Source organism: Dermacentor variabilis, chromosome 1, assembly GCF_050947875.1.
Source record: "Dermacentor variabilis isolate Ectoservices chromosome 1, ASM5094787v1, whole genome shotgun sequence".
NCBI lineage: Eukaryota > Metazoa > Arthropoda > Arachnida > Ixodida > Ixodidae > Dermacentor > Dermacentor variabilis.
The window spans coordinates 84,377,390-84,521,568 of record NC_134568.1 but is presented as its reverse complement, the minus strand read 5'-3'; the positions used below and the strand labels follow the sequence as shown (position 1 = coordinate 84,521,568).

Sequence of the window (144,179 nt, the reverse complement as noted above, 5' to 3'; positions counted from 1 at the left end):
CAAAATACAGGGCGGCAATACTGACTGCGCAGGTGCTTTCACAGCGAAGCTGTGTACCTCTGGCCCGAAATGCATTTGTCGTGTCAGGGAGCAAAAATGCCGGCCGATCCCGAAGGTTGTGGAGTATCGGACTGTCATGCGGCGGAGGTGAAGCAGGCTGCGAGTGCTCCGCCAATAATAATAATAATAATAATAATAATAATAATAATAATAATAATAATAATAATAATAATAATGAAGATGCATTGCTTCCCGTTGATGGGTATGCTGGAATCGCATATGGCCTCATGCGCAGAAGGCATTGCCATATATGCAAAGGAGGAAATGTATGTATACTACCATACAACCTTAACTCGTAAGAGCAGAGGGGCACCGGCTTTGGGGTTGTGTGTGCTGTACAAACAAAAGACGGAATTATGATATCCACTGTCTATATATATTCAGGCACACCCAACTGTCGTATTAAGAAGTACATGACCACGCACTTTGCATTGGTTAGCCGCGATGACACTACGCTTGTGATCACCATTGGAGGCTTCAATGTGGGCATTTCAAAACCAGAAAAGAAACGGTTCACTGAGCTTGTGCAAGAAGAATTTGGTTTGAAGTGCTGGACCAATCGAAGTAACTCAATTAAGTAACGACGGTCTTGCATAGATTCTACTTTGGCCAAGATTCTGTCTAAGGTTGTAACCGGGCCAACCCGTATATATCACAGTAATCACAAGGCTATCGTCACTAGCATTACCAAATGGTGAAAATAAATACATGACCCCTTGTCTAATCCTGTCTGATGTGCTACAGCTTAACTGGTCATCCAACTTCACAGAGTGGAATGGCTCCTAATATGTATTTTTTTCTTTTTGCGTCGGTTTCACTTTCAGAAAGTGATAATGGTATAAAGGCAGTGCCGTTCAATCTTGCCTCTGTGAATATAAATAAGATTCAGGTAAACTCTATATCCGCGCCGTGCTTGCTTAGTGTCTGTGGTGTTGGGCTGCTAAGCACGAGGTCGCGGGATCAAATCCCGGCCACGGCGGCAGCATTTCCATGGCGACGGAATGCGAAAACACCCGTGTACTTAGATTTAGGTGCAAGTTAATGAGTCGAAATTATTCTGGAGTCTCCCATCACGATAGGCCTCATAATCAGATTGTGAGCTTGACACGTAAAAAGCCCATAATTTTAACGCCGATATTTCATTTGCATGCGAGAATAGGTACAAGTAAGGAAATGCTAGCTTCTCACACACACCTATACACACAAGCATATTTTCACCACACACACTCTCTCTCTCAAGCACACAGACGTAAAGATAACTGGCATCTTCACCTCCACGCAAATTTACACGCGCCCACGCATGTACACACACAGAAAAATGTGCGCACGCACGCACGTGCACTGAAATGCAAGCATAGACAAATGCGCGTATGCACGCAGACGCATAAACGCGCTCGTTCGCACGCAGATTCAAATACGGAGACACAAGCGCGGGCGAACACAAACTCAAGTACACGCGCATGCACACTCAAGACGTGCACACGCATATACACTCCCTCTCCCTCCCTGCTGCCTCTCAAGACGCTGCTGCGTGCAGAGTGAATCACACTTGCACTGCAATTACAGTTCCAACGCCAGCTCTGATAAATCACATTACGGTTTCAATTTCGTGCTTCATGAAGTCAATAGGGCTATGTTTTTATCTTACTGACTACAAGAGTGTAGTTAGTGTAGGAAGTCGCCATTTTTTACTTGGCTTAGACTAGTTTAGCTCCGCCTACCTACCTGTCCTGACGCTCCTGAGGAAGTTCCCAGCAGGCTCTGCTTCGCTGAGCACTATCGAGTCGCCCCACAAGCCATGACCAGAGTTCTGCTTTATACATCTACACCTGTGCCTTATGGTGAGTGTGTTGTGTCTCCTCTCGCGGCAGTCCTCCTTGTTCATCACGTTGCTCTTCAGCAAACCGTCGTCAGTATCACCAACAACTCTACCAGCCTTCAGCTCGTCAACTTAGGAATCGGTGACCGCGTCCTACCACACGGCATAGCCTTAGGTACGCTGTCTTCCTCCCAAGTTTGCCTATTTTCAGCCTCGGCTGCTTATATTACGTCGTCTCACGTTGACTCTTCTTCTTTGCCGGCTGTTCTTCCTCAGCTCACAAACGTTATTGCTCCCGAACTTCCGCCTCACCACGCCAACTAGCTGCTCTCCGCGTTCAGCGACATTTCTGACCTGGGCCGCCCTTTCGGCCAGACCTCACTCACGACACACCATACTGAAATGGATGACGCACACCCTATTCACAGGCGACCATACCGTCGGTCCTTGCACGAACGACAAGTCATTCAAACGGAGGTCGAGAAGATTCTCTCTCGATGAATCGTTGAACCATCATCCAGTCCTTGTGCATCCCCGGACGCCAGCTGGTGTTTCTGCGTGGATTACCGGCACCTCAACAAGATCACCAATAAAGACGTTTATCCCCTATCACGCGTTGATCACGCCCTCGACTGCCTCCATGGTGCGAAGTACTTTTCTTCCATCGACCTTGGTTCCGCTTACTCGCAGACTGCGTCGACGACATGGACCGAGAGAAAACCGCCTTTATAACACCCGATGCCCGATACAAGTTCAAATTTATATCATTCGGCTTATGTAACGCTCCATCTACTTTTGAATACATGATGGACACACTCCTTCATAACCTCAAGTGGTTCGTCTGTATTTGTTACTTAGATGACGCCGTCGTTTTTGTTCCTACATTTGCCACGCACCCGGAGTGCCTCTCGCTCGCTCTTTATGCTTTTCCCAATGCTGGCCTTCAACTTAATTCGTCTAAATGTCACTTCGGACGGCGCTAAATTACTATCCTCGATCATATTGTTCATTCATCTGGTGTGTGCCCAGACCCGGGAAAAGTTCGTGCCCGTACAGAAATTTCCCGTGCCAACATGTGTTAAATATTTCCGGAGCTTCGTGGGCATGTTCTCGTACTTCCGCCGCTTCATGCACAATTTTTCAGACGACACTCGTCCTCTGCTCTTCTGAAGGCAGATGCTTCATTTTCTTGGGGACCTGAACAAGCAACTGCCTTTTCGAAGCTTATCTCTCTCCTTACATCTCCATTTCTTCTTGCGCACTTCGACCAGACTGCTTCAAGAGAAGTCAGCACTGATGCCAGTGGTCATGGAATCGGTGCCATTTTTTGCCAACGTCAACGACGCCACGACCGCGTCATTGCCTACGCCAGCCGTCTGCTTTCTCCAGCTGAGCGGAATTATTTCATTACTGAACGTGAGTGCCTTAAGTTCTCTAGGCAGTAGCGAAATCGCGCCCTTACCTATGGGCTCGGCCCTTTACATTCACCACAGACCACCATGCGCTCTGCTGGCTTTCGTCCCTCAAAAACCCTACCAATCGCCTAGGTCACTGGGCGCTACGCCTACAGGAATACTCGTACACAGTTGCTTACAAGTCCGATCGTTTATACCTAGATGCCGACTGCTTGTACCGCCACCCAGACGATGTTCCTGCGACCTATGCTTCTGCTCTGTATTTTCTCTATCTGCTTAGCTGACCTTGCTACCGAACAGCGCCGAGATCCGAGCATACGTGGTATCATGGAAAAGTTCACATCTAGGTCATGTGACCTTTCTCTTGGTATGTTCCTACTCAATGACGGCATTTTATATCGGCGTAGCATGTACCCCAGTGAAGTAGATGGTGCTGGTTATTACGCGGCATGTTCGCACTGCTATTCTGTCCAAGCTGCACGATATACCAACTTTTGGTCACCTCGGGGAATCAGTACGTACGACCGTGTCCGGCGACGATTCTTTTGGCCTTGTATGCACCGATCTGGCCGCCGCTACGTCGCTTCTTGTGAGTTATGTCAACGCCAGAAGAAACCATCTGAGCTCACTGTTGGTTTACTCCTACCTCTTGGCGTTCCTACCGAACCCTTCTATCGTGTTGGTGTAGATCTCTTGGTACCTTTCCCCAGATCTGACTGAAGCAACAAGTGTATTGCCGTCGCAACACATTATACAACTTGGTTCGCGTTCACCAGAGCCCTTCCAACTGACGTAATTTAATTATGGGGTTTAACGTGCCAAAACAACTTTCTGATTATGAGGCACGACGTAGTGGGGGACAATCTGCGGTATAGTTTGTACCACCTGGGGTTCTTTAGTGTACACCTAAATCTAAGTACACGGGTGTTTTCGCATTTCACCCCCATTGAAATGCTGCCGCCGTGGCCGGGATTCCTTCCCGCTACCTCGTGCTCAACAGCCCAACACCATAGCCACTGAGCAACCACGGTGGGTAAACTTCCAACTGGCGTAGCCTACTTATTGTTGTAATGCCCAACGTCGTTGTTCGCCCCGGAGCTCCTCGTCAACTTCTTACCGACAGGGGTCGCTGCTTTCTCTTTACCTAGGAGGACCAGGTCCTCTGAGGCATGTGGAAAGGTGTAATGGTTCCGGGACTTACTTTTGGAAACGTGGTTGTTTGCTCTAAATCAGGGGTACAATCAGGAGTCGATGGGAACCAAAGGTCAGTGGGTCGCCTCGCATTGGGCGCTCACGGGAAGACTACAAATGAAACTGTGCAGGGTGATATGGGCTGGACTAGTTTTGAAGTAAGGGAAGCTCGCAGTAAAATTGAGTATGAAGAACGGCTGAGGAATATGGAAGAAAGTAAATGGGCTGGGAGTGTGTTGAGATATCTGTACAGGAAAAACATTTATTCGCAGTGGAGGAAAAGAACTAGGAAACTTACCAGCAAGTATGCGGCCTGTAGGGTGGATAACGCAGCAACAAAGAACGTCAAGCTGAAAGTCAGAGAGGCTGAAATAATCTCGTGGGTGGCGGCAATGGAAAAGAAACTTCCCATGAGTAACTACTTGAGAGGAAAAAACGAAATCAGGAAAGAAACCATTTATGATAACTCAAACGGAAGCTCATTACTTTTCGAAGCGAGATCGAGATGCCTTAGAACACGTTACTGTAAAACCTGATATAAGAAGGAAGAAGAAGCATGTGCTTGCTGCGGTAAAGCTAGGGAAACTATGGAGCATGGTTTATTAGAATGTGAAGACGTCTACCCAGCAGTCGATTTAAGCACCACTGGCCTGCTTGAAGCGCTTGGGTTAAGCGGGAGCAGTAGAAAAGTAATCATGTCCGCAATAGGCATTAGTAAGAGGCGATTGAAGGATTGGTGGAAGAAAAGTAGGGAAACGACAAAAAACGGAGACGTAAAAAAGCACTGTTCGCAATAGGGGATCAGAAAATTTGGGTGCGGTAGTCCATAGTGTTTTTTTATTGTTTAACCTAGGTAGGACATTAGGCAGTATAATAGCAAGAGCTTGGTGGCGCAACCCACCGCCCCGTTCCAAAGGGGATGCTCATAACATCCAGCCATCCATCCAGATGTGGGCGACTTCCTCCGTCCTTATTCTACCAAGCACAAATTTACTAATGCATGTCATCCGCAGACCAGTGGTCTTACGGAGCGGCTTCATCGAATATTAACAGACATGCTCTTCATATATGTTACTGATGACCATCGTGACTGGAATACTGCTCGCCCATTTGTCATATTAGCGTACAATTCATCACTCCACGACACTGCACTTTGCTCGCCATTTGATTTGTTGTGCGGCCGAGATTCAGTATTGCTTTTTAATACAATACTGCTTACCACTCAAGAGTCCGTGTCTCAGTATACAAGCGATGTCATTGCTCGAGCCCAAGAAACACGCCAAGTTGCTCACCGTCGCCTTCGTGCTTGTCAGAACAAGAGCAAAAGCATTTGTGACAGTAGTCACCGGGACGCCGATTATATTCTCCGAGATCTTGTCCCTCTTCGATCTCTCACCCGCCGTTTCGGCCTCTCGGAAAAACTGATATCCCGCTACTCCAGCGCTTACCAGCTCCTCTGTGAGGTAACCTACGTAACCTACGATATGTCTCCGGTCACACCTACTACTCACTCCATCCAGACTTCCCATGACGTCGTTCAGGTCAGCCACCTAAAACGCTACCAGTCCTTTTCTGCCTGAAAAGCAGCGGGACGGCGCTTCCACGCCAAGTGCAAATATGTTGCGCAGCTCTGCACAAAGCTGAGGGAGATGAACACGAGCTTAGGTCAGAAGAAGTGAACGCTTTAATGACTAGCCTGCTGTAGGCTTGGCTTTGTCAATTACTGTAAATTACTGTACATTCTGTAAATAAAAAAATATGGGGTTTTACGTGAAAAGACCACGACCTGATTATGAGGCATGGCGTAGTTGGGGAATCTGGAAAATTTCGACCGCCTGGGCATCTTTAACGTACACCCACGTAAATCTAAGTACACGTGTGTCTTCGCATTTCGCCCCCATCGAACTGCGGCCGCCATAATGTATATGCGCTACTCGTCTTGCTTCTTCTCTCAGCAAAAGTATTAGTCCAAATCTAACTTAACGGGAAGCTTTAGCTCCTACCTGGGAAATCATCGATCCTTTCTTCTTACAACCACTGCACCGCAATTCATGAGTTATGTTGAACTTAAAAGAAACAGTTAAAATTAGATTTCAGAAAGCCAATTTTTATTTAGCTTCCACTTTTGTAAATTCTGAAAAAATGTGAAATCCCAAGAAACAATACTCAAAGTATACGACTCTGTACCTCAGCAACTAAAAACGATATCGGAATTCTCTAAGCTGCACCTAATATTTCATTTAATGCAGGCAAAAATGATATATCATATGCCACCCTGAAATACACCACTAACTCCTGAATATGGTATTCGCAAAATCTTAACAGGCATTGTAACTTCACATAAGTTATAAATTCATACATCGAATTTGTCCGATTGAGATGCTCCATGGAATGCAGTTTAGAGGGATGCGATATCAGTTTTCATCCGAAACTAACGGATTTGTAAACTTCGTACTTCTTTTTAAAATTTCCCGATTTCCGATAATTCTTGTCAGTAGTGCCATGGCCTAGATCAAAATTATTATTGCAGCGATCACTGTGATCTTGCGTTCTCTCTTGAATGCAACAATTCTCATTCATATGGGTTGAGCGATTTTCTCATAAAATCATTTATGCGTCTTACATGTATTTGAGCAGCCGGCATCGAAGAAGGGCCAGAGCCAAAGCTTCCTCTTATTGAATCACACTGGTTCTTAGAAAGCACAAGAAAAATAACGCTGACTATACCGAAGCCCGCGGCCGCAGTTGTGCACAAATAAACAGAAAAAAAAACATCGAAGAAAGGGAACTCAACGCAAGCTTTGCGGGAGCTGTTATCTCGGCCAGACATCTCACCCTGAATGCCGACGAAATGTCTGGCAAGGTGTCTAGCAAAATCGTCGATTCATTGCAAGTGGAGGAAGTAGCAGGTTGTCTTCAAGATAACGCTGATACATAAGCGCGCTCGTTTCCAAGCGCCGAGGGGAAGCAACAGTCTCAGGGTGTGCTTCTTTTGATTGTGTTTTCTTTAGTTGTGCGTCACGGCATACGTCACGGCGCGAATTTCAAATCTTTAAGGTTGATACGTCACGTGGTGGCGAAAAAAGAAACTAAACGCATGTCCAGAATTCCTGGGTATGTTCGTGGCTAATAATGTGCTCTATCTGGAGGCTTCAATCATTCCGTGAGATTCCAGATTTATGCAGCTTACTGTAATCTGTCAATTTCTGAAGCTCTATGATTCACCTCTCTTCTGTTCGCAATCAGTTTGCATCACTTCTCCTATTCTTTTTTTCACAGCAGATTGGGAGCATTGTCGATGCCCTCGTGTTCTTTTTGTACAGTCGCTGTTATCGGAACTTCAAGTTGACATACCCTGATTAATTTCTCTAAACAGGGTGTTTCACGTAACTTGAACCAAGGATTTTAAAAAAGTGGTTAACCACAGCTGAATGGTACCAATGACATATGATTTGGGGTCATGTGGCAGTCCTTAGAGTATTTTTTTATATTCCGCTGAATCAGATAATTAATTAAGATCAATTATTCAAAATTCTTAATATTCACTTTTGGGCCAAGTGCGTTTCCATGCGTTGTGGAAGGGGTTCAGAAACTACCTATCCAATCAATCTTTTGTGGCAATGTACATGCTGCGTGGCGATTTTCTTTGGCGTCTAAAGAAAGCCCGCGAATATGAAATAAAACCACGTGACTGCGCTCGTGCGGTATCGTATTGCAGGTCAATTCGCTCGCTGCTGCCGCCGCGTTTCCTCACTGCAGCGTTTTCACAGCGAGTTTCCGCGGTCATCGAGTGAGGTTTGTTCATGTTGGCTTGTGCGCGCCTGACACCATGCTTGTCAATTTAGTTATACTCGCGCACAACTTTCTGTGGCTGTGTAGGGAAAGAGTCCCGCGTTTTAATCCCCGTGAAATTAGGCTGGAGAAGACAAAACATAAGCACCTTATTAGCAACAATTAAATAGGACAGAAAACACCACTGAATATAAAGATTTACTTATTTTGCGGTTTTTCATTCCGCATCTGGAGAAACGCAAAAATCTGGAGAACGCTTAAGCTTCGCCTTTAAGAGTGGAACGCCATACCATTCAAAGATCCCTGACTGCTTATCACGCTTCCTGGCAACTGACGCTCATGTAACCGTAATGTTTAAAGGGAAACGCTGGCGGCAAACACTATGCACGAAGGCGAGCTTTCCGGTAGAAACGCGGCCTCTTGCGTGGGCCGCGATGCGGCGGAGGTGAGCGCCATCTAGAGGTGTTGCAAGAAATAAGGCGCGCCGCTTTATGGTCTTTGAGATTCGCGCGCCGACGAGCGCGTATCTAGAAAATCATGGCCGCTATATGGTAAACTACGGAAAAGGAGTTTGCGTTTTTTAGTTTCCGCGTAACAGAAATATGCTTTCTCTTACATTCAAATTACAATACGACGCTATCATGTCTGTAAGTTTTATGTAGGTCGTACTTTACGATTTTTCTTACGTATTTTACCCTCAAAATTTATTTAATTCAGTAACTGCCTTGCGCTACATGGAGGGCCTGCGTGGTTGGGTATGCATGGTTCCAAATGATTTTTGCCGAAACGATGGCCGTCGCTGGATGCGCGACGCCGGATTTTCTGCGACGCGGGGCATTTGACGCTGTCGCGTTAAAACCGTCACACGTGGGGGCTGCGCCGATTCAGCGTCTGTTCCGGGTAACCAAAGGCATTCTCAAACGCTACCGGCCTACTTGTCGCGATAACACATGCGCAGCAGCCACGCCCCCGTAGCTGTCCCTTCTTAGACACAGAAAGTTATCCGTGAGTGTAGTATGACTATGTTTACAAGTTAACGCAGCCGATAAATCTACTATCCTTATTTTGTATAGCTGTCCAGTAATTTACTATCGCAATCGGGAGGAGCTGCGACTTTTTTCTCACCTTCCTAGTTAATATCACATTTCTTCAAAGGCTGTTGTTTGGACATTGTTTTCTTTTTCGTTTCACGCTTTTCCCGTACACTCATTTATCATCGTTAGTTCGCTTCTCGACCCTATGCGTTGCTTTCACTACGATGTGTTACGGTGGCGTGCTTGTGCTTTGCTCAGTATGAAAAATTGGTGTTATTAGGGTCCAAATTCTTATTGACCGGGTTTTAAAGCCACGCTTTGTTCTTTTGCCTATCACCCCCGTGCTCCGTGTATGTAAGGAACGTTTCTCACAAAGTAGGCAGCTTAGTAACCTTGTATGTTGGCTGAAATGAAACCACGTCATAAAACATGTGGATTTAATGTCGGCTCATAGGTACTATTAAAGAACACAGTCCTATTAATGGAATAGCGCATGATATTGAGCTGCTTCTACGATTTTATTGGGTACGCGACATTTCATTGAACATCTTTTCATGGAAGGTCATTTCATCAAAGGAATGGCACTTCCACAGAAGCCGTTTTATCGAACGCTAGTTCATCGAAAAGTGCATGCCAGTTTCATCGAAAATGCTGTAGTCACGATCGTTTCATCGAATATGCTGTAGCTAGCCAGAACGGTCATGCTAAAATCACATTCGCTAACTGAAGTTAACGACAGCTTCTATCGCCGTCACGCAAAACGTGAAGAGATTGACACTGCAATTTGTAAACATGAAACAGCGTAAGACACGAGCCACAATGAAGGAGCACGAGACGTCTCTGACTTACAATTAAAGGCCGACTGCAACGAAATTTTGTACCGCGTGAAACGCCTAATTTTATATAGTGTAGAGATAGAGCAGACCTCCGTGCAAAATTTTGCGTTTTACATGGGGTTGAATGATTCACGAAAAGCTGGCAAAAAAAATGTTTTGAAACGAAAACTAAAAAAAAAAAGTGTTGCCATGACCACTCGACGGTAATGACAACCCACAGTACCGACGACCAGCGCTGCTCGGCGTGACCTCTAAGATTAGGTGGCGCCATTTTTCGCGCCATATTCGATGACCATCGGGAGCATACGTCGTCTACTAAGGTGCTATTTCAAGGCCATTAATAGGAAAATCAGACAATTTTCAGCTATTGTAAGAGTCGGGCACGTCAAAAGGGTTAGCTGGCCTATGCCGTCGTCCGACTCATCCACGCTAAGGATGTTGTTGAAACGAGCAACATGTTCTGGACCAGAACGAAGAGTACTGGGTTTAATTACAATATCTACATGAAGAGTGGAGAACGTTACGTCTCATCAGTCTAGGATACCTGCATTGAAGCACCCTGAGGAGCCGAAAAAGTCTGCGTAAACCCCCTCTGTCCTCCCTAAATCCCTAAGCCAGGGAAATCTGTCGTCCAACTTTCGTCCAATCGGAACATTCAAAATCGTCGAAGCACCCACGCTGAGGGCGAGGATTTACGCAATCACACCGGCACATTTGTTCGCTGAACACCCATGAAGGAGGGGAGCTTCGTAGACAGGGATTGTCACGCTTGACTCAAACTGCCGCGTCTTCGTTCATGGATGACCCAGCAGTTAGCGGGAGCGTATAAAAAAAAGGACCGTTGCGGTTACGAGAGGCCGTGAGGAAACGCCGCAGAACATACTTTTCTAGGAGTTTCTTGCTCCGATTGGTCCGTGACGGCGACAATGAACCAACAAACAGCACTCTATCCATTAAATATGTCTCGCCTTGCTGGCGCCGCAGGTCTGTCGCAGGTGGAGCATTGTTAGCTTCACGAAGCGATTTGTCGCAGTGGTGCAGGAGAGGCTAGAAGGTCACTACCCCCCACCCCTGGCCGATCATAACACCCTGCAGCTTTGTCATATGAATTCATTCGATATTATATACTAATAATCTGCAATGAATTCAGGCAATGTGAGGTTTATTGCAGTTGACCTTAAATCATTGGCCGAACCATAAACGCTTCAGCTTGGAGCCAAGGTTTCGGCCAATAAACTTGTTCTCGTCAATGGCCAAGAAAAGCGCTTTGTTGGCTCAAGTTGAAGCTTCCCGTGTTCTTCTGCTGGTGGTCACTTCAAGTCTCTACCTTCCTGTTACACATTTGTCTCACTTGAATTAGCATTTTGATTCTACACTATAAGGGTCGTCACATATGGGACAAAGAAATGGGCAAAAAAGATGCTGCGCCAGAAATGATGAAAGCACTTCCTATATTTATTGATTGCGGTCAATAACTGGACGATCTCTCCTTCAAAGAGGAAAAGTTAATTAAGGGAAAATGAGACATCCACCCAAATGTAGCAATTGCTACAAAGGAAACCCATACGGGTGCTTCGAAAAAAAAGCCTGACCGTTTAAGAAAGATTCGTCCTGGTCCTGGACTCGAATCCGGGACCACTGCATTTATGGGGCAGTCGATCTACCATCTGAGCTAACCAGGCGGCTAGCAGATGGCTGGGCGCAGTCGAATCGGTCAACAACTCAAAGCAAAGGCAAGAGTTTGAAGTCATAGTTCTGCGGAAACCCGCAAGGTGGAGTCAAGTAATTAATTAAGGGAAAATGAGAAATCCACCCAATCATAGCAATTGCTACAAAGGAAACCCATACAGGTTCTTCGAAAGGAAAGCCTAACAGATGAAGAAAAATTCGTCTTGGTCCTGGACTCGAATCCAGGACCACTGCATTTCCGAGGCAGCCGCTCTATCTGAGCTAACCAGGCGGTTCGACGAATCGGCGGTCGATGATATGGGCGGAACCAGATTTTCTTATATTTGGGTCAACTGGGTATGTGTCACTGTATTCTCCAGCCTATATAGCATGGATTTTTTTTTCACAAAGTATTGCCAGTACGTGAACGCACCTCAGTTCTGCGTAATCATAAAGTATGCGTCACGGCACAAAACCTATGTATATAATGTCGGTTATGGGCATACATCTAAAGCACATAGATCTCTTAATGGAACAGCTGATGTTCAAATGCTTCTTTCATTTTCTTATATTCTTTATATTTGGTCTACATTCTTGGGGTACTGGGTATGTGCTACTGGTTATGTGACACTGTGACACAATGGGTACAGAAGCCTTGAATGTATTTAGAGATTTGGCGTACTTCTCTGTGCCCCCCTCCCCATCACTCACAAATATTGTTCCGTCTACAAGCATTACAAATTCAAACTGGTTACACAGACTGCTAACAGCTTCAGGCGACGAAGCCATGAGCTTGTCATCCGCTACTGTTGTTGCCTCGCTAACTCAAACAAGGTTCGTTCCATTTAAATTCCAACATTGTGTTGTATTTGCGTATTTTTTTACATAGATGAGAAAAGCGTTTTTATGTAAAATATTTAACGTTTGACTACTGCTAGACCAGCTACTATTATTTCTCAGCATACGATCGCAGCAGTGAGCGGCACTTCAGAAAGACAATGTTTTGAGAGTTTTTGGAGTCGTGTTACATTTTACGAAAAAGAATGGGCATGCAGCACTAGGTTTTTTTTTATTTGAGCATATGGGGCCTTGTCGATTTGTAAGTTGCCCAGCCGATGACCCTCTTCATTGTAGTTCTCTGTGAACTCTGTGAGGGTCAATAAATGTCCCTGTGTCCTTCGACGCTTAAATTAGACATGTAGGCTGTGTATTTTTCTTTCTTACCTAAAAAATACATGTAAGGGTATGTCACAATTGTCACAGTATCTCACAGTTTTCGTCAGAGTTGCTTTATCTTTTCGGTATACTATAATGCACAGGTTTAAAGGCGCAGTGTATGCGTTTCTTTTATGAGACGTCTTCACATAGAAACACAGCATGCGATGCAGACGCTTCAATGTTGAATCTCGCCTCACAGCATGCAGTTGTTTGCCCAACAGCGTTTTGAAAAATACCTGCACTTTTCCGTATTCCAGAAGAGTACACGTAACAGCTTCACACATGCATGTCATGTGTTCTTGGGTGATTAACGATCGCATAAAAGGCACTTGCCTCCTTCACTGCAGAGCATCTTCAGTGCAGATTATCTTTAAAAAAGCGCCCAAGAAACCTTAGCGACTTCGTGGCATGAAGTAAAATTTGAGGTTCACGAAGGATGATACTTTCTGTTAAGCCAGCGCAATAATTTCAGCTGATAATTGCACAATCCTCCAATATCAACTCTCTATATAAATACGTCGCTATATAGTTTCGACCAGTGTATAAAAGTAGCTGTCGAACTCGGAAGCCACACTTCGCACATGGAGAATGTCCTATACGTTGCGTAAGTGAACTGACTTGAGTGCATGAAGAATTTCACTGCAGCCTATATTTAAAAGACGTTTGCCAATGAGTGACGCGATCGCGACGTACCAGCCGGCGACAAATGACGCGATTAGCCGATGTCCTAAATTCCTGGACATGGTTTGGAGAAATGCGACTGTGTAAGCATCTCCACACATGCAGGTGTCTGCGATATGTGTTTTATATACAGATATGGTCAGTTTGAAGTCGTGTCCACGCAATTTATTATAGTACACCCTGTAAGGATTGGAGTCGGGCATGAAATAGATGGTAGCTGGCCCATGCCGTCGTCCAACTCATCCACGCTGAGGACGTTGTTGAAGGGAACGACTTGTTCTCATCGAGAACGAAGAATATGGGATTTATTTACAATATCTACATGAGAACGTTACAGTTCATCAGTCTAGCTTGACTGAAAGAGAATGCACCCTGAAGAGCCGACAACGGCTGCTTGAAAAGAATCTGTCTTCCTTGGATCCCAAGGTTAGGGAAAACGGCCATTCAACCTTCGACCAATGGGAGCGTCCAAAGTCATCGTCACCGAACCGCCTTTGAGAGGAGGGTTTACACACTCACTTCCGCACAGGTTTCACTGACCACACCGAGGTGAGAGGGTTCTCGCAGACCTGCCCCGAGCGGGCACCTCTTGATCCCAGAGTTGACCCAGCAGACAGTGGCCGCGTCTGTCCATTGACTGACGACTTCTAAGGCCCGTGAGACCGCACCGCAAAACATTTTCTACCAGGAGTTCCCCCGTTCCAAACAAACCATGATGGCGACAGCGAATCCACTAACAATACTTGGTCCGCCGACCGCGTCTAGACATCCCGGCGCCGATGGGCTGTTGACGCGGCGCATTGTCGTCCTTACAAAGCGAGTCGCCGCAGCAGACATGCCGGCGCCGATGGGCTGTTGACGCGGCTCGCTATCGTCCTTACAAAGCGAGTCACCGCAGCGGGCTGGGAGAGTTCGGAGGTCGCTTCTCCGTAGATCTCCAGACCCCGCAGGCCGATCGTAACAGCTCCTCCATGGCCCGGAAAATCTCGACTGGCCAGTGCTGATAACCACTGGGCAGGAAGAGAATGGCTGGTGGAAAGGGGGAGATGCCTTGGCTTGCAGCGACCAGCTGTGAAATAATGACACCGCCCCAAAACATCCAACACAGACAGGCAACTACGAAGCGGCACACAACACGGCTCTGCACCGAGATGACGTATCTTCGATCTGATTTTAGACCCGCTAGGCTTCAAAGAAAACATAGGTACAGAAACAACAAATGCTGCATTTCGCTACGCCAATTTGGAAGGGATTTCATGCTGACAAATTGAGAAATCATGGAGGGAGTCCCGCTAAATTAAAGGGGATCTGCTTGGCTTAACAGAATTAACAATAACAACCCCAAAATTTAGGCGGGAGCCCTAAACGCAGAATTCAAATTAGTCTGATCAAACCATCCGCATTGCAATGCAATTTTCCCCTCTTATATCTAACGGAGAAGTTGTACTCTTGCAGAGTGAGGCTCCATCGGAGCAAGCGGCCATTTTTTATGTGACATTTGATTGAGCCACGTCGGAGGACAGTGGTCGGCGTCGAAGATGAACCTTGCTCCGTACAAGTAACAAGGCAACTTCTGGCCTGCCCAAACTAAACAAGCATATTCCTTCTCTGAAACGCTGTAGGCTTCCTGTCTTACGGTTAGCTTACGGCTAGCATAGAGGATCGGATGCTGACTAAGAACCACGCCCATACCCTTGTCGCATACGTCGCACAGAACTATGAATTCCTTTGTGTAGTCTGGCGAAACCAATAGCGTTTTCAAACTTTCGAAAGCGTTCTCTTTGTCCTTATCCCAGTGCGCGCTATTCGGTGCTCCCTTTCGGAGAACGTGCGTTAAATGACTTGCTATTCCAAATCTACCGTTGAAAGTACCCCACAAGTCCCAAAAATGAACGAATGTTTGTTTTCGTGCGCGGCTGAAAAAAATCTCCAATCGTAGCTATGTTCAGCTCGGCCGGCCATCTCGTGCCCTGACCGACAACATGGCCCAGATAAGTAACCTGCGAGCAGCCAAACCCAAACCTACACTTTTCAGCCTTCATCGTTAAGCCTGCTTCCCTCAACCGTGAGAACATCTGTTTGAGGTGCGATTCGTGCTGTTCCCAGCTGTCCGAAAAAATTGCTACGTCATCAAGATATGGGAACACTGCGAACTCCAGCAAGTTTTTTAGGACAATATCCATCAACTTAGAGAAGTTAAATGGCGCGTTCGATCTTCAGCTCGAGGCTGAGAATAAGAGGGAAAAAAGTGCTTACAGGTGAGATAAATGCGGCATAGCGGCTGGTACTTTCTGAAAGGGGAACATGCCAGTATCTCCGCACGAAATCTATAGCTGAAATGTATTTAGCAGCGCTAACTCTTTCAATTCGTTCCTCAATGTTGGGTATCGGGTACAGCTGATCCCTAGTGATGTCATTTAACTTCCTATAATCAATGTACGGACGAGGGTCCTTGTTAGGGGTTTCTACCAGTATTAGCGGTGAAGTGTAGTCACTCTCAGCAGGATCAATAACTCCCAACTCTAGCATGCGCTGTATCTCTGCCTCCATAATTTCTCTCTGTCGAGGAGACACCCTGTCAGGCTTTGATCTTACGGGTTTGGTTGATGTCAGCTCTATTTCATGCGTTATTAGTTCGGTTCTACCTGACCGATCGCTGAATCTGTCGAGATATTCCCACAACAGCACTCTTAGCTCATGTAGCTGCTCGGTTCAAAGGGCGTGCGAGCTTACCGAATGTTTTACTACTTCTTCTAGGCTGATTTCAGAGTTGGAGGTTGCCTTATACTCATTAAAATCGGTACTAGTGCGATCCTGCTCATTGATGGTACAGTTAACGACTCCGCTCCGCTCTATATACTTACGGCTTCATCAAATTGCAGTGGTATATCCTCACCTCCTTCCTGCAACTGGGCATTTTCAGAGCATAGTTAGTATCTGAAAATTTGTGCAACACTTTAACGGGTCTGTCCCAGTGAACTTCAAGCTTGTTCTTTCTTGAAGGTTTGAGAATCATTACCTGGTCTCCGGCGTTATAATTACGAAGTCTCGCATTCCTTTCGTAACAGAATTTGGCGTTCTTTTGAGCTACTCCCATGTTCTTTTTCGACTAGTTCTTGGGTTACACTTAGCCCTTCCAGCAGATTTAGCACGTATGCTACGACTGTTGGACTCTCTCCTCTTTCCTCCCACATCTCTCTTAATATTCCCAGTGGAGAATGGAGTGTCCTCCCATACACTAGTTCTGCTGTCGAGAACCCTGTAGCCTCATGAGGAACCGTTCGCAAAGCAAACAATTTGACCGGAAAACAATTCTCCCAGTCCTCCTTGTGCTCGTAACAAAGCGGCCGCAAAACTCGCTTAAGCACTGAATGCCACCTCTCAGCACTATTTGACTGAGGGTGATAGACGGAACTGTGTATCAATTTTACTCCGCACTTTTGTAAGAATGTGGAATTCAGTGAGCTGGTGAATACTGACCCTTGATCCGCCTGAATTTCGGCTGCAAACCCAACTCGTGCGAATACTGTCAAAAGCGTGTCTACTACTTTGGTGGAACTGAGCTCTTTCAGAGGGATTGCTTCCGGAAACTTTGTAGCCGGACACAGCATGGTAAACAAGTACCCGTAACCCGACTTTGTCTTTCGTAGAGGCCCTACCGTGTCTATCACAAGTCGTCTGAAAGGTTCTGTTATTAAAGGCACCACCTTTAGTGGAGCTTTCCATGTTTTTCCTGGTTTACCCGAGCGCTGGCAGGCGTCGCATCATCTTACAAAGTTTTCTACGTCTTTGAAACAGCCAGACCAGTAGTATTCCATAAGCAATCTTTCCTTTGATTTGTTTATGCTTAGGTGGCCAGACCACCCATTCCCATGAGAGGGCCTCAAAAGGTCCTCCCTGTACTTAGCAGGTACGACTAATTGATCTAGAATCCTACCCTTTCGGTCTCTGTAGTGCCGATACAACAATCCTCCTCTCTCTTGTATCATCACGTTGCGCCTAGCAATGTCTTCTTTAGCTGTGTGATGCAATTTAGTTAAGCTGTCATCATTCTATTGCTCGGCTGTGAGTGACTCTCTGTCCACACGTAAGAGCCGATCAAAGTTCTTTGAGGCCGGTGATAGTAACGACCCTGTCTCGCTTGCGAGTGCGTCAGCTGGCTCTGCGGGCAGGCGTGAACTTTTACCCCCTAGTGATACGCTCTCATTGTGCTGGTCAGCTGTCAGGGTTTCCTCAACCGTTTTTTTCGTCCCTCGAGCCTAGCTCGCATTCGGTTACTGAAGTTACCTCTTTTGCTACTTCAGCTGGAACAGCTCTTGCATTTTCAGCCGAAAGCGACGCGATTTTACGAGCTTGGCCTCGCATCAACGCCTGTACTACGCCCTCTCCCAGTTTAAGCCATTTGTCACGCAGTAACTGATCCGACTGATACGAAAAAAATGTAAGGGTACTGCAGCGACAAAAATTTGGAAACTGCAGCCTCGGTCACGAGCTCCCCGAACAGTCCACTGATTTTGACTTTGGCCATGGGCAGACACACGCTGTGTTCTTCTACAACCTGTTTCATCCATGCTACTTCTCCAGTGAAGTCATCTACCGTCACGTAAGACGGATGGACAATGTCCATAGTGGCGGCGCTGTCTCGTAGCACCCCCATCATTTCCCATTAACTTGCAGGTCGTGAAGATATGGGCTTAAAAGTTCGATATTCTCGTCTTTTTCATCCACGTAGGAGAAAACTGCGCTAGGCTTCGCGCAGTTTCCAGCGATATGTCCTAGTTTGTGGAACTTATAACAGCGGATCGGTCTAAAAGAGTCGAACTTTCTTTTCTGCTCATTTTGCACGGTTTCACCGTTTGATTTCTCCTCGCTCTTTTCTGAGGGCTTTTCCTCCACGTCTACAGGCTCTGGTCATTTAGTCTGCGAACCCTTTTTGAACGGAAACGGTTTCCGCGGTCCATTTCGACCATCCCAATTTCCGTCCTCGGCGTTCAGCTTTCTATGCGTTGCGTACTCTTCGGCTAATTCAGCCGCCCTTTCCACAGTGTTTACATTTCCTCAGTCTTGCACCCACAGCTTCACATATTGTGGGATGCTCTTGTAAAGCTGCTCCAGACACATGCATTCATTAATCATGTCTCTGCTCTCGTACGCTTCCGCGCTTTTCAGCCACTCGACTAGCGTTGACTTTAAGCCACATTCAAACTCCGGATATCCCTCACTATCCTTCTTGCCCGTGCTTCTAAACCTTTGCCGAGAAGCTTCGGTTGAAAGGCGGTACTTCTTCAAAAGACTAGCCTTAACTTTCGCATAATCATATGCATCTTGCTGACTGAGTCTGGCGATTACTTTCGCAGTATCACACGCCAACATAGACAGCAACCACTGTGGCCATGTACTCGGACCGAAGTTCATCTTCTCGCAAGTCCTTTCAAAATTTCCTAGGAACAAGCTTATGTCGTTCCCGACCTCAAATAACTTTAACAGCCTGTCCATGCGGTATGATTCTGCCTCACTTGGTCGTCCCAGAGCCCCTTCACTTCCTTGAGACAACTCCAAACGTTTGCTTTCGAGTTCAAGCTGCAGTTTTCTTAACTCGCGATCTTTCTCGCGTTCCTCTCTGTCCCGTTATTCTCTCTCTCTATCCCGTTCTTTTCTCTCTCTGTCCCGTTTCTCTCTTTTTCTAAAAAAGTTCCAACCCAATTTCAATGTCCTCCTCGCTGGCCTGTTCGGAAATCAGCTGCAATAATTACGATTTTAGCATTTACTTGCTACTTCTAGGCCCAGTTCCTCACCAACAATTAACAAGTCGTCTCTCAGCAGTGTCCTAAACTCTGTGAATGCTGCTTTACTGCCTCGATCCTGCTCGCTAAACATACCTAGGTAAACACAACCTAGCTAACAATTCAACAATCCAGCTTTCCTCCTGTTCGAAACAGAACAACCACAAAATGAAGCCTAGAGAGTCAAAGGCAAGAACCAAGCACTTACCGAAGAAACAGCACCACGTCGCAAAGTCCGTCTCACCGCTGTCAGCCAGTTAAAAGGATTGGGGTCGGGCATGAAATAGATGGTAGCTGGCCCATGCCGTCGTCCAACTCATCCACGCTGAGGACGTTGTTGAAGGGAAGGACTTGTTCTCATCGAGAACGAAGAATATGGGATTTATTTACAATATCTACATGAGAACGTTACAGTTCATCAGTCTAGCTTGACTGAAAGAGAATGCACACTGAAGAGCCGACAACGGCTGCTTGAAAAGAATCTGTCTTCCCTGGATCCCAAGGTTAGGGAAAACGGCCGTTCAACCTTCGACCAATGGGAGCGTCCAAAGTCATCGTCACCGAACCGCCTTTGAGAGGAGGGTTTACACACTCACTTCCGCACAGGTTTCACTGACCACACCGAGGTGAGAGGGTTCTCGCAGACCTGCCCCGAGCGGGCACCTCTTGATCCCAGAGTTGACCCAGCAGACAGTGGCCGCGTCTGTCCATTGACTGACGACTTCTAAGGCCCGTGAGACCGCACCGCAAAACATCTTCTACCAGGAGTTCCCCCGCTCCAAACAAACCGTGACGGCGATGGCGAATCCACTAAGAATACTTGGTCCACCGACCGCGTCTAGACATCCCGGCGCTGATGGGCTGTCGACGCGGCGCATATTCGTCCTTACAAAGCGTGTCGCCGCAGCAGACATGCCGGCGCCAATGGGATGTTGACGTGGCGCATATTCGTCCTTACAAAGTGCGTCGCTGCAGGGGGCTGGGAGAGTTCGGAGGTCGCTTCTCCGTAGATCGCCAGCCCCCGCAGGCCGATCGTAACAACCGATACTGGGCAAATGGAAGAGACACAGTAGGGAAAACACCTGTAAGTTCTATAGTAAGGTATTTCCTCTTCATGCTGCTGCTTGCTTTCTGGTACCATGGAAAAATTGGGCAGTACGTATAGAACTAAATGCATGGTAAATAAACTTCGTGAGACATTTATACGCAGAAGTTTATTTTAGCTTCCCGGAGCGTCCCGCAGGCATGAGCAGATAAAAAAAATTACCGACGATTACGTTACTTCCTAATGCGAAATTTGAGCGCAGCAAATAAGCTGTGTCACCTTTTGGATAGATTGAGGCAAAGAAATCGAGCAACACATGTATGCGCTATCACATAATTTTTTTTTTATTTTTCACACGTATTCCTTTAACAAAGACTCCACTAACAGTTCTTGACAGTCATGAAGGAAGCTTTGTGGTCGGAGAAATAGACTGATATATGTTCGACTTGGTACACCAATGCTTGATTCTCAAAGACGAGATCTATACAAGTGCCTCGCGAGGTTGTCACAGCCGTGGGGGAAGCAGAGGCTAAGCGCCGCCGCCGAGAAGACCCTGCCGTTCGCGCCGCCGAAGCGGAGGCTCATCGCCGCCGTCGAGAGCAACCAGCAGTAAGCGAGGCTGAAGCAGAAGCTCATCGCCGCCGCCGAGAAGACCCTGCAGTTCGCGCCGCCGAAGCGGAGGCTCATCGCCGCCGTCGAGAGCAACCAGCAGTAAGCGGAAGCGGAGGGGGGCGGCGTGTACACCCAGCGGCAAACGATGGGGGCAGAAGCGCGCGCAGCAAGCGGACAACACGATAAAGGGAGGAGGGAAGAGATAGCAGCGACTGACTGATGCCGCTGACGGCGATAGTGAGTCAACCCCAGCTATCCGCCACACAAGAACAGGGGGGGGGGGACCCTTTCCTCCTCTTTCTGCATGGCGGCGACGGTGTTCTATGCAGTCACGTTATCTTGACTCTCTAGCGGCGTCAGCGGCATCCAGCGGTATCAGTCGGTCGCTGCTAGCGCTGGGGGGATGAAAGGGGGGCGGAGCTGGTTACGAGGCCGACGACGACGCCGACGACGACGCGAAACCCAGGAACGGACGCCAAAGAGCTGCGCTCTAAAACATTTGCTGTGTCACTTTGAACTCGCGAATTTTGTCCGTTCTGAAATCAAGGTAAAGGACACACTTATTGCAATGAATGCACATATACAGTAGATGTAAATCACGCTTCCAAAAAAGCATTTTGTCTCAGCTGGATGACAGCTACTGAGATCGCAAAGTAGCCATTAACACTCAAATCTTTATTTTGACGCCGTGGTGGCTCACTTGTTCTCTTCAAATATGTAGTTTTTGTGTATGCTAGTGCTTGCATTCCAAAATAAAAGAGAGTCATTGTTGTCAAATGCAATTTACAACCGTTGTAGTCACCACAGTGTATAATGTGTTGAAGCTGGTATGCCACCTTGAGACTAGGAGGTGTTAAATATTGTTGAAAAGTCACGTACCTCAACCAAATTGCGGATATTCATGTCAGTGAATGTAATGCAGTTGATGCATGTCTGTGAGCGGCACGTGATATGCAATACGTACAATATGAAGTGATTATCAAAACTATAGAATTAGTTAAATAGGAACGGTACGTTGATTGTTCATTGCTCTTAAAATTGAACCAGACAGCAATTATTACATAACCTCATGATTAGGATCCTTGGTTAGACAAGTGTTTTTTTACTCAGAAATGTAGGTATGAATTAACCATCAATTGACAGTCAGCACCTGTGTAATTTCATCTTCCTGTAGTCCTGTAGCTTCCGCTGTTTATGTACGCATTTTTTTAAAGCGGGACATTTTAATAGTCCTCCGTAATTGTGGTGTTCATTGTTAACTGGGGCATGTGAAGCTGATAAGGCCAATGCGGGCACAAACGTGAAGGCAATGCCCTGCGGAACAAGCTATGGAATGTGCTATTCCTGTATGCTGATATACTGCCATATCTGGAAGCTATCTAGAAGCCAGAAATACAAGGAACCGACTTTGTAAGGCTTTACAATTGGGAATATGCTGCAAGATTTAGAACTTTAAAAGTCCTTTAAAGAGTGTGAAATATAATGAAGCCGCTGTGTAGGAAACTACGTATGCGTAAGACGTCCGCTGATACCGTAGTATGCATAGATGGAAGGAGTATAATATGGCGCTGCCAAGTAATGCGATTGGCAAATCTGACCTTATATGCACCTGGATATCCTGATACATGAGTGTATATCAGGACTGATATGTTCGTATATGGTCATATATAAAACAGATATTTGTCAGATATAACCGATATTTCACATTTATCTGAGGGTAGCGGCAGTTTTCATTCCCGCAGTCCGCCAGCCAGAAATCCTAGACAGTTCACGGGCGCACTGCCATCTATGGAAAGAGTTGAGCAACGCCGTAAGTTGTTTTTTGCTCTCCATGGCGAGAACCTGCAGCGTCTCCCTGCAGAGGGAGGCTGCTGTCAAGAAGGAAAAAAGTCCAGCTATGACCCCGTTCTTGTGAAATTTGACCCAGATGCGTGGAGCGCGGCACAGAAAGCGAAGTTTCTCTCTCTCTTTCCTGTACGAAACGTGCGTGGCGCAGCGAGAAACCTCCGACCATTTCTCACGCACGCTGACACAGCGATGGCTCGTGATTCTCCTCCCGTCTTATGGGCGTCTTCGAAGGCGTGATGTTGTGGCTGCGTTTAGTGCTTCGGTTTGCACTCACACACGAATGGAAGCGCCAGCCTATCCTAAGGAACGAGTTTTATCAACAGAACCTCTGTTATCAGGTTCCAGCAGCCTTCTGAGCTCGGCCGGTGACCAACTGACACCCATGCGGCACGTTTTAAGCATGAAATGTTTTTAGCTCCCGTTATCGGCGACCTTCAAGTGACCTTGAGCTAAAAGCCAGAGCCGTTATCCGGCAAGTTGCGAGAACAAAACGAGATCATCCGGGCAACCAGTCGAAACTTAATAAAATGCTGTCTCTGGCCCCCAACCCTTTGTACAAGACCGCATTACATACGGTAGTTACTGCCCAAACAAGTTACAAAAAATATTGGTTCCGAGTTGTTCCTAATGCCTGCGCACAATATCACTCAAACTGTAACTTATAGCACGCTGAAGTTTTATTTGTCATTTCCAATGGGGGAGGGGGGGGCGACGTTCAAAAGGCAGATACAGGACACCACACACTTCACTGTCATCTTTTGGCGCTGAGATATGGTTGCCTGTGCTCTTATAAACGCAAGAGTCCGTGAGTTCTGCCGTGCGGGTTTTGCGTCGCCTCGAGAGATGGCGCCATGCTGAGTGGCGCCTCCTTCAGCCGCTTTTCTCATAGCTAAGCAGTGCGCTTTGTCTCCCTGGCGTCTTTCGCTGCCTGTCGTGCGGCTTTCAGCCGGTGTTCTTCAGTGTCCATATGGACCAGTGCACAGTATGTCGCAGTGGGGTGCGGTGCGGTGTGGTGGGGTGTGTAGTTGCGAACACGCACTACACCCATTTTAAGCTTGTGGCTAGTATCATCTCCAACCACTCTGTTTTGCCGGTTGCCATTTCATGCTAACATCTACTCTCGATTAAGGGACAGCTAGCAATTCTTTAGATTGCGGGAGTGCGCCGAGATGACATGGGAGTGCAACACAAAATTCTTTTCATCTTTGACTATTTGGATAGATAAACAATCTTTTCGACCTCATTGCTGCAATTATTGCAGAGATTTGCAAGTTTGAACTACAAACGAGCAGTTTTCCAAAGCATGTGCATAACGAAAGTAGAATCACATGGAGACAGCGATGTACGCGTAAATAGCAAATTTTCCATATACATCCTGGCAGTTCTGTTAATACTTTCCTGTGCAGTAATTCCTGCAGAAATACTAATAAAATAATTTTGCTGGAAGTATCCAATATCAATAAAGAAAAAACAGCGCAACTATGTTTTTTAGAAATATGAGTGTCATCAATGCTAATGACATAATTTGCCGACTTTGTGCCGCAAATAAATATGGCTCACCCCGAAATTTTTCAAATGGCTATGCTTTGCATCGCGCGGAGGTTAGGCTTCTGCACGCTGTTTTTGGAGACTGCTACCTAATGCATATAACCTGCCTTTGGTCACATAAAAATTCTCTTCAAATAATCTGCGGTCATGTTTCACGCCATTATAATTGAGAATTACGATATCCGAAGCACCATGTAATGCCTACAACTGATTAAGTTTTTGGCAGTTCATGAGAAAAACTCTAGTGGTATTTTTTTCTTTATTTCCCCCTGACTTTTATGGTTCAGATGCACGTAATATAAACGTTTCACTTCATCTGAAAAATTCGAGCCAACATGGGTTAAAGGGTTGGAAAAAGTTCGACTGATTCGTCGGCCCGTTTTCTAAAGCAATTTTATTCTGATGTCGCCTGCTCGGTGTGCTTTTTTATACCTTTGCCACACGGGTCGGATTTGTGCCATAATGTGCTCAGGACCTTTATTTCCTTAATGATATTATACCAGAAGTTGCCGCTACACGCACATGATTAGCATAAAAGGTTACGTTAACACAGCTACAGTGAATGCAATAAGATTGTTTGACAACCCTAATATTACAGAAATGATATTCAGGGGGGCAAAAGTTTAACAAATAACACTGAAACGTTAATAACTATATTTTATGTGGAATTATGCCAGTTTAATTCAGAAATGTATCTTTAATGGGCAGCCATAATCACCAGCATTGGGAGCGAGGGTATGCATTCGACGGCCGCACGAGTTGTGAGAACGCACAACGTCTCAAGTGTCATCAAGCTTTACAGCTATTAAGTATGTCCGCCGGGCCCCGCTCGAATGGCGTTAAACTTTAAGGCATTAAGGTCCCCTTTGGTGCCTGTATAGCACGTGTATTACACTGGATATAAGAACAGCTAGCACAAAAAAGAATGCACAATTATTGCATTGGAAAATGCAGAGGATTTTCTATATATCTCGATATCAGAAAGGTGTTTGATTGCATCCACCATAGGTCATTGTCACCTCAACTTAAAAACATAGGGCCTGCAGGGAAGTGCGAGTTATTCGTTGTCTTCATGACTATAATAGAGTGCCATTACAAATAATTGAGTCACAACAATTTTAAGTCTAATATTAAGAAAATTACTTCGGGCGCCCCTCAAGGTGATATCATTGGCCTGCTCTTATCTCTTGTAATATATATACAAAAATTTTCTCACTAATAAATATAAATATAAATATAAATAAATCTATACTGTCGAAGATAATTTTGTAAGGTACAGAAAATCGTGCACATACACAGAAAAGCGTCTATTTCTTAGTGATTGTGAGCGGCAACAACAGCCTAAGAATTCTCTATAATTGCACGAGGTCACTTGCAGCTAGAGCCCACGTACTTGACCTGCATGCCAAGGGAATCAAGGCAACCGGAACGCGCTGGATGCATTGCTTTTGCTGCCCGTAAATTTCAAGGCGGAAAGGAGCGGGGAGTGCCAATTCATGAACTTGGGCTCACTAGGAAGGGAAACACTAATTATTAGCATGAGAACGCAGCCAAATGCGCGCACGTGGAAACTCATACGCGCTCAAACATTAGCTCCGTCACCTTGCGTATAGGCAATAGTGCATGGGGCTGACACACAACGTATACGTTCATTGCAAGTGACGTCACGGTTACCATATAATAGCCTCAGTCATAGCTGTTATGGTGCTTCAGGGAGATACTTTATTAATTAGCACATCAAATAGACGTACATCTTTTTTTTCTCTGGTGAGTGTCCTGCAACACCACGTCCGCGGTGTTGCAGGACACTCAACACACACACACGCACGCACGCACACACGCACACACACACAAACACGCGCGCACACGCGCGTAATTAGCCGAGGCAAATTAATCAACTTTTTAAAGATATCTTGAAACGTTCAGGCGTCTTGCAATGGAGGAAGGGTAAGGGGAAAAGAAAGCCGGAAGAAATAGGCGGAAAGATAAACCAGAAGGCGCGAAAATAATTTAGAGGCGGTTGAGAAGATTTGTGTGAGAACTATATTGTGTCTGATAGGCGACTCGAACGTAAAAACCTCAAGAGTGTCTTGGCCGACTTGAGGAGTGACGACTGTATACGCCGGCGTTCCAGGACTGTCTGCTCCGAAAGCAGCCGGTCATCAAGACGGGCTGCAGCTTGGTCGCGAGTGACTGCTTGTGGGCGCTGTATGGAGGATAACGGCTAATAACATACTGAATAATTTCCTCGCTGCCGCAGTAGTCACAAGCAGCACTATCTTCCCTTTTGATACGGAAAGCAAAGGATTTTGTGAAAGCGACGCCAAGTCACAGCCAGCAAAGTACTGTTGTCTCGGTTCGAGATAGTCCAGGTCAAGGACAAAGTGGAAGACAGGTGTACAGCCTATTCAGACATGTGGTCTGAAAATTATATGTGTGTGACTTACTGCTTCACCCTGTTACCGAATATGCCGTCAAATAAAAATAAAAAGGCTTCCTTGGCCCACCACAGCTACACACTCCATCTGACGTTGCAGCGCTGCCGAATGTACGAGGTGTACACAGGCCTTGCGCTACGGTATATAGTTCGGGGCGTAACTGGGTGATTATTGGCTACACTATAGAGAGCTTTATTTTTGCTCGCTACATGATACGGTACAGACAGCGATACGTGAAATGTTTGGACCTTTGCTCATGTACATCGCGTACCGACAATTACTATGGCAGTTACCGCCGGTCACCGTAAAAGCCACCCCAACCGTAGCAACATGGCAGCGCCCTTACAGTGCCTACCCCCCGCTTCAATGCGAATTCGCACTTTTTACTGACTCTCCGTCATGTCAGCAAGAAGCAAGCGGCAAAATACGTCATTGCTAAGTCTCATCACGAGCTGAGGTCAAATCATTAGGTATGTTTGGTCGCAATTATCGTGATCGGCTGTTTGTTTTCACGCTGCTAGAACTACAGGCATGGAACCGAGACGTAAAACTGGTTTGATTTCTAGTTGGCAGATGGCGCCACAGCATTAACAGTGGTGATGCGTTGACGATGCAGAATGCTATAAAAGCCTAATTGTTCACTGCATCATTAATTTACTACCACGCTCTAGCATGGTACATGAGGACGGTAGCAAGCATAGTTTCATATTACTATAAATAGAGGGAACTCTGGCGCTGCGATCGTTCAACTATCATGGGAATGATGGGAAGTACATGCTACGGATTGGTCTTCTGTTGATTGGCGAATTAGTCTACAAGTATTTTTGTGGCACTTTCGGTTTCGCTCCAAGCGCGATTGCTATAACCCGCAGTGGGGCAGTGCGACGCAAAGCTCTCTCCCTTTGTTCTGTTGCTCGAAGTGGCGATAGCGCGCTGGTCCAGCGGCTGGGCCGATGTTTGTGTCGCGGTGGGGTGACGAAGCCCTGACGAGAAAGGGACGGCATCGTAAACGTTAAAAGAACGTGTTTTGACCGTTTCGACCTTAATTAAGTGTGTTAGATTGGAGCTGTAGCGTTACGTGCTTTATCAAACCTCGGAAGAGCGAAAAGAAGGCACTACTGATACAAGCACGATAGGCATGTTCTGTGCTTAGAACCTTTAAAACACGTAGAAAACGTGGCGTGCGTACTAACAAGCTTAAGGGGAGCTTTCATTAAAATGCGTCGCGATTGTGCTTCTACCGGTGCTTTCTTTTGGGATGACTGATCGGGCCGGCGTTTACCGATCCACCGGTTATATGCCCTACGCATGCATTAAATGACCTATCCAGTTCGATTATTTTCTCTTAATGTCAAATAGAATATCAGCTTTCCCCTTTTGCATCCACGCTGCTTTCTTCCTGTCTCTTGCCGTTGCACGTAACATCTTTCATTCAGTCGCTCTTTGCGTGGTCAGTATGTAGATGCAGCTTACTGTTTTGCTACAGCTGTTTGGCTTCTTGTACATGCTTATATTTGCAGTGCGAGCCTTAAAGCTGTAAAGTTTGGCTGCACACATGTGCTGGGTGTTTAATAACCTGCCAGTAACTTTGTGCAACTAATGATGCAGAGTATAATAGAAAGATGGCGGACTGCTTGTATAACGCATTTTGTTTTACATAGACGGTCCTACTTCTAGTGGCTTGACAGTCAAATTTCATTGAGCTCTTCATTATGCATTGCTCGTTTATGTGCTCATTGAAATGTGTGTTTCAGGACATTTGAGAACAAAAACATACTTGTGGTAGGAAAGGTTGCTGCTTCCTGGCTGCAGTCTGCGCTCGCAAAATGGGTAAGCGCAAAGCCACTCCATAACCGCCGCTGGCGCGCGCTTCAGAAGCGGCACGTCAGTATAAAATATAATGGAGCATGCTCGTAGGAGGCCACAAGCGTCGCAGGTAGCACTGCAGTAGATGCGTTTCAAAGTACTTGAAGACGTTCAGCAATTGTGACAGCCGACGCAGCCTTTCGAAAGAGCGAGAGAGTTCGCAAGTGCCTGTCGTCTGTGTGAAAAGTCTCGCGTTCGCAGCGAGCAGGCGTCGTAGCACACGACACTTGTAGCATTCCTCTCAAAGGCGCAACACTTTCTCACTATACAGCATTTTTATTTTCATCAGTACTTGATGAGTATTTTTATATAGTACATGTACGGTTGTTGTTGCTGTTGTAAAAATTAGTGAATATTTATTCACTGGCGCTAAATCGGGAACAGAATTACAGAACAGTGCATACCCTGGTGTGCCCTGGTGGTAAACCGTGCTTCAATGTCAAAGTCATATAAAGTTTATGTGATGTATTGTGCATTATATAAGATACTTGCCAAATAAAATTAGGTTTTACGAGAAAATATTTTAGTATAGCTTCCTTTACTGGGCCGCAAGCAAACGACACTAGTCTAAAGATCGAAGTCAATCCGAAGCCTGCACTTCCCATCATTCTTATGTAGGTTGGGGCATGGGTTGAGGCAACGCTCAGGAGAGCCCCCGTAGAAACTAGCGCCACATTTTGCGCTAGGGTATTTATTTAGATACGCTATAGTAGCGAGCAAACGCCAAGTAGACACCGAGCAGACGCTGTGGCGCAGGCGAACTTTTGTAATGGCATTCACCCGCACTACCTGCTAAGGAGGCTGCAAGGTAACTGCAGGAAAGTGTACAAGTAAAGCGAAGCCCTGCTGTCGCATACATGTAGAGAGAGAGAGAGAGAGGGAAAGGCAGGGAGGTTAACCGGAGGGGAGCTTCCGGCTTGCTACCCTGCACTGGGCTGGGTGTGGGGGACATAGGAGCTATATAGACGACAAATAGCGAGGAGAGAAAAACAGAGGAACAAGGAAAAAAAGAAAGGAAGAAAATATGAAAAAAGGAAACATGTAAACGCAGCTTATGGCTACGACGTCAAAACATTTTTTTTTTTAGTCGGTTCACTAACCATATAGCATATAACATGATGGCAAGCAGATGCTGAGCAGACCACGCGGCGCGGTTGAGCACATCTCGAGGGGCATTCGGCCTTCCTATTGGCTAAGAATTCGTGAAGCTTCCACAGTGCTGCAACCAGCTTGTGAGATGGAGTATAGTTGATACGGTAGTCTGCTGCTGGCCGTGTAACAGGTTAGAATCCCTGCTGCGGTTGAATTTCGATGAGAGGAGGAATTCAAAAACACTCGTTTTATTGACATTACAAATACTCAGTTGACGGACCGACGCCTTCAAAGATTGTCTTCCCTGGCTTTTAAATTGACAGCAGATTAGAAAGAAATGCTCGATATATTCAGGTTCCTTGGCGATAGAGGCATGGAGGGGACGGGGCGAGTCGAAATCTGTGTAAATAAGTATGGGTTGGTTACGTACGGCAGCACAATTTTGTGAGAGAAATGTATAACTGACGTGTGGGACCATAGGTTGTTCGAAAGAAAGAGCAGACAGAGAAAGCCTAGTAAAGATGCGCCTGGCAATTTTGTAGAATCTTCATAAAGTGAGGATTTTATAAACCTAACCGAGGTGGCATAAGTTGAAGTCAGACGAATGAGGACAAACTGGTCATCAGGGTATGCTCGCACTAGTGCGAGACCAATTTTTTTATAAACTATTTCCAGGGTCACCCGTTCCCATAGCAAGCATACTAGACGCAGCTGTGAAATTATTAATGGACGAAACGTTCAGTGTCCGTGAATGTATGGATGATGTGCACATAGATAAAACAACTGGTAAAAACATTTGTAAAATAGCTGTCAATTAAAACGTTCGAGGAACGTTCTGAAAGAGCTAGAGTAATTTTCGACGATTCAGACAGAAATATATGGTTACGAAACCGGGACGACGCAATTAGTACGACATGGAAAGTGACACAACGAAAACGCGTGGAAAATACAGTGACAATGCTTGAGTTTTTCGAAGTCTCGCATCGCGTCTGCCAACAATTTCGGTTGTTTAACATTCCGTCTGAGGCAAGAGCCCTCTCTGTCTTGTTCAGTATGGTGCTGACATGAGCAGGGAGCTCAGCAGTGACCTTTTGATGCAATAAGGCAGCTGTGAATGACCCTATAGAAAGCATGCGTCAGTGCCATATAAGCGTTGGACGCTACGCGTCCTCAAGACCAGACAACGCGAAAACGAAAAAATCAGAATCGTCACCAAATCCGGCAACGTGATCCCCGAAGTCGGCAAAATTAGGATCCTAGGCATGGTCATCGAAAAGCACGGAAGAAGCGGCGAAACCATCACCCGTCTCAAGGCAAAAGCAGCCAACGCGATTCGACTCCTCAAACGAGTCACTTCCCGAAAGGCTGGCATGAGAGAGGAAAGCCTAATTAGGCTCGTCCAATCCTTCGTCATCAGCCACGTCGTGTACGTTGCAGCCTACCACAGATGGCTGCAACACGAACGAAACAAAATCAACGTGCCCATTAGAAGAGCGTACAAGATGGCGCTGGGCCTGTTCGAGTCCACGAGCACGACCCGCTTGTTACAACTCAGGATACACAATACGCTCGAAGAAATAGCCGAAGCGCAACGGACCTCTCAACTGGAGCGGCTGTCCATGACCAAAGCCGGGAGGAAGATACTGAACGATCTGGGAATTGGAAGCTCGAACGAGGTGGAGATGAAGCTCCCCGTCCCCGAAGAGGTCCGACGCCAGACAAGAATCGACCTTATACCGAAGAACATGAATCCCGAGTTCAACAAGGGAAGAAGAGCTGCGAGGGCCAAGGCTCTCATCGACCAGCATGCCAACGACGAACACGCGCGGTACATGGACGCGGCCGAATACCAACGGAACGCCTTCGCAGCGGTCGTCATAGAGGCGTCAACCGGCGCCACAAGGACGGCAGCGAGCGTGAGAAGCGCCGGAGCGGAACAAGCGGAGGAGGTAGCCATAGCCCTGGCCATCGCCGACACAGTCTACCACACGGTGCTGAGTGATTCAAGACAGGCGGTGCGAAACTTCGCCAAAGGCCAAATCTGTAGGGAGGCTGAGCGCGTACTGCGAGCGGTCAAACTAGAAGAACGAAAAGTACGACTCAAGTGATTCCCGGCGCACGCGGGCGACGCGTCGGAACGCAATGAGAACCATAATGAGACGGCACACGCAGCGGCGCGAGCGCTAACCAACCGCGCCCCGGCGACAGACCGTCCGACGTGGTTCGGAACTAAGGACCGCATGACGGATTACAATGAAATCACGAAGGCCTACCGCCTGGCTCGCAGGACTCTCCCACCCCCGCACCCGAGAAGTCGAGCGGAGGCAGTAGTACTGAGACAGCTCCAGACCGGATCGCTACCGAGCTCGAGACTGATGAATCGCATGTACCCCGAGACATATCCGACAGATATGTGCAGAGTCTGCCAAAGGGAGACCGCAGACTACACGCACATCTTGTGGGACTGCGTTAAATATCCAGAAGAAGCAAAATCAAGAACGCTCCCACCGCGGCTCGAGGCAGCCGCGAAGAGCTACGACCGAGACGATCGGCTCTGGGCCGTCCAGCAGGTCCTTGAGGCGCTCGAAAGGCACGGGCCCAGCGAACCGGCAACGGCGAGCGGAGACCCGCGCCGAGTAACGGCGACTTCGAAGATGACGTAGGCCCTCGTCGGTGCGCGCGAGCGCCCAACTGCAGGCATAAATAAAGGTGGCTCCAATCCAATCCAATCTGCTTAGATAATGAAGGTTTGACTTAAGATTGTGAAACCCAGTTGGCAAATCCAATTACCATCTTATATAGGGTACTACGAAGTCATGTTTTTTTCAACATCATGTTTTGTAGGCATCACGGCCGTCTTCGTGATGCCATGAGAAGGATGTGGTATAATGTTCCCAGTTACGAAATGTAGGTTCTACCTGTGTAGTTCTGTTACACGGAACTGTATTGTGAAACTTCAACAGTGGAAGTTCTAGGGATTCTTGTGCTTTGCCGTGTTATCCGCAACTACTTTTCCACGTGTATGCCGTATCCGGCTGACGTCCTAAGCTTGACTTGATCGGACCTAAATTATCTCGACATTCTGTATTTGCGTTTCCCTTAGTAGCAGGCATCCGCAAGGTTGAAGGAATATAGCACAATTAATTAACTCTGACGCATAAATATCACAACGTAACACATGATGGAGCAGTAGATATAAGCTCTCCGGCAGCATTGCTTGGTAGATGGAATACGTGTTTATTATTACGTGTGTATTATATATTATGTGTGGAATATATAGGGCTTGTTTATAAGATGAATATTCACAATAGACGTCGCGTGAGAAAATCAGTCACATTCGAGGTCATCATTAGTGAGTGCGCGCGTCACCCCCAAGTGCTTCGAGTTTTACTCTCCTTCGGCGATTGACATTAGAAGTGGCACTGTACGAGATCAAATACCTTGAATTCACTGTTATTCAACATTATGTAACATGGCGATCTACAGTTACGGGGATGAAAAATCTTGAGCTAAGGTTTGAATATATCTGACAAAACATTCCTTCCACGCGGAAACTCACAGCGCGGCTTCCAAGCTACCTGTATTTGAGCGCCGATACCTAAGTTGGTACTGCACGTGTAAGCACTCTCGTTTTAAATGTCTTGCTGCATTCCTGGGCACCATAGCCTGGCTGTCGGTGAGGCAGAGACGCATACGGCCGGAGGCTCTCCGTGTCGAGCTCGGCGGAATCTCTGCGGCGATCGCTTGAAGTTCAACGCTGGTGGCCGTTGGTACCGGCAGTGAGAAATGGAGGCTTCGTTCTGAGTGGAGTTAGGATTCCCCAGTTTCAATGAATGGAACTTGAGAAAAAGATCTGTAACTAGTTGAAATATATGCGAGTGCCATATCCGCACTCAAGTGCCGACATGGCACCACGTAATTGCCATAGCGGCACTTACGTGGCTATGGCGAGGATGTACGTTTAAGTCTGTGTCTCTTTGCTCGTCCGTTACTTTGCGCTCTTTATTCTTGCAAGAATCTGCGAACTAGCTCAGATTAAAATTATGTTCAGGCAAATAGCTCGCGTCGGAGCCACGGAAGCGCTGCTGGCAACTGTATAGAAGGGACATGGCAAAAAGTGCCGAGAGAGCTCGCAGAGTTAGCAGATGAATTAGGCATTAGAGCTCCAGAAAATTTAAGAAAATTAACACTCTTAATAGGCTCAATCAGAAGATTTAGCCTATTACATGCGTTAATGAGTGCGGTAGATCCATTAGCAAATGGGCTCGGCCGATCAGCAGGGGTCACCCTTTCCCGACTCCGAAAAGAAGTGGCTTTGACTTGCAGAAAATCGGATGTTGGAAAGGAAAGAGGATGCGCACCCAGGTCACGTTGAAGAACAAGGCGAAGTAGAGCGCACGAACTGAGGCGCCCTCGATTAACATCCCCTTTGTAGCCAACATCTGCGGCAGACAGACCTTTCAGTTCCTGGCATGCATTACGGTAACGACACGGCCATTCGAATCAATGAAACATGTACCGTGGAGTGTATCGAAACTTTTGGATTATTTCTAAGCATTCAACTTCTAAACATCCACATGCGTCGCCGCACAACGAATCACGTCAAAACTAAATGGCTCCGCCAGTACAACTGGTTCGCGCCAAGAGCAGGGAAAATCGCCTAATTTCTTCTTTTCTTTTTTTTGCGGCATTGATCTGAGAAAATTGCCACTTTGGGGTAGAAATGATCTCATTTTTTGTCACAAAAGTCTTAAAAATTGATTTCATAAGTGAAGGAGTGCACTTGCATTATTTATTGTTTGGTCTGTTTGATGTTGAATGCCACTCCGTAATCCCCTTACTCATGACTTTTTATCATCCATAACAATACTGTCACGTTGTTGTGACTGTCAAAAAAAAAACTCATTGCCATAACTGGGAGTCACGAATGTAATGCTTTGTTGGGCATACCTGTGCCCAGCAAAACGAGTAACTCAGTACAATGATAGCGGCGAGCACATTCGTCCATCGTCGAAAAATCTGATCTGCGCGTCAAGCGCATCGGCTATATTGACATGACTCGTCGAAGCATCCAGCGTAATCGCTGGTGCCCACGTGTTTTCTAGAAAGTACAGCACTATTCGCGTCGCGCATACAGTCTCATTGCACAAGGTTCGACTACAACATAGGCAACAGATAGAACCAACCATAAAATTCGAGAAAATTTGCATACATGTAGCCGCTCCTTGCACTGAGCGATAAATTACATTGTTAGCACCTGAAAAGTGGTCCCATGCAAAAGGATTAACAAATTATAAACAATGTGCGCGTCTGAATATCATGTTGCTTTTTAGTTAAGCGACAAAATTTATGAGAGAGAAACTGCAACACGAATAACTCAGCAGCTCTCCAAACGCACACCTTTCGGCAGCGTCACCATCGTGTCGGCGTCTGCCATGGACCGACAGGCGCTGAAAGATTCAAACGGAGTACTAGCTTTCGCCAACTTCGGGAAAGTGTGTCGTCTTTCACAAGTATTTTTTATTTTAAACTCTGCTTAGAAATTAAAAACAGAAGAGAGAGATATAGCACTTTTAGTTCGCGGTTATTAAGAAACGTTCCAACGTTGCTGAAAGGTATGCCGAGGAGGACTTGATTCATCAAAGAAACGAAATCGCACTTTCGCAGCACCAGTCTCCGGTTCCCAACGCGTGTACCGCGGTACGCCCCAGAATTCCGCGAATTCGCCGTTTCTGTTAAGTGGGTATGATAGACGAAACAAGAGCAGGTCCTTGCCTGAGGGCAAGGACAAATGGAGAGCCGCTCACTCGCACTACGCTCCGACCTGAAGTGTGTGTAAAGCGACGGAACAAGCGAAGCGGGAATGCTTCGCACCGGCATCCGAAGCGAATCAATCAGCGTCCCCGAAATAACCGCGCGGAGGCATTGCGCGGGCCCCCTCACGGTGGCCACTGCCTACCGACGGAGAGCTGAGAGCGTCGCGGGGAGCCCCGTTCCGTGCTTACGGCCGCACCAGCGCCCAGCTGGCTGCCGCAGCCGCGGCCTTGCTCTACTGCAGTGGGTTCGAGGCAGTGCGGCTGACTCGCTCGCACGAGCGTCCGCCGGCGGCCCCGAACGAAATCGAACTCGCTTGAGCGCAAGGGCCGGCCTAATCGTTTTCCTGCTGTCGGTTGCACGGCTTCGATGGCGAGGCGGATTTGCAGCGTGTGCGACTCGCTTCGTCTTGAGCACGCGGACACGAAGCGATCATCCGGGTGTTGAGCGCGCGTGCTGGATTCACGAGCCTCCTGCGAGGCGCTCTCGCTGTATTTCGCCCGCAGGCATGCCAGGTCTATGTATAACAACGCCCAATTAAGGGCGTTTTTTTTTTCCTTTCGCAGTTCGGGGACGAAAGGAAAGTTCTGAGGGGAGGCCGCTGTGCTTGACGTGCTCAAAAGTTAATGAATTCGCCACGCCGCAAGCGCCAATTACGGAATGGCCGACAGCAGGGCAACATGCACGTGCGGACTAACACGCTGATACATGTAGATTACGCGTTTTTCGTGGGACAGCACGGAATTGTCTCGTTCACTGGCGCGGCAGTAAAGCACTCCGTACCAGCAGTATTTACGTTGGCGCGATGTTATTCCTCGATACCCTTACGTAAAACGGTGTAAAGTTTTCATACGAAAAATAATCTTGTATTGTCTATACTTTGCGCGAACTCTATTAGATAAAAGACTCTGAATGAGCATGAAAGTTACGTATACTATAATGGATACTGGTCCTGACCGTAGTTGATTGAATTGCGACATGCTACGTTTTACTGAGCCTCCTAACAAGTTCTGCCTTTACTTAGAGCTACGAGGTGTGTATCAAAGACACAGAAGCCTAATTATTATTTCATTGTAGTAATTGTTTAGGATTGTGTATCTTGTCCGATAATATATAATAATACGCATAAGCAAGACAAAATGTACAGATCTGCGTTTTACTTGTCGCGCTATTGATCGTCACACAATATACTCTGTGCAGTAATAAGCCGAAATCGCACTCAATTCGGCGTTATGCGGCGTTCGCGCGGTTCCTGGCCCATTTCTGAAACTAAACACCACGGGGAACCAATGGAGGTGAACAAGACAAGTGGTGTTCGGGCTTTCTTTTTTTTTAAATATAATGCAATTGTCTACCAGTTCAATAATTTAGTCGTCTTATATTTCCTTTTCCTCAGCTTGGTGCGTCCCATTCTCTTGGCCAGTTTTCGCGCTAGCAATGTGTGCCGCTAGCGGAACGCCGATATCATGGGAAAAAACAACAACACGTGGAGGCCTATATAATATATCACGAGCTTTTTCTGAACTTTCTGCAAAACTTAGCGCAAGAATATCACCTTTCCAGGGCAATAAAGAGTTTCGACGCGTTTATCGAGGCACATTTTGTGCATTGAAAAGACAGTTGACGGCAGCTAAGCTCCAGCTTATTGCTTTAGTTTTGCCGCATCTTCAGATATCTTTAACAAATGTCTACATCCACGCTGCTCGTAGAAGTCGCCTCTGCAGCTGATGTAGTCAGATGTAGTCATTAAATGACATTATTGTGGCATTTCCTTCCTCTGCAAGGCATTTTCATATTCTATAAACTTGGACACATTTATCGCAACTTCTGCAATGTTCGCATCACCGTCCGCATGAATCCGGGTACTGTCGACGCCACACCGGTTATTGCATCCCTCATGAATCATGGCACCTGTGCCATAACAGCAGACATACATGTACGTTGTTTTCTATGTTTTGCCCTTGAGCCACCAACTGCAGCGTGGGTCATATGTATCGATTCGAAACGGCATTCAACTATTGATGTGGTCGCACCGCAGCAACCGCACACCTGCCATAACAACTTTCCACGCACCAAAAGCGCCCCGAAGCTGGAATCGCTTCTCTCCGTCTGCAAAAATAGAGCAACGAGGACGACAAGACAGCCTGATAAAACACCATCGCCGCTTCCAACAGCTTCCCTATTCGCCTGTTTAGAAAAGTTGTAATGAAGCCTATGATCACGACTGACGTGCACTTTCAAGATCCCCTCAGCTAGGTGCGATGAGGAAAAGCGTTGCCCACCTCTTGAGGCCATAATAAAATGGCACTTCGACTTCGCTTAGGATATGAGCGAGAATAAACAAGCTCTTAAGCATCAGATTCGGCTGAGCATGATGCTACTGCAAGCTTTTTGCCGAATACGCAGTGCTCCAGCACACCTATACCTTGTGCTGCCACTGTTCACAAGGAAATATGGCGAATCTTGCGCACGTGCAGGTGCTTACTAACAACCTGAAGCCCTCTTAGAGCAAGGACAGATCCGCAATTTGCATTAGGCGGCGTTTTCTGACCGCAGCGACGGTTTTAGAATGAGTAAACCAAAGGGTGTTCAAATTTTCTGTTTCTTTCTTTTATAGTTATTTCTTTGCAGCTTGCACTTACATATATAGCTGTTCTGCTGTCAAGAGGGATCTTTTCATTTTCTCTTCTGAGGATGATTTCCATCTGTGTCTGATAGCTCAAGTGCGCACTGCAGTTGGTCCCCGTTCCTCTATCTGCTTTATTTCTTGCTAACATAGATATGCCAGCGTATTCTTGATTATAAAAATAGTTCATGTCAGAAAATGATGTACGCAGTCGCAGACGTATTCTAGGCAACCAAGGGAGTCGACAGCAGCACGCGAGCTAACGTGCTCTGATACACCTTCGCCAAGATCTGTCATTGCACGCCACGGGACAATCTGGGAGGCTTTGCCAGAACAACTATGCTTACGCGCATGACCGTGTGGCGAGCATGCCTCCAGGCGCTCGACGCGCCTCACAGTTTCCCCCCCCCCCTTTTTTTTTTGTTTAACCCTCGCTCAACTAGGTCAGTCTATCTGCGCCTAGTTCAGAGCAACATAAACGTGTTTGTAATATCGCATTCAATAAAACTAACCATTTAGTTTTCCTCTGATTTAGTAAAAGCGGCGTAAATAACTAATTTTTAAACGAAACCACCATCTCGGTATCCCTCTTCTCGCAAATTGAGGACGGGAGAATTGTTGCTTACTTTGAGTACAAACTGACGTGAATCCCACATATAATACCATCTGAAGGCTCTTCTTTTTAAACTTTAAAGCGCAGCAAAATAAGGGGGGAGGGAGGGGGAAGAAAAAGACAATCCGCACAGCGCAGTCCTTACGGTGGGCTGTGAAGAAAAAAAAATAATTTTCGATGCGTAGTTGGGCGTCGTAATAGCAAGAGCGGTGCATCGGTGCGCGAATCGCCGCTATTAGAAAGCGCATCGTGAGAAACAAGGTAAACGGAACCTTAAGCTAAAGCAATGATACGACCACAATTACTCGCACGTGCTTTCATTGAATACGCCTCATTTTATCACCCAGATAAGCGTGACAAATTATATCAGGGAATAAAGAGAAATGAAAGCCCAAGTGAGAAAGGTGGCGATGAAAGGGCAGGAAGACGGACGCTCGCACGCGTTAGAGACAACGATCGCTGCGAAGCTTGTAATGAGCCTCGAGCCGCTGCGTAGGCACGAGCGATCGCTATCGTATGTAATGCGATGGTTCGCTCTGCTTCCCGGCATTATGTGTCCTGTCGCGGTTGCACGGGTGCCGATGCTTATCGGAATTATGCAGGTGTGATGTTGCTCACTAGACTGGTGGCGTTAAGAAGTGCGTTCCATCGTGGCACAAATTGCGTTGCTGCATTTTTTCTCTCCTTTTTCTTTCTTTTGCCGATGTGTGTTTCTTTGTGATTTTTTCGTGACATAAAACCTATGCTAGTTGAGACGGCACCCCTTTTTATTGTTTTAACAGCGATGACGACGACGATGATATGATTATTTTCGCACTTTGCAATGTCGCCTAACTTAGTACATTTTGATGAGCACTTATTTTCTGACTCGGGTAAATAAAGGGAGGCAACGGGTACTTAAACTAGCATAGGTATATTGACTCTGACATCCACCCTGCAATGTCTCATAACTAAGGTGGCAGTGTCTCTGAGTGAGTGAGTGAGTGAGTGAGTGAGTGAGTGAGTGAGTGAGTGAGTGAGTGAGTGAGTGAGTGAGTGAGTGAGTGAGTGAGTGAGTGAGTGAGTGAAATGAATGAATGAATGAATGAATATTGGTATTGAAAGCTTTTATAATCCAAATTTGAGAACACTCACGCACATGTGCTCGTGTCAACAGTCACTAACATCATGCGCCATGAATCTCATGGAAAAACAGACAGATACTTTTTTCATTCTCATGTATTTTTCTGTGCAAGGAAGGCAGATCAGTTAACAGCATGACAACGACGACACAATGTAAGCGACAGCTGACACCTAACACAGGGAGAGGCTTTGTGAGAGGATCGCTGAGAATGACTGCTGTGCCGAAAGCCGCGGCGTGAATAACTACACTTCGTTGACTGATATCGCTGAGACGGACACGAGCTGTCTTTATGGGAGGAATGCTGAGAATGACTACTGCGATGAAATATCTTCTTCGAATGGCCAAGCTTAACTTGGCCGAAGCTTCCCAGTGTGTATATTCAGTGATTACTTACGATTACGCGAATAGCTCCATGACCTTAAAACTTGGCAGATCTAATCTCCAGTATAGCGACTCTATCTGTTACAAATCTTATCTCATTTCCGAAATCATTCTTTTTCACCGAAAAATAAGTACGATTTAAAGTGTGCACTTTGAGCGTTGTGCTATTGCGTTACATCATAACGTTACAGATTCACTTTTCGCAATTAGTTATGATTGTTATAATCACTCCGCGATTTAAGAATCTTGCAGATATAATTTTCAGTTCTTCGACCTTCCCGATACCTGCGCTTATGTCAGTGTCTGTCTTAGCTTCCCAACGAGAACAATTTAAAATATGCGATGAGCGCGACGTCAAGGAAGCTCAAACCCAGTTCACCAGGACATTACTGGTTTGCGCACTAACAAGACTCCCGCTCATCTCGCTTCGTCGATTGAGCAGAAAGGAAGGCTGGAAGATCATATGAGGGATTTTTGCGCACGGGTCAGTGCTCAACACAGAGTCTTAGACTTATATGAGTGATGTGGTACAATGTCGCAGGGCATGTTTAAAGCATATACGATTGCGTGTATTGTCGACCGTATTCAAGGGCAGTACTACAAAAAGACAGACATTCAGAAGCAATAGGAATGCTTCAAGAATATAATTAACCATTAAAACTAGCCATAAGTGTCATTGCTACAAATATTGGGACGAAAAGTGAAAACATACACTCATTTCATAGGCGATAAGATGAATGCATCACATGGCAGCACAAAATGAACAAAACATTCACCGCACATTTTTCGGTGTTTTTCTACTAGCGCAGTGCGATTCTGTTTGTTATGTGGTGATGCGTTAAGTACGCAAGCACGGTGCGTTGGAAGAAGGCCGGTAACAATAAAAGAGGACAAGGACGACGAAACGGCAGCACTGACGCCTTTGCGGGTAGCCGAAACAAATCTAAAGAATAAAAAATAAACATTTTTCTATAGGCCAACCAACCAATTTTACAGGTATATCAAAAGGCACTCACGTTACAGAATGACTGGTCTCTATTTATTTGTTTAGTATCGTAACCCCCATATAGTGTGAGGTTTTATAAGCTTGACTGTCATTTGCTTGCATTGATAAAGCTAATTTGGCGTGTGCGTCCTTGTCTCTTTTATACCACTGATGTGTGAGCATGACGGGCGCTTGGATCCGGGTTCACGGGACCTCCACCTAGCCGGTTCTACTTTTGCCAACGGCCTGTCGTACTTTAGTGGCGGGCTGTGTTCTATGCGACGTTCTCTGCGAGAAAGACGATGGCGCCCAGAAAAACGGCGTGCCAGATGCCTGAATCTAGAACCTCGGGGATTTCCACTCGATGGTAGCACCCCTTCCGCAGAGCGCGGGGCCGTCTGACTGCAGGACCCACTTCTCGACGGTTAGGCGGCACTCGAGCACATCCTCACGTCGGCCACACAAAACCGGCTGCTGTCCTCCTGCATCGATCAATTGGTACTTTTCTGAAGCTAACTTCACAAATGACATCTCCGCAGCCAACTGGTAAACAGTTTATTTGCACGTGACCTCTTCTGCTTTCCTTTGCTGTAACGTGACAACTCAGTAATCTTTCGTTTGTTCCCATATTTTAATATATGTTACTTCGAAATGGTCATTGTGGATATTCATGGTTGTTTCATGTTGTAATTTCTTATTAGGTTGAGGTCTGTGTGTGTCCTTTGCTTTCATTGTTAATTATGCTTGTATGTTACAGCTGGCCTTGTCTCTTTTATATCGAGGTAGCACCTCAGATGTGTTTCACTTTATTACCAAAAGAAACAAATATCACATCGTTCATACATGTTAAGGGAACACGGCTGTCTATAAGTAGATGGCTTAAATCGGCTCAACAGTCCGGTAAGTGGCGTGAACCATGCTGTATTATGCCTCACATTATACAAACACATTCATGCCCTACATTTTAGGCCATGCAGTGACAACGCTTCTACAGTGTTAGTCCTAACAAGATTCTGCTACATATGCAATCAAAGTGAAAGCATAAGAACCACATGCAGTGATAAGGTTAATAAGCGAAAATATTGCTACTATATATGGACATGGTCTCGCACGTTCGCAACCAGCCTGGCCGCACGTTTCTGAGACACGGTAGCTTTTTATTTATTAGTTTTCCTTTCCGTGTATCGAAAAGTATGGCCATAGCTAACTATACTCGTCGTAATAACACGTTATAATTCACTTAACTGTATTGGTAGAACAAATCCGGGACGACATAATACACCAATTATTTCTGCATGTATGTTATCAGTTTGTTTCTCCAAATGAAATGCTTTAGAAGAAAAATAACCGTGAATTGCGCACCCTCCCTTATTTGGTGGGTTGTTTTACATCCTATTTTGCTGAATCGCTTGGCAGTGCAAGCAAGAAAGTTTCAAACAGCGCCACCCCCCGTACTCACCCCCCCCCCCTTTTCTGTTCCTTAACGATGTTCTTATACCGCTATGCACCTAATAAGACATCCCTTAACGGTATGTACTTCACATGACCAACAAAAATTACAGCTATACTATTTTTCAGGCTCTCAGCCCGATGCCGGAGGGCAGGCATGAATACAGTTGCTCAACTAGTTCCATGCTACGAGAACGGACTGACAAGTACTGAGACCGCCAATGAAAAAATCAGCTGCTTGCGCTGTAACACACTCTATGCCTCAGAGTGCGGTGCCAGATCCCACAAATTACAACGTGGAAATTCACTCCCTCATTCAGGCAAATCAGTTCGGCGGAAGCCCGAAAGGTGGAGGAATGTTAATGAGAGGGAAAATTGTAATTTACCCAGACTGCAGCCTGAGCCTTCCTCCACCTTCCGGGCTTGCGCAGACGTGTTTTTCCACATTCAGTGTCCCTGTGCTTCGAGTTGTCGATTAATTCGCCCTCGCGCTGCCATCTGCAATCCTCGTAGTTAGTTCAGATGGTATACAGCGACCACCCCAGGGAGGCGTTCGTCCCGTTCGATTCCCGCACCGGTAAGAATTTTTCTTCGACTGTGAGGCTCTTTTTGTGAGAAACCCGTATGGGCTTCTTTTGTAGCTTCGTGCTACAGCCTGGGCAGATGAGAATTCTTGTTTTCACTTTTCCATTAAAATACCATGAATTAAGGTACCATGAGTACGCAGAAAAATTGAGAACTTCCTTTGCTGGCCTTTTAAACTGCTCTTCAGCGATAAAACCTGCCAAAGGGGCTGTCTTGTACAAGAGTGGTGACAAGAATAACGTTGGGAATTATAGGCCCATATCAATTTTACCTATATTTTCTAAACCATTTGAGAAAATCGCTTTCAAACAAATGTCCCGATTCCTCTAGACCCATTCTGTTATCACGACATCGCCGTATGGACTTAGATCCGGCACGTCCACAGAGTCAACGTTAGTCCACTGAAAAAAGATTAATACTTCGAAATGTAGATGGACAAAAAATCTGACCTTGGGCATATTCGCAGACTATTCGAAAGAATTGGACAGTATTAATGGCGACATTATATTCAAGCAACTAACTGACTCTGATATACGAGGAGTTGCCTTAGACCTCATAAAGGACTAGTTAACACATCGCTGTCGGAGTGCATGTATTGAAAACCAGATATCTTCTCGAAGAATTAAATACGGGGCTCTACGAGGAAGCATTTCGGGCCCCACTTTTGTTTATCACGATATTAATGACTTGGTAAGGTCAGACAATGCTGTATATTTTATAACTTACGCTGGGGAGACTAGTATATTTATGACGAGTGATAAGGAAAACGATCTTTTTCATGCAGCTAACATCTTCGTAGGCAAATTATTTAAGTAGTCATCTGCGAACTCTCCGCAAACAAAATGCTCGAAATCACAAGCCGTTTTACTCTATGCTAAAAATACAAATATTCTAGTTGGTACATTCACACTAAATAACAATCAGATACAGCTTTCGTTGACAATGAACACTAGGGGTAGTATTTCAGGAAAACATGTTACGGCATTCTGTAACTGGTAGCTTACGATCCAAATTATGCAAAGTACTTGGTGTGATGAGAAGTGTTCAGCAAATATTACCTGTCCCTCAGAAATTGATGCTCTGCTACACGCTTCTCCCTTCCAGCCTGCGTTAGGACCACTTAGTCTGGCGAAACACCACTAACAAATCAATCAATATTTTAGCAGTGCTGCAAAAGAAATGCATTGCATGCGATGGCGAACCTGCGATATAGTGCACACGCTTCTCTTTACGAATGCCAACTTCTGATAACACTTAAATCACAAATTTATAAAAATGGACGATCGTTATACATACCCTTGCAGGTAGGCCTGTAGGTAAACACTTTAGGTTTATTTGACTCAGCCAAGTTTCTCTGCATCTCGTGCGCATATGGACGGTTCATTGCACCGAGGCCTTCGATTTCCCGGGTACAGCGGTGCATCCTGCACCCCCATGTTCGGTTGCACAAGGTGCAAGGCAAGGCGCCGCCGCGGTGCAGTGCACCCTTGAACGTTGCAGTGAGTGGGCGCAGCCCGGCACACAATAACTGGCACCGCCTGCACCTTTTCATTTGGAGTGCCGTGCGCTTTTTCTGAATCAAACAAACCTTTTAATTCACTTCACCACGAACGTTGCTATGTTTCCACATGACGCTCGAACTATAGTTTCCGAATGTTACAACATAGTCTCCCACATATTCTGAACAAAACTAAGTTAGCAGAGGAAGGATTACACGCCTTGCCAAATAACACGTCGCGCGAGCTCTTGCTATAGCAGGTTGCAGCATTTTGTATTGCTGTCAATGTAGTAGTGTTTTTTGTTGTTGCTGCTTTGCCTCTGACCTAGGATTGCACTGTTGTGTTGTACTTTGCTTTGTGATGATACTCAGTTGCATATTTTTTTGTTGCGTATGTAAGGATATTGTTTAATTATGGCGCTATCCAGCATGGGCGATACATTTACAGCAGAATTCTTTTATTGCGCTTGCATTCCAACATATGTTGTTATGGTTGCATGGTACAATATTTATATCTTTTTTTATTTAGACGCTGTGTCCCGCTTGACTTACTTGTATTTCGTCTTGTATTCACTGTCTGCACGGTGCAAAAAAAAAAGAAGGCAAAAAGATGGGAAATGGAAGAGAGAGAGATAGATAAACTGGGTGGGAAAGGCAGGCAGGTTAACCCGAAAAGATTCTGGTTTTCTATCCTGCTCTGGGGAAAGGGTACTGGTCGAGCTGCTTTGTAGCAGCTGTTACGCTGTCTTCCTCACCACCATTTGTGCGTCTCATGTACGTGTTGGGGAAAATAAACACTAACTCAAACTCGCAACTCATCTGCATAGGTGCAGGCCAATGACTTCGCCATTGGCACGGCGGTCTTCGGTGGTGCTGTTTCGCTGCCGGCCGCTTTCTTATAGGGTCGTACTCGGTCTCAAACACTAAGTTGACGAGCTTCGTCTACAGTGGAGTGGTGACCACCTTGTCATTTGCGCACAATAGCGTTATGCTACGTTCTACAACTTTCCAAGTCTGTCGCACAGTTCACAAGGACTTAAGCAGAGCTCTTAAGGCCTTGAGGGCTGAAACCCGTCTGGACCACTGTCTTAAGAACTTTATCCTCTGTGAAGTGGCAATCGTCGAGTTTTTCTAGCACCCGGCTTTTATTTGTTTCTTCTTTCACCTGTTATTCTCTTTACCCCCTTTCCCCAGTACAGGCTAGCGAGCCGGTACTTACATGGGCTAACCTCCCAGTCTTTCCTTCCTTTTTGTCTCTCTCGTGTCCCATGCACTCATAATGCACTGTATAGATCACACAGGAGCCACTGTTATATTTATTTATTTATTTATTTATTTATTTATTTATTTATTTATTTATTTATTTATCGTGCAAAGTACGCTGGGCAAACATCCCACAAATTAGGATTTCTCGGTAACTCTTATATTTCCTCCTTCGGCTAGAAAATCAGAGAAGTAAACGTTTGTGCTACAAAGAGTTTAAATTCGCCTTTGAAGTTGCTGTCGGAGGCATCTATACCGACTTTCGAAATATCTTCTTTTTTTTCCTCACCGCTCTACCCGAGCCAGACGTGCAAGGTCTGTAAAACTGAATCAGCAACACTCCCCCACATGCTATGGGAGTGCAAACATCAATACCCAGACCTTAATCCCGTGACCCACTCGTCGAGATGGCACGCCGCCCTGCGCAGCTCCCATCTCGACGACCAACTCTGGGCGACCCAGCAGGCCAGGAAGCGGCGAAGAGGCAAGACCTCGACGTCCCATCGTGGGAGGCCTAGGCCCAGCCGACTAAACTGCTGGTTCTGATTAAAGTTCTCTCTCTCTCTCCCACCACTCTGAAGTCTAAAACCCAAAGAGAACATGTGCGTGCTCTGTTTTACAATGTTTCAGTGAAGCCGAACGACCTACTGAAGACATCCCAAGCTGTAGGCAGATTGCCGAGAATGGTTTGGTTCCCTAATATGGAGCAAGAAACTTAAGAGGAAGCTTTAGCTCGGGCTCAACTCCGACGCGGCCTATTCAAATACATGTAAAACGCAAATACGCTTTTTTGATATAACCCATGGACCAATTTTAATGAAATTTATTGCCTTTGAGAGAGATAGTTAAAGTATAGTGACTGTTTGAAGTGGAATTTCGATTTAAGGCCTGAATTTTGTAGAAAGAATTTTCAAAAATTCGCAAGTTCGAAAAAATAAAAGCACGAAGTTTATAAATTATTAACTCTTCATCAAGAACAGATATCAGGGCTCTGTAAACTGCCTCCATTAGATCACCGAAAGCGCAGAAATTCAATATGTCAATTTATATATCACGTGAATTTGTTACGTTGTGTACAAGGGTTCTGTAAAATCTGTGTTTCCATATTACTAATTTTTTTTAGATTCATGTGTAACATATGAATTTTGTTCGCATTAGTGGTACTATGAGATGCAATTTACAGAATTGTGATATCATTTTTCATTGGTGGGTTATAGAGTTGTAAACCTGTCAGAGTTGCCAATACTTAGTAAAAAATTGACAACCTGACTCAAAAATTCGAAACCAATAGTCACTAGATTTTAAGTTTTTCTTTTGAGTGAAACAAGCCTCGTCGAGTTTTGTGCCGTGGTTGCCGAGAAAAACTAATTCTCCTTTTGCACGCATTTAGATAGGAGCACCCGAGGTAACGCTTCCTCTTAAGCCAGATAGCAGAGTTAGCCTCGTGGGAGCATGATGCAGATTTAGCCACGTCCTGTCCTCGTCGCTGTCGTAGCCGTCCTTGTGCTGTTCTTTGTAAGGCACCATGCACCCCCATGGACGGACTCACGCTATACCCTATTTGAAAGTACAAACTCATTCTTTTCCTGCGGTACCAACCACAATCTCCCTGTTTTGTGAAAAGTGGAACGCGCGGCTTCTGTTGGCAACGTACGCTCTTGTACGTACATCTCGCGAGTGGTCTCTGCTTAAAGTGGGAAAGCTTTAGTGAAAGAAAAGTCGTCCTATTTACAAACAAAAAAGAAACATAAATACTGAGGGTCCACGTTTTCATTTCTTTTTCTTGCTGTTTTACTGATTTGTGACCATCCTAAAGAAAGAAAGAAAGAAAGACAGGGGGAATTACTTTCTTTCTTTCTTCAAGATAACTCACTCAAGAAAGTTTTCTTCGGTGACATGGTAAAATGCATGCAGTGCACGCTTAATAAAGGCTTAACAAGGACACCGCAGTGAAGCAGACATTACCAAAACAAACATCTTTCAACAGAAATAAAAAGAAACACGTAGTTCTATAATGAATAAACACAACACAAGCATAAACAACGATTTATTTGCAGAAAGGCGGAGAGGTGGTCGGCCTCAGCTAGCCTGCTTTGGCCAGGTACTCCGGACTACGGAAAGTAGACGGGGAACGAAAAGAGTGATGAGCGATGAAGAGGAAGAAGAACGTATGTACGAGTCCACTACGCTGCGAAATCGCTAAGCCCGTGTGTCCAGTGTCTCTTGTAAAAAATGCTAGAGCTGCGCTTACAGTCACTAGCTGTTGCACAGCTTGCGCCAGGCTAAGGACCCGGAACAAGGTCTTCTAACATAGCGGTCGGCTACAGAAGAGTTCATTCGAAGCGACCAGCTCGTACCCTTCTCGCGCGTACGCGGGGCAAACGAAAGACACGTGCGCAAACGTTTCAGGCGCAATACCCGCAATTTGGATCAATGCCACTGCGACCAACGAGGTGTGCATGGCGCCGGGTGAACGCAACACCTGGGTGAATGTGGGGCACCACACTTGTATTCTTGCGTTTGAGCTTGAGTAACCTTGGGAATATTATTTGTGGGTCACTCGTGCGCCGTTCATCTCAGTGCGTGAACCACTGATTCGTGCACTGTAAAAAAAAAAAAAAGAGCTAATGAATGCTTCGAGGGGAAGGTGTTGCGCTTCGCAAGTTTGTTTACACAAAATGCGCTTGAAAGTAACCTCCACGAGAAAGCGACTCGAGAGATGCCTTGTCGAGTGCACAGTGTTTTGGATTACAAGTGTATTGCAACGCCCCTTTAAGAGAGCCCAGAACAAATTGAACAAGTTCACGGCTTCTTGTAGCAATGAGGGTTTTAAATAAGCTATCAACAAGTCATTGGAATTACCAAGAGCTTGTCGTGGACCTCGGAAATTAAGTAACCTGGTGCCTGGCTGACACACAAGGAAGAATGCACAAGTCTGAGACAAAAACTTGCAAGATGACAAAGATAAAAAAACAGCTCCAATTTCAGTTGTTATAGACCTCATACAGACAATTATTCCTAGCTACTTAGAAGTGCAAGATAATGGAAGGCGCACGGCGGCAAATTTAGTAAAAGCGACTTTATCAAATTCAAGTTTATTTACCAGACAATATGCTGGAAGGTCCGCTAGGCTAAAAGCCGTCAGAAGAGCTTGACGGGGCCTGCAGGTTACCGTTACATGGCATTTTTACTTTTCTTTCTTCTTTTGTTTTTGATTTGGTGTTTATTTCTTTCAAACGAAAGGGGAAGCCAAGGCAAAAGGAGGTAGGCCTGACTAGGTTTTGGCTCCCTGTTACAGACAGCAGCAGACACATCCAGCGCACATATAACAAGAAAATACGCGTGTAAATCAAATATGCAACTTGATATAATATAACAGAAAATACATTGATTATGTACATAGTAAACAACTATGACGATGCATCAATACAACAACTGAATATTTATGCTTACAAAAGATCACAAAACAAATACTTGTACTACAACGTGTACAAACCTAGAGCGAGTACAGCTATATAGGATATTCATTGAAATATTGATTGATAGTCTTTTTAAATACTTTTGCTGAAGTCGAGAATTTCCACATCTAGTGAAGTTTGGTCGATGACAAATGGTACCTGAAAGGTTCATTTCTGTTTCATGTAGTTATTCCGAGTGATAGGTAAGAATTTCGTGCAGGCTCTCAGATGCTACATTACGGCAGGCCTGTCAGGCAGTGTAGCATAAAGTTTGTTTTGGTAAATATATTGCAGTAGACGATAGTAATAAATTTGATGTGCAGGTAGAATAGTACATTTCCTGAATAAGGGTTCTGTATGCAAATTCTGCGGTCGGCCATAATAACCTTCAATGGCTCTAGGCCTTTTTTTTTTCTTTTTTGCAGAACAAGCAATCTACGAACCTTACGTGCCAAAACCCCCGATATATGATAATGAGGCACGCCGTAATGGGGGATTGCGGATTAATTTTGACCACCTGGGGTTCTTTAACGTGCACCCAATGCAAGGTACACGAGCGTTTTTTGCAATACGCACCCATCGAAATGCGGACTCCGCGGTCTGGCATCCAGCCCGCTACCTAGGGCTCAGATAGAGCAACGGCCTAGCGGCGAAGGCGCTGCGGAGGGCATGTTGCGTATAGAAGCCCGGGTTAGTTGTATTGTGCGATGCGTCGTGCTCCGATATCGCTTACTCCTTTTTCGGGCAGAGTAGTCACCGGCAGGTGAACGTTCTTGGTGCGACCGTGCATCAATTGTTAGTGTAATACGTGACGGAGAAAACGGGAAAAAATGCGGGTCTCCTTTTCAAATTTCTGCTTTCTTGAAATGGCCACCACCTTATCATGGCCATGGAAGCGGCGCTTATACACCGCACAGGCCCCACTATATATGTGGCTTCAGATGATATTAGAGCCGTGCTACACTCTAAAAAAATTACCGACGATTACGTTACTTCCTAATGCGAAATTTGAGCGCAGCAAATAAGCTGTTTCACCTTTTCGATAGATTGAGGCAAAGAAATCGAGCAACACATGTATGCGCTATCACAGAATTTTTTTTTTATTTTTCACACGTATTCCTTTAACAAAGACTCCACTAGGTAAGCTTCTGCTTCGGCGGCACGCACCTCTGGATTCTGACGGCGACGGCGCTGGGCCTCTGCTCTGGCAGCTCGTTTAGCAGCAGCAGCAGCAGCAGCAGACGGAGGACTTCCATCGGTCGTCTCGCTCATGGCTCAGAAAGAACTGGCAGATAATTTCGCAGTGGCGAACGGTAGCGGCAATTTCGGCTCGGGCGGTGCACATATACAGATCCGCCGCCACCGATCTGGCTCTCTGATTGCCACCGCACAGGGCGAACGGCAGCGGCAATTTCGGCTCGGGCGGTGCACATATACAGATCCGCCGCCACCGATCTGGCTCTCTGATTGCCACCGCACAGGGGTTGCATTGGAGGAGGAGCGAAGAAAGGAATTAAGTTCGAGCCGGCGCTTTGACAACCGGAGACTCGCAGGAAGAGGGGGGAGGGGGGCGGCGTGTACACCCAGCGGCAAACGATGGGGGCAGAAGCGCGCGCAGCAAGCGGACAACACGATAAAGGGAGGAGGGAAGAGATAGCAGCGACTGACTGATGCCGCTGACGCCGATAGTGAGTCAACCCCAGCTGCGGAGTTGGTTTCAAGGACAACGCCGCCGATGCCGACACAAACAATATGATACCCTCGCTTCCGCAGCGCTAAGAACCAGGTCTAGCCGTGGGAAGGTGGTCACGTATTCGTCGACGTGCCGGGGCCTACGTGAAATAACCGGCGCGTCGGCAACTGAAGAGCACCCTATCCGCCACGCAAGAACAGGGGGGGGGGACCCTTTCCTCCTCTTTCTGCATGGCGGCGACGGTGTTCTATGCAGTCACGTTATCTTGACTCTCTAGCGGCGTCAGCGGCATCCAGCGGTATCAGTCGGTCGCTGCTAGCGCTGGGGGGATGAAAGGGGGGCGGAGCTGGTTACGAGGCCGACGACAACGCCGACGACGACGCGAAACCCAGGAACGGACGCCAAAGAGCTGCGCTCTAAAAGCAGTCTAAAGTTCACGTCGATCGGACTATATCTTACAGGGACGAACATTATGTAACAGCGGCACCAGGTGTTGCGTTACAGCATGCATAACGTGGCGCTTGGTGCTGAAGTTAAAGACATATTGCCCCTGCAATCTTTTATAACATCGATTCATGCTGTAAGCGTAACGACAAATAGCAAAAATTCCTTAGCACACGCGTCTCTTGCACTTTACACGGTAAATAAGGGCGCAGCGCAGCTAAAAAAAAATGTTCACCTTTATAGATGTGACCGTGTCTCTTGTCTGGTAACTGTTACTGGGTTTTGATGTTCCTGAGCCCCATTACTAAGGGTTGCTGCCTTGTCTAGTTAGTAAATGTCACTAACGCTAATGTTATTAACTGCAGTTACTAACATGTTAGTAAAATGTGACAAGCAATTTACAACATACAGTACGCAATTACAATGTTCTTTTTCTTATAGTCAATGGACGTTGTTTTAATGAAACCTTCGACGACAGCAGGTTTTCGAAGCAGCTTCTGCGCTCGCGCGAATCGTCTCAACTGAGGGTGCCATGGGGTACTGAGTTACAGAGCGTGTTGTATATGCCACCAACTGCAGTGCGGGAATGCTGAAACTACGACGCAGTTCACGACGCAAATTTGTTTCCACTCCGTATCAAGAATTGGATTCGATTGGAGCAAACTTTATTTGTGCCTGCAGTTGGGCGCTCGCGCGCCCCGACGAGGGCCTGCGTCGACTACGAGGTTGCCGTTACTCGACGCGGGTCTCCGCTCGCCGTTGCGGGCTCGCCTTTCGAGCGCCTCGAGGACCTGCTGGACAGCCCAGAGCTGTTGGTCTTGGTCGTAGCTCTTCGCGGCTGCCTCGAGCCGCGGCGGGGTCGTTCTTGATCTTGCTTCAGGAAATAAACGAGGCATGTCGCAGGCGCTTTTGTGTACTTGGCCCAGATACGGAAGCGTGGAGTGTAGTATCGTGCGTCCTGCGCATAATTAGGCGGCCGACCCTGCGCGAGCAACCGCGTCTGTTCGACGCATCGGGGCTCGCTGCGCTCGCGTGTCTGCACGACGGGAACTGCCAGGGAGTTTCGAGCGGTATACGGATGGGGCACACGAGCCACGGCTGTCACGGCAAAAAGCTGGCGATGCGATTTTGTGCTCCCGTTGCCGGAAATGGAGATGGTTGTGCAGATGTAGGGCCTGAGTCCCCGTGCAACGCTCTAGCTGCCTTTTCCATAGGTGCACCCTCATTCTTTGTCCTTATTTTTTTTTTCATGTTCCCTGCGTAATCGTCACAGCTTGGCCACACACAGCTCCATATGCGCCGGCGGTCGCTTAAGAAATCACTGGTATCAAAAACACAGGTTTGTCGTGCCACTCTCTCTCTCTCTCTCTCTCTCTCTCTCTCTCTCTCTCTCTCTCGATCTTTCTTTCGGCTCATACTTGCATACGGAGGCGTTCATTTGTACTCTGTTCTATAAGCCGATATCTTAAGGATTCATCTAGAAATGCCCACGAAGCAAATGCTCGTAATGTCAGTCAGGCCCGGGCTCTCTCTCTATTCCATCTTGATATACGAACCTTGTTCCCGGTCACACGAATAAACGTCTTGTTTTTAGTAGCCCGAAGGTCGGCTTCCCCGCACCTAGAAGAGAAATTCGACTTGCGATTACACGATTTATTCACGTAACATTAACATATGCCTTTACGAAAGTTATACTTCCACTTGTTACTTTGCTAAATTTTCTTTTTTTTCTTCTTTCCTTTCGGTAAGATGCCATGCGCTTGCATCGGAATGCATTACTTCGCCGAAATCCTGTACCACACGCATCAATAAAACGGCTGGAATCACCCTCGACAAGGCAAAAAAAGAAAGGAAGGCAGCGAGCTGGTATTCAGTGGAGTGCGTTCGGCAAAGCGGCGTTTGCCTATGCGGCGCTTTGGGAAGTGACGGCTTTATAGGCGACAAACCTAGGCGGAGTGAACGAAGTACGTGCGTCCGGCGCCCTGTTTATTTTCTGCGTTTCCACTTGTTTACTTTTCTTCCCTCTCTTTTTTTTCTTTTTAACAGGACCGTACCAGGAAGATGAAATATGGACTTGTTCCGCGACGCGAGACGCGAAACGAACGCGAGATTTCCCTGCTGAGGCGCATAAAGTTGGGAGTTCGTGCCACACCCGGTATACTCTTTTATACATACGCATGAAAAAAAGAAAGACACTCAAACACACACGAAAGGCAGGCGCCAAGGCGAGTTGTGTGCTTGAGTCAAACACTTCCCTTCGTCTGTTGACGAGAGCAAGAGTGAACGGCGGGAGAAAAGAGAGAGGGACAAAGTAAAGAGTAAAGAAGGCACGCGAAACGCGTACCGGCGTGACGATTACGGATTTTCCGCGAGGTTACGCTTCGGCGGTGCCGAAAACGCGTGTCCGCCACCTGGCAAGTTGCGTACGGCGAAGCACGAGACCCGGCGCTTGCTGCGCTAGGTCACAAGCTGACGAAAAAGCAGAATGAGACGAAATAAGGTAACGTAATTGCTGTACGGAGCGTACATCGCGGCGTGCACAAGGACCGCCGCAGGATCGGCGGCTCGTGTACGTAGCAGACGCACCGCCAGAGAACGCCTCGTCTGTGTTGCGCCGCGCCCTCTATGCGCATCCGTGTAGCAAAAGCACGCGCTCCACTTCCGACGCGGGATGGGCGTCGCCCTGGTCAGTCCCTCGTCACGGACGCGCATCTGAGTAGAGGCCACTTTGTAGAACGTCTCGGGTACGGCTCTGAAAGCAGCGCGCGTGGTTCCAGAGAAAGCGATGCGTACAATGGGGTGGCAGAATAGGAGAGCGCGCCCGATGATATACACTGTCACAATGGCGACAAGCATCCTGAGGAGAAGAAAACGGCCAGACGCCCACTTTCGAGGCCAACGTGGTATACCTATATTCTGAAGACATACGTACTTAAGGCTTAGCCTTTTGCGACAGCAGGATCTTAGACCGCAGCCCTACCTTACTTCCAAGTTCTAGAGAGGCGTTTTTCACGCACGTTAAATTATAACTCCCCTGCCCCCCCCCCCCCCCCCCTGCCCACTGCGGTTGCAATAAATGAAATTAGCATCGTGGGCCGGTCATTTAGGCACTTCTGCACCGACAGCCATTTCCTGTGCCCGAGAAAAATGAATATCCTTGTGAATTCATGTGCTTCACTTCTCCGCGTTTACTCGCTGAAATGAGTCAGTGCTATGTGACCCGTCGGCCACCGGCTGAGGAAACGACGAAATGTTCAACACCAAGGCAAACAACCTACATGCACAACATCATGCGGACACTCGTACTACCATTGGACGAGCATCCTTTTGGATGCTCGTCCAAGTTTCAGTGGCGATTTCAAATTGAAACTGAAATTTATTTCTTGAGCGATAAATGCGAGAAAATTGCCTCACACACATATATATATATATATATATGTATATATATATATATATTAGAAGGAAGGAGGTTATTTCTTGTAATAAAACATAAATACCCAAGAAAGTGGACGGCAAAACAGCACCGGCGGTAGCTTAACTGGTATAGCATCGCACGCGTAATGCGAAGACGTGAGATCGTCCCCCCCCTCCCCCCCCCCATCTGGGGCAGTTCTTTTCTCATACTAGATTTAGCGCTAGGAGTGCTAACCATCGCCACTCAAAGCCATTGTGGGCAGATGTGGAACATCCTTTTTGGCCCGATGGCGTCACGTCACTCGTGAACTTACGAGAGCAGGTCGGTGGCTGAAAAGCCCTCATATGGTACATCAAGGCTACCCGATTCGAAACCTTATATATATATATATATATATATATATATATATATATATCAGTGAAGTAAGCACGATGCAAAGTAAGCTAAATATATAAAGTAAAGCAGACCAATTGACGGCTTGTGTAGCTATTAAAGGGAACTTTTTCTTTCTAAGCACCAGCTGCAAATGGTGGGTGGCATTTCGGGGGACCACTTTCTCCTCTTCCTTTCTGCACAACGTTGCGAGGAAAGCGGCTGCGAGAGAAACTGTGCCAGGGCGCATCTGCTTCCTCTCTTTCGGAAAGAGAGGGGGGGGGGGGGGGGGGGGGCTTCCGAAATTTCGGCGCGCGCGCTCTCCGGCATGCCTCGCGATCACTGATCCTGGCAACTCGGACGCGCGAGCCAGTGCATGCCTGCGCGCGGTTCCTTCAAGCGCTCTCTCAGTTGACGACACGATGCTGCCGTGATGCCTGCGTCCCTCGCACTAATATGCGGTGCCTTCCTGGTGCTCTGCAGCTTCGCCAAGTAGCAGCCTGATTTCGCTGTTCGCTACGAACTCGTACTCTCTTCTTACTTTCCCGCATCACAGTCGCAAGTCTGAAGCTTTAACGCGTCCATTTTCTGCACGAGCACTCATCTATTCCACCAAAGTACTCCAGCTTTTCTTTTGCCGCTGCCGAATATCGGAACAAAGCTGGATTAACGCTTGGTCTCCAGCAACTCGTGTCGGCAGAATTTGGCTGAATTTTTTTAATGAACAAGTATGGCGCTGTGGGTCCTTGCCATTGCCATGATTTTCATCAAGATCGTAACGTCGCAGCGCGCCATCGGCGGTCTCTCAGAACAGGCGTTGGCGAGCGAAGCGGGCGCCGTCGGCCAGCTTTCTGATGGAAAGTCACCGACTTCGCCGGTCGCTTCCCAAGGTGTCGCCGCGCCTGCAGTGACATCAGAGAGTGGGGACGGTGCTGATGGCGACTCGGAAGACGAGCCGGCGCTGAACGCCGAGGACTTCGTGCAGGACACCATAGACGCCGCCTACAGAAAGGCGCTGCCCATGGTTACGAAGTTCGGCTTTGACCCCGCTGTCTCGGGCGAGTGCTCGCAAAGCCTGCTCAAGATGGCCCTGGCCTTCCGCCGCCTGGAACCATGGGCGATACGCAGTGAGTGCTGATGTTTCATTTACTCCTGTTTTCTCTTTCGTTAGGGCCGGGAGGCCAGCGGAGTGCCGCAGCACGATTACTTCTCTCACTCGAGCGTGAGGGCGCAAGGTCCTTGCAGGCCGCGGGAAACGACTTGAACGGAACGAGGTAATGTGTATGGTAGCCTTGATAATTTAGCCACAGAACGGGCTCGAGGGGGCCTTTTCAATGGCTAAATTGACAGTTACCACTAAAGGAAACGAGGCCATGCAAAAGTGCGGGGCAGTTCTGGCCGACCTGACGCATCATGTGTATATTCTTTTCATGAGATCACTCGCATGAGAAACGTGTGGTGCACTAACAAGTTTTGTGCGTTCCATGTCGTGAGCTTTTGTGAATTATTTTCGGAATTAACGATGATAAGCAAAAAGCGCACGCGGAAATTTTACTGAAAGTGGCACGCAGACTGCGCTCACCCAGTGCAGGCTCACACGTAACCTGCGTCCAAAATCAAGAAGGGGGCTGACAGATGGAATAGCACACTGTGGTATAAAGTTTGTAAACAGGATAAGGTGTCTCAGAAAGGCTGACCAGCGTTTCGATAGGAGGACCTATTTTCGTCAAAGGCGGCTTCGTCATCCTCGGCATTTTAGTTTTAAAGGATTAGTGCAGTGACGTCACCTACAGTTGTTGAGATAGCCGATCAGTACCAGCCTCTGTACAGCTATTATGTTGTGCGGAATGGCGTTGGGTCACTTGAGCGTGGTGGTTTCGTCCGTGTTTTTTCGTTCCTTTGCGGGTTTGTTCGAAGTGTGGTGTGTGCGTCACTTGAAGTTTTTCCTCAGCTAGCGCACGGGATTTGTTGTCAAAAAGTGTGAGTGCAGGCTCTTCGTTATGGTGCATGTTCACGCTGCTACACTCGCACGCTCTGTCCCGCTGTGGCCTTCTCGCGTCGCGGAGCGTTGCGCGAAGAACCGTTGCGATGCGTTCGTTCACCCTCCGTTCCACAGGCTCTGAGCGCCCTACAGTCAACACAATTGGTAGGTTCAAATGCTTTCTAAATCATAGTATGGTGCAACGCTGTCTTGTCTGATAACTCATCATTGAGCATATAAATACATGGTGTTGGACAGAATTCTGAATGCTTCAGGGATTCTGGGAAAGAAGTTTCGCATACATTTCGGAAAATAACTGTGTTGGCCCTACTTCCTTTATTCCATTGAAACATATTTTTTTTTGCTTGGCCATGTATATTGGGTGTTTAATTTCATTAAACACCCAAAATAAAAGTGAAGCAACTTTTGAAACGTTTCTGGCACTGTCATTCATTTCCACCCTATTACCTCACGTTCTTAAGGAACGTACAAGAGAGATTGCCGTCAATAGCAGCCTGATGATGTTCACCTTAAAACACACACCGCCATTGTAGTATAGTAACATGTTGACAGATCAGCTGGGGAGATCGAGCTGCAAGGTCAAAGAAGAAAAATAACTGCTCCGCGTAGAGCTAAAAACACCGGACCCTAAAAGAAAGTCAGACATTAGCGCCAAGCATCATTTGATGTCGCCGTCACTTCCGGTGTGATGCTATTTTTTACGAAAGCGTTCGACTGGATTAATTATGAACGTCTACTCAATAAATTGACTAACTATGGAGTTAGTGGCATTGACCTTGATTTAATTAGATCATATCTAAACTCCAGAGTTCAGTTTACACACGTCAATAACCTCTCCTCTCAGTTAAGGAACACAAGGATAGGAGTGCCGCAAAGGGAGCCTACTTGGCCCTCTCCTTTTCGATATCTATTTTAATGATATTGTCAGTATTGACAATGGCACCAAATACATCATCTATGCTGATGACACTACACTACTGTTTTCCTCTCGTCATGCTTCAGACTTATTAAGGAGTGCTAATGCAGTACTAGATAAACTACATTTGTGGTCCGTTAAAAATGGTCTCATAAGTAACACTACTAAAACTAAAGCCATGTTATTCCAAGCCAAGAACAAAAACGCCACGCTGCCAGCTGACATCACACTTAATTCGGAGAAAATTGAACTAGTGAGCTCAGAAAACAGCCTAGGTATAAATTTTTACCACGATATGTGATGAAATAGTCACATATTATCACTTGTCACTAAGCTTGCAACGCGCCACCACATTTAAACATGTGGGCTTCTATGGAAGCTTCGCTACCAGTTTACCTCTGCCTTGGTGCTGGCGTGGGTTGATGAGCGCTTGCTTCAAATATGTTTCTTTTTGCAAAATGTGAAAGAGAAGTGGATGGTATATTATTTCCATGCTACGGCGTGAAAACGGTAACCGTGCCATCTAGCTCTCTTAGTATGCGTTTCCCGATAATTCCAGAAAAGCCAGCGCTGCAAAAATGTAACTTCTCTAGTCGTTTATTTCGCGATATGCAAAATAAAAAGAAAGAAAGAAAACCGTAAGTACAAACACGAAAGATGCTCAGCCAAGAACAACAACAACAACAAATACCGCCCAAATGCGCTCATTGCATGACTTGTGCAGGCATGGCTCAGTACCCTAGCCATTGCTCCATAACTGGTTTCTAACATTTGCAGTCGCACGTCTTGGGTCACATATAATACAAACACCCAGATGTAGTGAAAAATACTTTGACCTCACTATCACAACTCAGCATACCTTAAATCGGCGCGAAAGACGGCGGCCACACAGAGAGGACACCGGACGAGCGCTATCTATACAAGAACTGAAAGTTTATCAAGAATCGCCGCGCTACCTTATAGCGGCCATAGTGTTGCGCTGTTAAGCAACGAGGTCGCGGGATCAAATCCCGGCAGCGGCGACCTCATTTCGATGGGGGCGAAATGCAAAAACGCCTGTGTCCCGTGCTTTGGGGGCACGCTAAAGATCTCCTGGTAGTCAAAATTAATCCGGAGTTTCCCACTACGGTGTGCCTCATGATCAGATCGTGGTTCTGGCACGTAAAACCCCAGAATTAGGTTCAATGTTTATCAAGAACAACACACAAATGCCATTACGTGACATATCGAATAAATCAGCAAGCAGCTGCGTTTCACAATCTAATGAAGAGATGGAAGGTCCTGATGCGCTATCATCATGCTGCCTTTGTATACTAAGTATTGTTCTTAATAAACTTCAGTCCTTAGTCAGCGCTTGTGCTTTCTCTTCGTGTTGCCCTCATGTCCCGCTCTGATTTAAAGCACGCATCCATGCCAACTAGTCCAACTTTTTACATTACTCAAAGGTCAGGTGGACACGTAATCAGTTTCGTATATGAAGAAGGTACAGCTGCGGAGTTATTAGGCTTATGTTACTTGTGACATATCAAACCTTGTGTTTTATACAAGCAAATTTTCGGATAACATGAAAATTGCTAGGATTACCGTCTCGCATAAAGGTGGTGCCGCTGAGTGCATCGCTAATTATCTGTCAATGTCCATACTTGCAGTTTCTTTCTAACATTTCCGAAAAAGCACAAAATTATAGAATAACGAGACAACTGCAAAGGGATAGCCTCATATCCACGAATCAGTATGACTTTCAAGGTGTAAATACACTGAATCTGCATTAGTTGAAATACGTGATAAAATTGTCGCCCAGATAGAAAATCAACATGACATAATAGGCATATTTTCAGCAATTAATAAAGCATTTGATTCACTTAAACACTACATACTTTTATCTGGTACCCTTTCATGGAATCAAATGCACTGCGCTAGAATTACTGCGTAGCTCTGTATTACATCGCTCCCAATTTGTGGAAATTAACAACATATAATCTGCTGAAGCAGCGCACTTGAAATAACCCGGCGTGGTTGCTTAGTGGTTTTGGTGTTGAGCTGCTCAGCACGAGGTCACGGGATCAAATCCCGGCCACGTTGGCCGCATTTCGATGGGAGCTAAATGCAAAAGCACCCCTGTACTTTCATTTAGGTGCGCGTCAAAGAACCCCAAGTGGTCAAAATTAATCCGCAATCCTCCGTTATAGATCGTGGTTTTGGCGTGTAAAACCCCATAATATCATTTTAATTTTTAACTAGAAATAGGCATGTTCACGCACACTTGAAGAAGGATATGCACAGGCACATACCAGCGTCTGCCAATGTCCTTCCTCATGTGTGCGTGAAAGTGTCCATCTCAAGTGCGCTGCTTCATCAGTATGATCGCTCACCATCTGGTCCATCGTACTCCATTAAATAAAATCAGGTTTAGCAGGTATTAGGTACGGCGTCCAGCAGGATTCTATTTGAGGTCCTACCCTTTCTCTGTTTTATATCAATGATATCTTTGCACTACGAGAAACACCCGATGTGCATTATATGCCGAAAACGTTTTTTCCCTCTGACAACATCTCTCTTCTTATTCCTTTTATTAATAACTGGATAAATTCGCTTTCAGTGTGGTTATTGGCTCATCAGCTAAAACTTAACGTTAAAGGACGACTCACATTGTTCTTGCTCCTATTAACAACCTAGTTAAGCTTGCATCCTCTGTAATATATTAGTGGCGACTACTTGACAGTGTTTCTCAGTACAACGTCTTGGGTGTACTCTTCAATGAAAATCTACGGTGGACGCCTCATGTAAGTTATATTAAGCGTAACATACCACAATTAATCAGTATGCTGAGTAAGCATCGCGTGCTGTTACCTTGAAGACTTAACCGTCAGCCCGCGAAGCACGCGAATACGCGAAGCAGCCCGCGAATACACGCAAAGTGCCTCGAGTGGCCAGTCACGCGGCAATCTTGCGTGTGTTCGCGGGCTTATTTCACGCTCGGAAAAACACTTTTACGTAGCGCGTATTGAGCAGCAGAAAGGTGCATCAGGAGTTTTTCATGCCGCTCTACAATTTTCTCATTGACACTTTTCATCTAACTATATTTGAGATGTTGATTAATTAAGACTAATTAGTTAAAATAATAGTGTGCGCGTGTGTGTGTGTGTGCGTGCGTGCGTGCGTGTGTGTGTGTGTGTGTGTGTGTGTGTGTGTGTGTGTGTGTGTGTGTGTGTGTGTGTGTGTGTGTGTGTGTGTGTGTGTGTGTGTGTGTAAATGTTTTTCTTTCGCTCTTTTTCCACTGTTTTCTGTTGGGCTCGTGGCGTCAGGAGTCTAGTCAAGAGTGCAGCGTCTCGCCTTTTGCTCCGGTACTATGGCAATCATCTATCGTCAAAAAATTCACAATTAACTTCGAACTTGAAAGTTGAGACATACACACTGCATGTAAATTGGCGACGCCTGTCAGAGTATAACTGAATAACGTTGAAGCGCTTGAACGTTCTCCAGTGCATCTTGCTAACAAGACAAAACCTCTGCGCTTTTCACTGCATTACCCTTGGAGCAGCGTGCTAAAGCCTCTCGCTAGGATGTAGAACTTCTTCTATCATTAAGCTATCACAAGTTATCATTAAACTTTATCTCGCTCACTAATTGACGATATCACTATAATCCAACGAGTGAAGACACAGCTGTGGGCATCATAACTGTTTGCTCTCCGCCATTTCTCTCTCCCTTTTGATTTCTTTATAGGTTGGCAGCGGGATGGGGGAATGGGGCGGGGGGCGCCAACACCACTCCACAAATGCGAGATGTGGTGGCCAATGCTTCACTGTCGGGTGCTTGCGCGTGCTAATCGTCAAGAGGTTAGTCAGATCCTGTATTTTCCCCAGGCTGCGAGCTGCCAACCTAACTGATATCACTGCGTTCAAATTATTTAGCGCCATGCGGATGATGTTGCGTGGCACTAGTGTAAATAGTTGAGCCCAAGCATACGCAGTACTGATTGAAAACGTCAAACCAGAACAACGCGATAATTACGTCAAGCGCCGCCAAGTGAACGCCTGATAAAAAGAAAAAGAATTACCAGCCATAAACAAACTGCATGCAAACGCGAAAGCAGAAGAAAAAAAGAACAGTGATACAGAACTCTTACTATACGGCGTCACTAAAGCCCTCGTGTTTCTTTGGGACGTTAAACCCCATAATTTGATTTAGTTTTAAAATTATAGCAAGAATCAAGAATCTAAAACTGACACCACGAGCGCCTGAACTATGACAACCACTTATATTACCCTAGAAGCGACAATAGTATGGCACAGCATGCCGATGAAAAGAGCACGGCAAAAAGCAGAGCAGCACCACAAACACAAACCATTAAGATATGACAAAACATTTTGAGGCTGTTATCATCTATTACAACGCGTGAACATATTATTTACACGTTCGCTGGAACTGCAGTTCCTTATCCCAAAAGTCCCAAGGTGTCTTCCAGCCATAAGTTTTCCTCAGCTTCAAAACATTACGTGTGTTATTTGGTCCTGGCTGCTGCTCTCAACCTTTGCCTTATCGAACTCTGGCACGCGTCCACATTCACTGCAGTGCAAGGCTAAACGTCTAGAAGCGGGTGCGCTCTACGTTCCCTGAGCTGCTCCTTAAGACAACGGTCACTTTGTCCTACGTGCACTATTTTTTTACGGGAGAGTGGATTGGAATAAACGACATGTTCACTGCAGCTGAGAAACCTATGACGATGCTGCTTACAGTGCAGCATCGGGCTACATTAACTTCATCGCTAAAATGACAGCATCATCTTGTTAAACGATTCGGCGAGGAAAAAATAAGCTCCTCTCTCGCCCTTCTGCTAATATTTCTCAAATTGTGGGAGAGACGATGCATATTTGGTTCTCCAAGAGGGTGAAGTGCGCCTTTGTGTCCATCCCTCCGCCACATCCCCACCTCCCTCCACCACGGCTGCACAGTTAAATGTATAACGTCAGAACTCACCCAGCCGCCACCAGACATCCCAGCTTCTCTCTCACTCACTAGCTTAGTTCTTGCAAGGATCCGAAATACAAATAGTTAGCTTTGGGTTGTAGGTACGAAAAGCGAGCAACTAAGACTCACTGCCTTTGGTAGAGCAGCCCTATCACCGTTGTGCTAGGTGCCAGATCTACAGTGACGTGCAGGATTATTTTCTGGATTTCACAGGTGCTGCTAAAGAATGAATGGTTCGACTCAGAGAATTTGAGCGTAGAGCGGTTTCGCATTGTACCAGAATACACAGTCTCACAAGGATACTGGCCCTTCACGAGAGAAGGGACGATGAAGTTGATCTATGCTAGAACGCATCTCTCTTTGCTAGCTATATTTCGCCCAATTTTCCCCGATTTCCGAGGCACTTTATGCATCCTGCTTTGCGGCTATGTACGCGGAGCCTCCCACAGACGCGTGCGGCCAGAAGCCTGCTACGGCGAGCTTTTCAGTGACACAGGGCACCTGATCCAGAAGTAGTAAACACCCCACTGAGACTCCTGCTCTCGTAACCATGGACGCGGAGCCTGCCATCCCGCCAGGCCAGAATACTTTGACAAGTTCCTCAAGGAATCGAGGCAGTTGATCCAGTACCAGCGAAAACATTGAGGCTTACTCAGTCACGGGCGATGGTTCATTGGAGGATAGCTTTGTGTCGTTGAGGAGCCGAAAGGCCAAAAGTAGACTCATAAAGACGTCATTATCTGGTAGTACACCAACCACGCAGGCAAAACGTAAGCGCTGGCCGGCCGCACGCAATCTTCTTTACACCTGGGGTTCTTCCATCAGCTTCGAGGATTGAACAGGCAAGCTCTCTCTGTTTTCCTTGAGACAAAAGCGCCAAATTAAATTAAGGGGATTCGACTAAACATTCGAAAGAACAGCTTGACTGTCGACACGACTCGTGGAAATGCGCTAGACAAGCTGCGGTAGATAACAGAAATGGGGAATATCAAAGTGCGACCGGTTATACCAATGGAAAGAACCTGTACTACAGGCCGTAATCTTGATATTGAACTGTCAATCACGAACGCATATCTTCATATTCTGATTAAACAGGCGTATGAAGGAGTGGTCATAACGCACGTATGTCACCTCGGAAACGGCCGCTGCGTGAAGATAGTATTTAAGGGCGACTCCAGCCCTTCTCATGACCAAGTCGGTCGCTTTCGGCAGATCGTGTGATCGTTTGTCCCCGAGCCGCTTCAATGCCACAAGTGCTTCCGGATCGGACGTGTCAAGGGCGTCTGTGGAAAACCTACAGTGTGGCGCGTAGTCGCAACAAATATTAGATGCGGCAACTGTGATGGTTCTCATGAAGTCTCATAAAGACTGCCCACGGATCAAAAAAAGAAAGAGTTTGCTATCCTGAAACAAATGATTACGGACAGCTCATCTCATAGTAACGCTTCTGAAAGGATCCGTGGTCGACGTCATGATCGACGGAAGCGTGCAGCACAAGGTGTACTTCATGTACAGCTTGTGTCAACGAGATCAGCTTCAAGTACAAGCAGACAAGAGAGCACTAGGGGGCATCAAACGGAAAAGACGTGCCCTGTGAAAGACTGGCCGGCGCTCCCGAGCACTCAGCCTTCCAAAGAGCCTACACGCTTGATGTCTCCAACGAAGCATACTTTAACTGATTATGTGACAACAATAGACCGCCAAATTATTCCGATGCTGCGGTCTATAAGCGGTGTCATCAGAGTAACGTTGACCAGCATTGAAACTCCAAGGGCTGGACTCATTGAGCCCAGTCCTAGGCAACCTCGAGTAAAGCCATGGCTGACAATAACCAGTTATTTCGTAAGGAGGTCAGAGAAGCATCAATTACTCAGTGGAACGCCAGACGTCTAACATCTCGCATTGCTATTTTTCTCCAGTTTGTACTTATTACCCGATTTCCAGTCATCGCTACTTCTCAATCAACATTATCACACCCAATCATCAGACTATCCGTCTATACGAGTCAATCACGTCCTCAAGCAACACCGAAAGTAGCGCGGTCGTCGTCTTTATTCGCCGTGAGCTTGCTTGCGTCGTCCCGCCTGTGCAACATCATGACGACAATCAGTATGTCTGCCATACCGTTAAAAATAGAAAGCTCACCTTTGCACTCGTAGGTCATTACCTATCTCCATCAAACCCGTTGGACAACGAAAGATTAGAAGACATAATAAAAGCATATCCTGGTCCTTAGATTATTATCGGGGACCCTAATGCCCACCACACTATTTAGGGAAGCTCAGGAAATAATGCAACGGGAGGACGACTCGCTTCATTCGTCTCCAAGCGTGACCTCTTGCTGCTGAATGGCGCTAGTCCTGCATTTCTACGGGTTATACAGCGTACAGCAGCTGCCTGGACTTGACCTTTGTATCACGCCGCTTTGCCACGCGCGTTAAGAGGAAGCCTTCGCTCGTGAGCTCCTATATAAATACATGGGGAAGGAGAATTTGTTTTTCTCGGCAATACCTGCACCAAAATTGACGAATATTGTTGCATTTAATAGATAAAATCAAATTCTAGTGACTCTTGGTAGCCAATTTTTTATTTAAGTGGTGAATGTTTTAATGAAAATTGTTGAAAATCGCAAATTTTCAGAAATCGAAACTACCAGGTTTACAACTTTATAACTCAGCAATAAAAAAACGATATCACACTTTTGTAAATTGCATCTAATAGTACATCTCAAGCAGACAAAATTGATGTACTGTTCAAGACTTTCAAATAGACCACTAATGTTTGTGCAGGACTTTTGCAAAACTCTTGTAAACAATGTAACAAATTTATGTAAGATATCGACTGATATATCGAATTTGTCCGCTTTGGATGCTCTAACGAATGTGGTTTCTACAATTGCGATATCTGTTTATGGAGCAGAGCTACGAATTCGTAAACTTTGTGCTTCTGTGTTTTTTAAACCAACCAATTTTGCAAAACGTCCTTTCAAAAATTCAGGCCTCAAATTGAAATTCCGCTTCAAACAATCGCCAGAATTTAATTGTCTCTCTCAAATACAACACATATAATCAAAATTGGCACAGTGGTTATTTCAGAAAACTATTTCTGTGTTTTATGTGTATTTTAATAGGCGGCATCGGAGTTCGGCCCGAGCTCCTCTTAAGTTGTTGTTTTTATATTGAGATACATAGCAGTTATTACGTCCCCACTTACGTTAAGATCAACGGGATGTGTAACACTCATCCGCCCAGCAAAGTACGAAGAATAGAATGGACTGTGTTTAAAAACCTACTGGAGGACGCTTGTCAGAAAGGTCTCACCTCTGGACTGCAAGAAGTTATTAAAGAAGCTGCGCAGACCGTTATGTTCAGGTTCATCTGCTAACCGAAGTACTCACAATTCGACCTGGACTTGGAGCGACTTCGTGTGATGCTTCGTCGCGCTGAACGAAGATATCGACGCAAGGAGTCCATTCGCGATCTAAGGACAGCCCGGCGCACTCAAACGAAGGAACACTGTCGAGCGATGGACAAAATTCTGAGTCCCTTGGCCCCCGTAAACCACTATCTCAAATGAGGAGAACTGTGAGACGCCTACGTTCTGTCCAGAACAACGTTTCCGTTGAAGACCCTAGCACTCTTCCAAAGCCGAGAAGAGCTCGATGTAGCGGAAAATTTCTGTGCTATGATTGCAGGAAACTCAACGGGCACAAGTCCGTTAACCTTTAAACACGTTCCAGGAACACGGGATTCACGCATGGATCTGCCGTTCACTACTCAAGGACCCTACACGGCACTTGCTTTATGTAATCAGTCGTCATCACCCGCGCCATATGGTATATGTTACCGTATATTGTGCCACCTTGGTGAGCAAGTGCGAAGTGCACTGCTGCCCATATTCAATGAGTCCTGGCAGTACGAAAACGTTTTTTGAGAATGGAAGACCAGTCGCCTTGTACCGTTCACGACAAAGTTCTTGTGACGCCTGTGGCAGAAAGGATGTTCCACGTCCGCCCCCAAGGTCTGTGAGGGGTCGCGCTGGCTAACACTCCTAGGGTTCTACTAGGAAACAAATATCCAAAAAAGTGGATGGGGAAACGGTGCCGCGGTAGCTCAAGTGGTAGAGCCTCGCACGCGAAATGCGAAGAGGTTGTGGGATCGTCTCCCACCTGCGGCAAGTTGTTTTTTCATCCACTTTCACTTCCATTAATTTATCGTTTCTTTATTTCAAATATTAAGCACAGGTAATTTCCCCGATGTTTTCCTCGGTGTCAGTGTTTGTTTTCCTCTTATGATATGACTATATATATATATATATATATATATATATATATATATATATATATATATATATATATATATATATATATATAGACACACACACAGCTGTGTCTTGCCAGTACTCATGTACGGGGATGAAACCTGGAGGCTTACGAAAAGGCTTACGAATTTACGTACATAAATTGAGGACGACACAACGAGCTATGGAAAGAAGAATGATAGGTGTAACGGTGGATAACAATAGAGCAATAGAGGTAATAGGTGGATAAGAAAAGAGCAGATTGGGTAAGGGAACAAACGCGAGTCAATGACAGTTGAAATGAAGAAAAAGAAATGGGCATGGGCAGGACATGTAATGAGGAGGGAAGATAAACGATGGTCATTAAGCGTTACCGACTGGATTCCAAGGGAAGGGAAGCGTAGCAGGGGACGGCAGAAAGTTAGGTGGGCGGAGAGATTAAGAAGTTTGTAGGGACAACATGACCACAATTAGTACATGACCGGGGTAGTTGGAGAAGTATGGGAGAGGCCTTTGCCCTGCAGTGGGCTTAACCAGGCTGATGATGATGATGATGATGATGATGATGATGATGATGATGATGATGATGATGATGATGATGATGTATATGGTGCTCAGGCGGAGCCAATGTTGCCGGCAACCCTTATAATGCTAGGTGCGCTTACAAGAACGACAACAAAAAAGGAAAAAAAACGGCGACCAGAAGCGTTTCGTGCACGCACTATGCGGGGAGGCGGTGGGCGCTGCAGCAGGATGCTCATTCATGTATTTCTTCCGTCCACTGAAGCCATAGATGCGATTGTCCGAAATGGTTGCCGACTTCGACAAATATTCAGCACAAATAGTCGGATAATAGAGATTGTGAGCAAGAGTTAACCGACAGCCACTTATTTTGGATTAACTCAACTAACATTCAAGGTTGGCCAAAAGCGCTTGGAGGTTAGGGGGTTGAATTAAGGGAGTTGAAGAGAAACAACAATACAAAGGAGATGGCAATATCATTCCAGTGCCAACGTACCGACAGCGTTTCGTCAAGGCGAGTCTAAATGGTCGCCACTGGAGTGAGATTGCCCTCTTCCTTGTTTGCCTTTAGCTTTTTGAGCGCATATGTTTGCGTAAGGCCTGGTGGCGATGTTGTGTCCAAGCTGTGCCCAAGATGTTGCGCCTCCCGCAGGGAAATTTTGCATGCTTCCTGCAAAATAAACATGTTTGATTTGATTTGAAGTTCACTTGCCAGTGGATTGGAATGCAGCTTACACGGTCTTCTGCTTTCCATATTATAATAGCCTACAACACTCGAGCACACTCACACATCAAGCACGCACTCAACCGCTGTCCTCGTTACAGCACACGGAAACTAACGTCACTCGGAACTTTGCTTATTCGGCTTGACGACTGGCCTCTTTCGGAACATACTGATTCGGAGTGGTTACCTCATTACTCGTCACAGCAGAGGCAACGAAGGCTCTATTGTAGTTTCTAACTTCAAGTAACGTGTAGACAGCTCTTAGATTGACAATAGTGTTAAGTGACTTGTGCTGGCGCCCTTATTACGCGTGTATTTCTCTTCTCTTATATCTGCATTCTCTTTCTCCTTCTCCCTCCCACTCCCTCTCTGTGGCAGTTGTCAGCTTGCTCCCTCCCTGTTTCCTTTGTGTGCTTGTATGTTTTCATATATAATAATAATAATAATAATAATAATAATAATAATAATAATAATAATAATAATAATAATAATAATAATTATTATTATTATTATTATTATTATTATTATTATTATTATTATTATTATTATTATTATTATTATTATTATTATTATTATTATTATTATTATTATTATTATTATTATTATAACAATCCCACGGTGTAGGGTAAAAATTCAGATACCCAGTTCTGGTTGAGCAGGTAATCTGGTTATTTCCCCCTGTGTCGCCTTTTTTTCATTCGTTTACTTACTTATTTATTCTTCTTCTTATTATTTTTTTATGGTTCTGTTAACATGAGTTTAGTTTGGTAGAGTGCAAGTTTCCGTCAAGCACCGGTTGCTTTATTTACTGACAACGTTTATCAAGGAAATGTTAGGCGTTTCTATAAACCTTTCTACTATGATGTCCATATAGTTTGCTGACATTAATGTATCTGCCTGTATATGCCATGGTCGCGAGGCACGCACTTAGAACATGGCGCCCAAGAAAAAGGCACTCAATAGGCGGCAGCAGCATCACTTTCGAATGTAATGTGAATCACTTCGTGAAGCAGAAAAACACCTTGATGCAAAATGCACAGTGCACAGTCTATTTTCTTTATGTATAAGCTAAATGAAAATAAAGCAAGAAGGCTTAAAGTGGGGTCATCTACTTCTGTACAATTTTACAATTCGGACCTCAGTTAAAATTCGGAAAAATACAACTTTAGTGAGCTAAAATCCGCCGGCTTCCTCGCCTAACTTGTAAGCCTCGACTAGTTAAGGGATGGCGCCTCAAGCACTGCGCTTTGCTTCAAGGCTGGTTCACGCTAACTCGTTTGTCCTTAGGTGCGTTTCACCCTTCTTATGGGGAGCGTATAGTATAGGGCGGACAGGGCCGACAGGGCCAGATATGAAGGAAAAAAAAAAACTTACGTGACCCTGTCTACGTCCGTTGCATCCAGTGATTCGCTGTAGCTTACGCATATCTGTCTAATGTCTTCCTGTGATTGATATCGCAACGCCTTCATTTCAGAACCAATGTAAGGAAGCAAGCCTAAAGTAATCTTCTGGGAACAAATACTCTGTCTGGGAGAGATCGCGTGGAAAAAATATTTAAAGGAAGTTACCTTTGTCGGTTGGTATAGAGTGTGCATCAGAACATGGGTGTCACACTTTTAGACCGCGCGCGTTGAAGTGTCCTCGGGTCCGTCATTTACTTCTCACAATAAATGGAGATGAGGACTGGCTACGATACATTCGCCGTCCCTCATGTGAGGCTGTGAGTCACTGGGACTCCGATAGCAGCGCTATGCACTATCTGTTGCACTTGTAAACAGCAATCTACCGCGATATCTTAGTGGCAATGGCTGAGCTCGAGGTCGCGAGTCCGATTCCGGCCGTGGCGGCCGCGTTTCGATGGGACCTAAATGCAAAATAGTTCGTCCGCAAAGAACCCACGTGGTCAAAATTTTCCACTACAGTGTGCCTCATAATCAGAGGGTACTTTCGTTACGTAAAACCTCATAATTTGTTTATTTTTATAGCCAAGCCGTGAGCCTCTAGTTGGTGGGCATTTTTCGTGTCCATGCCCGTCAGCAAAAATTTGGGCCGATTCCGGCGGTAGTGCATGGCCGGCAGCAGCGGCTCGTACCCCCGTAAGGCAGAGGCGTCAAGCAGTCATCAAAGTGAGGCGAACAATGCATACATTGCTTGGACTCACGCATACAACATACTGAAGAGCATACGTTTAAATAAAGGACAAACACAAACCCGCCATGGTTGCTTAGTGGCTATGGTGTTGGGCTGCTAAGAACGACGTCGCGGAATCGAATCTCGGCCACGGCGGCCGCATATCAATGGGGGCGAAATGCGAAAACACCCGTGTATGCTTATATTTAGGTGCGCGCTAAAGAAGCCCACGTGGTCCAAATTATTCCGGTGTACCCCCCCCCCTACTGCGTGCCTCATAATTAGATCGCGGTTTTGGCAGGTAATACCTCATATTTAATAAAAATTAATAAATATCAAATACAAAACGATTATCCGAAGCACGTAGTTGATGTTAAGGCGCCCATGATAACAATGCGAAGCACGTAGCGCTCCCCGCATACGTTTCCCGGTAAAGATTGCTGCTGCGCAAGCTGCCGCGCCGACGCCAGCTTGCGACGTGGGGAGTGACGTCCGTAGCCTTTCGTATGTGAAAGAACCCGCCTAGCAACTGATTTCAGTGTTCTTACAACCCCGCTATGGGTGGGGGCGTGTTGTCAAAATTACATTTACTACCATTACTCTAAAGCAATAAAGCATTGCATAGCCCGTCAGCAGTTGTAGTGGTGGCTTTTTAAAGCATCGCCGGGCATCCACTTTCGCAGCGTCGGGATGGCAAGTCATTCTTTTACTTGTGAACAACTATGGGCACTTCGTCACACCTCGAGTTAGCTGCTACATTGCGTGCATACACTGGATGAAACAACCAGTTACGCTCGGACGAACTAACAAGACGTCGGCAGCTGAGGAAAAAACAAAACAGAAAGGAAACTGACGGGGTGGTTACGGCTGGCCAACGATGCATGCGCTTTCAACTACGGTGCCAATGTGTTATGTAGTCAAAAAAGAAAACCAGTGGCAGACTCTCGTGATTCAACAAAGTGGACTTTCCAAGGAAACTTACGCAAAATTTAGTAATGAGGAGTAACAATTGAACGCCTTTATTTACTGAGATGGCGTGGGGAAGAACGCTCTTCTTTACATAAAACGCATTAAGGAAGGAATGAGCGAAGGCTGCATACGCACGCGGCACCCATGCGCACACAAGGACACACACGCAGTAAACATTAGAGTGTTTTAGTTGAGCGTGTTTACGCTCCGCTAAGCAGCTAAGCGGAGCGGAAGCGCGAATGCGCATGCGCCGTCCGCTTAGCCGTAAGCGGGCTAGCGGAGCGAAGAACACGGTCCGCTAAGAAGCTGCCTGAGCGGAGCGTGCCGCGCAGCACTTTGGCTATCGTTGGCGTCAGAACGGATTGGATTGGATGCAGAAAGCAAGCGCGCTGGCTTACACGTGGCGTTCCCCAAGACGGCGCTTTCTTTTCTATTGGATAAAATGGACCGGTAACGCATTACAAGCGCACGTCTAGGTACTTCATGGAGAAATAAGTTATATATATTCATATATACGTTTTACTGTATAAGAGTGATCATAAAGTGTTTTTATTTTCTTTCATTACCCTGAATTTAGCCAGGGGGCGCTGCAACTACGAAAGGTGCGCTCCGCTACGCTAAACGTATAACTAAAACGTGAAAATCGCCCGCCGCTCCGCTGTGGCTTAGCGGGGCAGCTCGGAGCGGAGCGTACCGTAAAGACGCTCAACTAAAACACTCTATTAGTGAACACCAACACGCAAAACGCTATTTAGAGCGCCTTATTTAGGCCATTATCTGAAAGGAAAGCCGCGAATTCCACGGCCTATCCCGAGGTGTTGGCAGTTTGGGCGTCGAAGAATTAGTAAACGCAGTGCATCTTTACAAAAGAAAGCATGATAGGCTGTTGCACGCTCGAGAAAAATGCTGTTTGTGTACTCGCAAATATTGCACGTCGGAGATACTGCTTTGCTCAATGTTGTGCAGTGCGTGTCGTATAGGTTGCATTAGGTAATCAAACGAATCCCTCCCACTTAGTTTTATTGAGATGATGTAAGACGTTTACGCACAGTTTAAGGCGCAGGCTACTCCTTAGCTTTTGAATGGGTCTAACCTACAACATACAGGGTTCAAGACTACTTGTCAAACAACCTTTTCGTACAAGCACCAGAACTAGTCAAGCAACGTTTTCACAGTAATACTATGACGTAAAAAATGCATGGTACATACAATACACAAGTTAAATAAGTCCACAGCACTGTGAAAGAAAGTTTCAAAAATGCAAATCATGCTGTCACCTAACAACACCATCTCTAGCCAGCGGGTGGTGCATACATCGTGTAAATGCATTATCGCATATAGTCAGAACAGAACAGTCAACATATCATAATCCGCAAGCAGATACATATATACAGCGCCATTGAAATAAAAGGAACATTAAAAGCGCTAAATAACGGCGAGCAATGCCGCTGTCTTCGAGAAAAGTTTTTAATGATTTTAAAGCACTCTTCTGCAGGGCCTTAAACTGGGTATCGGAATCCACGTTGCATGGTTCAGTATTGTAAAGGATGGTATAGAATGGTGTTGGTAGTGGTAAAGATGGGTCCGGTGTTCTGCTTGACTAAAGCAGGAGGCGTGGCCCTTCATTCATAGCCCGAACACCTCTTCCCGAGCTATGAATGAATTTTGATCGCGAGTTCGCCATTAAATCAACGTGACGCGGAATTGCGAGAAGGCGTGAGTGTGAGGGAGTCCACATGTCTTATTACACCAGAGTATACCGTGTCTGCCAGCTAACGGTAGCCATGCAACTTAACGAAAAATAAAGATAAAAAAAAACACAGTGCAAGATACAATTATAACAGCTGCGGTGCTCAATCGTCAAACTTAAGACATTTCGTCTGACGACCGAAAGCTATAGGTCTGAAAATTATATCTGCACCGTGTTTCTTTAGTATTTTTCTTTCGTTGAGTCGCTTGGCTAATGTTAGCTGGAACACCTTATACAGGATGACCATATTTAAGTTTTATGGAATTTTTAAATATAGCCCGTTGCAGATGACATAATTCTAGTCCTTGAGCTGGATTACTGAAAGAGGTGGACATTACTTGCACGAGAAATCGAAACACATAGTCAACAAAATAACAAAAAATTGCTAATTATATTTTGAATTAATTATGTAGGGCACGTATTGAAATTTAGGAATTATAGCTGGTGAGTTTGCAAGGTGTATACAATTGGAATGAATTTGCAAAATGACGTCAGTTTGGTGATATGCGCTATCAAACTCGCCGTAAAAGTGATGTGTTATTCCATTTACTTTTTTAACAAAACGCTCTTCAATGCATCGGAAAAAGAAAACGTAACTGGGACTCCCATGTATTTTGTCGCACACTTTGGAAAATATCTCGAAACTGGTGCAATCCCGGTAACTCATTTGAAGTGGATATGTTTTGCAAGCATATGTTTTGGCTACAATTCGTAAATTGCAATATGTGCCGTAACGTAACTTATCAAGAAATAAACTAGAGAATTGTCGTTAACTACTTGAATGTGTGTTTACATTTCTCGTGCTAGTAATGTCCGCCTCTTCGAATAATCCAGCTCAAGAATAAGAATTAGTCTATCTGCCACAAACAATAATAATAATAATAATATTTGGGGTTTTACGTGCCAAAACCACTTTCTGATTATGAGGCACGCCGTAGTGGAGGACTCCGGAAATTTTGACCATCTGGGGTTCTTTAACGTGCACCTAAATCTAAGCACACGGGTGTTTTCGCATTTCGCGCCCATCGAAATGCGGCCGCCGTGGCCGGGATTCGATCCCGCGACCTCGTGCTCAGCAGCCCAACACCATAGCCACTGAGCAACCACGGCGGGTTATCTGCCACAAACAATTTTTAAAAAAATTCGATAAAGCTTCAATATGATGAACCCGTATAGCAGAGTTACGGTGGCCCCAACGGGCTTGCAAGAAATCTGCTCCGTGCTTTTAGTCTCTTTCTATTGGAACAGGGAGAGAAAGAAAGTCGCAGGCGAACCATCGATTGCGATAGCAAATTAGTGGACATATATACGAAGTAGGGATAGTAGTTTTATTGGCCCTGTAAGCTTGTAAACATAGGTATACTAATGAAAATAACAAGAATGTTGCCACGCGCGCACAAGCAAACATAAACACATCTCACTCGATCACCGCGGAAACTGGCTGTCAAAACGCTGGCGCGAGGTAACGCGGCAGCAGCAGCGAGCGAAGTGATATTCGTGCTGTATGTCGCTTCAACGTAAAGTGAGCGCCGACAACGCAGCACGTACAAAGTAGCGAACCACCGACGCACCTAGACTCTGTCCCCAACGCAGATCGCAATCAAGATACGGCCGCGCGACTGCGCGCAGCCGCCACACGCGCAGTTGCAGCCGGAGTGGAACGCCGCCCCCCTCTCTCCTCCCCCGCTTGCGTCTCTTTCTCGCGGGCGGGATTGAGCTGCGATCGTCGGCTCCTTTTGTCGACTTTATACGAAACCTCACGGCGACGGCGACGGCAGAAATGCGCTTGGAGTGTCCATATAATTGCTATCGCAATAAAACCAGAGCTGTAAGCTGCAGCTGCGCTGAACCGTCTCAGTCGCTTAGTGGCTATACGGCGTAGCGCACCGAACCGCGAGGCTGCGAGTTCGATTCCAGGCCGCGACGGCTGCATTGTGGTGCGGGCCGAATGTGAAAAACGTGTACGTTTCATAACTTTTTAACCTGGGCAAAGGAGTATCGTGACCATGAAGCGTGCGCGCCAAACATGCCAAGCGTACATCCTACATAAGAATGGAGCAGCATGTGTCACCGCACCTTCTGTCACTATTTTCGACGAAGAGATTAAGCTTCTCGACTGTTAATTTTCGAATGGCGCATCGTGCCCGTAAGGTTCAATCAGATTTTATTATGTGTGGTAGTTTTCGCTGGACTGGACGTCGCGGTTTCGATCACGCCCGCGGTGGCCGCATTTCGATGGCCATGAAATGCAAAGAAAAAAACCCCTCGTGGACTTGGGTGTAGTGCACGTTAAAAAGCCCCGGACGGTAAAAATAATCCTTAGCCCCCCACTAAGGCGTGCCTCTTAATATCATAATCAAATCGTAAGTTTGGCACGTGAAACACGATACTTTAATATTTAATGCTGATTGTGTTGTTGTGCTGGGCTTCTAGCAAAAAACGGTACGAGGTGGTTACCAAGTGGCCTATATACCTTCCCATTTTCCGCCGCTTAATAACAGCACAACACGACCGTGGTGCCATGATGGCCGATAAGCTTATACCATCAAGCAGTTGCTTCAATGCCTATCCACATAGGGGTGGGGGGTGGGGGGAAGGCCACATTTTGTGAATGAAGGAGTCTAGCGCAGAAAAGGGGGAAAAAAACGCGCACAAGTTTAAGACGATAATGCACCACACAAAAACTCTTGTCCGTCTATTTTTTTTTTCTGGGCTAAAAAATATTGTTTCATGATATACTAACTCACCCAACGGTACACCCTATTAAGCCACATATTGTTTAGGATTATAGCACTGCCATAGTGCAGCGTAACTTCGACGGACTGATGTCGGGCGACAGCACCGCGAAATCATGTTGAACATGCGTTGGATGTGGTCCTAACCTCATCATTTCACGGTGCACGTGTTCTGGGTGAAATGCTGTGAAGCGAGTGGAAACGAGCTCCCCTTGTCGTTTGCCAACTGCTCCTCTAATGAAATAACAAACAAACTGTCTCTCTTTTCGGCAAAAGCACGGACGGAATTCGCCGGACCTTATCGGCATTTTAGAACAAAAAGCGTAAGGGCGCGATGCATCTTTCGTGCGACCATCACGAGCATAACCCGCCGTGGTTGCTCAGTGGCTGTGGTGTTAGGCTGCTGAGCATGAGGTCGCGGGATCGAATCCCGGCCACGGCGGCCGCATTTCGATGGGGGCGAAATGCGAAAACACCCGTGTGCTTAGATTTAGGTGCACGTTAAAGAACCCCAGGTGGTCAAAATTTCCGGAATCCTGCACTACGGCGTGCCTCATAATCAGAAAGTGGTTTTGGCACGTAAAACCCTATATAATTTCGCCTTAGCATGCGAATGAGTCTAATGGTTTCGTGGCCGCTGTGAAGGCCGCGCTCCTTTCAGCGATCACTTAGAAGAAGAGATCATGAAACTGTCCACTTGAACAAACGTTGAATACATAGGCTATATGTTTATCGTTGCCTATCCAAGAAACTCGAACCAAACGAAGGACGTAAGGCGCCATGACAAGGTAACGGTCAACACTCCCGTCGGCGCACTGCGAGGAAGCGGACATACCAGAATTGCGTTCAAGGCTTGATTACTATTCCTACGGGAATGTCGCAAAAAAAAAGGAAGGAAAGAAACAATAAACCCAGGAAAAACGATAAATGAAAAAACAAAAAGTTACAGAAAGTGTAGACGCACGAAGCATAAACTCTTCAATGGCGGTGAGTTTGCCTGCCTGTGTGAAACGCGACTTCCTTGTAAAAACTGCGCCCTGGCGTCACAGAAAAGAAAAAAAAAAGCAAGAAGCATGGCATGATCATGAAAATTCGAATAGAGCCTGTCGTGACGAAACGCATTAACAGTCTCTTCACCGCGCGCGCATACCGCACCCGACATGGAAGTTCCAACAGACCGTCTAGGAAGTGACACTGAGTCGGCGCGATGCTTTAAAGCCGAAAAAGAAAAAGAAAAAGAATTCGAGCGTCGCTGACGAGCCGCGCTCTTCAAAAAACCGAGCCGACGCTGGTGCAGTTGAGCGCTAAGCGCTTCCACTGCAATGGAAGAGGAAAAGAAAAAGGAGCAGCGAATAAGAGCGGCACCAAGAGGGCCAAAGGCGCCAGCACGTGAAGTTCATTATGCACCATCAGCGCAGCCGAGCGGCGGCCTCCGCTCGGCGGCGCGCAACGCTCCGAAGGACGCCATCGGGCCTCAAAAATAGCCCAGTCCCGCTGGCGCGGAGACCATGCGCCACCCGGACCCCGGACACCTCCCCCCCCCCCTCGCTCCCTCGTCCATGCGGTACACTTTGCGTGCCTGTCGTCCTTCCGGGCGGAGCGTCTTCGAGACGATCACGTGATCTAAGACGGCCACGGGGCGATCATAACTTCGATGTGACAGAAGGTACAGAGCGCTGCCGAGAAGAAGGCGTGTCTCGCTGCGGCGTCCTAACGAGCACCCTTGTTTCTAGTGGCCCATCTCTTTGCAGCACGCCGGTGGCTGTTGTGACAGTGCCGTCGGCGGGGTTCCATTACTGATGATTATTGAGAGGACTATGATGGTGAATGAACCTGCGGTTAGAGTCAGTCTTGCTATGTGGAGGCATTTTTTTTTCAGAAGATAAAGAAGACAAAGAAGAAAGAAAGTGGTTGGGGGATGGTAGAGGAAGGAGAAAGAAATGAGAAGCAATCCTAAACTGCTGGAATGGTCTTATACAAAGAAGGAAGCGTTGAAAATGAAAGTTACGAACAGACCCATATGAATATCAACAAGAACTTTTACGCCACTCAGAAAGCCAGAGGTATTCCAAGCTGGAAAGGGAGGTACACGCACATTACTAATGCATTCCTGCTTCATATAAACTAGCAAATGAGATGCGGACAACGCGGCCTAAAGATGTGATTGATCGTGCCTAGAGATCCACGCTTTTTGTGGATTATCGTTTGCTCGGCTCATTTTGTCACTTTCGCACGTAAAGGCACATCAGAGACGTATGCGTTGATCAGTCGAAACACCGAGCTAACGGATGATGCACCCAGTTTGGAGACGTTCGTCACGGTGTCAATGCTCGAAGTACTTTCTCGCAGCCCGCCTTCCGTGCAACGTCGCAAATAGATTAATACTGTGCCATTTTAGTGCACGATAATAGCTGCCTGTCTATATACTGGCTATATATATATATTGCATAAAAATGTTCGATAAATCACTACACCTTTCACGAATTCTCAACCATATCATGAAAAAAAAAAGAAAGCTTGATGATGTGAAATGCTCAGGTTTGGCCGGTTGTGACCAAGGATCGCGAAAGGTCACTGCCTGCCATGGTACCATGAAGTAAACATGCCATTAGCATCGCGAAGTTCCTCGTATCTCTATTCGTCACAGCGGCTAAATGGTAATGGCGTTTTGTTACCGAGAAGATTATCGTGATTATTTACAGCAGCGGAGGTTGCACTCTGATGAAGACAAAATCCATATACGCCTGTGCACACCGGTTTAGGAGCACGTTCACAACCACAGGGGATAAAATGCAACCGGGGTCTCTCATTATGTTCTCTCGCATGGCTAGATAGCGGCTTCGGGACGAAGGAACCAAAATTAAATTAATTATATCCTCAAAGCTCCGCTTGCAGTTAATGTTGATGATCTACGTACACATTCTCTTTTCACGTAAACTTTAGTGTTGCAGGAAGATACAGCAATCGGCAGTTATAGTGCCGCACGTGTCACTTTCAAACAAGTCACCTAACGTTCCACTACGTCACACAGTGCACAGGTACACTAGCAGTATTCCCATGCGAGGTTTAGAGACGGCCCTACTGGGGTTACCAGGCGGTTGCGTACAAATCGGTTACCAGGAAGGTTGCGGCTCTTTGCTGCAGTAGATAATTCGGCCAGAACGTTGTTTCTTGAACTTAAGATCGTTTGTTTATTCGATAGAAATCCCATTACTTCATTGTGTTGAATGTCAATGTTTTCTGGTCGAACCCAACTGTGATTCTATGGCTCCGAGAATGGGATGAGTGCCCACAAGGTTTGATTAACTAAGTGAAAATTTTGCGCGCCAGCAGCACGCTATGTAGTATTCTACTGGAAAGTTCCCGTGTGACTTCGTTGGCTCACTGGGAAATGCCACTGCGTGTAGGACTTGGCACCTTCGCTCAATGATACGCATTTTGAAGGAACCCCTGATCATCGCACTTGCCCTCCGTGACCTTCAGCGAAAATTGACTTCTGTGTCCCCTTCTGCCGTTCCATGTTAGTGGTACTGAAAGAAAAGTTCCCACCGCCGGATTCAAGTAGGGTTCGATGTGAGGGTCTCAACTGAATTTACCTCTTGTGATCACATCGATGCTTTCTCTTCATGCAGCTGAATGTATACGCGGAATGTATACGTGTCCTCTGAGATTCCTCGACTTATATAGCGCCAGGCGTTTCCTAATATGCTGTTTCGTTCACATTGGGCACAGAAACAAACAAGCAAACAAACAACTGTGGATTTGCTGGTGTTGACGCTACTTTTCCCCAACGATTACTTTGGCACTGCCAGAGGGTATAATAGTCGTCATACGGCGCAAATAGCGTGAACGCAATGCGCTCCATAAGTGCCGGCGTCATTAAGTGGCGCAACCTGCTAAGAAGGCCACGAGAAAAACGCATGTCGTTTAGCTGCATTAGTAGCTGAATTCAGTGTAATGCGACGGGTAGACGGCACACAAGACGAAGTACGAACAAAACGAAGTACGGAAGTATCGCGCACCCTATCTGCCCTGTTTTACCTGTGCGTTACTGTGTACGAGGTAGACCTAAACAAACTTGCCTAGACACAAGTTCGGCATTGGCAAATCGAAGAAGTGAAATAGCGAACGACATGTAATCTTATCAAAAGCAGATATTTTAGGTTCATTTAATTCGACCTACACTCACAGAACTAAATCAGAAGGTATTGCGCTTCGCTATTCGTTTCACCGGTGCAACATGGCATCGTCCGTTTCTCGTTATTCTTTCACACAGCACAGCGTGAGTTCACAGTATTCCCTATACGTCTGCGAAAGACGTAGTTCAGGCTTCGTTCCGAGGCTGCTGATATCGCCCTGGGCGAACGCGGAACTAGCACTGGACTGACATGAACCAGGCTCACGAAGTGCAGGTGAAATTGAATGGACCTATTTATATATGCCGACAAACCAGATGTTAGAAACGAGAAACTGATGGACGACTCCACCTTTTCATTCCGCAAGAACCTCCTGTAACGCTGCAGATAGCGCCAACACCTCCCTGTCTTTCCGTCTATTCCTGCTTCCTTCCTTCCTGGTGGAGGCAATTTATTTGTCAACACATCGCAATTACGGTATCGTATAGAATCGGGCCGGTAGAAAAAAGCATTCAGACTGAATGACGCTAAGAGTAGAAAAATACAGCGCTAACTAACAATCAATATTTATTGCGTATTGACGTCGATATATAGGCATCGCAATTATATGTTGTAAAGAACAAACAAACAAGGACATATGATACCACAGCGGTGACTGCGATGTCAAAAGCTCACGAGCATGGATAAGTAGGTGACCTCACTGCAGTGCAGTAATAGCGAAGGCACGCTGGCACAAGTGTTATCACTTTTATGAATGGCAAAGGCTCTGAAAATCTAGTGTTCACGTTGCTTGTGAAGCTCAGTCACCGTGGTCACTCCTTACATCAACAATAATAATAATAATATATGGGGTTTTACGTGCCAAAACCACTTTCTGATTATGAGGCACGCCGTAGTGGGGGACTCCGGAAATTTTGACCACCTGGGTTTTTTTAACGTGCACCTAAATCCAAGTACACGGGTGTTTTCGCATTTCGCCCCCATCGAAATGCGGCCGCCGTGGCCGGGATTCGATCCCGCGACCTCGTGCTCAGCAGCCTAACACCATAGCCACTGAGCAACCACGGCGGGTCCTTACATCAACAAGGTCTCACGCAACGTGAATAAAATGACCCTAAAGGTTGTAGCTATAAGTCTTCATTGAATGCAGCAAGTTTTCCTGGTTGCAAGAAGACTAACAGAGAAGGTAAATAGCCACGACGTCATGAAAAGAAACCTGCCAAACAATTTTTGACTCTCGTGGTACAGTAATATAGAAGATATCACATTCCTGCGGACGTTGTTACCTCGGACGAGCGAGCCGCTGTATTAATGATATACTTAGGGAGCATACACACTCGTTAAAGTATTTTGTTTCTCTTTGCAGCGATTTGGAGGAACACTGCAAGATATGTCACTTTGACTCATGTTTACTGAGAGCACAATTTAGGCAGACACCACGAGCAACGCGAAAGAAAGACTCTCGAATTTTTTTCTATTTATAAACGTGATAAAAGGTCTCCCAGGATGCCTTCGCTATCGCTGCACCGCAATGAAGGCTCATCCAGCACTTGAGATCATCCCCGTAAGAGCGATATTGTGTATTTTATTCGTATGTTCCGTCTATTAATTGCACTGTCTCTATGTTGACATCAAGACACAATAAAGATTCGCTGTAAGTCAACTATATACCGTGTTTGTCTAGTTGTTGAGTTGAGTTGAGCGGTTGTAGGCTACTTGTGGGATTAGCCTTGAAGTTGCTGCGGGAAATTGCTCCACCGAAGCGACACTTAAAATAAATAGGTCACATAAATCAGACACAGACCTCACAATTACAAATAGTCACTCCTAAGGTCACCACGTGGAGCTCAAATCCGTGTCCTGCATGCAGGTAATTGAAAAGAAGGCTGTTTCCCGCGCGGGAACCAGTTGTTTGTCTATTCATGGCAGCTGTCCTTCTGTCATTGCGGCGTTTTCTTCACGTCCCACATGAAAATTAAAAACGAGAAGAAAAGTTATACTAAGCAAGGTATACACAAGTTTTCTTCTTCAGCAGAAACACGAGCTCAGGCACGCGAAAAGGCTGCGAAATATGCCGTCATTTGTTGATGGGTTTTGACGTCCTAAAGAGGTGCAAGCGAAATATGAGAGGGTCTAGATGAGAGTCGCAGGCTCCGGATTAATTTTCACCACCCATGGAGTGTTAAGAAGCGCCCCAAGCTCCGCGCACGAGAGCGCGTGTGGCTTCACATATTGGCCTCCCCAGCTCTGGCTCAAGCTATAAAATTTAGGAAAGAAAGTTGGCCTTCAAATGCTTCAAACGCTAATTTCTCTGCTCATCTGTCATCATATTATGCTGAGAGAGGACCGAAAGCAAAATACCTAAGCCCTGCTTTTTATTTACTGGGTGATTTTATGTATACTGTCATCTCACAACGACGAGAGCTGTGCGGAACATAGTGCGGGAAGATTTGTCGGGTAACGCAGAAGTTGAATGAAGAAAGAGGGGCTGTCACACTGTAATGTTGTCTCATTCAGTGTCGTAGCAAAATTACGTGGATGTAACAGGAAAATTAACACAGAAGATAAGTTTCAAAAACGACCTAAGCATAAGCAATCCTCCCGTCAGCGATAATTGTACTTCAGGAGGACATGGAAGCACACTGAAGAATTCCATAATCTAAAAAGGAAGCTTTCGTTGCGAACCTGCCTGGGTTTTGCTGCGCGGGGGTGCTGGCTGCTGTTCTCTTGCGAAATAGCTAACACAGAGAAGAAGAAAAAATACGTGTCTGATGGTGGGATCAAAAGTCGGGATCGCAGCACAAAAGCCTGGTGCTCAAACCATTAGCCCACGATCGCACGCGTATTTCCATTGTTCCAACGCCAGTTATCTCTTTGAATATGTCACTTAGAAAAGCACGTGTGCGCACCTCAGTTGCTGTCACCACTCGAGATAAGAAGGGCTTGCAAAAATGAATAAATAGTCCATCCTATCGCGCGCTCCTCTTATACACACAGAAAGTCCACTTAGACTCCCTGATATGAGATGTGCCATTCTTTATCCCATCCCTTCACAGGCCTCGAGGTCACCCGTGTGAAAAAAGACTTTTTCACCGTCACTATTATTCGACCACGAACGCTGTAATCACACGGGTGAATAATATTGAACTTTACCATCTGTCTTTCGCGTCGTAATTCTTCCTGCATACGCCTCTAGTCACGATGCTTCCGTCGACAAACATCAGACACCGCCTTTGACGTCGTTACATCATTGCGTCGAAGTTTCACAGTGCGCGTTTGCGTGAACTGCTGTTTGCACTTCGGCATAGCTTGTGCAACGGTATAGCGCCTAAATATCACGCGAGATTGGACATTGCATAGGATTGCAATAAAGATAATTTTACGTATCACACTCAGTTTTGTAACATTTGAAATAACCGCTTCGCCAAAGCTTCGCATCACATAGGTTCCAAGTTCTGTGTTGGATGCGCATTTTTTTTTTTTTTTTGCTCTGGCCCTATAAGTGAAACAGTTATTTAAGAAGGTCGCAGTTTCGCCCGAAAGGCGGAGTACCGATTGCGATAGCAAATTTGTGGACAGCTATTCGAGCTAACGATAGGACTTTTAGCGGCCGTATAAACTTGGAAACATTCGCTTACGAATTGAATTAACAAGCATGGTGCCAGCGCGCACAATCAATCAGGAACGTATACCACTCCATGAACGCGGACACTCGCTGCCGAAACGCTGGTGTCAGCAAGCGCGGCAGCAGCAGCGAGCGAAGTGAGCCTCTTGCGGTCTATCGCTTCAACGCAGTAGCGGCGAGAACACAGCGCGCACAAAGGTATGAGTTGTCTGCAGATCCCTTTCAAGACAAGGCGCGCGCGAGCGCGCGCGGCCGTGCAAAGTACGCACTTGGCGGAGTCGAAGCAGGCCTTGTCCCACCCGTGCTGCCTCCCCGCTTTCCTCCATAAATGGTTCGCGAGATAGAGCCGCGATCGTCATTTCCCCTTGCGCCCGGTGGCGAAATGCGCAGTTGCTGCCGGAGCACAACGTCGCCCCATGGTCGCCCCTCCTCCCGCCCTCCCATTCTCCCACGGCCTTCTCGCGCGACGGAAGAAGGCGCGTTTGCTCGCCGCTTTCTGCGTTCGCGCGCGCCAGACTGGGCCGCGATCGTCGGCTCCTGTCTCGTGCGTTAACTTGCACATGCAGCATACAACGTGCGGCGACGGTGTTATCGCCCGTGGACTTTATATAGAACATCACGACGACGGCGACGGTAAAAATGTGCCTGGTGTGTCCATATAATTGTCATCGCAATTAAAATTCAACACAACGTGCTGGTACACGCTGGCAATAACTTATTATATTAAAGGCCAGAGGCGTTAATTAGAAAGTCTCGGGGAACGTTGTCATAACACCCGATCGAACGTTTCCGAGAGACCCGCACTGTTGCTCAGCTATGGCGTCCTGCTGTTGAGCGCAGGGTCGCGGGTGGGGTTCCCGGCCGTGGCGGCCGCATTCTGAAGGAATAGCAAGAGCGCTTGTGTATCGTGCTATTTGTGCACGCTGAATAGCCCCAGGTGGTCGTAATTCATTTGGAACCCCTCCACTATGGCGTCGCTCGTAGTCTGTGTGTTGATGCGGTACGTTAAACTCCATGTTTCATCTTATTTTTTTTTTACTTTTCCGACAGCCTCAACACGTTTACGATGTTTATTAAGGAAGAGAAATGAAGAACTTAACCTGTTCACATCAAATTCTCAGACCATTATATCAGTGGTCTGAAAGCAGACAACAATAGTGTATAGCATGCGCGCTTGTCCAAGGGGACCTAACGTTTGTGTATGCCGTACTTTTTCCACTATGCGTCACTATAGCTTCAGCGCCTATCTCGACACCGACAGAAGCAGAAAGCACACTTCGCAAAAGCCCGCGAGAGTTAAGGCCGACTACATTATTTGCGCTATCGTTTAAGATCACCACAGTGTAAGAGCACGAACGCGCAGTAAGTGGTCTCTTTTTTTCCTTCTGCTGAATTTACTTTCAGCGAAAAGATAACGGCGGCACAAAAAAGTTAAGCCATCCGGTGAAGCCAGTAAGCTTGACAACTACATGACGATACAATCGCCAGCCTGTTGACGCACCTATTTCGCAATTGTACTGAAATCTAGACTATATTGTCGTTATCTACCATTGCTTTCCTTTTTCGCACCTGACGTGGTCATGAGAATGAGTGCTCATTCATTTATTTATGCCATACGCGACTAGCTTGGAAGAACACGCGCTACGTGCATGCGTACGTGACGTCAAGTACCGATAGAATGCATCAGCCTTCTTATGGCGACGTCACTGCGTTGAGCCGTAGCGCCCTTTCTGTGTTTCCGCTCTTCTGTGTGTGACCGCTGAATGTGGCCGTATCTGCGATCTCGAGCCCATTTAAACACGCCCAACAGAGAACGCCCGAAGTCATCTAGGTACGCTCGAACCAGAGCAAGTTTAAAGTGGCCATTCAGCGTAACCACTCTCGCACTCTGGGTTACAGGAAGACGCAAGCGGCGCCCTTTCGCTACCGTGTTTCACTCGTAATTACGCAAGGCTAATCAAGAGGAATCGACCTTGCACGCATGGTTTGCGTAACAAGAGTGCGCAGTGCAGCTTAGCTACCTGCGCGCAGTACGCGTATCCGGGATGTCTGATCTAGCTAGTTACGTGCAGCGCTATATGCCAGCCGTCCACATGAAAGGTTCACCATGCAGTTGCTTAGACGTCTGAGGTGACTCTATACGTACAGAGGCGGATTATCGAAACTTGCAGCTATATACCTTATCTGAGAAGCATCTGGAGTAGGCAGAGATAAAAAAGATGGCGCTAATTACTCGGCGAAGCGATGGTGTAGATAGCCCGATTCGTCGTTTTTGCTCATACATTTTATCACAACTGTACTTTTCATAGCACCTGTATATGTTTTCTTTATTTCTGTATTTCCTCTTGTCACTACTGTCTATTCATTTGACAGTTGAACGTAGCGGATCTGCCAGTGACGAAAGTTTGCAAGATTACTAACAATTTGAATATAAATGAGTTATTCATCTGCATAAAAATTTCACACATACGAAGGTGTTCACTATTCTACTTAAATACTACCATGGTAATGAGTCAAGAAGAAGCTATAACGAGGAAGCTACAGAGCAAGAAAATCGCCTGCTACCAAATATATGCAAGACCAGTTCCTGTGTTCTAGTGCGTTTTCGTCGACACCAGACGTTTTTCCCTTCTGTATTTACGGTTAATTTCGTTTAAGTTACGATTGGAGCATGCGTAGTAGATGCCTTCTGCCTTTCTATAAAGGGTGGAAAAATTGCAATAATGTTGAGAATTTCATGAGCGAAATAAAACAAAACAGAGAGAAAGTGGTCGAGCTTATGGTTCGCGACAGCTCCAAGATGGGTGTACTTGTTTTGCATTGGTGTATGCTTAACACTATAACAAGTTGCCCATACGGGTGCCGAACTAAAGACACAGCTCTGCATGTACGCTCCCCACTGTAGCGTCCCTGGGATCGAAGCAACGCCAATAAACTACTGCAAACTGACCACCTCAGACGCAGAACCGTAAACACGGGGAAAGTCGGTCTATCATCAGAATACAACACCACTGTAGGGAATCTTATATGTATAAGCAATACCTAATGGTCGCAAATATACATTAACGATACAGGAGGGGACCAAAATCCCGGGAGCGTTTGGAAAAGTATAAGTGGCTGTTCCTGGTACAGCACATTAGGAATGCGCTAGGCAATAGGCAGCATGTGCTCACCAAAGTAGTCGCAGACTGGAGCCTTACTTCCGTTGCAACTAACAAATTCTCTTACTTCCTCTTCGTCCTCATTCCTGTAAAATCAACACTGGCTGATCGAGGACTGTCGCTGTAGCCAACGTTTCGACAGAGGGCCTTGTCGTCTTCAGGAAAACAACTGCTCTCCTTAGCAGACGTTGAATTGAGGCCATGCGATTTCTTGAGAGGCTCGATAAAAGGACAAGTCTGTGGAACCCGACAGCAGGCCCTGAATCAACCGGAGGCCCGATTTCGAGCATGCGAACGAACCTGCCAGCACAGTTTCTGTGGGAAGTGCCCAAGTCTGCGGAGGCTACACCTAGATATTTGCGCAAGCATGTGAAAAAAGCTGGTGCGATGTATACTTTAGGACCCCGTGTGCAACTGCTCCATTGTCACTGTGTTATAACTTTTTTAAACGATTAGAAACTTATAATAGTTACTGAGATTTTGTAGGGTGCCTCACATGGTAGTTGGTGTCAAGGGCACACCATAAACAAGGATTACCGGCAAGTTAGTGTGAGGTGTTAATTAAATCGCGTAGTGGCAAATTATCACACTTCTGGTTATTGCGCCTCAAGGTTCTATGGTGTATTCACTCTTACAACCTACACAGAGTGAAAGTCTTTAGTGGCGTCTCATAATAGTCAGCATATTTGTGACAAGTAATGAGAGGATATGCTCTGGCATGCGTCCATGAGCTCTTTCGCGAAGGCTGCAAGAACTTTTGTTATATTCGTGGCTACAAGAACAAAATCTACGTTCTCCTTTTAATTTTGCGACTATCGATCGTTCCCCGACACATTGTTATCGTATGGTCTCAGCACAGTATTTTCCAAGTAAGCCTAAACGCACAATTAGCATTCCCGTGTTGACTTCAGCTCAGATTAGACGTGAAGGCATCCAGACTGATCTGGCTTGAGACATGTCGTTGTTATCGAACGCGTAATATCAGCCATGCCTTTCTTTTTTCTCGATAAACTCGAGTAAATGTTCCATTTGCTTGATACTGATAAGGTAAATAGACTACTGTGGATAAATGTAACTGTGCATGCGATTCACAGTTACATGTATCCACGGTAGTCTGTTTACCCAAGTCTTTCTTGGCACTGAAAATTATCGAATGGGTGAAAAAAAAAAAGATCACTTCCTATCTGCGTCCTTTGAAAAGTGGAGCATAGCACGTAGATAAACGACAGGGATATTAGCCATGACACAGTGCACCGCAATTCGGCACGATAGAGAAGCAGACAAAATTCGCCTCGTAACAGAGACCCGGTTGCGTGGCAGGCTCTTCGCCATCGAATACGGTCGAGCAGTTGAATGTGGAGCGCAATTATCCCCCGATAATTAATTACACGGCATGTCTTTATTTTTCCTTTGTGTCTCCTTATAGACTCCTTACGTGCACAACAGCGACTCAAGGTTGCAAATGAAGCTATTTCTGTCTCACGAGAGCCAGAACCGCACTCTAGACGGAAGACCCAGTTCCTCATGCCCTTCTCGAGTGACACCCTCCGAGGCGTCGTTACACTTCCTGCTTGTGAATTGTGCCGCCATCCCAGTGGCCTCGCGATGCAGGCGCTGACCGTCTCAAGCGCGGGTATTCTATTATTGCCGAGGTAAAGGCTCCTCGCCCTCAACTTCGCGACGAACAGGCTAAAGTGGCACTGGTCCGTGCACAGCAAGCTTCAATATATGGAACACGTCACGTATGTGTTCATCGCAGTTTTTACAGTACAGTCAATTAAAAAAAACGAATAAGAAAGACAAGCTTGCACAGAGGGAGGGCTCTGCGGATCGTCATTACCTTATTATACTCGAACAGACAGCATGTCTTACGGTGTTGCAAGCTATACGAACGAGTTAGATAATTAACCCCACGTTACTGTTTCTTAGAATGCCAACAAGGAAGTTTCTACATTTTCTATTGCTGATTATATACGCAGCAACAAACACATTTGTGCCATCAATACCATGTTCTGTGTATAACGCGGAAAGGAGTGTGTTATTCGGGTCCCTCAAGAAAACAGGAGTTCCTCACAGTTCTCTTCAGGACATTGCTTTCCGCGCGGGAACCGGTTGTGTAGGAAGGAGGTCTCTCGCCTTCTTTTAAATTACCTACAGGACACGGATTTGGCCTCCACATGGTGAACTGAGGAGTGACCGTTTGTAATTGTGAGGTCTGTGTCTGATTATGTGATTAACTTATTTTAAGTGTCGCTACGGTGGAGCAATTGCCGGCAGAAACTGCAAGGCTAATCCCACCAGTAGCCTACAACAACTCAACTCAACTCAACTCAACTCAACTCAACTCAACGAACCATTAGCAGAGTTTCAGCGCAGAGTTACACAATAATTACGGAAAGGAAAACTTAGACCGAGCTCTCTGTCCGTTTTTGTTCCCGTGATTTTTGTGTTATTCTGCGCTGAAATGCTGCTTTGGATTCGCCTTTCCAACTCGTCCAAATCAGTACCTTGTTCATCCTATTTAAGACAATAAATTAATTGTGTGCGGCGCATTTACGTCGCAGAGAGATTCCAACCTACCGTAGACGTCGCAGCGGACGAACGGGTTGCTTATTATTACTTGTTGGTCCATCACTTCTACGTTCTACTGGCTGTACTACATATTTTATTAATCTTTAAACATAACACTTACATCTCTAACGTTACAACTACCGCACCAGGAGAGCCTGATATATATATATATATATATATATATATATATATATATATATATATATATATATATATATATATATATATATATATATGTATGTATATATATAATATATATATCAAGACTACTCCATACGTTTTAGTGGTGGCCTCGATCTTATAACGGCCATGTGAGGACTTTCGGAAGCAAGTCTGAACAACCGGTTACTTGTTCGTTAACTTCAAATATAGCTGTCATATAGTCCGACACAAGATATTTTTGTCTCTTATTTTTTTATGCTACTTACCTGCATACAGTCACAGTGCATACGATATATCGTCAAAAAATAAGAGAAAAGCAGCGTTGTGCAATTTAAATTTTCTCATCACAATTTTGTTCCCTTTGTATAGAGGTAATTCACAAGCGTTCCGTAATAAACAGTTGAAAGCTTAGCGACCTACTTTGTGCCGATTATCTTTTTTTTTCTGTCTTCCTTCACTCATTGCGAGTTGCGATAATGTCAAACATACATCATTCAAAGCTAACTAGCCCAAATCGCTACTCAAGTTTAAATATTTGAGCATCCCTAAATTCCAGCCCCTTCCGAATCCCGCAGCAGGGAACCAATACTTGCCTTTTGGTCAGAAACAGAATGCGACAACCGCTGAGTCACGAAAAAAACAAAGTAATTATTTTGTTATCTCCGCTACCTCTTAGGCTATCTACCTGACAGTACTTAACTTTGCGACGCCCTATCGTGCTACTTATATTGTATGTGCTCGAATGTACAACATTACTATAACAAAATCTAAGTCTAAATCTAAATCTTGCTCATAAACGTACCTTTCTTATTGTGCACGATTGAGCTTTGTGCTGGTTTCTATCCCTGTAGTAAGGCACAGGATAGATGTTCTAGCCTCTGTCTTTTACTGTTCTGTTTTTCTTATGTTAATTTTGGCAGCAACACCACAATGGAGCTCGTGCATGTCACCTGTTGCCGATAACATAATTTTAGTCCTTGAGCTAGATTATTCGGGGAGGGGAGCATTACTTGCACAAGAAATCGAAACAACTACTCAGCTAATTTTAAAAATGCGCTAATTAACTTCTTAGTTAATTACTTTATGGCACATTTCAAAATTCACTAATTCTAGCCGGTGAATTTGCAAGGCGTATCAGTTGTGTCTTACCAGTACTCACCTACGGGGCAGAAAACTGGAGGCTTAAGAAAAGGGTTCTACTTAAATTGAGGACGACCCAACGAGCTATGGAAAGAAGAATGGTGGGTGTAACGTTGAGGGGCTAAGAATAGAGCAGATTAGGTGAGGGAACAAACGCGAGTTAATGACATCTTAGTTGAAATCAAGAAAAAGAAATGGGGGGGGGGGCATGGGCATGTAATGAGGAGGGAAGATAACGGATGGTCATTAAGGGTTGCGGGCTGGATTCCAAGAGAAGGGAAGCGTAGCAGGGGGCGGCAGAAAGTTAGGGGGGCGGATGACGTTAAGAATTTTGCAGGGACATGGCCACAATTAGCACATGACCGGGGTAGTTGGAGAAGTATGGGAGAGGCCTGCAGTGGGCGTAGCCAGGCTGCTGCTGATGATGATCCACTTGAAATAATTTCCCAGAATGACGCCAGTTTGGAGATATGCACCGCCAAACACGCTGTAAAAATGCACTGCTGTTCCACGTAGTTTTTAACACCACTCTTTTATCTATTGAAGTCGAAAAGTAACTGGAGCGTTCCTGCATTTCGTCCCACACTTTGGGAAATATTTCAAAACTGGTGCCATCCTGGAGCTTCACTTCAAGTGGATACGTCTTGCAGCTCACCGGCTACAATTTGGAAACTGCAATATGGGCCGGAAAGTAATTATTTAAGAAGGTAGTTACGAGTTAGTGTTTCGATTTCTCGTGCTGGTAAAGACCGCAACTTCGAATAACCCAGCGCAAGGAGAAGAATAATTGTATCGGTCACAGGCGATTTTAAGTATTCCCAAAAGCCTAAAAAAAAGGTCACCCCGTATATAACCACTTCAACAACAAAGATGTCACTGTTATTCTTATTGCTGAAAAGGTGTAATTTGCTGAGCAACTACACGCAGCGTTGGATTCATGCATGGCGCTCAGAGGGCGTAGCGGCGAAGTGTAAACAAATGCCCAAAGACGGTAGCACTATAACATGTGTGTGTGTGTGTGTTGTATGTGGCAGCTGGATTAGATAAACAGGCGAGTATACTTGCACGAGAAATTGGAGTGCGATGTTAACTAATTAACATAGTTTAATTAATTAACTTTCGATTATTCATATTAGGCTACATGTCCCCGCTGCGGAATTTAAGACGAGCAGTAACGAATAATATCCGTTTAGCAGAAGCACTGTGGTTCACACCAGTTTTTGTATATCTTCGGAATGCAGTGGTTCATTAAACACTTATAAGCACTGAAAATACAGCGCAGATAAGTGTTAACTCGAACATCAAGAAATATCGCCACTGATATGGAGGACACATTGCTCGAAACTATCACTAAGCACAGTATTTTTGTTAACTAGATATGGACTTCAATACTGCTCGGCTTAACTTTCGCAGTTGGGGCACGTATCAGGCTCGCACTATAACGAATACTTTATTAACGTCATTGAGGAACCACTTCATGGGCACATTGGTAACAGCTCGCCCACCAAAGTGCAAACAACTGCAATGGGCACCCTAAGAGCACATAATTTATAGGGAATTGTGTACCCCAGCCTCCATGACTACCCTCCGAAACCAAGGTCAGCCTGCCCGCGGCTTGTGCGAGTGGCTGACTCAGACAGTATAAGCTGGCGATCAACAGTACCTGGCCGGTTAACATCGAATCGGCAATGATGAGCCAGCCAGCGAGCATCTTAAATGGGGGACTTGATCAATTACTAACCCATATTACGTACAGCTTTCTTCTCCCTGCCCTTAAAATATTATTAAATAGTTCATTAGTGACAATGTTAATCATCTAGCATCGCACTGCTATTTCTGGTGCAAGTTCCACCTCTTCATGTAGTTCAGCTGCGACAGAATCGCACGGTCTGCCACAGAAGATCCATGTAAGTCTGTTTCTAATACCGAAGGTCCCCTGGTATGTTTGTCACCAGAGAATTGCACCCATACTTGTGTACATGCGTCCTTCTCATTCCTCCCGCGCAGTGCTGGACGCCTCGGGCAAAGTGGCGTCGGGTCTGCTGGTGGGCACAATCGGTGACTTGGGCAACTTCGACGAGTGCCTCGCCACCAGCGTCGACAACATGTACGGCGAGCGAGATTTCACCGGCCGCTTCTGCACCGTCTACATGAACTTCAAGAACAGCACCTTCATCACCAAAATGGTGGCCAGGTTCCAGGAGAAGGGATATTTTAGGGTCAGTGCCTGTACCGCGGTCTGTGGCGACCGCCGCGTAGGGGAGTAGCTGGAGGTCTCGGTGGGAATCTTCGGAAAGCCAAAACGCTTGTTTGAATGGGAAAATATTTCGCCCAGAGTTCTACACAAATGCCAATGGCTAAAAGAACGTTATAAAGTATAGCTCGTGGGCCTGGCTTCCCAGCTTTATTGGCTCGACGAGTATCATTCGTCCTATCATTTATCAATATTTCTCTCAACTGAATGAGCAACCTCTTCGCTCCTTAAATCTCTAGATGTCCGACATACTTTTTTTCGTCTTCATTATAACCGAAATACCAAAGGGGTCTCTGTGCTTCCCTAGCACTCCCTATGCGCTGTGTTGGCTGTCTCTGCCGGGGCAAGCTAGTGAAACTTCGCTTCTGAGCGCGAGCAGCTACACCCACGCCTCTCGCTGCGCAACGAAATGACGGTGCTGCTGTGGATGACGACACACGTGTGGTTACGAGTGGCTGTCGTCGTCTCCAATCCCGATGGCTGAAGCAATGGCGCTGAGTGTAGTCGTTGATCAGGAGGTGTTGCACACGTATACTGGACAGCGCGAGTAGGGGGGGGGGGGGGCTATACTCAACTGGCCGCGCAAGCGCACTTTGGAGAAGTCACCGCGTCTGCGCTTTGCATGCAGAAACTTATACAAGCAATTATCACAATTAACGTAAAGCGCATGACGTGACTATGTACGATTATCACAAATGACGCAATTCTGTTACGTCATGGGAAAAAGCAGTGCCCGTCGAGGACCTTCCGCTTATACTGCAGCCTTTCGTCTTGAGCGCGCTGTTCAGACGACACGAGCTGTTAAAATGTGTTATCACCTTGTGTATCCTGAGGTCGGCGCTGGGTTTTCCGTTGGCTTTCGGGTTGCTGAAAACTACTACTTCACTTTATCTGCTCCCGCGGTCGGCTTCGTCATTTCCGAGGTAATGCATCTGGTGCCCTTGCAGCCTCCTAATGAGCCCGGCCTTCGTGGGGGATCCCAAGGTTAACATTGCTGCACTGCATTGCTGTAGGCTACATGTGGCCCATCTGAACGCGGATACGTAAAAAAAAAAAGATCAAAAGAAGGACAAGTTGCATGGTTCACATGTTGCGGTCTAGTGCACATCCCTGAACAGGACTGCACAGGAACGAGCAAACTGGACCGCATACCCGTGCTCGCTTATACGCTGACGAAGTGCAGATAGGCCCTTCAGAGTACTACAGCTCGGAATACACACGGCTACTCTTGGTCACCTGCGAAATGCATTCACAGGAAACACTTAAGCCGAGAAGCAAAATGCGAGCCTCTTATTCTTTCTTCGCCTTTCAAGACAATGGCACGTGTGCCAGCCTGGACGAGATGGATGGCGTTACGTGGCCCTATTGGGCCGCGTGACTGCCGCCCCCTCCCGCCGTCATTAAACGGCGCTACGTGGTCGTTATTCAGCATGCAGGCTCGCGCCAGCTACAGTTCGTGATCCGTGGCCATGACTATAGTTTGCTGAATAGTGCCACCAAGAAATCCGCCAGATCACGCGACCTTTCTACTTTTTGTTGTCTCCTTTCTTCTGTTCGTTTTTTTTTTTTTTGCTTTTCAGTGTGCGCGCGTGATAAAACAAAGAGGCAAACGAGCAGGCTGCTCGCGACTCAGCACATGGTAGGTTATTATCGGCATAATTGTCAAAGGAAAGCGCGCCGTTCGCAATCACGGCTTGGGTTTATTTAATTCAGCAGCTTGCGTGCGCGGCCCGCATTGCCAGGTGGGCGCGCATATTCTTGGAGCTCCTCCAGCCTGAAGCCTCCTTAATGATCCTCGAACTGGAAGAAAGCTTTCTTCTTTTTTTTTCTTTTCCCCCGAAGGACAGCTATCTAGAATTCCCTAACGAGCAACACCGCATATCGAGGTGGCACAAATGTCTGCGTTCGCGTTTCCTTTTTCCTCGAGTCACAGGCCGCGGAAGGAAAAATGCCCGCCGTGCAAAGTCACAATGCCTGCTCTGCTGGGGGTGGCCCGCTGCAAGTTTCTGTGCACATTGGTACGTGCAGTGTTGCAACGCAGTCCGGTGTTGCCTTACAAGCGCTTCCATGCCCCAGGAATTCCAGCTGTGGGCTTCTGCAAGTTTCTGTGCACATTGGTACGTGCAGTGTTGCAACGCAGTCCGGTGTTGCCTTACAAGCGCTTCCATGCCCCAGGAATTCCAGCTGTGGGCATCCTTCCTCATCACGTGCGCCAAAGTGCTACGCCTCATCGGACCCTTTTGCTAAATGAATTATAGCTATTTTGTTGCAATATGCGCCTGCTTTAGATTATTTTACTCTGCACATGAATAAGTTATGAACAGAATGTGATAATTCACTGTTTTTGATTAATATGGGCGCAGTCGTAAAATTAGAGCGGCGTTCGAATTAAAGACAAAGTATTTACCATGAATGGTTATTTATGCTGATGTCCACTACACATCGAGATAGTTATTTCTAATTCCGTCATTCAGCAATATAAATACGCATTCCAAGAGTGCCACTAATCGCCAACTTTTTATAGACTATACCAACGAAACAAACGCTCCTGATATTGTTGTTTGCACAAGTAAGTTTTGTATCCTTTCTGTATTTGTATACAGAATTCAGAAACAAGGCTTGATGTTTCGATTAAATAGTAGCTGCTCGTACAAGCGTCCTGAGGCTCGCTTTTCTGGTCAAATGAGGCGAACGTTTACATAGTGAGCCCCCACCACTACGGAACGTCAGACTTAGGAACTTCGAATACTTACTACCATCCGTTTTCTGCACTCTTTTATGGACCTGAGGTGAACTGGATCCAGAAGAGTTTCAATTTACGCAGACTTAAAGATAAGAACAGATACTAACTAGTTTCTTTTCTGCTTGTTCAAACTATAGGTTGCTGACAGCGGCAGATTGTTCCTAAGTGGTATGCAAATGCGGCGTTGGACGTGCTGTGCTTGTTAGTCTTCTAAGTGCTGCATTTAAATAGTACGCCTTGTAATAGCTGGTCGCCAATTCACTCAGATGGTTAGTCCTTCTTAGCCAAGATAGACTCATTTTCTGGCACGCACGAGTGCGGCCCGACATGCACGCTTCTGCATTTTTAATCACGCGAATAACTCGGTCTGGCACTTTCATCTTACTGTCGCGAAGACAGAACTTCATAGCTACGGTAAACAAGAATCACAATGACCTCGATATTAATTCTAGCCTAGGTTCAAACGAAGTATTTTTCCCCTCACCGCGCAGGACTACAGGAACCCACTGAAATGGATTAAGAACAAGATGGCCCATGGCGTCCGGCAGTCAGCATGCATTCCGTCCACCTGTTCTGCAGAAGACCTTGCGTACATCATCAACACACGTACGTTGAGCTGTATTCCCTGGCTTTAAGAAAGAATGTCAGTCTATTGAAGTTTCATGTAGCCACGATTTATGTTTTCATTCACGCCCTGGTGCGCCTTAAGAGAACTACTACCCTGTGACTTACGTTAGTTCTAAATTCGTGTAAATGCCAGGGATCACCGTTGTTCAATGTGTATACGTACAGCTCTGAAGGCAGTTGTACTGCTGATAACGAATGAACCAACCTGAACTTTTCTTGTGTGGTGGACACGAATCAGTAAGAAGCGCACGAAACAAGTAAATTGTCGTAAAAAATAACGATGTGTGTGCGTTTTCTTGCTTCTTTTAGGTTCTGCTCGTCACCGAATTGGAGCAAGCAATTGCATACAGCGTTTGCGTATGAGTCTATTTTCCGCATACAGTGCCGACACTGTACAAAAATTGTGATGGAGAAGGCATCATGAAATATGTACGAATTCTGGACACCAAAGTAGCACATTATAAACATACTTTACGAGTTACAGTAACTATGCAGAAATATTCAGAAAGCCACACACTCGTATAGTACAACACTTGTTACACAGCAAATCTTTAAGACACTGTACACAGAGATATTGGCGGTATGTACAAGTGACAACCAACAAAACACTCATTACATTGCACACAATAACCAGATCGTGGACCGAAACCACTTACGAATTCATAATGTCATAAGTTCTGTTTGCCATTGGCCGGTCGCCTTCGCTTATAATGTACCCAGCGTCAGGATTGACTGGAAATTTCTTTTACGAGCAATTCTAGCGCAAAAGTTTTTATGAATGCGGGCCGATTTTCCTGTAGCAGACGTTGAGCATCCTTTGTAGGCTCATATTTGTAAATTGCCTAAAATAACGTAGTTGGTGGATGCTCGTTGAATGTACTATAATATTCATTGCCTTATGGCGCGAAAGCATGTGTTCTTTTGTCAACTTATTATCATTCAAAGCATGGTACGACATGTCAAAACTAGTGAATGGAGATCAGACAAAAACAATGGCGTTAGGGTACATTTATTCTTGATCAAACAAACCGGCCGTCTATTCGCTGTAGTGAAACACTCACTTATGAAGCACTCCTAGTAAGGCAAATTAATTTCCTTAATGTTTTCCGTGCACTGTTTCCCCAACTCTTACTACAGCAAAGTAGACTCGAGTTAGAAGGGCAATTATGTGTCCACAAGATAAGAATTTTTGTATCTTACAACGATAGGTTCGGCTGGGCCTTCTACAAAGGTAATTTTGGATATTTATTTATTTATTTATTTATTTATTTATTTATTTATTTATTTATTTATAATAGTCGAAATGGTGGCAACAATTGTGTCGCCCGTCTCTCCATAACGCTAAATTGTTGAACGAAATGAAGGGACTACTTAAAAACAAATGGGCTTTCGGACTTTGATTTATGCGTGCGCATTTCAAAGGTTAACATACGCGGTAAATGAAATAACCAAAGGATAAAGAGAGGAAACGTGAAATGCGCCGTAATACACTCGCGAAAACACGCGGACCCAAACGAGATAAGCAGTTTACAATGAAGGCGGGAAACCCTGATACCAAGAAAGGTATCCGTTTCCCGGAATAACTGGTCGGTGCTGTCGTTTAAACGGCAGCGAGGTATAGCGTGGGATTAGCCAAGCGGCCCTTCATTCCGGCAACACGTGTTGCGGAACGGTAACGTTTCGGCGTCTTACAGTGCGATTAAAAAGAACCAGAACGGGGCACAAGCTAGGCAAATACGCGACACCTTTGCCAAGCGTTGTTGGTGGAGCCACGTTTCGCAATCGCGGAAAGCACTGTGAACGTGCTCAGTATAGATACGGGTTCTGCAGCGGTATAGGATCCCTTCTTATGTATTCATTATTATTATTTTTTGAGGCTTTACTCGTGCAATCCCGGTGCTCCCAGGAATGAGCGCCTCGCTGACGCGACATTCATATTGCAGTCGGCAAGAAGATAGGAATGAAGGCCCGCGTTCGAGGCTGCAAGGCTGCGGGCGAGACCAAGGTCCTCGGCTGGCAGGCCGGCATATTGTGAGTTGGGCGCGCGTGTGCGCGGTGTTTGCCGAGACAAAGTTTACCCTCGCAAGTGTCGTGCCTGTGCTTTAGTGGAGTTACGCTTAAATTTAGTAAATCGAATGCTGACCTCTGCTTATCAGCCGGATAGCCACAGAGTGCTTATCCCTTGGTGCTACCATACCTTTGTCTGTCTGAAAACGTAGCAAATGTTATTCATTTAACAAAAAATGGAAGGCAGTGCCCTTCTAAACCTGAAGGCAATTTACCAGAAAAGAATACCTGCTTTTTAGACTAATTTCCAGTGTACATTGAAAACGAGAAATGCGCGTTTTTCGGCTGCGAGAAGCACTAGCTGATAGTATCAGAGTAATCATGTGACCTACATAACGTACCTCATAAATATAACTAAACATTAGTGCGTTGCGGCTGATGTACATACTGTTTTCTTTCCCCTGCCATTTAGGTACACGCTGGCCACTGTTGCAGTTCTAGTGCTGTTGGGCACGATGGCTGATGTTGCGTTACGGACTGTTCTCAAGAAAAGAATGCACGGGAAAGAGAAAGGTCTGTGATGAAAATAATGTTGCTTCCCTGCAGTGTCACTTGATGAGACAGCACTGGCCTTTCTTTCCTTCATCCATGCCTCATAATGACTACCTAATTTTATTTCCATGCCGTATTACATTGCGAAAAACTTGAACTCTACTGATAAATAAGGAAAGCTACCGCCGCAGTTGCGAAGTCTTAATATAAACAATAAAGATAGGAAACACAGAATTTTGGTTTGCATCCTAATTTGGTCTCTTTATTGTCACCAAAACTTCCATCATCAGCAACACCAATGGCCTATATACATCCGCTGCAGGAGGAAGATCTTTCCCAGTGATCTACAATTCTTTGAAGTGGGGCAGGCAGTTCCAAATCTCCATCGTTGTCAAGCATTTACAGTAGCTACACTCTGGCTTGCTTATTGCCGCAATCTGACAGGAAAAAGCCGAGCGATGAAAAGCTGGTTTTTTTCTTTAACGGCAGACGACGACAACTCCTAACCTCGGTATACTGTCGCATTAAAGAAGTAACATACCCGCGCACCTACCTGGAAATGAAACTAGCTTTACGGCTTGTTTTGGAAATTACCCTCCGTGTCGGCCCTTGGCCACTCCCTAACTTGACTTTTCGAAGGCAAATAAAGGAAAAAAAAATACACGATGGTTGCGTTGCTTAGGCTTCGTACCACAGCCATGAGTTCCGAAAGACACAAAAAAGGTGCTGTAAAAAATGTATTCAACCTTCCAGTGAAGTTTATAATGCTCTCGTTTATCACATTAAATGCCGAACCGGAACAGCTGCACCGCTCTAATAGACGAGAATAGTGTGTTTTGCCTTAAGCTTTCTTTATCCTGGTATGAAGATAAGAAAAGGTAAAAACAGATGTTTGCTGTTGGCTCAGTGCCACGAAGGACGACTTTTGGTTTACATTTCTCAGTGGTTTTCCCCACGCCGAAAATAGCAGTTGCCTTTGTCCGCGCCGGCATCCTTGACAGATCTGCACACAGCCACCCTGGCTTGGCCCACTTATTTCTTCTAAGCTGCAGGCCGCACTCTCCGATGCTTTTCGGCTTATGTGTGGGAACGTGTGCTGTAAACCGTGAGCTTGCCTCTCAATAAGCCGGACAATCCTACAACAAATAGGACACGGTGTATAACCTGAATGGCGCATTTCTGGCGAAGGCCTTGATGAAGCTCGACGTAGCGAGGTAGCCTCCGTATTATGGAAATCGTCTTCTGTTGGGGCCGGGGTCGGTTCGCACTCCAGCGCGGTACAGTACAAGTGTCGTGATTGTGTATGTTCTGTCAGGCGTTTATTGTGACGCGCAATTTAGGCCGTGTGTTAACAAAAAAATTCATGAGTGCCCTATGTGAACGGGAAATGCTGTTCACTATTCTATGAGCTACTCAGACTATTATTTTTTTTTTTTTGCATTGAGGCTAATAGGCTATTCAAAAAAGAAATGTTATGCAGGTTTTAACTATCGCCGATAGGGCAGAACATTTAATGCAACATTTATAAAGAAGTATGCCAAAAGCTTGTTTCGATGAGGAAAGCTATTGTGGGAATACTTTCTGAGCTCCACAGTAAGCGTATGATTGTATATATATATATATGACTAACTGCTTGTGCAAAGCAACGTTAGCGTTCCGCAAACACCCTTCGAAGGTATGATCACGGCTGCATGCAGAAGTATGGACGGGTCGTAGGTGACGGCAATGGACAATTTTAGGAACCTGCCTGGCGACCACATGCGAGAACTCCCGAGTCTGTGTCAGCGTTCACGTTATTGAAAGAATGCCTGAAGGACGAGCATGTTGCGCGAGCGGATGGCAAAGCGTACCAGACGCCGTTCGCAACGGTCGCCTGTTGATACGTCCATTCTGCGCACAATAGTCATCCTTCATTTGCGAGTAGTTAGGGGGCACTTATGTCGCTGCACGCAAGTCCTTGGTCGAGTAGCTCCTTTTGAAGATCTCGCGCGCTTACTTTAGCGCCCAGGAAAGAAGTAAACTTACAGCGTCTGCCTTCGTGGAAACAAATCAATTTCATTTTTCTTACGCTCCGCAACTTCTCCATTTCAGGTCTTGCGCCTAAACTGATCCCTTTAAAGGACAACAGATTGTCAAGTAGTCAATTAGGCTCATCGCAAAAGCACTCTTGCTTGTTCAAGAGGAGAGTGAATTGACTGCATCCGCGTGCCGTGCACTTTCTTAGGCTTAGCACGAGTTAACTTGGAGAATTCCAGCAAACTAGAAAAAGGGAAGAAATTGACACGCACACATAGGCAAAGCGACAGGAAGGTGGCTGGACTAACAACTCAAGTTTATTCATGAAAGCGACGTCGCCCACGTCCACAGTGAACATGCGCAAGCCACAACATATCATATACACGATAGTCAGTTTAACTATACACGGCGACATTGATCAAGGAATTCAAACTTTTTTCTTAGTTAGGAACACCGATGGCGTGCTTACACACACTCTCGGAGCCAAGTTTATAGATGTGATAAGCTTCAGTCAACTCTATTTCTTACTTTTGTGCTTCAGTGCATAAAACGACGCTTGGTTAATCAAGTAAATGGGACACCAATGCATTTCTTCGCAAAGTTCGGTAATTAATATCTCGAAACTGGTGTCATCCTGAGAATTCGTTCCACGTGGATCCGCCTTGCGAAATCCATGGCTAGAAGTAGTAAATTGCAATATTAGCCATGAGGTAATTGGTTAAAATCTTAATTAGTGAATTATAGTTGATTAGTAGGTTGCGCATTTTAAATTTTTGTGCAAGTAATGCCCGCCCCTTCGAGTGGACCAGCTCATGAACTAGAATTGTGATATCTGCCACAGGCAACGTTTAAGGATTTTTGAAAGTGTTCGCTGAAACACCCTCTATAATATTCTGTCAATATGGTGTACGAAAGCAGATCGTTCCGCTTGATAGAAAGAGGTGCAGACAATTCCCACATGTTTATTATGACGTGACACCAAAGGTTCCTCCTCACCAATAATGAAATTATCTCGGTTTGTCCTGAAGCTTCTGAGGAACTCTTGTTCCAAACCACGTGATGGACTGCTTCATACCATTTCTTGGCGCTCTTTGGTTATCCCTGGCCCTTGCACCAATAACCCCAAATATCATCATCATCATCTACAACAACAACAACAACAGCAACTCTTGTTTCTGACCAAATGGTGACTTCATGGCCACTATATAAGGGTTGTGGGTGAAGTTGACTAATAAATATCTGTAATGCGCAAACTTAATGGTTCACAGAATTTTATTGTGAGGCCCACTATGTTTGCTTCTATGCCTTCTTTTTAAGTCAGTCGGACTGATTACAAGCATCTTATTCGAGGCACTACAATCACAGCCAACACCATACTCAATTTGAATTTGATGCGGATTGTTGCCGCAAAGGCAGTGGAATATTTCCATACTAAACAGGCATCAATCAGCTGAAATGATCTAAGCATATCTGTTATGTCCGAGAAACACACGTTTTGTTGCTGTGACGCTCTTCATAATGAAAGCAACGAGCATTTTGTTCGTCGCCTTTCTTTCCTTAGGAGTGGCCTTTACATTCGGTTATTGCTGTCTTCTTTCTTAAATAACAGGTAACCTGCAAAACATCGTATTGGGTTTCTCGATCATTCATAACACCGAGAAATTGCTCAAGACGGATCCAAGCGACCCCGCTGACTCAAAGCTGATGTTTGTGCACGGGCTTCGGTTCTACAGCTCAACGTGGGTGATGCTAGGCCACGCTTTTCTCATCGCGGACCCGACAGGCACTGGTACCACTCTTGAACGTTGTCTCTGACGCGAGAAGTACGGGAAAAAAAATTTAAAAATGAATATCGAGCCTTTTGATGCACAATTTTTGGTAGAAATTAACTATGTAGCGTGGGAATATCCCTGTTAGAGGATAAGCTTCGACTCTGCGTTGCATATAAATCAGTAATTAAAACATGAACGACCTAATTAATAATTGTGAGCCATCCCGCACGTACAGCTCTTTGCAGAACAAGCACGCGAATGACCCCCACAGCCACTCAGCTCGGCCGCATTCCGGGTGGGGCGCAGTGCAAAAAGCCCTCGTTTACCGCGAATTGGGGGTGCACGTTAGGGAATCCCACGTGATCAGAATTTATCCGGAGCCCTCCACTACTCCGTTCCTCAAACGGCACTGTGCCGTGTCGGGATGGTAAACACCACAAATTACCTTTTTTTTTTTTTTTTACAACGCCAATGAGCGCATCCCCCAACAGGCTATATTGAAAGATTGCGTTCTAATAAAAAAGTAGCGTACCTGCTTTCTGTAGGATCTGCTATGTAAATTTAGTGCGTGCGCATGCGTGCATGTTAGTGCGCGTGCGCGCACGCGCGCGCGCTTACGCAGTGCAGCTATTGCTCGTAAACACAAGTTATATACGTTATGCTGCGCGGAGCGAAAGCAAAGCACTCTTACATTTCCCTCGTACCTCTCTCTCTCTCCTCTTAGGGTCAATAATGAATGTCGTGGATCTCGTGGAAGATTTTATGACGACACTCATAGCGAACGCTTTCCCTTCAGTTGAAACATTCCTCTTTATCAGGTATGCACCGAACTTGTGCGGATAAAGTGTCCTTGGAAAACCAAAGCACTGAAAGCCCCTTTTTAAGTTAAAACCAATGAATACATTCTTTTTATTCCCTTGCAGTGGTTTTCTGGTGTCGTACAACGTACAGAAATCGTTAAGAAAAAAGACGAGGCTGTATTTTTGGGTTCCGCTGATCATCCTTCGTCGCTACATAAGGTACGTTTACGGGTTAATAAATAAGCGTTACCAATCAGGTTGAAGCCATATTCGCTTGCTCCTGAACTTTCAGTTTTGCAGATCAGTGCAGTCGTGTGTTTATATTATTCGGAAGTTTACGTAACCGCGCTCGCACTGCAGTAGTCAGCATAATTTTTTTGGTGGTCAGGTCCTATGTCTGCTCTTCAGTCAATTCTTCAGCTTGTTCAGATTGTTCGATGCAGTTTAAGTGAATTTTGTGCAAACAGGTGCTGGCTCATTTATTAACATTAACGATGCGCTTTGCCGGATATCAGCCAGTTGCTTCTACTCCGAACGAGAATTATTAGGTAGAGAAAGGGCTTGACGTGTCTAAATACCTTCAGGAATATTAAACGATTCTCAAACAACATTAAGTAATTGCGTCTCGGTGTGGGGAACCAAACAGCGCTCATGTTTCTTCAAGCCCAGTGCTCTAAGCAGCACTCCACGTCCGCCTTCTTCTGCGATAAAGCGCTCTAAGATGGTCAGAACGTGTGCGTTCCCGCCTTAAGATTCCTCGAGAGCAATGTGCAGCAGGAAGGAAACCGGAAACGGAAAAAAGGCGCGATAAAAGACCTGCGGTTTGCAGCTGAACAAATCTCGGGAGCCTGCCGGCATTTTTTCTTTTTTTAATGCCAAGCATTCTTGGCGAGCTCAACCCAGTTTTCTGTTACCCACCATGTGGTCGTTTGTATGGGCCGATCCTAAAGATTGTACAGCCTAAAAATGTTGGCCGATCCCGAAGCTAGTGGAGGATAAAAATTTGGTCGTTCCAGTGGTTATGTGCCACTGGGTTTGTGCCCCTCTTAGTGAACCTCTTTGACGCCAACTTGAGTCACTGGTTATCATGACAACGCCAAACACACACCATGCGCTGTACTCCGCATCGCAAAAGAATTAATCATTTGATGCCGAACCAGTTATATGTTTCATAACAACCCATGCCACAGTCAAACCAAGGACGCTTCGCATTACGTATATGTCAACTAGAGTTGAGTCTGCTTTCATCTTTCTTGAGTGCATAGTGGCAGGTATACAAGGTCATCCACTATTGGGAGAAGCACCTCATCAGTGTTCAACCCGACCTAACTTCAACAATTCTTATCCTTTGTCGGAAAAATGTGGCCAGTGCAACAGAGAAAGGGACACCTAGCGCCGATAGTGACGATATTAATGAAAGTTAATCTGCAGGCCTTTTATTTTTCTAAATGGAAGCTACCGGGATCGCTGAATACTGATGAGCCGTGTCTCCTTAATGCGAATAATGCCACGCAACGCAATGTCTTGCAGGCTCACAGTGCCGGCAATGTTTGTGGTGGGCATCTGGCTCCTACTGCCTCTCATGGCGGATGGCCCTGTGCTCAACGATTACAAGGCCACGTTCCTGGACACCTGCCAGCGAGGATGGTGGACTATCTTGCTGCACACTAACAATTTCTCCCCTTTTCTTGAGATGGTAAGTCAGCGCGTTGTTTGTGCGACCCAAAGCGATAAGCCATCAGAACGCCGGTTACGAAATTTTGAATGTCCAAAATGTTCGGCGAAATACGCTATTCTTTTGCGTAGTATTGTCCTGAAGTTTGCTATAATGGTTCTATAGAGAAAATATTGTATGGGACACAGATGTGTTTCGGCCACTCTGTAAGCTTACCGGAGCGTTTCGATGAGCTTTCGACCGCTGTCCATTGCTTCACAACGTCGTCCATCTTCACAAAGATGCTGATACGTGAATGCCTTGCTTACACTGGACGCCCGGGTGAGAATTACGTTACGGTAGTCATGCAAGCTTCTTACGTCATAAACAAGATCGCGAGCACTGCTACCTAGTTAATAAAGGAAAAATCAGACATCCACCCTTTCGTAGCAATTGCTACAAAGGAAACTCATACGGGTTCCTCGAAAGAAAGGCCTCAGAGTTGAAGAAAAATTCGTCCTGGTCCGGGACTCGAACCCGGGACCACCGCCTTTCCGGGGCAGCCGCTCTACCATCTGAGCTAACCAGGCGGCTAGCAGATGGCAGGGCGAAGTCGAATTTGTCGACAACACACGAAGCAAAGGCAAGTGTTTGCCGTAGTAGTTCTGCGGAAACGCGCAAGGTGGAGAGAAGTAATTAATAAAACATAATTAATAAATAAGACATCCACCCTTTCGTAGCAATTGCTACGAAAGGGTGGATGTCTGATTTTTCCTTTATTAATTACTTCTCTCCACCTTGCGGGTTTCCGCAGAACTACTACGTCAAACACTGCTACCTAGGTACGTAATCACGTAGCAACGTAATAGTCATATTATTATTATTATTATTATTATTATTATTATTATTATTATTATTATTATTATTATTATTATTATTATTATTATTTCTGCGGTATGTCATCAAAACCCTTAAGAAGAACCACATAAAGGGTACCGTCATGAAAACAAGGTCACCGGATTATTCTAAAGACCCCCTAAAGCTTTTTCAAGTACTAGTTAGGCCTAAAAAAGAATGGAACGTTCAAAATTTTGCATCAATCACAGAAATGAACTTAGGTATATTTAACCAGATAAGCGTATCACACACACACACACAAATTATGAGGTAGCTCACGAAAATTGCAGCCACCTGCAAATAATAATAATAATAATAATAATAATAATAATAATAATAATAATAATAATAATAATAATAATAATAATAATAATAAATGCGAGAAAACTACTTAGCACGCGTGACAACGACGTGCTACTTTTTGTTAGAGTTCGGGTTTTCTTATATGGAACATCCTGTATAGGGTATTCAAATACTCTTCCCCATTATTATGTAGCACAGTTTCAACCACGTAGAAAAAGGAAAAAACAACGGTCAGTATATTTCTAGAGACACCCGTTGCAAAAGTTAAATGCGGCTGAAGCTGTATGTGGCCTGTAAATAAAATTTGAACTAAAATACTATCAGAGTTTAACTTTATAGTTTTTTCACCATCCATTCTGCCGCCGTTAACACAAGATGCAATAAGATGTCAAGAACGTCGGCACTACACATTACTGAGGCTAACGCCACGGCACCAGTGCGCTGTCTAAAGAGATGCCTAAAGCAGGTCACTCGAGTAACGAAAAAGAAATGACGCTGCAGGAAATAAGTTGGAAGTTGAGATGATTAACTGAAAAAAAAAGCACAGACGAATACAAGCCGCAGCAACTGCTTGTTATTTCAATTCACTCTTATACAGCGCTAGTAAACAGCGTGCGTCGTTTCCACAGTTGTAAAGCAAAACAAAAATCAAAATGAAACATTATTTTTTAGTGCCTGGGACATCTGTGGTACATCAACATCGACTTTCAGCTCTACGTAGCCTTGCTGTTCATCCCTCTGGTTATGATTCGGTAAGAGAAACAAAGAAGACTAATTCCTAAATTCGTGTGAGCGCGCACAAATTTACGGCATGCTGGACTTGTCGTTTCAGAGCGCTCTGATAGTGCATACTAAGGTAGTGAAGGACAGCTTTAAAGCTGCGCTACGTTGATGACCCAAACAGCGTAATTCGTGCTTCATGGTTGTCACTTCGAGCCCACTCAGTAAAGCTTAATTGATGCCTCACACGATCTGCGAAGCGCTACCGCAATGCTCTGAAATCGCCAGTCGAATATGCCATTAGCGTGGGCGAAGTACACTTGTAGTACTCTCGATTACATTTTCTCCTTATTTTTATTCCAGACGACCCTATCTCGGAGCCCTTCTCGCTGCCTTAGCGACGGTAGTGTCATGCGCATACACTGGTGTAGTAAGTTATTTAAACAGATATCAGCCCACTGTGATCTTCACGCACACGGACGTCAGGTTAGCACTGTTCTTTGTTGTAGTACACTATTTTTTATAGTATTGCGCTCAAGCACCCAGCTTTGATGCCATGAAGATGCGCCGAAATTTTAAAGCATTCGCTTGGTTACGGAGCACCGGCTCGCTCATGCGTGAATAGGCGCGCCCACATGAGACTCAATTTGGGCTTGATTATCGTGGGGGAATATTCCGAAGAACAGCGTCTTCAGCTGGAGAGAGCTAAAAGAGGAAAGGCAGGGAGTTTTATCCAGAACCCAGCTGAAGAGCGTAACATTTGACAAAGGTGTACAGTGGTCATTACTACTGTGTTTTCCGAAGATTCTATAGTACAGAAGTTTACGAGCACATCCTATAAACTTCCTAACTGATGCACGTTGAAAAACCGCAAGCGGTCTATAATAACTCGGAATTCCTTGCTTTTGACGTCCCTCGAAGCCCGAGCGTGACTTCATGGCGCAATAGGATTACGCAACAGAACCGAAAGAAAGACATGAAAACATTCAAGTGCATAAATAACCGATCCCTATTTGTAAATTGTCGTCACTGTGCGCAGCCACACCATCGCCACTGCTAATGAAATCTACTTCAAGCCTTTCGCTCACGTCGGCTCCTTCTGCATTGGCGTCCTGCTGGGCTACTACATCTACGTCGCCCCAAAGATGAAGCTCTCCAAGGTAAACGACGTCTAAAGAAATATGTCCGCATTGACCTGTTCGAGTCATGGCACGATGGTTTCCACGAACGATATTGCAGGTGCGGTGACAAACTTCTAGCACCTGCCGAGGACGGAGGGAAGATTATTTATTTATTTATTTAGCTTAGAGATGGCAGTGGTGGGCGTTAGAGAAAAGAAAAAAGTAAATGCACTAACTTGAATACGAAGGGATCTCTAATTATGCAAGCTTAGCTAAACCAGGTCCTTGAACAGATGATGGTCACTGATGGCGACTGCTTGTGCAGGACTGCGATATTGCTCTCACGATATCCGTGGAATAAATGAAGCCTCGAAATCGTCAGCTTTGCAAAAAGGTACTTCGTTTTCCGCCGTAGTCAGATAAAGTCTGATTCTGAGATGAGATATTTTCCTCATTGCGGGAGGTGAGCATACGACAAATAAATGCGTGAAACGTGCATAATATAATTTGCGACGGAAGAAGCCGATTGATAGGTGAAGGCTTGGTTTCATGACACTTATAGGCTGGCGTCCAGTTCTATTGTACTTAGAATTAAAGGAACGAAATAGTTGTGGACGAATTAACGGCATAGATATCGTAGTATTCTTCTATAGGTATTAACCATGTAAGCAATGTGAATGGTTGAAAGGAGGCAGGTTGTAATGCAAACGATAATAACATATTGAACAGCATAAACTAAAGGGGAGTGTTATTAAGGGAGCAAGCGAGCAACGCGCTAGACGTTATTGATAAGCGCGCATATTTTAAAGCATTCTTTCGTCTTCGGCTGGAAGCCGGTGATAATTTCTTCTGGCTAGAATATGTTTCACTGTTGTACGGCCGTGAGTCGTCTGCGTAGAGCACTACTATAACAATGTGCATGATATGTAGTGTTCTGCACCTGTGACTAGCGAAATGACAATCAAGGCTAGCTGACCTTTCGCACTTATAATTTCACCCGTCTATCGCGGATAATTCAAGCGAATTTTTACGCATGTAAGATCCTCTGGGCTGAAATTTTCCGCCATAAATTGGCTGCAAAGCCTGCAGGGTTATGTGACTGAGCCAGCTTGGATGCTCGGTTGCCATAGTCAGAAGTTCGAATTCTCGAGTTCCTTTCATTCCTTTTTTTATTTAATCTGAAGGTCGTAAGCTCGAATTCACCTCCTCCAGTACACTACATCTCCAGCCTTGGAGTGGCGCCTGCCACCGGAAAAAATGCCGAGAGCCAGTGGGGCTATGCAAATCCAATTAGGAATACCCACTAAGCTTTCATAATCAACATCATCAGCAGCAGCAGCCTGGTTACGCCCACTGCAGGGCAAAGGCCTCTCCCATACTTCTCCAACAACCCCGGTCATGTACTAATTTCTTACAAACTTCTTTATCTCATCCGCCCACCTAACTTTCTGCCGCCCCCTGCTACGCTTCCCTTCCCTTGGAATCCAGTCCGTAACCCTTAATGACCATAGGTTATCTTCCCTCCTCATTACGTGCCCTGCCCATGCCCTCCCCCCCATTTCTTTTTTTTGATTTCAACTAAGATGTCATTAACTCGCGTTTGTTCCCTCACCCAACCTGCTCTTTTCTTATCCCTTAACGTTACACCCATCATTCTTCTTTCCATAGCTCGTTGCGTCGTCCTCAATTTAAGTATAACCCTTTTCGTAAGCCTCCAGGTTTCTGCCCCATAGGTGAGTACTGGTAAGACACAGCTATTATACACTTCCCACTAAGCTTTAACAAAAGGCATTCCCTCACCGAACAGGAATCGGCCTCCCTGGTGCAGTATTCGGCCGCTCCCTCCCAAATGACTCATTCGATCAACCAATGACCCTCAGTCCCCAGCAGCTGCGGAGTACCTGACCAAGGCGTCGGTCAGACCTGTAACGTAGCAGAGGATGCTAAGAATCTCTGGACCTGGACACGCCGCCAATCGAAACTGACCCTGGCAACATTTAACACCCGAACTCCCTCGAGTGAAGCTAGCTTAGCAGGTCTCTTTGAGGAACTGTCAGTCATTCTTTGAGATATCATTGGCCTTAGTTAGTGAGGTTAGAAGCACTGGTGAGGCTTATACGTTGCTGACTAATGGCCATGTCCTCTGCTATAGTGGACTTCCATATAAGAAGCAGCATGCAGTAGGATTCCTAATCCGTAAGGACAACATTGACAAATTCTACAGCATCAATGAGAGGATATCAGTAGTCGCAATAATCCAACCTCCAGTCATGATGATGATGAAGTAGGGCAGTTTTATGAAGATGCTGAATTACCGATTAGACAATAGCAAGCTCAGTATACCGTAGTAATGGGCGACTTCAATGCAAAAGTGGGGGAAAAGTAGGCTGGTGGACAAGCGATTGGCAACTACGGCGTCGATTCTAGAAACACTAGAGGATAGATGTTGGTTGTATTCGCGGAAAGAAATAAGCTGCGAATAATGAACACCTTCTTCAGGAAGCGTAGCAACAAAAAGTGGACCTGGAAAGGCCCTAATGGTGAAACAAGATATGAAATTTATTTCATGCTTTCTGCCAATCCCAGCATAGTGCTGTATGTAGAAATGTTAGGTAGGGTAAAGTACAGTGATCACAGGTTAGTGAGGTCTAGGATTCACCTCACTTTGAAGAGAGAGAGTAAAATTGGTCAATAAGAAACAGGCCGACCTAGACGCAGTAAGGGTAAAAGCAGATAATTCAGGCTGGTACTTGCAAACAAATATACAGCTTTAGAACAGCGAGATGAAGGTGACATAGAGGTAATGAATGAAACCGTAACTAAGCTGGCTAAGCAGGAATTGAAGCGGCAGGTAACGCACCAAGGCAACCAATAGGTAAGCTCTCCCAGGCAACGAAGGACTTAAAGAAAGAACAAAGAATCAGATAGAATTCACGGAATCGTCAAAACTGATCAACAAGGAGAAAATAAGGGGTATTCAAAATTATAACATAAGGAAGACTGAGGAAACAGTAAAAAAATGAACGCAGCATGCAATCAGAGAGAAGAAAACTTGGCATAGGACAAGCCAAGATGTATGCACTGAAAGGTGAGCAGAGTAATATCATCAGCAATGTCGAAGATATAGTCAAGGTAGCAGAAGAATTCTATACTGACCTAGACAATACCCAGGGCAGCCACAATACCTCCATTAATAGCGGTAATGAACAGGTTACAGAGGCTCCTCCTATAACTGGCGATGAAGTTAGAATGGCCTTGCAAGACATGAAACGAGGAAAAGCTGCAGGAAAATATGGAATAACAGTCGATTTAATCAAAGATGAAGGAGGCATCATGCTTGAAATACTTGCGGCCCTTTATAATAAATGTCTCACGACTTCAAGGGTCCCAGAGAACTGGAAAAATGCCAACATTATACTAATCCACAGAAAGGGAGACTGTGCAGAACTGAAAAATTATAGGCCCATTAGCTTACTTCGAGTATTCTATAAAATATTCGCAAAGATAATTTCCAATAGAAAAAGGGCAACACTTCAGTCAACCAATAGAACTGGCTGTCTTCAGGAAGGGATCTTCAGTCGACGGAAAAATGAGAAGTCATTGCTGTTCTTTAGTCCTTTTTTTATTATCCAATTTAATTTTGTTCACCTCGAATGCTTCTCTTTGATTTGGGCTTTCCATTCTAAAGTCTTTTTCCCTCTGTATTAAACCCCACTAACTATCAGTACTTCCCAAGTTTTCTGCTCCAACATTCCCATACGTCGACGTTTGCTAGTTTCAAAGTTCTGGTGGCATACCTTATTGACTGGCAAGAAATAATAGTATTTCTTTATTATGTTTTCTATCTGTTTTGTGGGCAAGGTATTGTATTTCCTCAACTTCTTTCTCGCTTTGCGGATCTTTAAAATTGCGAGGAAGTGCTATAAGCAAGTACATAGTAGGGATATAAATATTCCGAGCTGAAATTTTAAACAAGTGCAGTTGAATACGATCCGATGAGGTCATTGAAGATTGATTTAAATGATCTGAAATATTTGAATAAGCGCGTTAATCAGAGCGGCGTGCATTCAGCGGCGGCGGTGAAAAAGACACCACACGAGCTGCACATGACTAGCGCACGTCGTGGAAACAGTATTGCGACAAGAGGGCACAATTTCTTTGGCAGGAAAATGCGACATATTCGCTAGACTTTTGACTAATAATTCTACGAAGTCGCATAAATCAGCCAAACAGGTGTGGTTTTTCGTTCTTTCTTTTTTGACAAGCTTGAATTTGCTTCGCTTGAGCTCAAACACAAAAGACAACTCAAACACAAAGTGGTTGGCGTGTCCACAGGAGCGGCTAAAGTAGATGCTGAACGGAAACAGATATGGAGTGTGTTTGTGTTTGGAGGTTGCAGGCTGGATAGCAGCTGTGAGGGCAGGGCGCTCGCTCAGTAGTGATATTTTGTAACAATTCATTTTATTTTTTTGTACACTTCTGTTCTTAACATGCGTCGAGCCGAGTGTCTGATCCCGGCGACAACGGCGCCGTGGCGGCGTCTGAGCCAACGACGAAGGACGAAGCAGACTGCAAAATGAACCTTTACGACATATGTACACGACTCCAAGGAGTGTAAACAGAGGTCGGGTATATGTTCGTGTAGGTGTATTTTTTTTTTTTACATAAGACCTCGAAAAACTTCCGTTCTTCCTGCAGAGTCACCTGCAAAATTTAGCGGATTTTGCAAATAAAACAAACGATGGGAATGTTTAATAGTCTACCAAAGCAATCCTTGCCAGCATTTATGACAAAAAAGCTAATCAGAGTTTATCATTACATACTAACTAGTCGATCCCAACGTAAAATGCATACACTTATGGGCACAGTCGAGTGCCACGAGTATATGAATCGGATGTTTCCTGGGGCCACCTGAGAACGCCGCTCGCGCCGCCCGGACCTAGATGGTCTATATACTAAGGGAGAGAAAGTTTAGTAATAACTGGGAGATGTTAGCCTATCTTACAGTTGTCAAACTGAAAACCACAGTCACTCAACCTGTTACGATAAGACCAAGGTATGGCTTGCAGTAACGGATGATCTGTTTCTTTGAATGAGCTAACTTCAACGTACAGAAGCCGCCTTTTCCAGGGTGACAGCGTGAGCGCAGGCCAAGTTTGCGTTCAGCGTCTTGACGTTGCATACTCTTTTTATCGCGCTTCCCTCTTATATTTCTTCGTTTTCCCTTCTTCGTGAGTGGGGTAGAAGGGGGGAAAAGGCTTTCTTTTTCTTTGGTTGAATATTCCTTCTCTCTAGGTTGAACGTTGTAGATTGCTGGCCATCGTTTTCTCCTTCTCCGCGTTTTTTTTTTTTTCGGTTTCAGGTTCGCGGCTGGCGAAAGCTATTTTTGCCCGTTCTCTGTGGTTGTGCCATTGTTTCACTGTCACGCTCAGAGCCACCGACACCGGCCGAGTGGGCTTAGACGAGGAGATACAGCAGAGAGACTGCACGGCCGCTTGATGGCCACGCGTGCGCTCGGCGCGAGCAGCCTCGGCCAGTTCACGGCCGCAGCCGTGCGCGGGAGCGCATCTGCTTCCGCGTTCGAGCGCAGCCGTGCCTGGCTATGCAGGGCACAGGTATGCGCTTGGCAGGAACGGGAAGCTGCCGCTTTCAGAGAAGCGAAACGATGGCGAGCGGCGTCGCAAACTTCTCGGAACTTCACATTTGAAGTTTTTCGTTTCTTAAGCTGTTTGTCTTTGGTGGGCTACCTTAGATAATATTTGTTTGCTATCGTGGCTTGAGCGTGCCTGGTTTCTTACTTAGCGTTCAGGCGTGTACGTACTGCCTTGTGAATACTGGGCACAAAGATTGGAGTCTATAGGTTGATCAAAAGTGGAAGAAGAAGAGAAGCCTCCTCCCGGCGTCAGCATTTCGATAAGGGGACTTTCTTCGTCTGCGTAACAACTGCTGCCAAGGTAACAATGAAGTGGTTGTATACCCATAACAAAGGCCATTTCCCTCGTCAAAACCTTGGCTCTGAGCTGACGCTTATCTTTTTCTTGCACTGTTGATCGCCTAAAGTTCCTGTGACCTCATAGTTTTGTTTGGCGCTCTGTAGGTTGTATTTCGCGCCGCTGCTCTAAGAGCGACAGTGTGCAGCGCTGGTTCGCTATACACCGACCTCGCCCGCAAACTAAGTGCATACGTGTGGGGGCGCCCCTTTATCAGCTTGAAACGAACGAACAAATCATCGAATATTTGCGATTTCTGTGGGTCTGTCTTCGTTTACTGCGACAGTAGCATCTTCTCAAAGTGGAGACCTCCATCTTGCTGGCTTGTTTGCTTTCTTTTTATTGAAATGAAAATGAAAGAAAGAGACGTAGTCACCTTATGATGGTGACGGGTACTCCTTTTCTCATAGCGGAAACAACAATATAAGAAAAAATAGGTAAGAAAATGAAAAGAAATCACATCATTCGGTCACAAATCCACAGCACACAGTCCTATACACCTATGAACATAACAATATAAATGTCAAATGCAAGTTGCACCGCAATAAGCTTGTAAACAGTCACAAGCACACACAAAGTGCCGTGATGTGGACTGCGATGAGCGAATGGACAGATGAATTACACGAAGTTAAAATTATGCACTTACAGAATACAAAAAATATAACACGTAATATACAAGCACTAATAATTACAAATAATAGAAGCAAGTTATAGTAACATCGTGTGATTACTCAGTGCAATTATCTTGTACTTGTTAAGGATGCCTGTCTCTTCGTAAAAATGTTCAAGTGCGTGCAATGCTTTTCGTTGTGCTATTTTTGATGGCCGTGGGCCCAGCAATTTTGCGAGCCAGATAGGCTGGTGAGGATCAATGGAGTGTAGCTCTTGTTTGTTGCTTAAATAATGGCGCTCGCCCGCTATTAGAAGAACGCTAATAATCCAGGTGTTATGAGTAGCGGTTTTGGAAGCCAGGAGGAGGGGGGTATTTAAGCTTACTTCGGTAATGAAAGTTATTATGCCTGGCGTGCTGTTCAACCTCGGTAAGCTTCTGCGGAAGTCCCCGGCTGGGAATTATACTCGGAGGCCATAGCTTCTACAACAGATGTCCCTAGCGAAATGGCGCAGTGCCACCTGCTAAATTTATGCAAAAGGATGAACTACTTTCCTCTGCATTTGCAGTGCTGATATAAAGGCAACTTGCCCGCTTGTAATCGCGCGAGACACTATCTAAAAAATAGACTTTGTGGTATTTTCGTTGAGACTTCACTGTTGGCAAAACTCCTTCGATGCTTTGGACGTTTTTCTCCAGCCACTTGATTCATGGCGCATCCTCTAATCTGGGGATGTGCGGTGCGAATGTACATGCGAATGCGAATGCTAAGACGTACGATGCGAATGTACATTATGCTGTTATTATGCAGTCAATTATTGTTTGGTTACGCAGGACAGACACGCGTTCAATGGCACTACTGCGTAAAAATGCCGTTATATACACTCCGGCTTGCTGGTACTTGGTTTGCCCGAAGCGCCGGAAGTGTAGTGGCGATGCTGCTTTTGTTCGCGCTGTATATGGTGATGAAGCTCAGGTTGATGAGGCGACCTGGCGACGATGCAATAACATCGATAACGACAACGCTCGTCGTCAGCGTAACGGAATGTGCGGACAGAGGGCCTAAATCATATCCAGTTTACAGTTGCTAACTGCTGTCAATGTAGATAGAAGTTATGGCGCCGCAGCACATAGCGTTGAAAGCACCAGTCAAAAGACTTCGTGAGGCGCATGAAAGTGCCGTGGCTTGTGGGACATAGTTGCCCACATCTGTGCAATTTAGAGCCACGTTCTGGATGGCATGTTTGTTCTGATAAATGCGGTCACCAAAATAGAAGCCATAGGGAAAGATGTTTTCTCATTTTGCAAATGTAAGCGATTCTTCTAACTGTAAGCTCAACGATATACTTTAATCGGTAAGTGTTAAGATAATCGTTAAGTGTATTCTAAATGCATTTTAAGTCACCTATATCTTTTGTTTGTAAGCGTTACTTGTTGGTATTGTGTCGCGAAATTTAGTTTAGTCGTTGTGTTTGCTGCGCAATATTGTTCGTTCTTTTTGGCTTGCAGCACCTGTTTTGTCCTCTTGTGATGTAGCATATATTCCGTTTCCTTGGGTTACTATGGTTGACTTGGCATACCAAAACCCGTGATTTTCAGGCTAGCGATACAAATTGACCTAAAAAAGAAGTCTATAGTCAATCAGCAGAAAAGTCTATACATAATGCACATGGTGGATGAACAATTACCAAAGCAATAGTTCTCTCATCTCTAGTAATATCTGCGTAGAAATGTACCCTGGACGCAGTCGTGTCACACCCCACTGCACTATGACATCGAAAAATCGAAAGGCTGGGCGTTTTAAATGTGTCTCATTTTTATTGTTATTTATATTGTCCTAACGGGAACTCTACTTCGAAGAATTGCCTTACACGAAACAAGAAACAAAGGAAAAACAATGGCGTTCATGTAACTCTACAGACTTAACCATGACCACGTTGTTCAGTCTACTATGGTAAGGCACCACGCGGTGCGCGCGTTTCTTGAGACATGACTGCCATCCTTGAAGGCCCTCGACCTAAGGAATGGCCCGTCGTATTCGGACCGTGCAGGACAAAGTGGTGTAGAGGCGCTAAACACCGCTGAAAAACTTGAACACGGGTGTGCCGCCCACTGACCTTTCGCTTAGAGGTTTCAGCGAAAGCGCGGCATTGTTCAGAACCTTCCGGCAGAGCTCTCTGCATTACGCTGTGCTCACAAGGCGCGCATCGCAACAAGGAATAATGCTATTGCAAAACCGAAAAAAAAACATATTTGGGAAACTACGTCGTCTTCTCACGAAGCGAGCTTGGTCCCTGAATTATAAGGAAACTTGAGCTTTCTCATAAGCCAGCCCACTGTAGTGCTTTGTCTCCTATGAATGTAATAATAATATTTGGGGTTTTACGTGCCAAAACCACTTTCTGATTATGAGGCACGCCGTAGTGGAAGACTCTGGAAATTTTGACCACCTGGGGTTCTTTAACGTGCACCTAAATCTAAGCACGCGGGTGTTTTCGCATTTCGCCCCCATCGAAATGCGGCCGCCGTGCCTATGAATGTGGTTACGCACAACTAAAGAAACGTATTATTTCATGGCGCTTCTCCACTGCCGACGGCTTCAATTTATTTGTTTGCTAACTATGGCGCACGCCAAAAGGGCGAGCCTGCAGCCTAAGGGAGTATCAGAGTGGCTTAGGAGAGGAAATCGCTCCTTCGAATGTCGGATTCACTCACTTTGCCATAATCAGCAGCCTGTTGGCCGACCGTTTTTTTTTTTTTCGTTGTCATCAGCCATTCACTGGTACAACGGATGTACTTACATTGGCGCGCAAAAGCGCCACAAAATGGTTACGGCTTTGCGTTTCTGCTATAATTTTCGATAACCCTTAATAAGAATGGAAAATTTGTGAACACTGTAGTTTTCATGCACTGCACATGAAATATTGAATACTGCAGCACGCTTTTGAGTAAATGAAAATTATTCATACGCATACAAGATATAATTGGATTCCTCGATACTACGGGTTGCATTGGAACGACCTCCCAGCTTCATCTGGAAGAAAGGCTAAGTTATAGGATCCGTATATTCCTGCTACTCTCCAGCTCAGACGCCAATTCATTCATCTCCGAGTTCACCTCTCCGCAGCCGTCTTGGCAGGCCTCATCTTAGTACGAGCAGTAGACGCACCGCGTTGAGGACGAGGACAGACGAACAAGTGACCGGATACGCACCTTTGTTCTTCCTCATCCGCAACGCTATGTCAGCGTAAGACAGCTGACATAAGGAAGTATAATATGGATAGAATTGAACATGCTATCAGGAGCGGAGGAAGCCTAAAAACAGTGAAGAAGAAACTAGGAATTGGCAAGAATCAGATGTATGCGTTAAGAGACAAAGCCGGCAATGTCATTACTAATATGGATGAGATAGTTCAAGTGGCTGAGGAGTTCTATAGAGATTTATACAGTACCAGTGGCACGCACGACGATAATGGAAGAGAAAATAGTCTAGAGGAATTCGAAATCCCGAAGGTAATGCCGGAAGAAGTAAAGAAAGCCTTAGGAGATATGCAAAGGGGGAAGGCAGCTGGGGAGGATCAGGTAACAGCAGATTTGTTGAAGGATGGTGGACAGATTGTTCTAGAAAAACTGGCTACCTTGTATACGCAATGCCTCATGACCTCGAGCGTACCGGAATCTTGGAAGAACGCTAACATAATCCTAATCCATAAGAAAGTGGACGCCAAAGACTTGAAAAATTATAGACCGATCAGCTTACTGTCCGTTGCCTACAAAGTATTTACTAAGGTAATTGCAAATAGAATCAGGAACACCTTAGACTTCTGTCAACCAAAGGACCAGGCAGGATTCCGTAAAGGCTACTCAACAATAGACCATATTCACACTATCAATCAAGTGATAGAGAAATGTGCAGAATATAAGCAACCGTTGTATATAGCTTTCATTGATTACGAGAAAGCGTTTGATTCAGTCGAAACCTCAGCAGTCATGGAGGCATTACGGAATCAGGGTGTAGATGAGCCATATGTAAAAATACTGGAAGATATCTATAGCGGCTCCACAGCCACCGTAGTCCTCCATAAAGCAAGCAACAAAATCCCAATAAAGAAAGGCGTCAGGCAGGGAGATACGATATCTCCAATGCTATTCACAGCGTGTTTACAGGAGGTATTCAGAGACCTGGATTGGGAAGAATTGGGGATAAAAGTTAATGGAGAATACCTTAGTAACTTGCGATTCGCTGATGATATTGCCTTGCTTAGTAACTCAGGGGACCAATTGCAATGCATGCTCACTGACCTGGAGAGGCAAAGCAGAAGAGTGGGTCTAAAAATTAATATGCAGAAAACTAAAGTAATGCTTAACAGTCTCGGGAGAGAACAGCAATTTACAATAGGCAGCGAGGCACTGGAAATCGTAAGGGAATACATCTACTTAGGGCAGGTAGTGACGGCGGATCCGGATCATGAGACGGAAATAATCAGAAGAATAAGAATGGGCTGGAGTGCGTTTGGCAGGCATTCCCAAATCATGAACAGCAGGTTGCCGTTATCCCTCAAGAGAAAGGTATATAATAGCTGTGTCTTACCAGTACTCACCTACGGGGCAGAAACCTGGAGGCTTACGAAAAGGGTTCTACTCAAATTGAGGACGACACAACGAGCTATGGAAAGAAGAATGATAGGTGTAACGTTAAGGGATAAGAAAAGAGCAGATTGGGTGAGGGAACAAACGCCAGTTAATGACATCTTAGTTGAAGTCAAGAAAAAGAAATGGGCATGGGCAGGACATGTAATGAGGAAGGAAGATAACCGATGGTCATTAAGGTTTACGGACTGGATCCCAAGGGAAGGGAAGCGTAGCAGGGGGCGGCAGAAAGTCAGGTGGGCGGATGAGATTAAGAAGTTTGCAGGGACGGCATGGCCACAATTAGTACATGACCGGGGTTGTTGGAGAAGTATGGGAGAGGCCTTTGCCCTGCAGTGGGCGTAACCAGGCTGATGATGATGATTATGATGATGATGATCCGCAACGCGCTGCGTCTTCTGCTTCGTAATAAAGCACCAACTGGCCAAAATAGCCCCCTTATTGACCCTAATATTAATTTTCGGATGCCACAATGCCAACTTTCGCAGTAGTGGGCGACTTGTACACAAACTGCGATCGTGAGTGACTTCTGCTCTCAGAAAAAGAATTGTGCATTTTATTTAATAACCTGTAAACTCTTTAGATTGCGATGTGATTTGCATGCCCCATACATGTGCACCACATTCATTGTGCTTGCCCAAAATGCTCCCGAGACGTAGCTGTTCGCTCCCTCCTTTACAATACTTGGAAATCGGCTGGCGGCTGAGGACGTGTGCTGCGGAATTTGCAGAGCCACTACCTGAATTCCTGAACAGCACCGATCTTGACTCGCGGCTGCGATAAAGCCCATGAGTCATATGCGCTCTATTACTCAATCCCTACTTTCCGTTCTCGTCGTCAATCCTCGTTATCCTCTTTCTCTTCCCTTCCGCTACCACAGCGCTGTTTAGTGTTATTGTGTATGGCTACGGAACACGAGAGGAGTCTAGCTAATTCTTTTGGATTTTAAAAGAGCGTAAAACGACCAAGTACGTTGACATAGTTGATGGACTGGGCGACTATATGGGTTTAGTATTAACAACGCTTTGTGCATTCACTCCGTTCATGTCCTTTGTCTTTTTGTGGCGCTGTAGATACTAATCAAGTCATCATGAGCATCATCACTAGCCTATCTTTATGTCCACTGCAAAACGGATGCCGCTCCTAGCGATCGCCAACCACCCCTGTCTTGCGCTAGCTGATTCCAACTTGCGCCCGCGAATTTCCTTAATTTCATCGCCCCACCTAATTTTCTACTCTTGGTTAACAACGAAGCTTGAGAACAACTTAAGGACAGCGCAAAGAGCGATGGAACAAAAATCGTTAAAAGACAGGAAGCGAGCGGTGTAGATGAGACAGAAAACGGCGATAGCCGATATTCTAGTTAACATTAAGAGAAAAAAAATGGAGCTGGGCAGGCCATGTAATGTGTAGGGGAGATAATCCGTGGACCATTATAGTTACAGAATGGGTGCCAAGGTAAGGGAAATCAGCTGAGGACGGCAGAAAATAATGAACTATGTTGTAGCAACTCGCCCAAGTTTGCACTTTGGCAGATCTACATCAGCCCAACCTCTGTTTTCTACCTTGAATAAATTACCAATGCTGGTGACTGTCTTTCAAGCCTTATGGTGGCTTAAGCATGCGGGCCCGCATGTAGGTGGAATGGAAAAGTTGAATCAGCTATATCTCTCCATTACGAATCTAGTCGATACCGCGACCCAAGCAACCGGTCTCCAAATCGAGGTTCCTGCCTTGGAGTATCACGGAAAAAACTCCGTGAAAAAGCGTACGAAGTGACCGACGGCCCCTTTCAGCCGCTAACACAGGCCGCGTGGCTGCGCCGCCGGACCCCAGCCTGTGCAGGCGCTGTGCTGGTGTGCGGCCATCGCGTGCAACCTGGCCATCGTGTTCGCGCCACACAATTGGTACACGGACCACACGTACTCCATCGAGCGGCCCGAGTGCTTGCTTTTCGCCGCCCTCCATCGCGTCGCCTGGACAATGGGCGTCGCCTGGCTTGTGCTCGCCTGCGCCACGGGCCGCGGAGGTACGTATATACACGCCCACGCTGTGCTTTTCTGTCTCGCGCGCAGGGTGACTTCCTGACCCTGCGACGCGAACGCCGTCGTTCCAGCGAGAATTCTGGGTGAACTTCCCGCACGTACTATAGGGTGCACGCTGCTTATATATTCTCGCTCTGTGGAGCGGAATGAGTCCACGCGAGAACCATTACGTGGCTGCACTTTTCACTGTTCACTCGTGGTTTGAGAAGGAAGAGACAGAGAGAGAGAGAAGAGATGCAAAATGGCAGGGAGGCCCAACCAGAACAAAAACCGCGGTTCGCTATCCTACACTGGGGAACGTGAGACCAGAAAGCAGAAAGAAGTGGATAGAGACCGAGCACATGCGCGCGATCGCAGCCGTTCAGCGCACACGTTCAGAGTACATGATCACAGCACGCGATCACACCAGCAGTGAATGCTAAAGCTGTTTCCGAAACGACGTGGCCATGCACAGCTGTTAAGGTATTTAGGTTACACTAGCCTTCATGGTCAGTGGTAAAAATAACACGACTGCAATATATGTAGTGCTCTGTTGGAGCTGATGCCGGCAATGCGCTTGCGAGGCAAGATTCAGTTATTTTATACAAGAAACCCACCAAACAGTTTCGCAACTATACATCGTTCCTGGTTTGAAAAAGCTTTTAAATCACGAATAATTTTCGACACACGCTTGGCATCACCACGTATCGCAATTAATAATGTGGTTGAAAATTATTGAGCAGCGTATTAACGTCATGAGTTCGTGTGGAGATAGGAGATACGAATTTGTCACAATTGTGCATCGAAATTACTGAACAAGAGCAGCGATCACTATATTGGACCAATTCTTGCAGATGCGCTTATTTTATCCATGCAGCGGCCATACGTTATTCGACGGCAAATTGTCCCAGTTAGTTGTGTATGTATGTATAAAATTTCTAGATGTGGGTTCGCAGCTACGCTACATTCATGCATCGTGCGTGCCTGTTTATGCGAGTGTATAATTTTTGTTTTCGTTTTTCGTTTTCCCTTTGCTTTGCTCATTTTGTTAAACGATCACTCTTCTGCGTGTTAGACTACTACTACAGATGAACTTCTAGGGTAGCCAGCAGACCTATTTTTCGCTATGTATCACGTCGTAAACATTAGAACTGCCAGGCTCCCCATGCACAACAGAAATGAAACTGCGAATTGGGTTGTATCAAGTTTTAATTACGCTTAATTTACTCAAACTCTGCAAATTTTGGCGGCTGTGTCCATAAATTTGCTATATAGGTTACGATCCAAAGTATCGCTGATTCGTTTTCCAGGAACGCAGACGCAGCTTCAGAGAGTGCCGGAGGCTACTTTGTCGATTTCACAGTGTAAAAAGACTGCTGTAGGTTAATAAAATCCTTAAAAGGAACCTTATCATCGTCGGTTCGTATATACAAATACACGTAAAGCGCATAACTGCTATTACTGTAAACTCGATGAAGCAATTGGAACGAAATTTGTATCAACTTTAAAAAATGACCACTCAGTTTCACCGTCGGTCTTGCGAGCACAATTTTGTTCGCAGTAAACACAAAAGCAATAAAATATTCCTACATCAAACTCCCAACTCGATGGCTCTTCAACAAAAGTACACACAAGTGTACAAGTACAAGTGGATTCTTTAATAACCATCACGACAAGCAATTTGCATCAAACTGCTCTCTAGGTTACCTAAGTTTTGCAAAAGTTGTAATGGCAGAATATCTGAATGCTTTAGCGACGCATATCCTCTGTCACTGTTGCCGCTTTGCATTATCCAAGAGAGATAGTTTGCGAGATTTTCATGCGTACGTTTCATAGAGTTGCATACTTGCTGCACAGTTGTTAAACAGTTACGAAGTTTATAGCGGTTGCATAGATGTCAATTTTATGCATCATTATTTTATTGCGATTGCCGTCATTCTTTTTTTTTTCAGCGCTTTAAATGCTTCAATGGCACATTAGTTCTCATCAGCAATTTTTTTTAAATCTTACATGAAAGATTTTTCATTCAAACTGGTTCAGCGGTTTTATGGAATGGTTGATTCTTGTGTTTTTTATGAGACTGTAGGCGGGTAGATTTGTCCAATGTGATCCCGCAAAGGCGGTGCCATGTCCTTGCAGGGACTATTGAGACAGAGCGAATGGAATGGCACTAGATGAACTAGCAAGGGCCGGGCAGCGGCGTTATGACAATGTATTTTATGAATGATACGCATCCGCGGACGCCTCTTGAGAACGCTGTGGGTGCTTCGCTAACGTATGAACGGGCGTAACGGTTTCTAACTTCTTAGAGAGCCTCCACTCCTCCACTAATGCGGAGTGATGCGGACGCCATACTGGCGAAGCGTGTTCTATACATTCAGAGGGTATACTGCAAGTTATTCATAAAATGGCGGAGTAGAGCAGATCAAGTCCTACAGAGTTGTCTGAATATGAGCCGATGTGCCAAGTTGACCGCAACCCCTCATGTGAGCTAGTGTGATGCGCTTTTGAAGATAAGGCCAGTATACGGGGTGATCACTTTTAAGCTGTACGCAATGTTTTTTTTTTTTTAATCGCCTGTTACAGATAATGCAATTCTAGTTCTTGAGCTAGATTATTCAGAGAGGCGGAGATTATCTGCACGAAAAAATTGAAACACGTATTCATGTAAATTGTTTTTAATCACTAATTATCTCAAAATACTACTTTACAACACATATTGCAATTCATGCATTGCAGCCGATGAGTTTGCAACAACTGTACTCTTTGAATGAATTCCCGAAATGACACCAGTCTGCAGACATTAGCCATCACATTCGCCGTGAAAATGTACTCTTGTTCAACCTACTTTCTTAACAAAACGCTCTCGTGTGCATTGAAGCACAAAAATAAATGGAACGCCCATTTATCTTGTCCCACACTTTGGGAAATAATATGTCGAAACTGGGGTCATGCTGGAGATTCATTTCAAGTGTATAGCTCTTGTAAACTCGCCGATTACAATCAATAAATTGCAATATGTGCCGTAACGGAACTGATTAAGAAGTTAATTGATGAAATTTATTTAGTTAGCTGAATATACGCTTCGATTTCTCGCATAATGTCCGACTCTCTGAATAATCCAGCTCAAGGATAATTATTGTGCTGTCTGCGATAGGCGATATTTAAAAATTCCCGATATCTTAAAAACGATCACACCGTATAGCAACGCCGTGGCCAGTGCCGCAAATTGCCCACACATGTCACTAACGACAGTTATAATTAGTTCTGCGGAACACGTTCCTCGTCGTCGTCGCCGTTTTGCTTAGGTTGGGTAAACAAACATCCCGGCTGCTCCATTTAGTTCAGTTCCACAAAGATAAAGAAACGAAAAAGTGCTACACATTTCATTAACGTTGCGCTGATTAAGATACGCCCATTGTGCAAGCAGGCGGCGGTGTATTCACTTCCAAGTTCGTCTCGTGCAGGCATCGTGATGTCGTTGCTGTCATGGCCGGCGCTGGTGCCCCTGAGCCGGCTGTCGTACGGAGCGTTCCTGTCGCACGTGGTGATCTTGCTGGCGCAGGCGATGACCAACCGGGAGAGAATCGCCTTCACCTATGCGGTCAAGGTGCGCTGTTCCACTGTGCTCCAGGACGCGAGCCCCGCCGAGCCCTAACCCCTGGCGCAGGCCGCGCTTTTTTGCCGTCTTCTAAAGGCTAACATTTGCAGCTGTTGGCCCCTGTTGACTTCTGAACACAAACTGAACGGTGTTTCTCAGGTTAGCTTTTAGAATTTTTCAGTCGACGCATCTATGGGTATCTCTTGCTTCTTTCAAGTGATTGTCACAGTTCTTGCATGACTGGACAAGGGTTGATGCCTGAAACGTCACTGTGAATCATATTAGTAGAGTTTTGTAAGTTTTTAGTGCGTAAGCATTCCTTGGCAAGTGCCCCAGCAAAGTCTGTTCGTTTCGTGACGACTTCTATCTGCAAAATAAATGTATAATTGGTCAAGTTGATACGTCCAATCGTTATAATAGTGTAATAGTAAATTATTGGTAGCATTAGAAAAGAAAACAAAAAAAGACTAAAAAAATCTGGTTACGTCACCATCGCCGCGTCAAGGTCGTAACAAAAAAGGGAAATAAAGAAATTAACACATGTAATCTTCATAATAGTGTAATAGTAGATGATTATTAGCGATCGGTAGACACGCATAAGCTAGCCAAATAAGTAAGCAAAAGCCAAATAGTAGCCGAGCCAAAGAATGCTTGCCCATTAGTAGACAATTATCGGAATTTCTGTAGCATTTAATCAGTAACTAGACGTATACGTGAAATTGCGTCTTTTATACCATCCCGTATCCCAGCAAAGCCGGTGCATTTCTATCAATGCCACCAGCCTTTGTTCGCGTATAAGTGCCAAAGGCATCTATACTGTGGCATAAAGGTTATAAACAGGGATAACGCATCTTATCCATGTTTATAACCTTTATACCACAATATGCTACTCCGTCTGTCAGCCCCATTCTTGATTTTGCAAAGGGGCCTACAAGAAATTTCTAGCTATAGCAAGGTCGACAATGCTCAAGAAGATTTTCTACCACATCTATTGTAATAGAAAAAAAAACACACCGACATGGACAGGCTACCAACTGCATTTGTTAAATGACGCCGGTTTCGGAAGCTTACTGATGGCATGAGGAAAAATAAGGAAAACCTAAAGACATAAGTTCAAAAGAAAACTACCGTGAAGATGATGAAATTGCTTATAAAATTATGCTTAATACTTATTAAAATATAGTTTGCATCGACGTTCATACGCAATATATCTTAAGTTACCTTATTTGCGCCTGAGCTAAATATACCAAAGGATATAAATATTCAGCGTTTACCCTGTTAGTACAGAAAGTCAGTCAAGGAGAGAATTCTTTAAATCACTGATGGTACATGCATGGAAGAGGTAACCTTAACGGAATTACACTATCAGCGTAGATATTGTTTTACAAACCTCTGAGCGACAAAAAATGACTCACAAATGAATGACCGAAAGAACGTCCTGTCATTTCGCCATTCTGCAACACATTCACGTAACGCCTACAAGGCCATCAAAGTTAAGTTATTGAGTAACTAAGGGATTGGCGCTGCCGCATCTTGCCTCAGCTAGGTATGATTTTTCACGTTTTCGCCTTTCTGAAGCCGCGTTACAGAGGACGACATTTCCACACGGACAGTAAAGCAATCCAAGCATTTCCCCACTGTTCCTGGGCCACCTGACATAATTATATGCTGGCTGAATCCAGAATCTCCTAGACAAATGCAAGTAATGCTTGTCAAGACAGCGACAAGAAACTACGTCAAAGGTACAGGTAATATCTTAAGAGAAAGGATAAACACATGGGCGACGTAAGAAATTTGCATCTTAGAATACTGCGCAGATAGAAATGGGGCATTCGAAAGACGGAGGACTAGCACTCCTACATGTTCCCTTCTCACTGCGTAGTATTCAAAAAAGCAAACATATTTTATAGGCCTCTATTATTTGTTTTATATCGGATGTTTATGCGACAACGCTCGTATTTTCCCTTGTCGTGTGTAAGGACTCTACCTTTCTGACAAGTTCTGGAGCTCTGATTCTCTCAACAAATGAAATCAAGGCAGGCTGGTGAATCTGCTAAGCAAATGTGCTGCCGCACGAGTGAGTGAGTGAGTGAGTGAGTGAGTGAGTGAGTGAGTGAGTGAGTGAGTGAGTGAGTGAGTGAGTGAGTGAGTGAGTGAGTGAGTGAGTGAGTGAGTGAGTGAGTGAGTGAGTGAGTGAGTGAGTGAGTGAGTGAGTGAGTGAGTGAGTGAGTGTGTGTGTGTGTGTGTGTGTGTGTGTGTGTGTGTGTGCGTGTGCGTGTGTGTGTGTGTACGCATGCGTGCTAGAGAGAGAGTGTTAGTGAATGAGTGTTAGAGAATGAGTGTCAGAGAATGGGTGTTAGAGAGTGAGTGAGAGAGTGTGCTTGTGAAAGAGATAAAGAGAGAAAATGTGAGCGAGTGAGTGTGAGAGAGTGTGTGTGTATCTGTGTGTGTGTTAAAGAAAGAGAGTGAGTGTATACACATATACACTCACTGTTTCTCTCTTTAACACACACACACACGTGCGTGGTAATTAGAGATAGAGAGGGGGAGTGAGTGTGTGTGTTAAAGAGAGAAAGTGAGTTTATGTGTATGTGTTTGTGAAAGCGAGAAAACGTGAGCGAGCGAGTGACTGTGTTTGCGAGAAAGAGAGAGAAACATAGAGCGCGTTCGTGCGTTTGTGCGTTCGTGCGTGCGCCTGTGTGTGTGCCGTATCAGTTCCGCCCATTCGTGTAAAGCCTCACCATTCCTCCTTTCTAAAGACGATGAACTACCTGGCGGTGGTGATGGCGTCGTACCTGTGTGCCTACCTGCTGTACCTGTTCTGCGAAGCTCCCGTGGCGACGCTCGAGCGCACGCTGCTGGGAGGCATCGGGAACCCTCGCCGCGATGCCTCATCCGCCACCTCGGCCCTGACCGTGGTCGTTCCCAAGGCCTCGGATCAACACGCGCAAACCAGCTCCAGCATGTGCGAAGTGCCGGATAGTTTGGCCGCACCCATGAGGAATGGTGCGACCGAAGAAAGCACGCAGAGGAGTCATCTTTGACCAGTCGATGTCTGTTTCACACCAGCTCTCATAGAGTCATACATGCCAAATAGGTGCACAAGGTTAGCAAGCACGAACGCTGTGAGAGGGGAGCGGCCATTACGAATCACACCGATTTAAGTGGTGCGTTATCTCTTGGCAGCTGTCCGTGGACTGTAAGGCCAATTTACGCTTGAATGCGCCGCGCCTACTTCATGATAACCTGTTTTGACCAGGCTTGCATGCCAGTGAAAGCAACACCTCCGCCTAAACTTCGGCATAAGCGAATGGTAGATCTTTATGCTCACACGTTCAGGTTGGTATACACGTGGCGCTTCACTGCCACCAACGTTCTACGTTAGAAGGAAAAAAGTTTTATTAGAGCTGAATGAAGTGGCGCCTAAAATCGCAGAGCGTGGTTTGACCAGTCTCCACTAACCTATTTTATTTGTATGTTGCAATCTTCGTCGCACTTGAGTGTCACAACTAGCCTTATGCGTGCGTAAATGCTCTACGTAATATGAAATGGACAGTTCACAGGATTTTAACAAGGCATCTAAAATTTGTGCAGTGAAATCTTTGTGTACGTCATTTCGTCTTGTACATAAACGTACTTCTGAACTTGAACTCTGCGTTTTGTTTTCTCTGAAAAGTTAGGCTTGGTGCACTTAGCACTGATAAAAAAAATAATAAAACAGTGCCAGCAAGATCCAGTGGCTCCCAAGACTAATAATATGACAAAGGATTACTCAGCGTTTAGTTAGGACGTTATTACCCTGTAATTTACTAAACGAACGCAGACACACACTGCGCTATAGCGAATCTCATGCTGCGTGGATGTAAAATGCCCATTCATCTCCCTACCAGATGCTTTCATATTAAGGTAGCAAAAAAAAAATTAATGCCCATGAAAAAATTATGTAGCATTGCTCAACTTGTGGGGACCTGTTACAGCGATATAAGTACGCGCATAATATGGCGAGTACGGGCTTGCTAAAGAAACAAGTGTACCATCTGTGTCGCCGTCATTACAGTGAAACTGCTTCTTGTACTTTGTGGACCGCCATGTTAAACGTGACCGTCGGCCGCATTCCCATTTCGTGGTGTATTTATGGCCACTCTTTCAGAAACCTTGCACTATTCGAAGCTTCTGGGAACACATCGAGGAACTTAATAGATGTAATAAACATTGACAAGACGCCAGTTAACGGCCAAAATTTGTCCCACGTGTTTTTTTTTTTTTTAACACTTTCATCGAAAGCCACATCAGCTTCGTTCCTCTCTACATCGCCGACTTCTTCTGTGGAAGCATACGTCCTGACATGGAATAAATTGTACGAACGCAGTCTACAACAGTGCACAGGCTGCGCTTCACTCAGTTACGGTTGCGCGACCAGCCTGCATTACACACTGTGGTTACTCAAAATTCAGCGACAAGCTCGGTTTAGCTCACGCTCACACGTGTAGTCCTTCACGTGAGAGCTGTTTAAGTGACGAGGAGTGGAAACAGCAGGCCAAGCAAGCGTGTTGACTTTTATTTCCCAGTTTGCAGACATCATCGTTTTTTTTTTCGAACACCACTTTCCCATAAAATATTGCTTTTCGGAGAAGAACGAAAATGCATTCCTCCCCCGTGCGAATCAGAAAATGCTGCAGCATGTGCCCACTGTTCACAGTTTTGCGCTGAAACAGCACTCGCTTTTGGAACATAATTTAGTGCAGAAATAAGCCCGAACGCTGACACCACACGGCAGAACAGCGCGGTTTTATTGTATACACAGAAGACAGCCCTCGTCTGCCAAATGTTGCCTTGGAAGTCGTGGTGTCGCCATTCACAGAATGAGGACAAGCACGCTGGGTACTTGGGTGCCATTAGCTATTTTGCTTTCAATTCCGCGCATGCGGTGACCTGATCATAATTTTGTAGGTTATGATGCCGAATAATGTGTCCCTCAATGTATAGTATGGGATTGCCTGCAACCTTAGACGTGCAACACTTGACGCCACTCTTTGCAAAAGCAAAAACAGCGCACATTTTCGGTGATATTTCAAGGTCTCGTGATTACAGGAATCTCCAAATAGATGGCTCTCTGCAGCCTAGCATGAAGCAGATTTTTATTGTGCGCTGAGCGCCATACAAGATGCCGCGGGTGGGGATGTGGGTGTTCATTGAATGTTTAACGCATTCATCGGAGCAAATAAGTGATATGCTCATATGAAAGAAAGCCTTCGGCTTGATACGCCCCTCATAGAACTTCCCTGCAAACGCTGCGAGGCGTCGTGTCATCTTCATTTATCAGCATGCACAAACTGCCACTGCCACATTCATTTGTAGGTGCAGCTACCAATACCAATAGATTTTAAGGTCATCCCAGGAACTGGAGTTCTTGTGGCTGTCACATCTGTAAAAGTACGCGGGCTTGTTCGTCCTTTTAGAGTGGCCGTGCCAGTTAAATATATATATATACATATATATATATATATATATATATATATATATATATATATATATATATATATATATATATATATATATATATATATATATGTATTTCACCGCTGCTCGTCGGGAGGCAGGCGTGTTAGTAATACCGTAATATACTACTTTTAAGATTGGCCGTGAAAGCCTTCGGCGGCGTGGGGGGGGGGGGGGGGGGGGGATCTGCATGATCGCTGATAAAAGGAGGAAAGGCAGTCGCTTTTGGTCACATTGTCATCTATACCGAAGTATAGGCGCGGCGGAAATGTAAACTGTGGATCATGTAAACGACTCGATGCAACGGAAGGAAAAGCCACATGCACTTGTTTTCTCTTTACACAGGATGCTTTTAGTGTCTATTTTGTTGGGTTAATATCGTTGCGTCTCGACGAGGAAGCGCATGCCACTAGCGTATATGCAGCTATATTTACATCTAAAGGTTACCAGAAGACGCGCCAGGGTGGTACACAGCTAACAGCGCTCACAGCTAAAAGTTACTTTAAAATCTCCACGCCTCAAGACGCGGAATTGGTGGTGATAATGCTTGCCATAAGGGAAACGACACATGCATCTGGCACGATTATAATTGGATGCCGGATGATGACTTTACATATACGCACAAAGCTCCCCATGTACATGCATGCTCACCTCCTTCTACAGGTACGTATACAATGGATTCTATAGGCCATCAAGGACTGCAAGGAAGTTTAGAAGCACACCAGCTCTCCCGTGCAGAGAATTCGGCACCTGCTAACCTGTGGCCTGTCGAAGACACTACAACCTGAGAAAAAAGAGGAAGGTGCAGCGGAACGAAAGGCTGCATATTTTGAAGTCTCGCAGGGCAGCACCGACACTTCTCAATAGAGCAACCTAGGGCCCTATGACGTAAAACTATTCCAAGCTTCTTTTATTCCGATCTCCTGACGTCAAATTTACGTAACCATCGACGCAAGCATCGGGTGGTAATCTGCAGCGTTGTTTGAAAAGCCCAATGAAATGCGCTCCTCGTTTATAGGTCACTTTTGTTTGCTTTCAAAGTGAATAGCTTTGCCTAAATTGCGCGGTTTTTCCTACCTAATTTGCTGACAAGAGGCGAGGACCACGCTCAAGTGGAGAGGGCTTTTGAAGGAGCCGAGTCAGCGCAGTGAAAGTAGATAACCAGATAAGGAGGGTGGTGCATGCCGGCATCTGCGATTGGTCCGCTTCCCCTTAGCTTGCGGTGGCTGGCCGAAAATCTCGGTGGCGTCAACGGAAGGTTAAGAATACCACTAAAATGGATCCTAAGCAAAGAATAGTCGGTAGAGCGATGTCGTATACGTGCCGAAAGGGCTCGATAGCGTTTTACTACCAAGCAAAAAAAAATTATTACACACAAATAAATCCATACTCCTCGGCAGCTCCGAATTGCCATTGCCAGAGTAATCGTCAGCCAGCCATCTTCTATTCCTTTCGGAACGAGGCAGACTCCGGCTATTAACAAAAAAATCAGCTTTGTTAGGCATATTAATGCATCTTTAACGCGTACACGTCACTTTGACGTGGTAAGCTTTTGCGGTTTTGTGACGTCGCGTGACGGACAGGCGAAGTGGGCGCGATCCAACAACTTTTGACCAATAGCAGAGATCTAATGGCGAAAAAGGCCTCGAATCAGAAATAATTACGTTTCTTTCGTTTGGTCTAATCACACATACTCAGAGTGCGCACATGATATCAGACGGGGCGTTTTCGGTGTTCTCGTGACGTCGCATAACAGACAGGCGAAGGGTGTTGGCCCGAAAATGTTTAAGAAGTGTGCAGGGCTGATTGCAGAATTGGAATATAAAAGTTTGGAATAGCTTTAGGCTATAGCGCCCCTCGTCGAATTCGAGAGAAGATGCCTCAATCATACGAAAAGCAAAAACACGCACAATACTCACACCACCCTATACGCGTTATATTAAGTGACCCGGCTCCGCCAAACACTGCAGGGCCTACCCATCAAATAAACACTCCCACTTGTGGCAGTGCCCCGCCAATTCCACTTTGGGAAAAACAATACTTTCGAGACTACTGCCCTCCCAGCGTCCCCGCAGCCGTGACCACTGCCCCACGAAAGTTGTCAAAACGCTAGTGGTTGCTTCTGGCGTAGCACATCAATAACGTGCTAGGCCAGGAGGCATGAGCCTACCAGGAGGCCCACACTGGTGCCTTTGTTCCTTTGGTACAAATGAATGTTATTTCTCTCTCTCTCTATCCAGCAGAGAGTCCACCACTTATTCGTCTCTCTTGCGCGCACCGTCCTGTCCAAACGCCCCGTAACAATATTAATGATCACATCATTCAGCAGTGTTGATGCGACGACCAACGAAGCACATTAAAAAAATATCTTTAATGAAGTTAACGCGCGTGTCATGTGTTTCGGAGTTATAATGTCGCAAGGATTCACAAAGGACGCGTTAGAAACGAAAAACTACATGGTTAGACACCTTTGGTACACTGAAGTCATTTGGCGCGCAAAGCAGTTAACGTCACGATACTGACGACGATTGTGGCACGACGACGAAGGCATGAAAATGACTACGACGAATACGGTGACATGACGATGATGATGACACGGCAACGACGGCGACGATGATACTTCGCTGACTGATATTTTGCATAACGAAGAGCTGTTATTTTAAGAGGAATGCTCACCACAATTGTCGTCCTGATGATTTAGCTTAAGTTCACGGTCAGTTTCCGCGTATAAAGTGTACGCAACGTGTGGTGCGGCATAGCGGGCAGCAAATAGTCGCGGACGGTGTCGCTTTGTAGTCATTTAGTCGTCCCTTTCGAAGTATGCAACAGGAAACAATTAAACAGCAATAAAACGCCATGGTTACGTACGCGCAGGCCCGGTAAACGAGCAAAAACAAAGACGAAAGGCAGGGGGTGGCGCCACATTAAAAAAAAGCCCAGTAACCTTATGGCATGTATAAATATTTTCCCTTAAGAAAAGTATTCAAGTGCGTACAGGGTGACAAAAAATTGAATGTTTGATTTCGGTGACTTAACCTTCCTGTGATGTCTTGTTCTGATCATTATCGGCTAAGGACGGGTTACAAAAGAAGGGAGGACGCAAAAACATTCCGGGCAACACCGACTGCCTGTTCTGCCTCCGCAAAATTAGTACGAGTTGTTGGCACATAATTTAAATGCATAGGAACATATATACTTAGAATTAAACAGCGACATGCTCGCGCGGAAAGCTCCGCGTGATTGGAAAGACACGCAAGTGATCGACTCGACGAAAGGCAACGTGTAATTTCATGGAATTGGGACGCGTGTCTCATGTGTGGGTAATGGCTGGTGTGGCCATATAGGATTAGAAGCATCGAAGGACAAAGCGGCACACGTGGCTGTAGCAAACAAGTGTGGGCGCAGTCTGCTTTCAAAACGGCCATTCGCCTGTCCTTGAGTCAGAAACCTGTACAGGAGGTCTCAACTCTTCGTGTGCTGGGCCTCGAAATCTCTCAGACTGGTTCTGCGTCCTCGCGGGTCAAGAACACGAAGCAGCGTGCTGCAGAGACGATACAACTGATACGTCAGATTGCCAGAAAGTCGGGCGTATAGCATGCGCCGCAATAGCGCGCCACCTTGTCAAGTCTGTACTCCAGCTACGCTTCTTGTGCCAAGCTCAGTTCCACCATATCACGATGGTAGAATGGGTACGTCTTGCGTTCATTAATCGGGAGGCTTTGTGTGCTATGACGGGGCTGACATGCATAACTCCTGCTCCTCCGACTTTACAAACACAGTTCCAACTCGGCCCGATTGATGAGCTGGCGCATCAACGCCGTTCTTACCGCACACTCAAGCTTTCAACATTGTCCACCGCTACTGCGTTAGCTCACTGCATGGGATGCGCAGTACTTACTCCCACCACCACGACAACTCGTGTCCCTCCGTCGCATCGAGTACGACTCACGGACAAGCCACTTGGCCGTCTCCATCACCCGGTCCCTCGCCAGAAAACGGCATCGATCACCCGCCTCAGTTGCACCGACGACGCACAAGACACCCTTGCAGGATATGTCAATGCGAGTATCAATACTGACATGATGAACGCCATAGTGGTGTGCCAAAATTATTCCAATTCCAAAAAGTATTCCAATTTGTTTTTATTTACATCTCCTGTCGTAAACGCTTCGGTAACCCGCAACATTGTTTGAAGCGTGCGTGCGTGTGCATGCACGCACGCACACGCGTGTGTACGTATGTAGGTATTTTGATTTATTTGTATTTAATATGTATGTATATACGTATATTTTATTTGTATGTGTGTATTTTTATTTGTATGTATGTATATCCCAAGCACTGTGAGAACCCGTTTAGGCGAAGCTTTCATCGATGTTTGCGAGGAACAATCGTTGGCTGATCCGTCCCCACCTACTTAAGCATAATCCAGACCAGCGCGTCACAAATGGAACGTTCCCGCCCCGTAAGCCTCGTCCCGCTACACTCTTAAAATTTTCACACCCTTATGGGTGTAATGCAGGTGCATTTATCTTCTCGCCCTTGTAAACACAGTTTTTAACAGGAAAAGGGTGTTGAACACCCTTGGAACACCCCAGTCTTTCTAATTTGCACCCTAATTTTACGGGAGTAGTAGTGAAGAGTAAGCTTACAGTATATGATAAATGAACATTGGCAGTTTACGCGTTTATATTGGCTATACATGAAACGTGCGCTACCTGCGCTTGAATCAGGTAGCTGGAATGATTAGATCGGGGCATCTAGGCAGCAGCGCACTGACTCCGAACAGCGGTCAAAAATGAAGTTTCCCCACGAATGTTGATTTCGAATGGATGAGACTAACTCGCCCACTTTGCATAACCAGATATCTGCAAAAGGCTTCGCATGATCAATGCGAAATGTTTACAGTGCTGTCACTGAATACTTAAAGGTGTGCAAGCTGTTAGACTGGGAATAGTTAGAAGTGAAGGTTAACGGTAAATAGCTCACCAACTTAAGGTTTGTCGATGACATTGGCGTACTCAGCAACGATGCAGGCTGTTTGCAACAAACGTTTGAGGCCTTAGTGATGAACGTGCGAGAGGCTAATTGAAGGTTAGTATCCAGAAGAGAAAAGTAATGTTCCACAGCCTGGCGAGCGAACAAAATCGGCAGTCAGCCTCTAGAATCTGCGCAGAAATACGTTTATCTAGGTTAATTACTCGCACGGGCCTCTGATCAAGGAAATTTACAAAAATAAAAACTTTGTTGGAGAGCTTACGGCAGGCATTACTAAATCACGACCATGGAGCTTACTGCTAATCATTGCTTTCCACCGTTACTAACATATGGGGCCGAAACTTGGAGGTTACCAAAGAAGCTTGGGAAGACGTTGAGGCCAGCTTTTTTTTTTTTACAGCATTGCAGTGCTTTATTGAATGCTCAGACGATGCATACGACATCGTTGTAGCGCTCAGCCAAGTGGAATGACCTGTAAAAAAAAAGAAAGAAAATACACCGTTTTACTAATAACACCGCAATTACCAAAGGAACATCTTGCCGACATGAATGAAATCCGTACGCGCAAATTTCACTTAATACAGAAGCACGATTTTTTTGCCCTGCACGCTCCTGACCCGAAGTTCTTGGGCGTTCACGTCCTGGATGACTGGGAACGCTTACTGATGTAGCGAATTTGTTTTAGTAACGGCGGCCGACATTTCCATACATGGTAGGTTATCAGGCTTGCAGTGCCAATTGTTTCTCGCGTAGCAGCGTCGATAGGCAGAAACGGGCCCATGCAATTGGATCCTTTGTTTGCGTTTTCACTCTAAACTTTTTTTTTTACCTAAATAATGCAATAACTCTACAGCGTGCATCAAGAGCTTTCAACGCACATATGTGATATGGTTACTGGCGCATTGCACAGTAATTTGGTACCGAAGGTATTCTCGCTAGCTGAAACTAGTACGCATGATTTTAACCACAGTATCTCGTTATGCGAGAAAAAGAAAGGCTATTTCCCAGAGCGTAATGCTGGGAGCACGACGTCATATCCGCAAACCAAAAATTCTTGTGCACGCGACATTACAGCGACGAGAAACGCCGCTGAAAAGGGCGAACGGGCAGAAACTTATCAGTTCTTGGCCTGTGTTACTGGGGGGCACGTAACACAAGCTATGCCGCTTCGCGGCGCGCATTGGCCGCCCTCGCTACTGTGCCGGCGTCAATACTACCAGGGACAGGGGCGTCAGCGACGGGCCAGCCATGAGTATGTACGTCATTATAACTTGCAACGTGATATTTTACAAAAAGAAGAATTCAAAGCATAAAAATCGTCATTAGCCTGCGGCCGATAAAGCAACATCTGCAGTCGCAGAAGTAGCTCTTGGGCGCAATAAGCACAGCTACACCATTCCAGAATAGTCTATTGCCGAAACTGTTTGACTGATCACTTAAGATATCCAATTAAATGGCGAAGGCGCATGCAAACAATGAAGCGCGACTTTTTTTATGCTACATGCAATTCAGGAAACTAGTCTTCATGCTGAAATACTTGCACAAGGATAGCATACGCTTGCTCTCGCAAAGTTCCATCGGAGTCAGCGTCATGCCTGCTGCGTACAGATAACTATTTATTTATATCTCTCTTGTGTTCGATGCTGTGAAGCGAAAACGCATGCCGCCAGTCGAGCTTACACGAGACTGGGGGCTGTTACGTAGACGGAAGAATGTGCTCCCGTGAAAGTCGAATTTCTGCTGTATAGCAAATGGTGATCAGACCTACTACACGTATTTAAATAAGTATTCTAGCCGGTTCGCGCTCACCTTGTGTCGTCCATGTCAGCGTTGTCGGTTCAGCCTTGTAAAATCGGATGGTGCCATCGACGTGGCAGACTCAAGTGTGTTTGGGACCTCCCCATCCGCCACCGAGTATGTAGTCAACAGTTTGCCCTTGAACAAGCAACAGTATCGCAGCCAATACGGCGGCGAACAAGAAGAGCTTCATGGCGACGGCAGAAAATGGCTGCATCGTGGCGTCGTCGTGGTAGGCTCGGAGACGGTGGTTTAGGACAGACGAGTTAAAGAACTTGCAGGCAGACTTCACTCAGCTGAGAAAGTTGCGAGTGATCGGAATGCTGGGAAACGCACCTTTATGTCTTCCTTCGTACTTTGTTCCTTCAGCACCTAAGAAAGGAAATTTCGTCCAATCATTTCGAAGCTCGACCTCACGTGCCGCTGACGTAAGGAAGCCTTTCACGTGTACTCACCCAGCCCTCTAACTGGAGTGAGTAACAAGGTCATCCTATTTAGCGATGACAGCATGCATGGTGGTGGGCTGTTAATATTATAGCAAAGGGACATTTTTTTGGCGGTGGCCGGCGGTCGCTACAAAATTACAGTGCACCTGATGTCGCATATCTACATTGTTATCGCGTGCCTTTACACGCTCAGTACAGTTTATAAGGGCGTCCACGTCCCTTTTTTTACCTTAGCTGACAATTTCATGCCAGGAAGCCATCGTTATTTTGATTGCAACTATAGCCGCCGGGGTTGCTTAGTGGCTATGGTGCTGAGCTGCTAAGCATGAGGCCGCGGGATGGAATCCCGGCCATGACGGCCACATTTCGACGGGGGGAAAATGCGAAAGCACCAGTGTACCTAAATTTAAGTGCGTGTTAAAGAACCCCAAGTGGTCTAAATTTCCGGAGTCCGCACTGCAGTGTGCCTCACAATATGACAAGGTGACGACATGTGATGATACTTCGGGCCGGAAATGCATCGTCCACTTGCACCCGTTCGGCCTGACAAACTCGACCTTAGCTTCGATAAGCGCCATGGCCGGAGTGCTACGCACATCTCTTTTTCTTTTGCTATCGCAAGTGGCTCCCATATTTCTCGCTCCGTTTTTTGTTTTTGATCTGCCAATGACTGTGGTGCTTTCTAGCAGCGGAGAGCATTTGCAGTGTTTGCAGTGCGCAGCTAAGTTGCTAGGTGCTGTCAGAAGCTGGCACGTGTATTTGTGCTCCCGTAACCTATCATATAGACAGCGTCCAGTTTGCCCAACGTACACTTTCCCGCAATCTGTGGTAAATCACTGAACTAGCACATTCCACGTACTTTTTCACATGCTTAGTCTGACAGAATTTAGCACTTGGATTGCCCTCTTTGGATCCGGCGTTCACCCTCTTGCACATACCTTTTAGTTTTTGCGGAGCGGAGAACAGTACTTGATCGTCATTATTCTATGTGGCAACCCACACATGTTAGGCAACACCACGCGTTCTTTTTTTTTCAATTTTTCTTTTTCCGGTGCTTTTTGCCTTTTTCTGTTGGCTCTGATTTCGGGCAACATGTTTTCACAGATTTGCACTGCCATACTGTACGGGTACCCACTGTTTCTTAAGCGGCTTACTTGCAAATCAGTGCTCACCGCCACAGCATGGCGGCATAATTTTTCAACTGCTTGACTGATGCAAGCCTTGGCGATGCCTCTTTTTATGATTTTAGAATGGCAAGAGTCATACCTTAGGATTTCTTTCTCTCTTGTTTTGTAGCACCAGCACATGTGGGAGCCGCTGAGTCTAATGTTTATGTCAAGGTACTGCAATAAGCAATGTACTGCTGCACGTCAACGAGGGCGCTCAGAAAAATTATCGCGACGTTACTTTGGATACTACATGGTTTTCCATGGCCTTAGTCCAATCAACTACGAAGTTGTCCCAGCCCAAACATCATATCACTTTTTGATTCTTTTAAGTGCAATGTAGAACGTGACTGTAAAAATCAATGATACATGAAAGTTTTATGTCTGATCATTTTCAAGTGTCTTTTCATTGCCCACTGTTTTCTTGCTTTCTTCGCTGGTTTTATTTCGTTTATGGGAAAATGCTTTTCATATATTTTTTGAAAATTGTTTAATAAATTCATTGTAAGCTTCACGGACGTCTGTTTTTCCCAAGACAGAAGACCAGTCCTGCTCCATTATTTCGCTCGTAAATGCGACCAGCCTGCTCTCCGTAATATACTGAACAGTGAAAGTTTCTATATCATCATTCCTAATGCCTTTTTCGTTTTTATATAGTGCATAAATAGGACAGTGATCGCTCAGGTCCGAAACTGTAGTACCAGTGCTTTTAATATTAGTTTAGACGTTTGTTACTTAGAAGGTCAAGGCATGACAATGAGGAACATGTAATGCGAGTTGGTGTAGTAATTAAGATTTTGGAACCGGACGCCGACAATAATGTATCAAATTCCCTTGAGGCGTTGCTGTCTTCCAGAATATTACTTAAATCACCACTGCATGTCAGGTGAAAGTTATTCTTGCAGATAAAATCCAAGAAGTATTCGTAAAATTCTATGAAACGCATGCAGTTTCCACCTGGTGGGCGATAGACGGCATATAATACTTCATCATTGTTTAGTATTGTTAGTATTTCATAGTCTTCTGTTGACACGCAGTATTCATGTACCGAAACACATTTCTTCTGTTTAGTCACAAAAAGAGCAACACCTCCTCCACGTTTTTCTGGTTGATTGAGAAAGAAACTGTCGTATCCATGTAGCTCCAACTTGCTACTACCAGTTGTATACCAGGTTTCAGATAACATAATAACATCTGGTTTAAATGAGAATTTGTCTAAATAAAGTAAGATATCCTCTTTAGTCACAGTAGACCAGGTATTAATATGTAAAACTGATTGGCAAGACGGGTAACTAGATTTAATAGCGGAAGGTGACACAAACTTCAGGTATACGCAATCGTTATCCATTGTGAAGGATATGCTGAAAGGTCCAGCTCACGCTGCCACCTGCGCTTGCGCGGTTGCGATTGCCGGCCTCGAAAATACCTTATCAGTGTCATACCCATTCAGAATATGCACGAAAGGCGTATCGTCAGTTTGCTTGCCGTAGATTTTTCCGTTAAACGACCAGACAGATTTCCATTTGTGACAGATTTCCATTTGTATTCGGACGTGTGGACGTCCGGGCAGTCCATCGTGTACCTCTTTCGGTTGCTGCGAGACACTTCAGCCCCTTATATTGGAGTGTCCCGCTTTCGCTGAGCAGCGCACGTCGCTAGTGAGGGACTGCCATCTCCTTGGCCTGAGGTGTACATCACTCGACGAATGTTTGTACCCCAGTGGTTGTGCGGCTCGACGCGATCAGGCTCATCGCGCTCTCCTTAATTTTGAAGAAGTAACTAACTTAAATTCACGTTTGTAGCTGAGTTCTGTTTTCAAATGACAAGACTTCAGATAATGAGCGATAAGAAAGGAAACAGAGGGGCCCGATTTTTATTAGTCATATCATACGAAGGCAACAAACTGTTTGTCACGGCTTAACACCCGTTCGCCGTCGGCGCGAAGTTGTCGACGGGGTATGCAAGCCGGTTGGTCATTCTGTACTCAAGTGAACACAGCGAAGGAGTCTGAGTCGGGAGAAAGAGAGACAGTGACAGTGACAAGAACGTTATTGGATTGTCCTGAGAAACTTGATTGGGGGCAGCCTAACGCTCCCCAAGCAAGTGGGTGGCTCCTCCCACGACGGGAAAGGCAGGTGGGGACTCTCTGCGTCGTCGCAGGCCTTCTGGACGGCCCGTAGTTGCTGCGTGAATTCCAAGCTCTTCAGCAAGGCGTCCCACTTGGACATATATTGAAGGTCGGAGCCCGCGTTGTACGGGCACAGCCAGAGCATGTGGTCGAAGGAGCAACATGCGTGACCAATTGGAGCACGTCTTTGGGAAGTTGGGATCTATCCAACTAAGCGATCGGGGGGGGGGGTGGAAGGGGGGGGGGAGTGAGGTTGGATCTCGTCTGTAGGAGCCTTAAAGTAACGGCCTGAGCCCTGTTCAGTTTCGGGCTGGGGGGAGGGAATTTCCTCTTGCTGTGTCTGTAATGTGACGTAATTTCGTGAAAGGTCGTAATATTATCTTTGAAGGGGCAATCCTGTGGGAGAGCCGGACGGTTAGCTCGGGCGCGGTTCGTGAATTCATGCGCCAGGCAGTTGGCCCGCTCGTTAGTGTTGCAACCCGCTTGGTTAGTTATATCGTTCACGTGGGCCGGGAACCACGCTATGCTATGACCTCCAGTTTCTTCGCCCGTAGTAATATGAAAGGATTTGTTGCCGATGCCAGCTGCGTGTTTAGAAACTAGAGCGGATGAGAAAGGCCTGGCTGCCGTGCGCGAGTCGGAGAAAATGGTCGTCGGGCCTTTTGCGGCTTGAAGAGCCAAGGCTATCGCGGTTTCCTCCGCCTCATTCGCGTGTTCAGTGAAGATTGAAAGAGAAAAAAAAATATTTATAGACTGACAACGACACAGTATTTAAACCAAACACAAAAAACACAAGAACACTAACACACATGCACTTAATCTAGAGCAATAACGAAGACATAAGAAATGCAATTAACAGTTAACAGTGGATATAGAAATTAACACTACAGAAAAGACACTTAACGGTGATCAACTAAACAGAGTTTAAAAGAAAACAAATGATGGCATACGCATGGCCGCGCAGCAGCAGCGAGTCCATAGAGCGTGGAGTCGACGGCAGAGCTTTCCCGAAGAACGCTGGCAAGCCGATCTCGTTGCGGTGGACGCGATTGCAGGGCGGCGTTTCCCGGTAGTCTAGGTCTGTCGTCTTCCCTCGAACAGGTTTTGCTAAGTTGAGGGGAACTACCGTGAGCTTCGTTGCAGGCGTTGGTTTGTCGTCTCTTACGTCAACTAGTAATTCGCAGTTCAGACGCGGCTAGGCGGCTCAGGCGATAGTGGACGGCACTAGCTCCTTGACGCTTCTCAGCAGATTGTAGGCTCAGCCTCTAGACTGTTCAGCTTGGTCTAAAACCTGTGTTTAAATACATTCTCCTTCCCCTAGGTCCCTTCGTTGGGGAACGGCAGATATTGGTGACGATACAATCAAGTTCACCCAATTATATCCCAGCTCCTCCCAAGGTCTTGGCCGCGGCCATGTAATTAGAGTTGAGGGAACGGGTGAAATACCCCCTGCTGTTAGAGGTCGCGCACTTGTACCACACACGCACACCCTTGAATCTGTGGCGGGCCTCTATAGTTCGGTCACAAACACAGGTAAAAAGGGCGGCAGTAGGCTATGAGGCACTGTCGGCACACAAACACTGTCAGCAATTCGAGGACACAGAATTGCGCAGAGACACCACATATTTCAGAGTATTCGCACCCCTGCCTTCTTAGCGAGCTTCTCAATGCACGCGCGAGGCAGAGAATACACAAGGGTTCCTACAAAAAGCCGTCGGGGCATCACGGTCGCGCCAACAAAAACAAAAAATAATCTCTAAACCTGCCTTCGACTTCTTTCGGCCGCTTGCCCGAGTGGCCGGCAATAACCGTCTTGCTCGTCGGTTTCTATTCCAACGACCTTTTGGCGCCGGTTGACCGGTGCTTCGCCGAATCAAAAAATGTCGCGCCGTGACACTGTCCTTGGCGTCTTTGTTGGCAAGACTTCACATGCTATTTCTTCTATTTTAATATTCTTTAGTAGCGTGACCTATTGTGGTGTGACCGGTACTGCGTGTGCTCTGCTTTATTCTTGGAGATTTCTCATCTTACTCAGTCTTCCCTCTTTCTTCCCATTCATTTTACCTTCAATTTCTATGTTTCTGTCCCCTCCTTTCTGAAGTGTAGGCAGGTGTTGTGCCCCTTCCAATGGCAGTTGTTAGCCAGCCCTCGGTTTCCTTTTCCTGTCACGTGAATATATGTTTTCAGATCGAATAATAATAAGAAGAACACTGCTATTCTTTAGGGCCATTTATTAATACACAGCACACGACTAAGTTCGACACATTTTCACAAAGAAGTGCCTCACTCAACGTAGCCTTGTGGCACTCCAACAAGAGGATCCCATACG

At 45.7% G+C, this 144,179-nt stretch overlaps 2 protein-coding genes across 2 annotated transcripts in view; both read left to right on the top strand.

Annotated features, from left to right (window-relative positions):
- Nucleotides 1-56,022: 56,022 nt before the first annotated feature.
- On the top strand, nucleotides 56,023-129,463 carry LOC142580084 (nose resistant to fluoxetine protein 6-like). Its single transcript, XM_075690861.1, has 15 exons — nucleotides 56,023-56,792; nucleotides 93,486-93,697; nucleotides 96,967-97,081; nucleotides 99,046-99,133; nucleotides 99,582-99,682; nucleotides 103,287-103,466; nucleotides 104,174-104,267; nucleotides 104,373-104,468; nucleotides 105,780-105,945; nucleotides 107,776-107,855; nucleotides 108,187-108,309; nucleotides 108,863-108,983; nucleotides 122,031-122,223; nucleotides 125,686-125,828; nucleotides 128,579-129,463. The coding sequence occupies exons 1-15, from the start codon at nucleotides 56,396-56,398 to the stop codon at nucleotides 128,861-128,863; spliced, it is 2,394 nt and encodes a 797-aa protein (XP_075546976.1). The 5' UTR covers nucleotides 56,023-56,395; the 3' UTR covers nucleotides 128,864-129,463.
- Nucleotides 129,464-137,550: 8,087 nt separating this feature from the next.
- LOC142580065 (nose resistant to fluoxetine protein 6-like) overlaps nucleotides 137,551-144,179 on the top strand; it is a 78,245-nt gene continuing 71,616 nt past the window's right edge. Inside the window, exon 1 of the mRNA XM_075690845.1 lies at nucleotides 137,551-137,569. The gene's annotated coding sequence lies outside the window, so the exon portion shown is untranslated. The remainder of the gene's footprint in view (nucleotides 137,570-144,179) is intronic.

Bases quoted from the DNA above. Each gene is read 5' to 3' on its own strand.
- LOC142580084 (XM_075690861.1), top strand. From the start codon at position 56,396: ATGGCGCTGTGGGTCCTTGCCATTGCCATGATTTTCATCAAGATCGTA. The intron at 56,793-93,485 runs GTGAGTGCTGAT...CCTCCCGCGCAG, and splicing joins GGAACCATGGGCGATACGCA to TGCTGGACGCCTCGGGCAAA. The intron at 99,134-99,581 runs GTGAGTTGGGCG...CCTGCCATTTAG, and splicing joins GGCTGGCAGGCCGGCATATT to GTACACGCTGGCCACTGTTG.